General features: G+C 38.2%; 5 protein-coding genes across 8 annotated transcripts; 2 read left to right on the forward strand and 3 right to left on the reverse strand.

Moving 5' to 3' along the window:
• Nucleotides 1–45,574: 45,574 nt before the first annotated feature.
• On the forward strand, nucleotides 45,575–110,794 carry LOC132283102 (probable apyrase 6). 4 transcript variants are annotated; one of them, XM_059784995.1, is made up of 7 exons: nucleotides 45,577–46,334; nucleotides 51,494–51,601; nucleotides 65,537–65,591; nucleotides 72,089–72,247; nucleotides 91,354–91,447; nucleotides 101,226–101,422; nucleotides 110,460–110,794. In XM_059784995.1, exons 1-4 carry the CDS (start codon nucleotides 45,728–45,730, stop codon nucleotides 72,099–72,101), a joined length of 783 nt encoding a protein of 260 aa, XP_059640978.1. In that variant the 5' UTR covers nucleotides 45,577–45,727; the 3' UTR covers nucleotides 72,102–72,247; nucleotides 91,354–91,447; nucleotides 101,226–101,422; nucleotides 110,460–110,794. The 4 variants fall into 4 exon arrangements, with proteins under 4 accessions (XP_059640980.1, XP_059640978.1, XP_059640979.1 ...); XM_059784996.1 differs by having other exon boundaries at nucleotides 91,354–91,429; XM_059784997.1 differs by lacking the exon at nucleotides 91,354–91,447 and having other exon boundaries at nucleotides 45,575–46,334; nucleotides 51,494–51,596.
• Nucleotides 78,488–78,862, reverse strand: LOC132280797 (secreted RxLR effector protein 161-like). Its single transcript, XM_059782552.1, has one exon. The coding sequence runs from the start codon at nucleotides 78,860–78,862 to the stop codon at nucleotides 78,488–78,490; it is 375 nt and encodes a 124-aa protein (XP_059638535.1).
• Nucleotides 110,795–113,040: 2,246 nt separating the features above from the next.
• On the forward strand, nucleotides 113,041–115,477 carry LOC132282877 (F-box/WD-40 repeat-containing protein At5g21040). The gene is made up of 2 exons (XM_059784689.1): nucleotides 113,041–113,186; nucleotides 113,302–115,477. Exon 2 carries the CDS (start codon nucleotides 113,602–113,604, stop codon nucleotides 115,303–115,305), a length of 1,704 nt encoding a protein of 567 aa, XP_059640672.1. The 5' UTR covers nucleotides 113,041–113,186; nucleotides 113,302–113,601; the 3' UTR covers nucleotides 115,306–115,477.
• An 18,384-nt stretch (nucleotides 115,478–133,861) lies between these two features.
• LOC132280798 (uncharacterized) lies at nucleotides 133,862–136,511 on the reverse strand. The gene is made up of 5 exons (XM_059782553.1): nucleotides 136,188–136,511; nucleotides 135,551–136,034; nucleotides 134,959–135,351; nucleotides 134,614–134,914; nucleotides 133,862–134,228 (listed from the first exon to the last, which is right to left on the reverse strand). The coding sequence occupies exons 1-5, from the start codon at nucleotides 136,509–136,511 to the stop codon at nucleotides 133,862–133,864; spliced, it is 1,869 nt and encodes a 622-aa protein (XP_059638536.1).
• Nucleotides 136,512–137,375: 864 nt separating this feature from the next.
• On the reverse strand, nucleotides 137,376–138,944 carry LOC132280799 (uncharacterized). The gene has a single exon (XM_059782554.1). The coding sequence runs from the start codon at nucleotides 138,942–138,944 to the stop codon at nucleotides 137,376–137,378; it is 1,569 nt and encodes a 522-aa protein (XP_059638537.1).
• Between the last annotated feature and the right edge of the window lie 5,235 nt (nucleotides 138,945–144,179).

Raw genomic sequence — 144,179 nt, forward strand, 5'->3', positions numbered from 1 at the left:
TGGAACCTTCACAATTTATTTCGAATTATGGATTACTGTGAGTATCAAATTACGGTGGAATTTTGTTCAGCTGGCCAATGATATTGGATTCTTATTTTCATTTACGCTAGTACTGATGATGGCATTCGTGTGGCACAATGGGAATATCTTAAACGTATGTAACAGTCATGGGGGGATCGTTGGCTTCTTATTGGAAATTTTAATGATTTGTTATCACCTATGGAAAAAAGAGGGGGTATTCCAAAACCCTATTGGGTGTTAAAGAATTTTACGACCATAGTGAACGATTATGGGCTATTGGACTTGGGATTTGAGGGGTATCCTTTCACGTAGAGTAATCATCGTTGCGGCTGAGCTCATATCTAGGAATGATTGGATCGTGTCTTAGCTACTCAATCTTGGTGTCAGTTGTTTCCTAAAGCTCGACTGCGTCATCTCACGATTGCTGGTTCTGATCATTGCGCTATACTTCTTCAACTCTCGCCGGTATTTTCTAGGAAGTCATGCCAATTCCATTTCGATGCCCGGTGGGTGTCTGATCCTGTGTGTGCCGATATCATTCGAGATGCGTGAAGTGTGTCTATCTATGGTTCCCGTATGTATCGGTGGTCGAAAAAAATCAAATCCTGCAAGAAAGCCTTACTTCACTGGGTTCGCACCACAAAATTTAATTCTCAGAGCCAGATTGACCGAGTTGTACTCCGAATGCAACATTTGAAAGAAAAAATGGATGATTATGATCATGAATAGGTGCTTACAGTGGAACATCAGTTGAATTCTTTGTGAAGGTAGGAAGAATTATATTGGTTTTAGAAATCTCGTATTAACTGGCTCAAGTTGGGGGATCGTAATTCAAAATTCTTTCATGCATCGGCCGCCCGTAAACAATGAAGAAACCATATATCTGGGGTTGAGGATTTTAATGGCAGGTGGATTGAGGAGGAGTCTCAGATTCAGGATATGTTTATAACTTATTTTCAAGATCTGTTCTATACGAATCTTCCTACGAGAATTGACCACTTTCTCTGACACATTCCATCTCGTGTTTTTCCTAATATGAATCATACATTAATTCAGTAACCTTTTGAAGAAGAAATACACTATGCTCTTTTTGAGATACAGCTATGTAAAGCCCCGGGTCCGAATGGTATGACTCCATTGTTCGATTACTGGCATATTATCAAGAATGAGGTCATCGATGCGATATGTTTTTTTATTTTTTATTTTTATGGTAAAGCAAACACACACACACACACTTTTTTGCCTACACCAGGGCTCGAACCCCTCCCCTCTTCTTTGAAGAAGGGGAGGTTGTACTTTTTGTCCGAATGGTATATAGTTTTATACATTCGGGACATTTATTATCTAGTATGAATCGTACCAACAATGTTCTAATTCCCAAAATTAAGTCCCCAACTCTCATATCCCATTATAGGCCTTTTTTGTTACGTAATTGTAATGACCCGGTCATTTTCTTCCTTTCTTTTTTCCTCAAATTTTGTGGATAAATTTTTTTCATTATCTTTTCTATTCAGTGTTTGGTTTTTTATCACTTAGTGTTATCTCGAGTGCTCGGAAATGGTTTCTAAGACTCTTTCCTTTGAATTGACAACTTTCTTTAAGGACCGAGTCATTTCCACATTTTTTATTTTTTGACACTATTCACTTTTCGTCCTTTTCCCTATTTTGTCTTTTTCCCGTTTGTCACTTTTTGGCATAACCTCACTTTTCATGCTCGGGGTTGGTTTTGATTTCACGTATCTTTATTCTAAGTGGTTTCCACGAAATACATATCTTTACTTTTGCAGTAAAGTACTCTGGTTGCTCCCGGTATCCATAGGGGCATGAATGCATAGTTTTTTAGAATCTATTTATTTTCTTGGTGTATTTTTTATAAATATCTTTTGAAGATACTTTATTTCAGGGGTTTTTAAGAAAATTTTTTTGGAAGATATTTTTATTTTGGGTCATTAATGCAATTTTCACTTTTTGGAGGGGTCATTATGTAATTAATGAAAGTTATTGCAAAAATGCATCGTTTTGAGCCTGGATCCTCGTATGGGATTCATTTTCACTTTTCGTCGAGTCGTGTACTCTTAGAATTGTCTTCTAGTCGTTTTCCCCCAGTTTCAGGGTTTTTGGCCCGGGTTGCCGCCGAACTTGTTCGGGGCATATCTCTCTGGTCAAGACTCGGTTTTTGACGCCATTTCTTCTGTTGTTCATATTTTTTCATTTTGATTCTTTTTTGTCCACATATTTTTTCCGTTTGAGCGCATCTGCTCAAATTTCACTTTTCTGGACCCGGCGAGGCCCTTTCGGGGCACTTTTAGGGTTTTCCCATAAATAGGGGTTATAAAATTAAAAAGTGATCGTCCCCTCTCTTTATGCACGACCAGAAGCTGCCATGGCCACCCAATGGAGCTGCCACCCTTCTTCTCTCAATTAAACCTTCTTTCCTTTGTTAAAAAGTCGTAGTGCCTTCGTGTTTTATACTTGTCTTGACTATGCGTATCTTTTCCCCTTATTAGAATTCGTTTTTGGCCATTTTTTGAGTTCGGGTTTAAGGTCAAGTTTGGATTTTGGTATGTCCTCTTTGGATTTTAATGTTCACCGTGTTGTCCCCGACATAACCTAAGAGTATTGTCGGATTCGAAGCACTTTTCTTTCAGTGGGGATTTGAGATTTTCATCTCAAATGGAGGTAGGTGGTGTTATAGTTTCATATTTTTGTTGTCTTACATGCTAATGATATTTATACAACTTGTATGCATACTTTTGTCCATAATCTAGAATTTAATTTAATTATTTTCTTTGTCTAAGATTTAATTCTTATGATGATATTCAACTTAAAATTAAATTGTGGCATGCTAGAAATTTAGGCCTTGGTATGGTGGTTGATATATATTAAATTGGGATTATTTGAATAAGAATTGCAACTTTTATTTAATATTTATCTTTAGTGAAAGTTTAATTCACATAGTTGTATCAAGCATGAAATAAACTTGTAATGTAATATTAAAGTAGGCCTTGGTGAGTTCTTGAACATAAGTTAATTTGAGAGCATTTGGAATTGTTTAAAAATCTAGAGAAAATTAATTAATTAGTTTAATTAATTTTATTTTAAGTGTTTTAATCACTTAATTAGTTATTTGATGTTATATATGTGATGATCATGATATGTCCTTCAACATATATAAATTTGAGGTTATTTGGAATTAATTTTGAATTTAGAGAATTTAATTATTTTTATTTAATTAAATTCTATCTAATTGCTCCATGGATTTAATTGTGTTTTCGAAGTTGTTTCTATGTTTAAATCATGGACTTCAACTTGTTGTATATTCACTTGGTTACATTATGAGCATTGGATAACATAATTGTTATATTTATATTCATGAGAATATGTTTTCCTTATTGAATATATCATTGTCTTGTGTAATGAGTTGCACATTTTGTATTTGACATCTTTCATGCCATAGTAGTTATGGACTTAGAGCATGTATTGTATGTGTTTCCAATTTTGGTTGTGCATGGTAGATAGTTGATTATCTTGTATATACATATTGATATATACGTTGTTGCACAACTTGTTGATTTTGGAAACTTTGGGATGTCGTTATTTGACTAAGGCTAGGACATGGTTCTAATCCAGGGGATTGTCCCTCTACAAGTCTAGTGCGCACATAGGGAGGTTACCCGTGGGCTAGTAACCCTAAAGTAACTATGGTGTCGGTCTGATCCGGCGTGACGTCCAAGTATCCACCTAGTTTGATTTCGCATTTCATTTCAAGTTGATAACTAGATGATATCGTAACTTGTTGTTCCTTATTTGATTTTTCATTTTGAGTTTCAAGATGTTAACTTGAGAAATCATGCTTTATGCGTGGTATTGGAAGTTCCAATGTTGGTTAAATTGCATCGATATCGTGACTTGTGTTTTATTGTTCTAATGTAGCTTAGGATGATTCCTTAGACTCATTTGGAACATAGACACTAAGTGGCATGACCCACTTTAATTGTTTTCGTATCTTAGATTTCAAATTGATACTGTTGAGAACCTATATCTTGTCGCGCTGTATAGTATGCTCTTATATGGTTAAATTGCATGAATGATGTGATTTATGTTAGAAATGATCTAAGGTAGCTTATGATACTCCCTAAGTCTCATTTTGACATAGACGTTACGTGACATGAGTCCCTTGACATGTTTCACCTTAAGGTGATAATTTTGTAAAATGCTGGGTTGATGCATGCCCATTTCCTACGAGTAGCTTTATGTTACTCACCCCAAAGTTACTGGGGATTTGTCTCAGGTACGAAGGCTTGGTTCGTGATGCTCATCATTCCTTAGATAACTTGTAGCTTTTAAGTTTCTATTTCATGAAATGTTAGCATAAAATGTCATTTTGTAACCTTATATGTTAAAACTTGTATCCTTAATTCCAAATATGTAATGTGTACCTAAGTACACTTTTTGGATGCATATTTTGTATGTATGACATGAGGCCAAGGGCCATTAATTATACAAATATGTTTTTTTTTTTAAACTTGAGATTTTAGTACTTGGTATTATTTATCTACTTTTTTTTGAAAAATGTTTCGACCGATCTGAAACTTCCGGGGGTCTTGTGGGTGTATTTTATGATTGCATTTTCAATTTAGACAGTTTAAAAATCTCTCGAATTTCCTTTCCTTTGGCAACAGCTCGGAAAGATTTTAAACTTCTTGACTTGATTTTCTTGGGGGTATTCTGGGCATTTTACAGTGCATTTTCTTTGTTTCCGTCCGCGCTGACGAGTAGAAAATTTGATTTTGGGGGGAGAGGGGGATTCTTCTTCGTGTTTTTCCAGAACCTTTTTTGCTCTCAGTCGCAGACAGATCCTGTAACAGCTTTTTGACCTCTTGACCTCTTCTAATCTAGGGGCAAATTAGGTATTTCAAAGTGAGTTTTTTGTGTTTTCATCCGCGGTGTTGGGTAGAAAACTTGATTTTGAGGGGGGGTTTCTTCTTTGTGTTTTTCTAGAAGAATTCGTTTCGGACCTCGTTTCGGCTCTCAGTTCTGACTAGAACTTTCTTCCCCTAGCATGTCATGGTGCTTGTCGGGGTGCTCGTGGGGTGCTCGTCTCAACGTCGTGTGGTTGACTTTTGTTTTCGCTCGTTCTCCTTCGTCCGGATTCTTAATCATGTGATTCTTGAATCCATCTTGATTAGTTTTTCGTTGTCTTTCCAGCGGTGTGGTCGGTGGCAACTGAATCCATATTTTTAGAAATGACTATTTTGCCCCTGGGGGCTAAATTATTACTTTTTCGATCTTTTGTTTCCGCGTCAGTTCTCATTGAGTTCCAAACCACATGGAAGGTCATTAAAGTGTCTTAGAGGCATGTTTTGCCTTGGGAGACCGTTGTCTTGTTTATTGCTTCCGCATCTGGATCCGCTATCAAGTCAATCTCCGGTTCATCACAGGATGCACTGGCTTGAAGAACCAGGGTCATCACATGTGGTATCAGAGCTCCTAGGTTTGAATACTTTGGACGACGGGTTTTGGGTGCATATTAAGTTTTTGTTGCTTTGTTTTACGTGTTTATATGTTTCATGATAACATATTTTGGTTTGATAACAAGTTTATGTGCTTACGTGCTACATGTGGTATGCCGTTTGTTTAGTATGATTGTATTCCATTGTAAAGAGCATGACATATGATGTATGCTAGGTTAGATTTGTACATGCATAACTGTTTTGCATATTTGGCATGACACGGGATTGGTCATTGAGACACGAGTTAAGATTGATGGTGATTGTAGTCACAGTTTCATTGTAGTTTAGGTCGTTGTTGAACTAGCATCAGTTTTAAGGTTGGTGGAGAGAAACCTTTTGTTTGGGCTCTTGTGAGTTGAATCATTGAGCGTAGCCATAGGGCTGGATTTGTTGGTTTTGGGCTATGATGAGGTTATGGACCTCTTAGGATCCTTGATAATGCATAGCATTGTCATGTTACCGTACTGGCTAGCTACGAGCGCAGTTTGGATGGAATCAGCGTTGGTTTTGTCCTGATAGGCATAATCCCTTTGATCGATGATGATAATGGTTGTTTTGGGGATCAGTCATAGTGATTGATTTAGTTGTTGTTGGTATGGCTAGAGTAGCCATTTCGTTTGAGTTCTCCTTGCGTGATGACACTTTTATGGTCAAGTCGATTGATCGATGTTTCGGGTTGGTGAGAGCATTGCATTGTTAGGGTCACTTGTAGTGTCACCTTTAGATTCAAAAATGGATTGTAAGAGTCTTACCATTATGGTGATGGCTCACATTTGTTTTGAGACAGGTTATTGTGACATAGGTTTTTGGAGTCAGATTATAGCTAGGACTTGTTTTCCTTTTACCTGGACACTCTAGGACACGATGTCCATAGGGTTCATTGTTGCTTCATTTTATCTTTTGTAGTTTTGTTTACTACTATGTTAGTAATATGATTTATGTTATTGCGATGCATGAGTAGGTGGAGGTCTATCCACATTTGTTTTCTTGTTGTGTGATATTAGCATGCCTTATTTATATGCTTAGAGATGTCATGTTGTTGCTGTGCTTTAATGACATGCTTTTGTGTTTACGTGGAGACATGTCGCATGTATTCTTGACTTTATCTATGTGAGTAAATTTACTTATTTGGTAGTTGCCTTCCTTATTATATGCATGACTTCCATGTTTGGTTTTCCTATTTATTTCCCTCGGTCGCACATAGTTTGTATGTCGGTTTCTGTAATGGTTTCATTGTGAGATTCCTTGTAGAGGAGTTTTCATATTTATTTTGTCTTGAGCTGTCTACTTCCCTAAGGTGGGAAGAATGCTCCATTTTTGTATTCGATGTGTTGCCACTTGTGGGAGAATAGGGTTTCTACTCTTTTTCTTGGTTCGTGTTTAGGACTTCACACGAAGTGAGTCTCTTTTCTTCGCTGCCTTATGCACAGTTTTGGGGTTGGTTGGTCCGTGAGGATCGCAGTTGTTGTCTTGAGTCTTTGGTGGATTTTGGTCAACTTACTCCCATATAGGGGGCGAAGTCTTTAACCTTGTTGTCTTTTGTTTCATAGGTGGAGTCGTGGTCTTGTCCTTCTTAGGACTGGTGGTTCCTTTCCTTCGTGTCTTTCCTTGGGGAGTTTTTGCCGTGGTTGTTAACAGAGTTGTGATGCCCAAAGTGAGTTGATTTGTGTGAGATCATTTTACGGGGACTTATGTCCATATCATTGAGGATTTCTTTGATTCGTAAGGTGAGCTCGATGCTCTTTTGAGGATATCATTTGGAGACTTGCTTTAGTTTTTGGAGACCTGGATGTGGTTGACTCTTAGGAGAAGTTTTGGGGGATTGTTGTTGGATGTGACTTGTTTGTGGGGTTTTCTCGTCCTAGTTATGGCTAGGCATTGTTTTAAGGAATCGTAGTTCCAGTGACTGTTTGTGGACTGAAATTAAGGAATTTTTATTTAGTTTGGTGATGCCAAGTACGGTTTTGAGAGACTTATTTTGTGACCTTCGTGTCAGGATTTTAATGTGTGTGCCACGTGGTGGACTTGTTTTTCGAGGATTTAGTTATCCGTGATAGGGATTTTGATCTAATATTTGATTTCGGTGTGGTTTTGTAATTGATCTGTTTCAGGGAGATACGTAGGACTTTCGATGAAATGTCTTGTAGTGAGGTTCGTTTTGATTCCTGGTGGTGTTGATTTGTCTGTCAGGCTTTGGATTCTTGATTGATGTTGTTAATAGGAGTGTTTTGAGATGTTAGAGTTATTGGTTTTGTTGTATTAAGGATTGAGACCTTAAGCCAGAAGGTACCTATAGCATAGTCATTAGGGCTTTGAGAGTGGCCGGGATGTCAATGTCTTTGGACCATGTCTCAACTCTTACGGAATGCCGAGTTACCAGATTACTTTTGGTAATGATGATTCACGACATTGATGTGATTTGTATCGAGAGGTTTCATGGGTAGATGGTGGGCCTGTCGTCAACACTCTAAATTTGTGCAAAATAGTATGGCCAAGTTTTAAATTTATAAAATGCCACTACTTTACTAACTACTAAATATAACTAGGGTGAGTAGGGATATTCCCAAGGGATTATGGGCGTATTTGCAATGGAAACAATATATAGGGTTAGTAGGTCGAGTGATCAAAAGGTGGTTTGTTTGGTTGATTAAATTACAATGTAAATGAATGTAATACTAAGCAACTAAAGTAAATAAAAAAGTAAAGAACAAGAGAGACAGGTCTTGTAGCTTAGAGGTCACCACTAAACATCACCATTCTAGACATTCAATGTGTAATAAATAAGGGGGAAACATGTGTTGCAATACAAAGAGGTGTGATTGATTGAATCAATAAACATGGATTGACTCATTAAGCATATATTGTCTAGACAACCTAGTGAATAACACAATATATCAAACTAAGCCATTAATCCTTCCTTTAAGGTCGCAATCAACACACTACCAAGTTAGAGAATAATACTACTTGCATTCATAAGTATGGAACATCAAAGTACAAGTATGGATTGTCCTTCCATTTAAGAAATTAAGGCAACTACACTACAACTAAGCTAAGAACATAAAAATTAAACTAATTAAGCTAAGGGAAAGGCACAATCTATCAAGAAATGAGCATGAATCATCAAATAAACCACAAGAGTATTCTATTAAGCACTATGCCTTGACAATATCTAGATCCATAGCATCAACACACATAGACATGCATCAACAACACAAAAACTGGAGATAAACATATGAACATCTATTCTAGCATACATAGACATATGGATAGAATGAAATGATCAATAGGAAGTAATAAACCACACAAATCATTGTATAAACAAGATTCATATATAAATCAAGTGTCAAGACAACATTACAACACAAATCCCCTCAAAATACAAAACATTAAGGTCTAGAAGGCATACTTAGGGTTAACTCTAGCCCCAAAAAGATGTTTAGCCACTCATTGATTTAGTCATCCAACCCTCAAGGGCTATCTCCATGGTAGAAATGTTCTTCTCCTTGGTTGAAACCCTAGAAGAATGAAAGAACTCCCAAGAATAGTGTATGTCTCTCTAAGCTCTAGCCTCCTCTCCAAGATAGATGATATATGATATCAAGATCAATGAATGTTGATGAAATTATTATATTCTGCTCTTAAAATAGCTCCAAATCCTTATATAAGAGGATCAAGTGTCACACCCAATGGTCTAGACTTGTGCACTAAGGTCCCTTCAATGATTGCACCACGAGCCATCTTTCAATGTGCTAGACTCTGTTTTAATTCAGACTTGAGGAGGTTCGATCAATCGAGTTCAGATGAGATCGATCGAACTTTGGTGAGATCGATCCAATGTTGGCGAAATAGATCCATCCTTGGTGGCGCCTTTTAGAGTAAAGACAAATCTGAGATATTTTTGGGATATTTTAGGATAAAGACAAAAGTGGTAGGTGAGGATAAGATCAAGGAATTTCGATTGATCTGAGAAAAGTTGGATCGATCAAAGATGGTGAAATCTTTTAGATAAGGACAAAGGCTTGGATCCATCTTGAAATGGCTAGATCGATCAATGTGAGATTGATCGAAAATATTCCTGATCGATCAAAGTTTGAAGATTTTCACCACTTTGCTTCCACTTTGCTCGATTCTTCCATTCAGCTTAAGATTGCTTCTTTTATGCTCTAATTTGGCTAAATTAGCTTATTTTGGGGATAAGTGCCTAAAAAGGGCAATAACATGAAATTAGTCTAAAACGGAAAAGTAAGATAAATAAAAGCCCAAGAATACTCGAGCTTAAGGGGTTTAAATGCGTATTTTTTAGCGCTCATCACACCCCCAAACTTAAATATTACTAGTCCATAGCAATGAACTACAAAGTAAAGGAATGAAATAAACAACTAATTAACTATGAACTAGAAAGCAATAAATGGATAACGCCACTTTCGTAGGGAACACGATTGCATTTAGCATATGCAACAAGCCTTTTAAACCCCTAGGTTATCCCTAGTGGACGAGTGAAGTCTCGCGAGGGTTTTCAAAAATGATTCCCACAAACATTAAGCTCATTCTCACAAAAGAAGCACCAATATTGCAAACAAGCATTGGGAGAAAACTACCTCAAATATGTAATTTTTCAACCATTTCCAAGCAATCTCCAAAAATCTCAACATCAAACAAACAAGTATGGTCCTCCACACATTAAGAAAATGATCATGCAAATCAAAACAACTCTAGAATCCTTTTTCAGGGGATCGGCATTAAATATGTTGCTATCTTAGCCAACTAGAGAAATGATCACATCCTTACCCTCAAACTAGCAAACAAATCTAGTACCAATCATCAAGACAAAGAGTAGACCTTTTATTAAACCTTTATTGATCTAGGTGCGTTTATTCTTTTCACTCAAATTTTTTTTTTTTTTTTTTTTTTTTTAACCATCCTGTGCACTGTGTTCATCTATTAAGCTTTCTAGCGATCTATGAGGTCGAGCGTTAGGTCAATGACTCCCAAACCGGACGACTTTAGGGCACTAGGTGTTAAAACACTCCTAAGGACTTACAAGCTCAAATCAACTAGGCTACAAATCAAAACAATCTCCATCTAATCATTTCCCACTTCTCACCTTTTGGGAGAAGTCCTCACTTTTTTTTTTTATTGCTTTTGCAACTTTTTTTTTTTTTTTTTAAATAAATTCAATTATTAACCTAGAGTTTGGGCCCTCCACCTTTCGGCACGAGAAATTTAGTGCTTGATGAGGCTAGAATCCCGGCTACTCAATGAAAAGGAATTGGTATCCACTTTTGTCAAAATGAAAGCTTTCAATGCACTACTAGCCCAATTGGGATATAACCAATTTAATAATCAACAAAGCATGTACCCCACAAATGAATGCTAGTGTGCACCTATGCTAGTGTAGAATCCTAGAGTGAATCTTAAAACAATAACAAAATTAGGATGATGTGGACCACAAGTGCAAATAAGATATCAATCTTTCGAAAAAATTTCTCCTAAATGGCATCCATAAGACATGCAAGGAGTATTAGACTCTCAAATCAAGCAATTTTTCAATTTTAAGCAATATAGTCCTCAAAAGATCAAAATCATAGGTAGTTATGGACCAATCATAGAAAATCCCTTAAATACACAAGTCATGCTTAAAATTTTTAATTGAAAGCAAACGCTACAATTAACACCCATTACCCCCAACTTAAATGGCATAGTGTTCTCAATGTACAAAGAGAACAAAAGGAAAGAGTATACCAGTGCAACTAAGGCAAAGAATGGCCGGGACACAAATATCCAAAGTGGGTGGTATAACCCCCCCAAACTTAGAATTGACTGCAGTCCTGAAAAGATAGCACTTGGATAAAACTCATTAGATAGCAAAGGGATAATAACAGTGCACAGTGGACATGTAAGTGTAAATGGGATAGTAAATGAAGTGAAAAGAGAGGAATAAGGGTGGTCCTGAAAAAATTTGGACAGCACTCTCTCTCACTGAAGTCACTGGGATGTACCTGATAAATGGAGTCAATCACAGATAAATGTATCAATATAAGATCAAGACATCCAAAAATATCATGCATAGAAAAAGAACAGTATCAGGGCCAATAGACTGGCCGTAAAAATATCATAACAATAGCAATGTAACAATAATGTATCACAGATATATAAAATGATAAGAGTAAAGAGATAGAGAGATCAGGCAGAGGAGGTCGGGCAAGCGGGGCGTGATCCCCGGATATCTCTGGATAAATCCTGCAGCACAGCCATGATGTCTGAGCGGAGAGATGCCACATCAATGTTGAGGGAGGCTACATCTGACCGAAGAGAGACAACAGCGTCCTCCAAGGTCTGCATACGCTCTCCTAGGCCAGGTGTCGGAACTGGAGCGTCAAGGATAACTGTATCATGAACTGGAGGTATATCCTAACCCTGCTCCTGAAAGTGTAATGGCGACCCTGCCGGAAAGTGATGTGGTGACTCAGCTGGAGGCTCTCGCTCTAAATCAATATCTATATGCACGTCCGCAACCGCTGGTGGGTCTACTGGATCATGCGTTGCTGCTGCTGCTGCCTACTATGCCTCTACAGCTACCTCTGCATCCTCAAACTTTGCCGCCTCCTCAGTTGCCATAATAGCCTCCTACTCTAAGCTCCGGATAAGAACATTATAGCACTTGTTCCAATCCTTCTTACCGTAGTGGCAAGCCCCTGACTCAGTATGCTCCTCTGGGTGAAAGGGATAGTGCTGGTCCCGGAGGATCTGTGTAATAAGGTGTCTGAAGGGGAGGAAAGTGGCTCGCTTAGGCTTGGCCTTGCTGATGAAGCTCACATAAAATCTCATCATGACACTCTAGATGAGTTCCAGAACAGAGAACTAATGCCCGGTATAGAAGGCATAAAGAGCAACTAAAAAGTCTGAATACCGCTGGATCTTATAGCCCGCTATAAATACATTTTAGAAGAGAACTGAATCAAAGAACCAAAGATCGTCAGGCAAATAAGTCCAAGTGGCAAATGTCTTGCCATCACTGTAGTGGCTGGTCAGAGCAACTGCCATGTCTGCATCAGATGGCCGCCTGAGAATAGGATACTAAAGGCCGGGAGGGCAGATATGCGAGCATCGTGATGATATGGCCAGTGACTGAACAGTGATGCTGATGAGGTGGCCATCTATAGTGGTCCGCAGCTCCAATAGGTTACTTGAGGCCGGCCGGAGATTCTGGAAGAACACTCGGACGAGCCTCGGGTAAACAGGATCGGTAATTGGAGCGAAAATGGCTTAAATGCCCTGCCGGTCAATGTCGTCAAATGCCTCCCGAGTTAAAACTAACCAGGAAAAGAAGGCAATATCGAATACAGACTCATGCACCACCTGAAGGTGTCTATATCTCCAGCAAGGCCTGTCTCTAATCTGGCCTGGCAATGCTGGTGGTGGTGAAGGAGGTGGTGCATGTTCAGCCTCATCTGAAGAAGATGATGCAGAAGCCGAAGGCCGTAGTCTGGTATCGGTTGATGAGGACTGAGCTGTGGCTAGCTCTGGAGCTGGGTCCTGAACATGAGAAGGTCCTGCCTACTTATCTGGCTCCTCCACACGCTATTGAACTCGGCGTCTATACTACCGATTAGCGACAGTCTTTACTCGAGCCATGGCCTGTAAAAAGAAAAGAAACACTTGCAACTAGAGTCAGTAACAGATAATTGAAGCACAGTATATAGAAACATGTACGTCAAATAAGATAAATAACTCAGAATGAAGTACATGAATCTATTCAAGTGATGACGCAGCCAAATAAACAGTGACTAAGTGAAACATGCTAAATAATATAAGTATGGAATGCACCCAATGTGGAAAACACAAGCATTGGACATAAATAAGATAGCATGGAACACAAAAGATGGTGTGTGAGGTGTATATGCAAATCTGTGATGTTCGATCGATAAAGAAAAATATGAGATCGATCTAAGTTGGATCGATCAAGACTAAGTGAGATTGATCTTTCTCTGATCGATCAGAAAAAAATTCGATCGATCAAACTGATGTGAGAAATTTGAAAAGTCACAGATTTGTGATATGGATGACACGGGGGCCTCCCAAGCAAGCTCGTGGGCCTTCTCACACATCAATAACTCAACAATAGTCACTTATTGTGGCACATGACCCCCAAAATCGAATTCATGATAAAAAATATATAAAAATATATACATATGCTTCAACAACTCAAAAGGGGCAATAATCAATCATGGAAACTCAAGATCTAAGCATGGAAAGCATCTAAAACATATTGGAATTTTCGAAAACAAAAGAAAAATCAAGAAACTTACCAAACCGAGAGGAGAGAAATGGAGATCGAGAGAGAAGGAAGATCGAGAAACGAGGGAGAGAGTTTGGAAGCTCGATGAAGATTGCCGGAGTTTGCCGGAGATGGGAGAGACGATGAACAGCGAAGGGAAGAAGCTAGGGTATGAGATCGATCTTTGAATCGATCCAAATGACCCTTAGCTTCTATTTTTAAAAACGGTCTCCGACATGTTCAATCGATCACTAAGAAATCAGATCGATCGAACTCAGATCAATCATGAAGGAATTCAGATCAATCGAATCCCACAAAATGACACAGTATTTTTGAAAAATTTTTGACTTTTTGAAAATTAAAATTAAAATTATTTTTGGATTTTTGGAAATAAAGTAAAAGAAAATAAAATGCAATAAAATAAAAGAAAAATATATTTTTAATTTTGAAAATTTTAAAATACAATAAAATAAAAGTAAAAATCTTTTTGGAATTTTTGAAAATAAAGTAAAATAAGATAACATTAAAAATATTATTACTATTTTTTTTTTTTTTTGTATTTTTGAAAATATATTTTTGATTTTTTTTTTTTTTTTTGAAATTTAAAAATCAAAATGCAGTCAAAGTCAAAGTCAACAAAGGAACACAGATCGATCAATCCAAGATCGATCTGAAAGAGACTTCGATCGATTGAACAGGTGAAAACCTGCAGACAAGTTTGAACGATGCACAGAGAGCTGATTTTCATGGGTTCGAAATTTTTCTAAGTGTTGGAACTGAAGATCGATCCAAGAAGAAGTTGGATCGATCTTGGAATTTCCGATCGATCGAAAAATAACTTCGCACGATACACAGAGAGCTGATTTATGCAGGAAATCTTCGCACGATGGAACAGAGAGGTGATTGAATGCAGGGATGGAGGTTCGATCAATCGAACCTCTTTTGAGATCGATCGAATAGGCACAAAATGCCTATTTTGAAAATAAAAGTGCATGCATTGTCAATCACAGTTCCTAGCCATGTGTATGAACCCAAAATATATCTAGACGACGCAAGAAATGAAAAATAAAATAGAAATGAGGGAGGAATAGGGTTATAAACCCTACGAATCGCACTAGTCTTTAACGTCTAGCAAGACGTTGAACTCTTTTAGCTCGGATCAAATATCTTGTTATGCATCCCCTCCTTGACGGCGTGAATGGATTTTTGAACCCCACCCAACAAATGGTTCTCTAAATAACTTGTTGGATTTGGATCAAAAGACATTGATGGTCCTTCATCAAAGCAACTCTTGAATTCAAGTTTGAAGATAGACTTTTGGATATTCCACTTACAAGCAAGGACTAAACTTTATCACATTCATTGTCAAGACACTTTTCTACAACACAAACTCCTTCATGTTTATCCATTGAATTCGGGGTTGGATTAAAAATGTTCAACTTCACTTTCATATGGCCAATGAGATTTTCATTATCCCCATCCTACAATTGATGTTGGCATTTGCGGTTGCCAAGAAAGGATAGTCAAGGATAACGGGAATTTGATTCTTGGAATTTAGGACCGATTCCGTGTCAATGACAACGAAATCAACAGGGAAGAAGAACTTATCAATCTTAATCAAAACATCCTCAATGATACCCCGGGGCTTTTTGATGGATTGGTCGGCAAGTTGTAAAACTACCGACGTCGGTTTTAAGTCTCCTAAGCCCAATTTAACATATATCGAGTATGGAAGAAGATTAACACTTGCTCCTAAGTCTAAAAGAGCCCGATTAATGACATGGTCACCAATGATGCAAAATATAGTAGATGAACCGGGGTCCTTGAACTTTGGGAAAGTGTTGTGTTGCAAGATAGAGCTCAATTGCTCAGTCAAGACCACTTTCCTTGGTACTTGGCTCTTGTTCTTTCTCTTTTGGGTGTAAAGATCTTTCAACAACTTGGTATAAGCCAGAATTTGCTTAATTGCATCCAAAAGTAGAAGATTAATCTTCACTTGCCTAAACACGTCAATAATTTCATTGGTCTTTGTCTTTTGCTGGTCAATAGAAATAGACCCTTTTAAGGCATCCGGAAATGGAGCCTTTGGCTCAAAAACTTTTTCAAAATCTTTCCTTAAAGCATTTTTAACATAAGAATTCTTCAAATCATTGTTCAATTCATCTTTCAAATCATTTTTCACAACTTTCTCAATAAGATGATCATACATATGCAATGAAGGAGGAATAAAATGTGAAACGGGACAGGTGTCAACTTTGGTTGCACCGATTCACTCTCTTTATTGGAAATACCTACTTGATTATCAATAACCTTCCCACTTCTCAAGGTTGTCACCGCATTGATATGTTCAATTGTGTGACCTTCCGATGAGGAATGAGTCTCCACAACACATTGTTGCTTTGGTGGTGCATTCAAAGGCATCTTCCCTTTCTCTCTAGCATTCAAAGTACTAGCTATTTGTCTGACTTGGGTTTCTAGCTTAGCAATGAATTGAGAATGAGAATGAAGCAATTGAGTGTTTGCCTCTAGAGTGCCTAGAGCGGTCAACACTTTCTCCTCAAAAGCGGGACTCCTAGAATTTCCTTAAGAATAAGATGATTGATTAGGAAAATGAGAATTTGAAAATTAATTGCCATGCGATTGAAATGATGATCTAAAACCTTGGGAACCTTAGCCTTGCATTGGCGGCGGAACATATTTTCCTTGAAAACCACCTTCAGAAGGGTTTGAGCCTTCCCCTTGGCTTTTCCAAGAGAAGTTTGGATGGTTCCTCCAACTCGAATTGTAATGAGTGCCATAGGGATTATTCCCTTGGTTAACAAATGTAGCATTGACTTGCTCATGGTTTTCACTTGGCACATGTCATGCATGATTCATTAGAGTTACAATGAGAATAGTTAGGAGAGGAAGACATTTAATTTGCCAAAATTTGGTTAATTAAAAATTGATCAAACCATTGAGATAAGGATTTCATTTCGGCGGCTATGTCATTGGAATTGTCAACTTGATATAAGCCAGCATTCTTCCTTGCACCTAGATTTTTACGATTTTTAGAAGATAAAGATCTATGCATTGAATTCTCACTCATGCTTTCATACAATTGCCAAATGTCATTTTCATGCTTGTCAAGGTAAGAACCACCCATAGATGCATCAATCATACCCTTGTGATTATCTGGTAAACTTTCAAAGAAATATTGAACTAGTTGCCACTTAGGTATGTCATGATGTCGGCACTTCCTAAGAAAATCATTAAACCTTTCCCATGCCTCATGAAACATTTCCCCATCCCCTTAAGAAAATTCACGAATGGAAGTTCTCATAGCATTGGTCTTTGATACCGGATAGTACTTTTTCAAGAACTCTTGTTGCTTTTCTGCCCAAGAAGTTATCGAAAAAGGCCTAAGATTGTTGAACCAATATTTTGCTTTGTCTTTAAAGGTAAAAGGAAAAAATTTGAGTCTTAACACTTTTTCTGGCATGTCCGTGTATTTCACGATGGAACACACTTCAAGAAACTCATCCAAATGCCTATACAGTTCTTCACTTGGAAGTCCATGATAGTTAGGAAGCATTTGAATGGTTTGCGGTTTAATCTCATAGTGATGTGCTCTATATGGGGGTAATTGAATGCATGTCGGTGCATTGTATTCAGTAGGCACATAATGGTCTCTTAAAGCAAGAGGAGGATTCACAATTGGTGGTACTACATAAGCACCTTGATTAACTTGAATCATGGGAGGTTGTCGAGCAAAAATTGGCCGAGGCATTCTCAATGGAATTTGGCCTTGTTGTTATGGTGGGATGAATAGTCTAGGCATGCCTAATGGTACTTGGATATTGTCATAATGCACATTAGGGTGGAGGATGCCTTGTTGGTCTATGTGACCAAGGTCCTCCACATGGTCATCATGTTGCTCCTCCATTGATGAAATGGAGTGATGAGAACTACCTCTTCCCCTAGGATTACGAATAACCGATTCAAGATGCAAATTAGGAGGGATAAGAGTAGGATTTAATGACCTACGACCATGCATGCACTAGCAAAACAAATAACAAGTAACTAGCAATCACTTCACCCCCACAACAAATCAATCAACAAACATTCTCCACATACATTGGTCCCATATTCCCATGCTTGAACAATATGCAAAGAAAAGTAAATTGCATCCACGCGAGCTCACGATTTATCTAAGAATTTAAAAACTTACCACTACGCGAGCCGACAATTTAACTAGAGATTAAGTTAGAAAGATCTCACAAAGGGTACTTGAGCAACTTTAATTTAACTTTGAATTTTCAAGCCTTGCTATGCTTTGCAAATTTTAGATTTTAGCCCCCTTTTTTTTATGCTTAGCTTAGGTCATTGCTTTCAATTCTCCTTTGCTCAACTTCCTTGCTCAATTCACCTAGCCAAATAAAAACAAACACAATAAGTAACTAAAAATAAAGTAAAGTAAAGATACGATCAAAAGAGTACTAATTCCTATTTATTTCCAAAGAAATACGGCGTTGCCAATTCAATCCCCGGCAACGGTGCCAAAAACTTGGTGGGCCCGTCGTCGACACTCCAAATTTGTGCAAAATAGTGTGGCCAAGTTTTAAATTTATAAAATGTCACTACTAACTCTGACTACTAAATATCGCTAGGGTGAGTAGGGATCGTCCCAAGGGATTGTGGGCATATTTGCAATGGAAACAATATATAGGGTTAGTAGGTCGAGTGATTAAAAGGTGGTTTGTTTGGTTGATTAAATTACAATATAAATGAATGCAATACTAAGCAACTAAAGTAAATAAAAGGGTAGAGAAAAAAAAAAAAAAAAAAAAAGAGGTCTTGGGACTTAGAGGTCACCACTAAACATTATCATTCTAGACATTCAATGTGTGATAAATGAGGGGGAAACATGTGTTGCAATACAAAGAGGTGTGATTGACTGAATTAACAAACATGGATTGACTCATTAAGTATAAATTGTCTAGACAACCTAGTGAATAGCACAATATATCAAACTAAGCCATTAATCCTTCCTTTAAGTTCGCAATCAACACACTAACAAGTTAGAGAATAATACTATCTGCATTCATAAGTATGGAACATCAAATAACAAGCATGGATTGTCCTCCCATCTAAGAAACTAAGGCAACTACACTACAACTAAGCTAGGAACATGAAAATTAAACTAATTAAGCTAAGGGAGAGGCACAATCCATCAAAAAATGAGCATAAACCATCAAATAAACTATAAGAGTATTCTATTAAGCACTATGCCTTGACAATCTCTAGATCCATAGCATCAATACACATAGACATACATCAACAACACAAAAACTAGAGATAAACACATGAACATCTATTCTAGCATACTGTAATGACCCGATCTTTTTCCTTCCTTTCTTTTTCTTAGATTTTTACGGATTTTTTTTTTTCCGTTGATCTTTCCTTTCTGAGTTCGATTTCTCGTCACTTAGTGTTGTCTTGAGTGCTCGAAAATGGTTTCTGAGACTCTTTTCTTTGGATTGACAACTTCCTTTGAGGACCGAGTCATTTCTATATTTTTCACTTTTTGGACACTATTCACTTTTCGTCTTTTTTCCTATTTTGTCCTTTTCCCTATTTTGTCTTTTTCCCGTTTGTCACTTTGTTGGTATAACCTCACTTCTTGTGTTCGGAGTTGGTTTTTGACTTCACATATCTTCATTCTAAATGGTTTCCATGAAATACGTATCTTTACTTTTGTAAGAAAGTACTCTGGTCTTTCCCGGTGTCCGTAGGGGCATGGATGCATAATTTTTTAGAATCTTTTTCTTTTCTTGGGGTGTTTTTCGTAAATATCTTTTGAAGATATTTTATTTTAGGGGTTTTTAGGAAAATATTTGTGGAAAATATTTTCATTCTGGGCCATTAGTGCAGTTTTTACTTTTTGGAGGGGTTATTGTGCAATTAACAAAAGTTAAAGCAAAAATACCTCGTTTGGAGCCTGGATCCTCGTACAGGATTCATTGTCACATTTCATCGAGTCGTGCACTCTTAGAATTTTCTTCTGGTCATTTTTCTCCAGTTTCAGAGTTTCTAAACCCGGTTTGCGCCAAACTTGTTTGGGGCATAACTTTTTGATCGAAACTCAGTTTTTGATACCGTTTCTTCCATTATTCATATTTTCATTTTGAATCTTTTTTATTCATAGAGTTTTGCGGTTTGAGCTCATCTGCTTAAATTCCACTTTTCCAGACCTGGCGGAGCACTTTTTAAGATATTCTATAAATAGGGGACTTAAAGAAGAAAAATCAGATTTTTCTCTTCTTCTTCCTGTCTTGGTCGGCAGCCATGGATGCCCATGGAGCTGCCACTTTCTCTCTCCTCCTTTGATCCACTTTTCCTAAGTGAAAAGTCTTTGGCCTTAACATTTGTTGTTCTCCTCGTCGTGCTCTATCTTTCACCCTTATTAGAACTCATTTTTGACCATTTTTTTAGTTTGGGTTTGAAGTCAAGTTGTGATTTTCATGGGGCTTCTTAGGGATTCTTGTTCATCGTGTTGTCCCCTACAAAACCCCGCGGTATTGTCAGATTCGGAACACTTTTCTTTCGGTGGGGAATTGAGATTATTATCTTAAATCAAGGTAGGGGATGTTTTAGGATTTTATATTTGTTGTATAGAGTGTTTTCCATGATTATACAACTTGTATGCATACTTTTGTTTAAGTCCTAGAATTTAATTTAATTAATTTCTATGGTTAGGATTTAATTCTCATGATGATGTATAACTTAGAAATAAATTGTGGCATGCTAGAAAGTTTGGATTTAATATGTTTGTTAACATATATTAAATTGAAATTAATTGAATAAGAATTGAAATTTTTATTTAATAATTATATTTGGTGAAAGTTTAATTCTCATGGCCTTACCTTGCATGAAATTAACTTATGATGTGTTTTTAAATTAAGTCCTGGCATGTTGTTTAACATACTTTAATTTGAAAGCATTTGGATGAGTATGAAATTCTAGAGATTTTAATTAAAAGAATTAATTAAAATCCATTTAATGGGTCCATTAGCTTAAATTGAGTTTTTAACTTGATATTTGCGATGACTCGGACTTGCACACTAGCATGAGTGAAATTGGAACCATTTGATGTTGTTTTAGAATCTAGGAATTTAATTATCATGATTTAATTAAATTTCATCCTATTGTTTTGATGTTAAATTAAGTTTTTTCATGTGGTATATGTAATGACCATGCTATGTTGTATAACATGTGTTAATTAGGGATCATTAAATCGAGACTTGAAATTTAGAGAAATTAATTAGGTTATGTAATTAATTTCCGTTTCTATTGCGTTGAAGATTTAATCATGTATATAACATTGGTAGTATGTTTGAAGCATGATTTTAGACTTGTAATGGATTTATAAGTTATGCTTTCAATATTGAATTATATTGTTATAGCGTGTAACGAATCACACACTGAAGATTCAACATATGATATTATTATAGCGCGTAACGAATCATGCTCTGAAGATTCAACATTTGTCATCCTATAGTAGTTGTGGATTTAAAGCATGTATTGTGTGGTTTCAACCTACTTGTGCATGAAAATAATTTCGTGTACCATTTAATACGTATATAAGTTGTTAACTTATCTATTTTGGAGTCACTTGGGACATTGTTACTGTGATATGGCTAGAGTTTGGCTCTAGTGCGGGAGGTATGAGTTCTCCCCGTTTAGATAGTGCGCACTAGGGTGGTCTTCCCAGCGGGTTAATGCCCGGAACAACCATTGAGGTCTCGACAGAATTCCGAGCATGATATCCAAGTCTTCCACTATTTGATTTCGCATTCAGTTCCAAGTTGACAACCAATGTTTAATTGTGACTTGTGGTTTTGGTTATTGGCGATTTAATGTTGTTAAGTACATTTATACATTATGATTTTGAATGAATCATAGTATACTTTTAATGTTGTTAAGTACATTTATGCATTATGATTTTGAATGAATCATAGCATGCTTTTAATGTTGTTAAGTACATTCATGTTTTATGATTTTTAATGAATCATTATAAATTTTGATGTTGTTAAGTATATCTATGCTATATTGTTCACATGTGACTTTAGAATGATCCTATAGATTCATTTAGAACATAGACGTTAGGTGGCATGACCCACTTTTGTCATTTTCGTATTTTAGATTTCAAGTTGATGACTTTGAGAATCTATATCTTGTTGCTTTGTATAGCATGCTTTTATGTTGTTGAAATTGCATGGAGGATGTGATTTGTATTAGAAATTATCTAAGGTAGCTTAGGATGCTCCCTGAGTCTCACCTTTGACATAGACGCTAGGTGGAATGAACCACAATAATTAAATCATGCAAACATGTAAAACGTTAGATCGATGCATGCTCATTTCCTACGAGTAGCTTTATGTTACTCACCCCAAAGTTACTGGGGTATATTTCAGGTACAGGATTCAAGATTTGGAGAATTGCAACCGCCTTGGGTGAATTATTGATTTGAGGTTTCTTTAAATGTATTCTTGTTCACATGCAAATGTTAGCATGTTTGAGTTGCCTTTGAAATGTAATTTTTCTAACTTAGAGGTTTGACATGTCAAATGTTGTAAATGATTTGTAATAAGGTCATGGGCCATTGTAGCATGTTTAAAATGCCATATTACACTTGCGTGTATGTTCACATCATCACACACTTGCATTTAATGCAATTTGATTATGCCTTGGGGGATTCAAATGAGACTTAAAGTTTCTTTTTCAGTTTTAGTGCATAGCAGGTTCATTTTCACATTTTTGACCTGTTTCGGTCGACCGATGGTTTGTTTCGATCAACCGATACTCTTTTGGGTTTTAATTGCACAGTAAAAACTCAATTCCAGTAGCCATTTTCAGCCTCGAGCCACAAACCGGTCGACCGGTTTGTCATTTCAGTCGACCGAAATGAAGGGTCATTTCCCTTCTTCTCTTGGCTAACTTCGGTCGACAGAAACGGGGCTGTCTTGTGGGTTTTGTTTGGTTTGTTGCTTAGGCTTGTTAACTCTGTTTGTTTGTTCCCATAGGACCTTGTTCATTTCATTTAAGCTATTTAATGGTGCACGTAGTCTAGTTTGAACTAGATCACGTTCCTTTGGCCGTCATTGGTGCCATAGGGTACCTTTAACCCTTTTTGATTTATTTCTCGCTTCCGATTATTTCTTTGAGTTCCATGACTTCATGGAAGGTCACTCTTTTTTTTTTAGGGATGATTTATATCCCTAGAGACCTTGGTTTTATCTTTTGCTTCCGCATTTCGGATCCGTTATCGGGTCAACTTTTGGTTCATCACTGACGCGCCGGGTTGAAAAACTTAGGTCGTCACACGTACATAAACATATGGATAGAATGAAATGATCAATAGGAAGTAATAAACCACACAAATCATTGTATAAACAAGATTCATATATAAATCAAGTGTTAAGACAACATTATAACACAAATCCCCTAAAAATACAAAACATTAAGGTCTAGAAGGCATGCTTAGGGTTAACTCTAGCCCTAAGAAGATGTTTAGCCACTCATTGATGTAGTCATCTAACCCTCAAGGGCTATCTCCATGGTAGAAATGTTCTTCTCCTTGGTTGAAACCCTAGAAGAATGAAAGAACTCCCAAGAATAGTGTATGTCTCTCTAAGCTCTAGCCTCCTCTCTAAGATAGATGATATATGATATCAAGATCAATGAATGTTGATGAAATTATTATATTCTGCTATTAAAACGGCTCCAAATCCTTATATAGGAGGCTCAAGTGTCACACCCTGTGATACCCCTCGGATCCGAGACACGGGTTGATCAGGCCCAGGCCCAAACCCGAGAGATATCAAATAATTAATATGTAATCGAACACAGAATACATGACAAAATAAGAAATAAAAATAATAAGCTAGAAGAGTGCTAACTGAAAATCCTTAAGATATAAAAATTGAAATCCAAAAATCCAAAATTCCATAAGTTTACAACTCGGGAATCCATCCATTGGAACCCTTATTAAAATTCTCCAAAAGATACTGAAATAATAAAAATAAAATCCAAAGCTAACATAGAGAAGATTCCTACATAATCGGAGGAATGAATAGCTGTATCTGCTCTGCACGTCCAAACTCTAACCCTGAAACTGATGAGCACCTGAAAAATAAAGAAGTGGGTCAGGCCCACTTGCAAGTCCTGATCTACTACAATCCAAGCAGTAATCCGATGCGTAGATACATCCTAGGAAGACTCAACAATATCTAGAGTAGTCCAATATGTATATAGTACACACTATAGGACGCTCGCTAGTCCAGTAGGTTTGTCTCAGCCTGAATAGAAGGCAACATGTGAATACGCACCCTAGGGTGGGCATGAGTACCTAGACCTACCAGGGAACAACACCTATGTCCAGTTATCCATCCTAAGCGATATAAGCGCCCTAACCATAGTCATGAGACTCAAGCTCATACCACGGCACCATATAATATATATATAAAGTCCGTACTCCTCCAAATACATAATACCATCCATCTGTGTAGTGGTCTGATATATGTATAACAAATCCATCCTGAAACCATAGTGGATCATTCAATTCACAATTGATATGACATATGTTGGTGATGGACTTAGTCTTTATGATTAATCCATACCTTAATCCAAATTTAGGTAGGGCTTAGTGTCTGAACTAATCCGTACCTAGTATGACACCGTCCCATACCGGCGCATACCATCCTCCAGTTTCCGTAGTTAATAACATAGTATAATTACTTATTAACCACATCCCAGAATAAGCATAAATATAGTTTAGCATATATACAACCAATTTATGCATCCAATATCACATTTAGATATCTCATTATAGTTCTTTATATATATGAAAAGACTGTTCAATTAGCCCTTCCAGTTAACATGGTTGACGAAAACAGCATTAGATACTAATCAATCATAATCCATTATATGCATAATTATCATTTAAAACCTATAACAAGTCAATAGGAACTGTTACAGAATCCAACCATCACATTTTAATCATTTAAAATGCTAATACAAGGTATAGTAATCCAATCCTCCATAAACTCCTTAAATTGAATAGAATTTATAAAATAAATATATCAATTAATTCCAAATCAAGAATAGATGATTTCAAGCACTTACTATTCTTATACCTCTGTTTAGATATAATTAAACCATAAATTATATAATACAGAAATTCCAAACTCCAGTACATAGTTTAATGTTCAAAACAGTCGATAAATCGATACAATTCTAACAATTAGAGTATCCAATTTAAATCCAAAACTAATATAGTTAAATATAAGCAATTCACAATACTTATAATACTGGAAAAATATATGATTATACACAATTAGATTATATACAACACCTTACCAAATTCTAGTAATTAAAATCAACAAGACAGTGTGTAAGCTACTAGTTTACTTTTAGGTTCTTCTTGCTTTATTCTTCAACTCAATTATGTATTTATATTTTTTCGTCATAATACTAATTTATACAATCATATAGATCACTTGAAACAATTTAAACCAAGTGCATACACTCAGTATAACCCAAACAGCCCTTAAAAGCACAAATCTGCACGTTTTAGAAGAGAGCAGGCTCTAGAAAAATTTGAGCCTGCTCTTTTCCATCTAGAGCCGACTCTAGATACTCTAGAGCCTGCTCTAGTACACCAAGAGCCGGCTCTAAGGGCTTTGGAAGCCTGTTCTTCCTCCCTTAGCAGCCTTCTGTCCATTTAAACTTCGTCTTCTCCGATTCCTGTGAGTACCAGTCCTCTGTGGTAACTCTTATTACATGTTTTAAGATCCATCCCAGTTCCAAATTAATCACAAGACAATGGTACACAATCAAAACTTGAATTTAATTAAACATCAGTTTTTTTTTAAACAACGGCAGTAGGATTCAAAACTGAAATTTTAAACAACTGCAAAATAGATTAATTCAATAATTTTAAACACTGATTAACATGCACACAAGATGTATTTAAAACTTATTTTAATCCCTGGAGTCTTCCTAAACATGCACAGAACACAGAATAAAGGGATAGAGTGGAACAGAGACTTGCCTTGAGTTTCAGACTTTGAAACTCTAAACCTCCGTCTCTGAATTGTCTGTCAACGTCGTCGACTACCGTCCTACTCCTCCGACGCTCTTAGTTTAACCCAGAAAACACCCCGTCTAACCTTCCTTGAAACTCTCTGTATAATACTCAAGTTCCCTCTCTATTTCTCTGCTCTCACAACTCTCTGTATCACTGTATACGGGGAATATGGTGAATAGGTTTTTCAGAAACCCTCGGCAGATGTATACCCATATATTTATAGAGTTATACAAAAACCCTAAATTAATTAAAGCCCTAACTAAATCCTAACCGGCCCATAGAACTTAATTAAAACCTGTGTCGGCTAAAGAAACTAAACCCTAAATTATGAAAAATAGTTAATTAAAATACTTCCTAAATTACTTCCTAAATTAAAACCTTTAATAATCAATTCAATTAAAGAAAATGATAAAGTACAATCTAACGTAATACAGAAAATAAAATACAATGTAATAATTACTTAATTCACAAAATCATCATTAAACAACAAGTCATCAATTATTGCAAATAAAAACACCAATCATCACTAAACAACAAGTCATTAATTATTGCAAATAAAAACACCAATCAACAAGTTAAACAATTTAAAATTCAAACACCATTTAATAATTTAATTAAAACAATACTAGGACTATCCTTTTGAAATTAGGGGTATTACATTCTTCCCCCCTAACAAAAGGAATTCCGTCCTTGGAATTCGCTCTTACCTTCTTCCAAAATTTCAGGAAACTGCGAGCGAATGACATCCTCCCGTTCCCAAGTGGACTCAGCCTCATTGTGATGACTCCACTGAACACGAACCAATGGGATAACCTTATTGCGAAGGATTTGATCCCGACGGTCAATAATACGACATGCTGGCTCCAAATAAGTTGCATCCGGCTGCAACTCAATCTCCCCAACATCGATATGCTGATACCGATCCTCATCGCGCAGAAATTTTCGCAACATGGAAACATGAAACACGTTGTGAACGCGATCCAAGTTATCCGGAAGTGCCAACCGATAAGCCACAACTCCCACTCTATCCGTAATCATGAATGGACCGACAAACCGCGGAGACAACTTCCCTTTCTTCCCAAAGCGCATAACACCTTTCATAGGTGACACTTTGAGTAGAACCTGATCTCCAACTTGAAACTCCAAAGCACGAGTACGCCGATCAGCATAACTCTTCTGTCTACTCTGAGCAGTACGCATGCGATCCTTAATAAGAGCAATCTTTTCAGAGGTATCCTTGATGAACTCAGGACCCAAGAATCGATTCTCTCCAACCTCCATCCAACAAACAGGTGATCGACACGGTCGACCGTACAATGCCTCAAATGGTGCCATACCAATAGTCTTCTGGAAACTATTGTTATAAGCAAACTCCACAAGTGGCAAATATTCCTCCCAGTGGCCCTTGAAATCCAGAACACACGACCGAAGCATATCTTCCATAATCTGATTCACCCTCTCAGTCTGTCCGTCAGTCTGAGGATGATAAGCAGTACTAAGGTGTAACTCCGTACCTAAAGCCTGCTGAAAACTCTTCCAAAATCCAGATACAAAGCTTGAATCCCTGTCCGATATAATAGACAATGGAATGCCATGGAGCTTCACAATATCTGAAATGTAAAGCCTCGCCAACTGCTCCGAAGTGCAGTCAGTGCAAATAGGCAAGAAATGAGCTGACTTGGTCAACCTATCCACAATGACCCATATGGAATTATGCCCCTTGAAAGAATTTGGCAACCCTTCCACAAAATCCATAGATATGCTCTCCCATTTCCACTCCGGAATCGGTAGTGGCTGTAGAGCTCCTGGCGGCCTCTGATAATCAATCTTAACCATTTGACAAGTACTACACTGAGAAACAAAAAGAGCAATGTCCCTCTTCATACCTGCCCACCAAAACTGCCGCTTCATATCTTGATACATCTTATCGCCTCCTGGATGAACAGAGAACTCAGAGTGGTGAGTCTCAGTCATCACATCCTTCCTCAAACCATCAACAGAAGGTACTATTATACGCCCCTTGTACCTCAAACCTCCATTAGCCCCAACATAGTAAAATGGAACCTCTCCAGAAGCTATCTCTGCAACCTTGTCAATGCACTGCTGATCCGTGAGTTGTGCTTGTAATACCTTGCGAATGATGGAAGGTGTAACCACTATGCAAGCTATAAAAACATCCGATAACTCATCCACACTCTTCAAAGCATTCCACTCAGTAATGAATAGAGCAGAAAGACTACCAACAGGTCGGAGACTGATTGCATCCGCCACCACATTCGCTTTCCCGGGATGGTACTGTATAGAAAAATTATAGTCTTTTACAAACTCCAACCATCTGCGCTATCTCATATTCAGCTCCCGCTGAGTGAACAAGTACTGCAGACTCTTGTGATCACTGAATAATCTGAAGGACTCACCCAACAGATAATGTCTCCAAATACGCAAGGCAAAGACCACTGCTGCCAATTCCAAATCATGTGTTGGATAATTAAGCTCATGAGGCTTAAGTTTCTGAGATCCATAAGAAATCGATCGCTCCTCTTGCATCAATACACATCCAAGACCCTGCAACGAAGCATCCGTGTAAACAAGATACTCTATCCCGCTCTGCGGAGTAGCCAGAACTGGTGCAGAAGTCAGCTTCCTTTTTAACTCATCAAAAGCTCGCTGACAGTGTTCATCCCACACGAACTGTACACCCTTCTTGGTCAGATGAGTGAGTGGTCCTGCTATCTTGGAGAACCCCTGGAAGAATCTCCTGTAATATCCTGCTAGACCGAGAAAACTCCGAATCTCAGTAGGTGATGTAGGCTGTCCCCACTCAACCACCGCTGAAACCTTGGCCGGATCCATTGCTATCCCCTTTTCTGACACCACGTGACCCATAAATTTCACCTCCCGCTGCCAAAATTCACACTTCTCGAACTTGGCATATAACTGGTGCTCACGAAGCGTCTGCAAGACTATGCGAAGATGTCTAGCATGATCGTCCTCCGACCAAGAATAGATCAAGATGTCATCAATAAAGACAATAACAAACTGATCCAAATAAGCCCGGAAGACTCTATTCATTAAGTCCATGAATACTGCAGGTGCATTAGTCGTCCCAAATGGCATAACACAAAACTCATAAGAACCATATCTCGTGAGAAATGCTGTCTTAGGAACATCCTACTCCCTAACCCTCAGCTGATGATACCCAGAACGCAGGTCAATCTTGGAGAAGTATGTGGCTCCCCTTAACTGATCAAATAAATCATCAATCCTGGGCAAATGATACTTGTTACGAATCGTAACCTTGTTCAACTCCCTGTAATCTATACACAGACGAAGCGAACCATCCTTCTTCTTCACAAACAGAACCGGTGCTCCCCAAGGTGATGTACTCCTACGAATAAAACCCTGGCTGAGTAACTGCTGAATCTGATCCCTCAGCTCTCTCATCTCTACCAGTGCCATCTTATAGGGTGCCCTAGCAATAGGCGCAGTGCTTGGAGCTAAGTCTATCACAAAATCGATCTCGCGACTAGATGGCAACCCTGGAATCTCCTGAAATACATCCGGGAAATCCTGTACAATCGATATGTTATCCAATGGCACAGTAATTCCCTCCTCATTTTCCTCCTCCACATGGAACAAATAGGTGCTACCGCCCCCTTTAGAACGTGGCATAGCTACTACATACATATCCTGACCAAGCATGGTAAAAATAATTGATCTATCAAAATAATCAACTTGAGCATGGTAGTGAGACAACCAATCCATTCCAAGTATCACATCATAAGTGTGCATGTCCAGGACCAATAGATTGGCTAGAAATCTGAGTCTACCAATATCTAGTGTCACAGGCCCATCACTCTCATGTATAATAGCTGTATCACCCAATGGTGTAGAAATACCCTGAGGTCTAGTGCATACCCTCATCCTCATCCCAGATAAAGCAACAAAAGTCTTAGCTACAAATGAGTGTGTAGCACCTGTATCAAATAAAACACGTCCATGCAAACCATGAATAGGAAACTTACCCTCAATAGTCTGAGGTGCCCGAACATCCTGTGGCATGGGGTTATACACCCTGCCATAGTGCAACTGCTGTGGTGCCTGTCCCTGAGTCTGCGGCGGTGCCGGTAAAGCCAGATGTGTCTGTCTCTGAATCCGTGGAACCTGTGGAGCTGGTAGAGGCACTGGCGCCTTCTGTCCCTGCTGCACATACTGTCCCTGTCCCTGTCCTGCTTTAGGACACTGCCTGGTGGTATGACCATACTCTCCACAAGTGTAACAACTACCCTAGAAAGTACCAAATGGCCTCCTCTGTCGGTTAGCCTGTGGCTGACCCTGTCCTGCCTGTGGTCCCCCATTTTGTTGCCTCTGAATAAGTGCCCCATTCCAATGAGCATCTGAACCACCCTTGTGCTTCTTCCAAGGCTGTTGTCCCTGGAACTTGCCTTTGTCATTCTGCCAGTGACCATTGCCATTCCCCTTTTCAGCTGACTGATTAGTAGAGTCTTTATCACCCCGCTTCTCACCACGAGCTTGTCTGATGTCCACAGTCAACTGATACTATTGTAGAGCGGCGTCTACCACCTGAGCATAGGTAATATAGGTTGGACTAACTGTAATAGCTCTCTTGATAGACCACATCAGTCCCTTGACGAAACTGTTACACTTCTTCTCCTCTGTATCCACTTCCTCCGGTGCAAAGAGAGACAAGCGTGAACTGCTGCTCATACTCCGCCACTGTCATGTTTCCCTGCTGCAGACTTAGAAACTCGGTCTTCATAGCTGCCCTGACCGCATAGGGAAAATATTTCTCGTCAAAGCGAGCACTGAACTCATCATAAGTCAATGTCATCCTCTCCTCTGGGGTGGTAACTGACTCCCACCACTGTAGTGCATCCCCAACTAGCTTGAAAGTAGCAAGCATATGCTTCTGAACCTCCGTGCACTGAACCAAACGAAGATGACGCTCAATGTCCTGTTTCCACTGGTGAGCTGCTCTCGCATCGGTTGAGCCTGAGAACACAGGTGGACTCCCCTTTGTGAAAGAGCTTCTAGCCTTTCCCCAAGAATCCGTCTGAACCACTGGTGCTGGTAGTGGTGCCTGCTGAACCTGTGGTTGGTTCCGAAGTACAGCTGTTACCCCAGCCTCTATAGCCTGAGCAATAAGGTCATTAAGGTGAGGAGGAAACTCTGGATTTCCTCCCTGATCCCCAGTCTACTGAACTTCCTCCTGCTCCTCATAAAACTGACCTTCATCCTCCTGATGCTGCCTACGGGCCGCTTCCCTTCGTTGCCGATTGTTCCGTCTGGTTCTTGCGTTAGCCATTCTGTCAATACAGAAGACAGACATCAGCATGATTAAACTAAACCGTAAAGAATACAATGAATCCTAAACTTAAGCTCTAAACAATAGAGAACGCTACGTGGAAGTCTTATACGATAGAATCCTAGAGACACTTGAACCTAGAGTGCTCTGATACCAACTGTGATACCCCTCGGATCCGAGACACGGGTTGATCAGGCCCAGGCCCAAACCCGAGGGATATCAAACAATTAATATGTAATCGAACACAGAATACATGATAAAATAAGAAATAAAAATAATAAGCTGGAAGAGTGCTAACTGAAAATCCTTAAGATATAAATATTGAAATCCAAAAATCCAAAATTCCATAAGTTTACAACTCGGGAATCCATCCACTTATTAAAATTCTCCAAAAGATACTGAAATAATAAAAATAAAATCCAAAGCTAACATAGAGAAGATTCCTACATAATCGGAGGAATGAATAGCTGTATCTGCTTTGCACGTCCAAACTCTAACCCTAAAACTGATGAGCACCTGAAAAATAAAGAAGTGGGTCAGGCCCACTTGCAAGTCCTGATCTACTACAATCCAAGCAGTAATCCGATACGTAGATACATCCTAGGAAGACTCAACAATATCTAGAGTAGTCCAATATGTATATAGTACACACTATAGGACGCTCGCTAGTCCAGTAGGTTTGTCTCAGCCTGAATAGAAGGCAACATGCGAATACGCACCCTAGGGTGGGCATGAGTACCTAGACCTACCAGGGAACAACACATATGTCCAGTTATCCATCCTAAGCGATATAAGCGCCCTAACCATAGTCATGAGACTCAAGCTCATACCACGGCACCATATAATATATATATAAAGTCCGTACTCCTCCTAATATATAATACCATCCATCTGTGTAGTGGTCTGATATATGTATAACAAATCCATCCTGAAACCATAGTGGATCATTCAATTCACAATTGATATGACATATGTTGGTGATGGACTTAATCTTTATGATTAATCCATACCTTAATCCAAATTTAGGTAGGGCTTAGTGTCTGAACTAATCCGTACCTAGTATGACACCGTCCCATACCGGCGCATACCATCCTCCAATTTCCGTAGTTAATAACATAGTATAATTACTTATTAACCACATCCCAGAATAAGCATAAATATAGTTTAGCATATATACAACCAATTTATGCATCCAATATCACATTTAGATATCTCATTATAGTTCTTTATATATATGAAAAGACTGTTCAATTAGCCCTTCCAGTTAACATGGTTGACGAAAACAGCATTAGATACTAATCAACCATAATCCATTATATGCATAATTATCATTTAAAACCTATAACAAGTCAATAGGAACTGTTACAGAATCCAACCATCACATTTTAATCATTTAAAATGCTAATACAAGGCATAGTAATCCAATCCTCCATAAACTCCTTAAATTGAATAGAATTTATAAAATAAATATATCAATTAATTCCAAATCAAGAATAGATGATTTCAAGCACTTACTATTCTTATACCTCTGTTTAGATATAATTAAACCATAAATTATATAATACAGAAATTCCAAACTCCAGTACATAGTTTAATGTTCAAAACAGTCGATAAATCGATACAATTCTAACAATTAGAGTATCCAATTTAAATCCAAAACTAATATAGTTAAATATAAGCAATTCACAATACTTATAATACTGGAAAAATATATGATTATACACAATTAGATTATATACAACACCTTACCAAATTCTAGTAATTAAAATCAACAAGACAGTGTGTAAGCTACTAGTTTACTTTTAGGTTCTTCTTGCTTTATTCTTCAACTCAATTATGTATTTATATTTTTTCGTCATAATACTAATTTATACAATCATATAGATCACTTGAAAAAATTTAAACCAAGTGCATACACTCAGTATAACCCAAACAGCCCTTAAAAGCACAAATCTGCACGTTTTAGAAGAGAGTAGGCTCTAGAAAAATTTGAGCCTGCTCTTTTCCATCTAGAGCCGACTCTAGATACTCTAGATCTTGCTCTAGTACACCAAGAGCCGGCTCCACCCCTTTGGGAGCCGGCTCTAAGGGCTTTGGAAGCCTGTTCTTCCTCCCTTAGCAGCCTTCTGTCCGTTTAAACTTCGTCTTCTCCGATTCTTGTGAGTACCAGTCCTCTGTGGTAACTCTTATTACATGTTTTAAGATCCATCCCAGTTCCAAATTAATCATAAGACAATGGTACACAATCAAAACTTGAATTTAATTAAACATCAGTTTTTTTTTAAACAACGGCAGTAGGATTCAAAACTGAAATTTTAAACAACTGCAAAATGGATTAATTCAATAATTTTAAACACTGATTAACATGCACACAAGATGTATTTAAAACTTATTTTAATCCCTGGAGTCTTCCTAAACATGCACAGAACACAGAATAAAGGGATAGAGTGGAACAGAGACTTGCCTTGAGTTTCAAACTTTGAAACTCTTAACCTCCGTCTATGAATTGTCTGTCAACGTCGTCGACTACCGTCCTACTCCTCCGACGCTCTTAGTTTAACCCAGAAAACACCCCGTCTTACCTTCCTTGAACCTCTCTGTATAATACTCAAGTTCCCTCTCTGTTTCTCTGCTCTCACAACTCTCTGTATCACTGTATACGGGGAATATGGTGAATAGGGTTTTCAGAAACCCTCGGCAGATGTATACCCATATATTTATAGAGTTATACCAAAACCCTAAATTAATTAAAGCCCTAACTAAATCCTAACCGGCCCATAGAACTTAATTAAAACCTGTGTCGGCTAAAGAAACTAAACCCTAAATTATAAAAAATAGTTAATTAAAATACTTCCTAAATTACTTCCTAAATTAAAACCTTTAATAATCAATTCAATTAAAGAAAATGATAAAGTACAATCTAACGTAATACAGAAAATAAAATACAATGTAATAATTACTTAATTCACAAAATCATCATTAAACAACAAGTCATCAATTATTGCAAATAAAAACACCAATCAACATGTTAAACAATTTAAAATTCAAACACCATTTAATAATTTAATTAAAACAATACTAGGACTATCCTTTTGAAATTAGGGGTATTACACACCCAATGGTCTGGACTTGTGCATTAAGGTTCTTTCAATGATTGCACCATGAGCCATCTTTTATTGAACTGGACTCTATTTTAATTCGGACTTGAGGAGGTTTGATCGATTGAGTTCAGATGAGATCGATCGAACTTTGGTGAGATCGATCCAATGTTGGCGAGATCGATCCATCCTTGGCGGCGCCTTTTAGAGTAAAGACAAATCTGAGATATTTTTGGGATATTTTGAGATAAAGACAAAAGTGGTAGGTGGGGATAAGATTAAGGAATTTTGATCGATCTAAGAAAAGTTGGATCGATCGAAGATGGTGAAATCTTTTAGATAAAGACAAAGGCTTGGATCCATCTTGAAATGGCTAGATCGATCAATGTGAGATCGATCGAAAAAATTCCTGATCGATCGAAGTTTGCAAATTTCCACCACTTTGCTCCATTCTTCTATTCACCTTGAGATTGTTTCTTTTATGCTCTAATTTGGCTGAATTCGCTTATTTTGTAGATTAGTGCTTGAAAAGAGCAATAACATGAAATTAGTCTAAAACGGGAAATTAAGATAGATAAAGGTTCTAGAATACTCAAGCTTAAGGGGTTTATATGCACACTTTTAGCGCTCATCAGTAGACCTAGTGGGGGCAGGTTATGAACTAGTGCCTTATACTGTCATACTACCGTACAAGTTATGTGTCATGGACGGTGCTAGTTGCCGTCGATGCTACCTTACTGATGAGTAAGTGTGGGCGGGGCTACTGTCATTGCTACCACACATTTAAGTACGTTGTGGGTGGGTTTTGGTCACTATTCGTACTGCCACATTGTCTTTGTTCTATACCCTGATTTGATATGTGGTTATTTTGGAGTTCTTTTGGTGGTTATTTTTGGATCGGTATGATAGTTCATCAGAAAGAATGCTTTTAGTTGTTGCTTTCCATTTCTTTGTCTGACCTTGGGTTCTGTATGTGACCTTTGACTTATCATGTGGCCGTGTGGTCACTTTACTTTTAAGGGGTTGTCCTGTCGTAAGCATGTGGGTGCGAATGACATTGGTTTGTGTGTTGTCTTTCAGTTTTGAGATTACTTTCGTAGCATGTTGTGTAGGATACTCGGAGATGTACTCCGTAGTTGTCCTAGTTTCACCTTTTGTTTGTTGTGACTGGATTTCAAGGACGAAATCCCTTTAAGGTGGGAAGGTTGTAATGACCCGGTTATTTTCTTCCTTTCCCTTTTCCTCAAATTTTACGGATAAATTTTTTCCGTTGTCTTTTCTATTTTATGTTTGGTGTTTCATCACTTAGTATCGTCTAGAGTGCTCGAAAATGGTTTCTGAGACTCTTTCCTTTGGATTGACAACTTCCTTTAAGGATCGAGTCATTTCTACATTTTTCGTTTCTCGACACTATTCACTTTTCGTCCTTTTCCCCATTTTGTCTTTTCCCCGTTTGTCACTTTTTGGCACAACCTCACTTTTCATGCCAGGAGTTGGTTTTTAACTTCACGTATCTTCATTCTAAATGTTTTCCACGAAATACGTATCTTTACTTTTGCAGTAAAGCACTCTGATTGCTCCCGGTGTCCATAAGGGCATGGATGTATAGTTTTTCAGGATCTTTTTCTTTTCTTGGGGTATTTTTTGTAAATATCTTTTCAAGATATTTTATTTCAGGGGTTTTTAAGAAAATATTTTTTGAAGATATTTTCATTCTGGGTCATTAGTGTAGTTTTCACTTTTTGGAGGGATCATTGTGCAATTAATGAAAGTTATTGTAAAAATGCCTCATTTTGAGCCTGGATCCTCGTATGGGATTCATTTTCACTTTTCGTCGAGTCGTGTACTCTTAGAATTGTCTTCTGGTCGTTTTTCTCCAGTTTCAGGGTTTCTGGCCCTAGTTGCCGCTGAACTTGTTCGGGCATATATCTCTGGTCAGGACTCAATTTTTGACGCCGTTTCTTTCATTGTTTATATTTTCTCATTTTAGTTCTTTTTTATTCACGGAGTTTTGCCGTTTGAGCGCGTCTGCTCAAATTTCACTTTTCCGGACTCGGCGGGGCCCTTTCGGGGCACTTTTAGGATTTTCCTATAAATAAGGGGTTATAAAATTAAAAAGTAATCTTCCCCTCTCTTCATACATGACCAGAAGCTTCCATGACAGCCCAAGGGGGCTGCCACCCTTTTTCTCTCTATTAAACCTTCTTCCCTTCGTTAAAAAGTCGTAGTGCCTTCGTGTTTTATGCTTGTCTTGACTACGCACATCTTTCCCCCTTATTAGAATCCGTTTTTGGCCATTTTTTGAGTTTGAATTTGAGGTCAAGTTTGGATTTTGGTATGTCCTCTTTGGAGTTTGTTCACCGTGTTGTCCCTGACATTACTTAGGAGTATCGTCGAATTCGGAGCACTTTTCTTTTGGTGGGGATTTGAGATTTTCATCTCAAATGGAGGTAGGGGGTGTTATGGTTTCATATTTTTGTTGTTTTGCATGTTAATGATGCTTATACAACTTGTACGCATGCTTTTGTTCATAATCTAGAATTTAATTTAATTATTTTCTTTATGTAAGATTTAATTCTTATGATGATATTCTACTTAGAATTAAATTGTGGCATGTTAGATTTAATTCTTATGATGATATTCTACTTAGAATTAAATTGTGGCATGTTAGAAATTTAAGCCTTGGTATAATGGTTGATATATATTAAATTGGGATTATTTGAATAAGAATTGCAACTTTTATTTAATATTTATCTTTTGTGAAAGTTTAATTCACATAGCTATATCAAGCATGAAATAAACTTGTAATGTGATATTAAAATGGGCCTTGGTAAGTTCTTGGACATATGTTAATTTGAGAGTATTTGGAGTTGTTTAAAAATTTAGAGGAAATTAATTAATTAGTTTAATTAATTTTATTTTAAGTGTTTTAATCACTTAATTAGTTATTTGATGTTATATATGTGATGACCATGATATGTCCTTCAACATATATAAATTGGAGGTTATTTGGAATTAATTTGGAATTTAGAGAATTTAATTATTTTTATATAATTAAATTCTATCTAATTGCTCCATGGATTTTATTATGTTTTGGAAGTTGTTTCTATGTTTAAATCATGGACTTGGACTTGTTGTATATTTACTTGGTTATATTATGAGCATTGAAAAACATAGTTGTTATATTTTTATTTATGAGAATATGTTTTCCTTATTAAATATATCATTGTCTTGTGTAATGAGTTGCACATTTTGTATTTGACATCTTTCATGCCATAGTAGTTATGGACTTAGAACATGTATTGTATGTGTTTCCAATTTTGGTTATGCGTGGTAAATAGTTGATTATCTTGTGTATACATGTTGATATATACGTTGTTGCACAACTTGTTGATTTTGGAAACTTGGGGATGTCGTTGTTTGACTAAGAGTAGGACGTGGTTCTAGTACGGGGGATTATTCCTCTACAAGTCTAGTGCGCACGTAGGGAGGTTACCCGTAGGCTAGTAACCCTAAAGTAACTATGGTGTCAGTCTGATCCGGCGTGACGTCCAAGTATCCACCTGGTTTGATTTCGCATTTCATTTCAAGTTGATAACTAGATGATATTGTAACTTGTTATTCCTTATTTGATTTTTCATTTTAAGTTTCAAGATGTTAACTTGAGAAATCATGCTTTATGCGTGGTATTGGAAGTTCCAATGTTAGTTAAATTGCATCGATATCGTGACTTGTGTTTTATTGTTCTAATGTAGCTTAGGATGATTCCTTAGACTCATTTGGAACATAGACGCTAGGTGGCATGACCCATTTTAATTGTTTTCGTATCTTAGATTGCAAATTGATATTGTTGAGAACCTATATCTTGTCGCGTTGTATAGTATGTTTCTATATGGTTAAATTGCATGAATGATGTGATTTATGCTAGAAATGATCTAAGGTAGCTTAGGATGCTCCCTGAGTCTTATTTTGACATAAACGTTAGATGACATGAGCCCCTTGACATGTTTCACCTTAAGGTGATAATTTTGTAAAATGCTAGGTCGATGCAATGCTCATTTTCCTACGAGTAGCTTTACATTACTCATCCCAAAGTTACCGGGATTTGTTTCAGGTACGAATGCTTGGTTCGTGATGCTCATCATTTCTTGAATGACTTGTAGCTTTTAAGTTTCCATTTCATGCAAGTGTTAGCATGAAATGTCATTTTGTAACCTTATATGTTAAAACTTGTATCCTTGATTCCAAATATGTAATGTGTACCTAAGTACACTTTTTAGATGCTTATTTTGTATGTATGAATGACATGAGGCCAAGGGCTATTAATTATAGGGTTTACAAATATTTTTTTAAAAAAAACTTGGGATTTTAGTACTTGGTACTATTCATCGATTTTTTTTAAAAAAAAATGGGTCGACCGATCCGAAACTTTCGAGGGTGGTGTATTTTAAGATTGTATTTTCAATTTAGATAATTTAAAAACCTCCCGAAGCCCTATTTCCTTTCCTTTGGCTGCAGCTCGGAAAGATTTTAAACTTCTTGACCTGATTTTCTTGGGGGTATTCTGGGCATTTTATAGTGCATTTTCTTTGTTTCCGTTCGCGTTGTCGGGTAGAAAACTTGATTTTGGGGGTGAGGGGGTTTCTTCTTCGTGTTTTTTCAGAAAAAATCGTTTGATGGCCAGTTTTTGCTCTCAGTCGCGGACAGATCCTGTAGCAGCTTTTTGACCCTCTTCTGATCTAGGGGCAATTTGGGTATTCACAGTGAGATTTTTGTGTTTTCATCTGCGTTGTTGGGTCGAAAACTTGATTTTTGGGGGGGGGGGGGGGGGTTTCTTCTTCGTGTTTTTCTAGAAAAATTCGTTTCGGAGCTCGTTTCGACTCTCAGTTGGCTGGAACTTTTCTTCCCCTAGCATGTCATGGTGCTTGTCGGGGTGCTCGTCTCGACGTCGACTTTTGTTTTCGCTCATTCTTCTTCGTCCGGACTCTGAATCATGTGATTCTTGAATTCATCTTGATTAATTTTTTGTTGTCTTTCCAGCAGTGTGCTCGGTGGCACCCGAATCCATATTTTCAGAAATAACTATTTTGCCCCGGGGGATAAATTGTTACTTTTCCGATCTTTTGTTTCCGCAACAGTTCTCATTGAGTTCCAAACCTTATGGAAGGTTATCAAAGTGTCTTAGGGGCATGTTGTGCCTTGGGAGACCGTTGTCTTGTTTCTTGCTTCCGCATCTGGATCCGCTATCGGGTCAATCTCCGGTTCATCACAGGACGCACTTGCTTGAAGAACCAGGGTCGTCACAGTAATGTTGCTTATAGAGTAGTGGCTAAGGTGCTTGCTAATAGGCTCCGACAGGTTACCCTTAGTTGTTAGTGAGTCCCAAAGTGCATTTGTTCCGAGTTGCCACATTACTGATAATATCCTGAAAACTCATGAATTACTACACTACCTTAAAACTAAACGTAAAAGGAAGAAGGCTTTTATGGCCTTGAAAATGGATATGAGTAAGGCCTACGATAGAATTAAATGAAATTTTTTGTTGGCCATGCTTAATAAACTTGGTTTTCATCCTCTTTGGATTTAGCTTATCCAAGCTTGTATTTCCAGGGTCTCATATTCAGTGTTAATTAATGGTAGACCTGTGGGTATGTTTCGACCCATGCGAGGACTGAGACAAGGGGATCCTTTATCTCCGTCTTATATAGTTTGTGTGCAGAGGCTCTATCCATGTCTTTGCAGATAGCCCTTCAGCATCGTGCACTCTCTGGGATTCGTATATGTCCCCATGCACCACCTATTTCACACTTATTTTTTGCAGATGATTCGATTGTTTTCTGCCAGGCATTTACTTCGGAGATTGTATTTTTGCAAAATGTCTTACAGAAGTATGAACAGGCATATAGGTAATAGATTAATTTCTTTAAATCCTCTATTTTTTTCTCTACAAATACAAGTGCTAAGGATCATGTTAGCTTGTGTCAGTTGCTGGGTATTCAGGAAGAAGGGCTGCGTGCTAAATATCTGGGTATGCCCGCAATTATCGGCTGTTCTAAATGGGATGTTTTCCATTATATTTCAGAAAGGCTTGCTACTCGTATGGCGCTCTGAAGTCTATGCTTTTATCTCCAGCAGGTAAGGAAATTTTAATTAAAGCAGTATTGAATGCCTTACCCACCTATGTGATGTCCTGTTTTCAGTTGCCCCGCAATCTTTGTCATTTAAGTACGAAGCTTATTCGTGGTTTTTGGTGGGGTAAAGATGGTGGGTCTGCAAATATTAGTTGGGTTACATGGGATATATTATGTAATGCGAAGGAGGAAGGGGGTTAGGCTTTCGAAATTTTAAGGCATATAATGCTACATTGTTGGCTAAACAGGGTTGGAACTTTCAAGTTAATCAACAGGGGTTAACTTTTAAAATTTTTAAAGCTAAATATTTTCGTACTTGTTCCTTTTTGGAAGCGCTATTGGGATCTAATCCTTCTTAGGCTTGGAGAAGTATTTGGTCTACACAACATCTCCTGGGTGCTGGATCTAGATGGGTTGTGGGGAACGGCCAATCTATTAATATTTGGAAGCATCGATGGGTTCCTGGTTTGTCTAGTAGGCTTTTACAGCCATCTTTTATGGTGACTCCAAACTTGGTACATGAGCTTTTTTAATTCTACACAGTCTGGTTGGAATGTGGAATTGCTTAATGTGATACCCCTCGGATCCGAGACACGGGTTGATCAGGCCCAAGCCCAAACCCGAGAGAATATCAAACAATTAAAGTATTTTAAAACGAACATAGATGACAAAAAGAAACAATAAAGATAGAATAAAGCTGAAAGAAATAATAATAATAAAACCCTCCATGTGTAACTGAAAATTGAAACTCCAATCCTCCAAAACTTCAAGGTTACAACTTGGGATTCCACTGATGGACCCCTAACCAAAAGTTCAACTGAAACTGAAAACTGAAAGTAGATAATGTTAGAAACATCGAGAGAATTCCTACGTAATCAGATGAAGGTGAGACTGTCCTCGACAAGCACGATCAAGCTCTAAGGCTGGAACCGTCCTATACCTGAAAAGAATAATGAAGGAGTGGGTCAGACCCACGAGCAAGTTCTAATCTAACTGCAATCCATACAGTGACCCGATACGCAGATACACCGTAGACACCTCACAATATCTATCTAGTCCATACGTATAAATATATCCACACTAAGGGACATTCACTAGTCTATAATAGGGGTCTCAACCTGAATAGAATGCAACATGCGAATACGCACCCAAAGGTGGGCATGAGTACCTAGACCTAACAAGGTACACCTCAACCTATTATAACCAGCTACGCATCCACTGCATATACGCACCCTAACCAACGAGTTTGAGACTCAAGCTCAACTCGTGGTACCATAAACATATATATAAAGTCCGTCCAAATCCAGGGTATGTAGTTTAACTATTTATTAAACTGACATATAATAAACCAACTAGTTAGTCACTCAACTTATTCAGTTGATATGACTTATCTACCATCCGTTAATCCAGGAAGTCATCCAACCTGGTTACAGCTGATCTGACTTAGTCACAATTAGGATTCGATATCTTTCAATCCATTCCATTAATCCATTAGGTTAGGTTTATGCGTTTTGAGCTAAACCGTCCCTAGTATGTCACCGTCCCATACCGGTACATACAATCCTCCATATCCATATAAATTACAACATATATAACAGTTCAATAATTTACAGACCAAAAACCACCATCCAAATAATTGCAGAAAAATATTTAAAGTTTCAGCAATTTAAATCCAAGCATTTAACCATATAATTGCAGGAGACGATTTAATAAATCAATAACTAACATCCAGAGCATGCATAAACCAAATTTAATATGTCAAGGACTCCATCATGCATGTGAATAGGTTAAATAATCATATTATTATCCAATAAATTGCTAAAACAATTTCAGAAGATTGTTTAATGTTTCAGCAATTTAAATCCAAGCATTAACCATATAGTTGCAGGAAACGATTTAATAATTCAGCAACTAGCCTCCTAAGCATGCATAGATCAAAATTAATAATTAAATGACCTTATCATGCATTTGAATGCATTCTAAAACAAGTTTTATAAACACATTATATTTTATCAAATTGCTGAAATTTAATTCAACAATTAATTTATCTTCCATTTGTTAACAACATAGGAAGTGCCTTAATTTTTACACTGTTTGTCCCGACAATTTAGAATTAAACCTTAATCAATTTAAGGTCCTAATAACACCCAAATTCAGCCTTCTAATCTCTCTGTGGAACCCCAGAACCAACAGATTAAATCCCATGCTCCAATAATAAAACACAATACGTAGAAAACAAAAAAAAATAATAAAACAAAACGTAAAATGAAAAGGGAGCCTGCTCCAAATTTTGGGAGCAGGCTCTTTCAGCCTAGAGCCGGCTCTAGGATTCCTTAGAGCCGGCTCTACTTGTTGTGGGAGCCGGCTTCCACTTCTATGGAGCCGGCTCTCACCTCATTTGAAAGCCTTCAGTCCCCGGTGCTTCGTTTCAGCTTTTGTGCTCCTTCTCCGGCTTATTCCTATTACTCTGTTAGTTTTTAAAACTAATCTTAGGTGTCATATTAATACCCAGTAGCATCCCAATGGCTTGAAAACAACAATTAAAATCAATTACATAGATTAAATTTGCTACCGAACTAACCCGCGTTAGGAACAAAACTGAAACTATAATTCTATTCTAACCTCCCTGTTCCTCTTCACAAACTGATCTTAGGAGTCTTATATCATCCCATTAACATCCCCAGGGTTCATTTACAGAAGATAAAAGCAAGAATCGTAACTAAAATCTCAACAGATTTTAATATGCTTTAATGAACAGAACTGGAAGCAACAATACACGACCTGTAAACAGATTTGAATTCAATGCAAACAAATCATCAACAAGCATACATTAAACACATAAGTTTTAATTACTAATTAGTTAATCCCTAGAGACTATCTAGGTGCACAGAACACGAGCCAAAGGAAAAGAGGAAGATAAGAACTTGCCTGTAGTTTTGGACTCAAAACTTTGTCGCCATCTTCCTAACTTCCGGCAACCACTGACTACCTTCTAACCTCCTCTGGTTCTAGTCTAATCCACCAAAATCCTCCCTTGGTACTCACTGTTCTTCTCCTTGACAATTCTTACAGTGCCTCCGTTCAAAACCCTCTGTGTTATGAACTAACTTCACGTTTATGTAACATGAATTATGATTGTAAACCCTAGGCTAAAGCATAATGGTTGTATTTATAGGTTTAACTCTAAAACCCTAATCCTTGTAATTTTAGAGACAGGGCCCAAATCTTAATCCTAGTCGGCCCATGTAACAAAACCTACGATTAAATTATATGTCGGCTACACTAGGTGATGTCCAAAAGAAACTGTGAGTCAATTAATGTATTTAAAAACTCACGTAACTTAATTTTAACATTACAAGAATTATAGTAAGTTAATTACCTAAGTTTAAAACAATGAGTTACAAATAATACAATTAATAATTTACGAAAATAGACGCAACAATTAATAATTTAAATAAACCAAATAATGCACATAAAACAAATTTAATTCAAATTTCAAATAACAACTAAACAAATGAAAAATAATAATAAAAAAAATACAATAAAACAATAAAATAAATAAAAATGCAATACAATAAATATTAAAAATGCCGAGACTATCCTTTTAAAATTAGGGGTATTACACTTAATTCTTTATTCTAGCCTTCCATTGTTGCCACTATTCTTGGTTGTAGTTTCAGTTTTTGCTTTAAGGAAGACAAGTTGGGATGGGATGGTAAGGCTAATGGTAGGTTTTCTGTGAAGTCTGCCTATCGTTTGGCTAACAACATGGCACAGACTAACGAATCCCAATCCCTGGAAATATCTAATATTGATCCTTAAAATAATACTGGTTGGTGTCGTTTGTGGAAATGTAAAGTTCCTCCCAAAATTCAGCATTTTCTGTGGAAATGTTGTAACCTTGCTCTTCCTGTTCGTTGGTTGCTTCAGGTGCATGGTATGGATGTGGAGCCAGTGTGTCCTAGGTGTGGTATTGTGGAGGAATTCATTGAGCATTTGATGTTTCAGTCCCCTCATTCTATCCAGATATGGAAATTATCGCCGTTGAGGTTTGATTTTATGTTTACTCCTTCAATATCTTTTAAGGATTGGTGGATGTCTTTGATGACCTAATCGGGGAATGGGATAGAGGGCCAGGATATGCTAGGTTTGGTGGCATTTTGTTGCTGGGGTATTTGGAAGGCGAGAAACATGTTTGTTTTCGAGGGGGAACTTTATACCCCTTTGCAGATTGTTAATTGGGCTTCATCTTAGTTTTGGGAATTTAAGGATTCATTTTATTCATCTATCCACAGTTTGGTTCCCACTCAGATAGGTGCAACTTCTGTTTTTCATGCTAATCTATCCGCTTCCCACTGGTCGCCCCCTCTTATGGGTATTATTAAATGTAATGTGGATGCATCATTTTGCATGTTGAATAAGGTTGGTGGTGGGGGTGCTGTTTTTAGGAATTCCCTGGGTTAGATTTTGTAGACGATGGTTTTTTCTCCTTTCTCGGTGCATAGTGCTTCCCAGACATAAGCTTTTTCTATTCGCAAAGCGGTTTTGTGGGCTTTAACCCAGTCTTTTGATCAGGTTTGGTTTGAATGTGATTCGTTGCTGGTGGTTCAGGCGGTGAATGGTGTGGACTGTGGGCCGGTTGAAATTCAAGCTATTTCTTTTGATGTGCAAGTGCTGTTTGGGCGTTTCTTCTTTTCGCGTCTTAGTCATGTTCGTCGTTATGGCAATGGAGTCACTCATGCTCTTGTCCAGCTTTCTTGGCACCATATTGAGAATGATATTGCACTTGTTAATATTTCTGCCGATATTGTGGATTTGGCAGCAAAAGATTGTTTGTGTTGATCTTGTTGCTGTATTTGTTTGCCACGTTAAAAAAAAAAAAAAAAAAAAAAAATTGCAACATTTCAACAAATAATAATAATAAAAAAGCATCAAAACATATTACAGCACTTTGCCACTGGAATTCATTCTGATCGTTTGGATGCAGCTATAACACACGAAAGAAGATAAATAATAAGTCAAATTTACCTTATTTTCCGTTCAGATTATATATACATAGTATATATTTTCAAACTGTTCAGATTATATTACTAAGAAATTACAAACCATTGCACACACTCCTTGATATACAACTTTAGTAACACAAATGGAGCACTACGAGACCATTTCATCTATCTGTAAAACATGAACGCTCCATCAGTAGTGTTGTTTCTCTCCTTTCACAATCGTCATGGACTTGTCGAACATCCAATCTAGGGTTTCGTCGTCCTACATTCCGCTTCACCGTACTCAACTCCACCCTCGCATGCACTCCCTCTCTCCTCCCAAACCCTCTTCTTTCCAATCGAACCGAGACAAATGGTTGATCCTCGCCGCCTCTCTCTTCGTCGTCCCATTCTTCTTCTACCTCTTCACCATCGCTCGCGGAGTCCACCGGTCACCCAAATTCGGCGAATCCAAATCCAAACTCTTCGGAATCATAATCGACGCAAGTTCTACAATGTCCCGAATCCACGTATTTGAGTTCTTGAATGAAGGGATGACTCCTTTTATCGGCCTGGACGGTGCTGGTTCGAGTTCATTGAAGGTCCGGCCGGGGTTGCAGGGGTTCGCCGGTGACCCGGATGGGGCAGGGAGGTCGATTTTGGAGTTGATTGAGTTTGCGAAGAAACGGGTTCCAAGGTCGGAGTGGAAGAACACTAAAGTGCAGTTGATGGGTACCACAGAGTTGGAGAAGTTGGGATTGAAATCCAAGGAAGCGGTTTTGAAGTCATGCAGGCGGGTTTTGAGATCGTCTGGTTTTTTGTTCAAGGACGAGTGGGCTGAGATAATGAAAGGTGTGCTCTAGTTTATAATGCAAATTACTCATTATTCATATAGTTTTCTTTAGTTGCTAAATTTGAATTGCAATCTCGTATGTGTTTGGAAATTTCTTCTATGCAACTGCTTAGATAAAATTCTTGAAGTGAATTCAATGAACATCTCTAATTATGTGATGTATCTATTAACTATGATATATCTCTTTAGCGGAATGATGGGTTTTGGGATATCTATGCTATATTTAATAACTATGCGATTAAATGACTTAAGCTTGAATGGCTTATTTTAGCCAAATTTGAAGTTTGTAACTGTTTAGCTCAATTATTAATTTGGGCGTGCCAGGGTCTTTATTGACCCAAATGTAGAATAGACAAACCATTCCTGAAGCGACTCGATCAACGGATTGGTCTCTTGAGATCATGTGATTGTTGGAAGCCAGGAAAAACCCCTTCCTTCAAGTTTTGACGCCTCAATTAAGAGGATTATTGATACCAAGTTAAGAATATAATGAATGAGAGACATGTCCTAGAAGTTATAACAAGAGGTAATCCACATCTTTTTCACTTTTGAATATTCTGTACAAATATTAACTTGAGAACAAGTTGTAAAAGATGGGGTTGAAACTAATATAAGGCTGAACTAGAACTACTCCTAAGGAAAAACAATAAAAGTGCTGAAAAATTAAGGCTACGTAACATAATGAAAATATTGTGTTTTTGGTCCAGGAGCTTTGTATCAGTGCTCTCTGTGTCTTTTAATTTTTTTTGATAAGTCTCTCTGTGTCTATTTATAATAATGGTTTAATGTGCTTAAGAGCAGTTACTCCTAACTGCTGACAGTTATTAGAATAACAGCCTTCCCAGTATTCAGCACCTTTTGCCGCGGGTCTAGTTACATGTCAATTCAATCTTCAAACTTCATACGAGTCTTTAGCACATGTTTTATCCAATTAAATTGTTCCTTCGATTCCGTAGCTTCTTTCAACTGCTCCAGAATCGCTTTCGATCGCTCCAGAATCGCTTTCGACCTCTAACGGGCTCATCAACTGTTTTGACCTCTTGTACCACAAATCGGCCCTTCACCTAAACTTATGCTTTTTAACCTGGATTTTTTCTTGCAGCCCTTTCCATGTGGCCAAATCTGAAAAAATCCAGATTTTGGTGTAAACAGTAGTAACCTAAGTTTGTGTGACTTTGCTCAAGCAGATGCTAGATTCTACTCTAATTTCTAGAGAATCCTAGGTTTGGACAAAAACTTTAGGTGGTTACACTATCTCATAATATTCTTCACAATAAATTTGCTATGAAGTTTTATAAAATGTTGTCTTATTTTGATGCTTATGTTATCCAATTTTTATATGAATGCATCTGATTAATTTTTTCCCTTTGTTTACTCACATTTTCTTGATGAATTCCATATTCACTTTGCATTTTGAGAGAAGTTACAAAAGGTAGTTCGGTTCACCGCATAACTCTAAACTCTATTCAATGTTATTCTGTCTACATATATAAATTTCCTGAAACATTGTGCTTTTTGGAATCTTGTAAAAAAAATTGATAAGTAAAAAAGAAATTTTTTTTATCGAACTCTTTAAAACGTAAATTGTGTCATCATATTAATAAATGAGAACAAACAGAGCGTTCCTCTCAATCAATATCCTTTGATCAAATAATAGTTCATTTTATGGAAGATGACTGTGTAGTGGTATTGTTATATATTCATATTTATTAAATACAATATACTGTCTTCTTTATCGATTTTGATATGCGACTGCCAACGGCGGTCAATCCGCTCGTGGGGAGATCTATGGCGACGCGGAATATATAAAGGATTTTCCGCGACAGTCCCAGTGCTTGACATAATGTCATCCATCGGAATATTGTCATCAACAGGCAGGTCGTTGTTAACCAGTGGGTTCATAACACGCTGACCCTAGTGTTGAGTCAACACCTCAACTTGTCTCCGCAAAAATTCCATCTTGTCTTGCTGTTGTTGGGGTAAGCTTTCAGCCGGACCTTGCATCCTACAATTTCCTCCTCTCGTTTGTAGTCGTGGAGGCATGACTGGGCAGTTGAAAAGCCGAACCAAAGTTCTGTTACCAAATTGATGCCGCCTTACTAAGAGGATACGATTAAATCGTCTTCACAGCAATATTGAAACGAAATAAAGAATAGAGAGCAAGAGAAAGGAGAATTGAAGGCAAAAAAATTTTGCCGCAAAAATAATTCTCTGCAACTCAAAAACTGATCCAACCCTAGAAATTACAAAGCTTTATATAAACCTTAGAGTAGCTAATTACCATATATAAGTCAAAATCAAAATAGGTAAGTTGCTTAAAATAAAAGAAAGCTGAGAAAGTTGCTGAAAAAATTAGAAACAAATCAAAACTTTCTATAAATTCCTGGTTCTCCTTGTCTTCCCTCCACTTCTTTCCTTTTCTGGATGTTCCCTATGCTTTAGGAAACTTTCTGCTGGGTCCACAGCTACATCAGGCATAGACTTTGGAAGAGGGTGATTGCAAGCAGATTTGGGGAGTTGAGAGGTGGATGGTTCTCTTTGAAGGTGGGATTCATTCCGAAGGGGTGGGATGAATTTTCCAAACAGATCAGATTTCGAGTTAGGGATGGTAGGGGGACTAGGATATATGGTGTGGCGATCGATCTCTTGCTCTTACATGTCCCGGATTGTCACGGATAGAATGCCTTGGCGGTTGACTGCAATAGGCTTGATAGCAGGACCTCGGATGAGTGCTTTTTGATGCATTTTCATGATTGGGAGATTGAGGACGTCATTAGCATGTTGGAGACGCTGTACTGCCATGACATTGTGCATGGAGTTTCTGACTCATGGGTATGGGTTCCGTCTTCCCAGGACGTTTTGATGTTCAATTCTTCTATACGTGTCATTTGGATGTTCATGGAGATTCTTTCCCTTGGAAGGCTATTTGGCGTTTTAAAGGCCCCCTTAAGGTGGTTTTCTTTGCTTGGACATCTGTGTTGGGGAAGATCTCGACTCAGGATAACCTAAAGAGGAGGAGACAGGTGGTGGTTCTACATGTGTAAGAGAGACAAGTAAAAGGTGGATCATCTTCTTTTGCATTGCCCTTGGGAGTGTTGGGTCATGTTGTTGGGTTTGTTTGGAATTCAATGGGTTATGCCCAGGTCCTTGAGAGACTTGGTCCAGGCTAGGAAAGGGTGTATAGCGGGGGCCATGTCTGTGATTTTTGGAAGGTTACGACTTTGTGCGTTTGGTGGTGTTTATGGCTTGAAAGTAATAAGAGATCTTTGAAGGAAAGGAGAACCCTATTGGTGCGCTCAAGTTCTCCATTATTAGCACTCTTTTTTGTTGTGTTCTAGGGAGAAATCGTAAATCCATTGTGAGATAGTTGATTTTTTTTGGAGACACTGAGAGTTTAGAGGCCCTATTTAGACTTGTGTAGCTTTTAAGGGATGCATTCAAAGGGCTTTGAATGCTTTTTTAATTCAATCTTGTTAAAAAAAAAAAAAAAAATTCAAGGTGGGAGAGGAGAGGGACGGTTGGAGCTTGAAGGAGGTGAGACCCCTACCGGAGTTGGGGTTTGGAAACTCATTCGCAAGGGTTGGAATGAGTTTTCTAAGCACATTGGATTTAAGGTGAGGAGTGGGAGGTCTATCCTCTTTTTGGAGGACATTTGGTGCGGGGATTGACCATTAACTTGCACTTTCCCAAGACTCTACCGTTTAGCAGTGAACAAGCAGACCTTTATAGCTTTTTGTTTTCACATTGATAATGGGAACTTGACTTGGGACATTCAGTTGGAGCATGTGCAAGATTGGGAGATGGAGGAGGTTGTGGAGCTTGTGGCTTTGTTGTATGGCCAATGGGTGGAGGGTGAGGGGGATGATGAATGGATATGGATCTGAACTTCTTATGGGGGCTTTGAAGTTAGATCTTACTACCGGAGGCGTGTGGTGCCGCGGGTGATCCTTTCCCTTGGAAGGTAGTTTGGCGCACCAAAGCTCCTCTCAAGATGGCCTTTTTTGGTTGGACGGAGGCCTTGGTTAGGATTTTGACTCTTGACAATCTTAGAGAGTTACTCCCCTTTGTTTATGGTGGGGGTTGTGGAGGGAAAGAAATATGAGCTCTTTTGAAGGGGAGGAAGCTCCTATTTGAGCACCTAAATATTCCATATTGGGTACATTATTATTTTTGGGTTAAAGGCCACCATTGTAAATCCTTGGAGGATATAGTTAATAGTTGAGTTTTTGTATTCTTGAAGTTGTATGTCGTGCTGTCACCATTTGAACGCTTTTCTAATGTACTTTACTTATTAAAAAATATATATATATAGCTGTGAAAAGGGATGGAGCTGGAGATACAATCTTATAGTCTTGAGCTTAAAACAGCATACACATGCTTTAAAAGTGGGATGAAAAAGTTATGCAATAGGTGTGCCTATAATATCTGACATTGTCTCTAGCATTGATGCTCTGATACCGTGTTATGATTGTGAAGAAGAAAGCAACAAATGGTAGGAGAAGAAGAACACACAAAAACAAGAAAAAGAGAGGCTCATTCACTAGTGCCTGCTTTCATTATTTATCTGCTATAATGTGAAGATATTTACAATATGGCCCCAACACATGCTTATTATACTAATAATAATAAAAAAAATGCTTATTATACTAATTTCCAACTGTTACAGAATATCATTACAGGAGTTATTTAAGCCCTTGACAGAATATTGATAAGAGTGATTCATGGGAGTGATTTTAGGAATCCTCCATCAATATAATTCTTATATTTAGCAGATGTTTGTATTCTTTAACCTATAAATAGAAGTGGTCATTGTAAACAAAATTAAGAGAGAATGTAATGAAAGAGATATTGCCCTTTGGGCTTTGTGTGCCTTTGATGCAGGCCTTAGTGGCCGAACCATGTTATATTCTTGTGTTCTTCTTGCTTAATTTCTCTCTTCAAGCTATTGTTTTGTTTTTTTTTTTTTTTTTTTAAAAACACCAACAATTCCAGTACTTGCCTTCATCTCATTGAATTTTCATTTTCAATTCAAGAGGATGATTATTGGCAACATCGTATCTATATGTGAATTTTGATGTCTAGTGTGCTTCTGTACATCCTTCTAGATTATTTAAAAAATGTGGAATTCTTTTCTGAAACAGTTGATGTCCATATGCAGGTTGCATTTGCTCCAAGAGATCCACCACCAATGCAACTTTCACAGATAATAAAACTTGCGGGAGTTACTTACAATCTGTATATCCAAACCATGCCTCATCTTGGTCAGGTGTTTCCCGTGCGAATTCTTTTTATATCTTGATTTTGGTCACATATTAGAACACATGATTAGACCTTCTTCTTGCAACATGTTTGGTTGACATATATGAAATTGTTTCCAAGTTTTTAATATGTTTCTTATATATATATATATATATATATATATATATTTTTTTTTTTTTATAAGTTAAGATTATATAAAAAGCGTTCGAAAGAGGAACGCATCCCGCAAAAGCTACACTAGGCCAAATAGGGCCTCTAAATCCTCAAAGACTCCAAAAGATCTACAAGTTCCTCCAAGGATTTACAATTTCTCCCTAGAACCCAACAAAAAGTGTACTAATAATGGAGAATTTCAACATCCCAATAGGATTCTCCTTTCTTTCGAAGGATCTCCTATTCCAAATCAAGCCATAAACACCACCGGACACATAACGGAGTGACCCTCCAGAAATCAAGAGCATGGGCCTCCACTATACACCCTCTCCAAGCCTCAATCAAGCCTCTGGAAGATTTGGGCATAACCTACTGAACCCCAAACAAGCTGAACGGCAAAATCCAGCAATACCCCAAGAAACGAACATCCCAAACTGTACTTTCACTATCGAGACGATAACAGTCGACCACCATGGCATGTCTATCTGTAGCAATTCGGAAAAGTCTAGGAAAGATGAGGGCAAGGGGTCGATCGCCGCACAAAGTGTCCTCCCAGAAACGGATACAAATGCCATCCCTAACTCGAAATCTGATATGTTTGGAGAATTCATACCACCCTTTACGGTTGAGTTTCCAAACCCCAACTCCGCTAGGGACTCTCGCCTCAGAAGAGCACCATCCTCCTCTCGCCTCCCCAAATCTGCTTGCAATCACCCTTCTCCAAAGTCTATGCCTTTCCACCCCAAATCTCCAAGGCCACTTCCCAACAAAGCCTTATTGAAAGGCATCAGTCTTCTGATTCCCAAACCTCCGTTTCGGATCGGAGTATAAACCTTGCCGCCCAAAAGGAAATTCTGCTACAACCTTTCAATCTGTTCTGCCACAGAAGAGGGAATTTGGAAAATAGAAAGAAAATAAGTAGGGAGGCACGACAAAGTGCTTTTCATTATAGTTACCCTCTCGCCTTTAGAAAGATACTGCTTTTTCCAACCGGCTAACCTCTTCTCATATCTCTCAACCACGGTCCCAACTTTCTACTCTTCTAGAAGGAGCCCCAAGAGGCAACCCCAAATAAGACATGGGAAGATAGCCAATACTGCATCCCAAAATATGAGCTAAGGTGGATAACTCTGGAACCTCCTCTACTGGAACCAGGACACTCTTTGCTACGTTCACCTTCAAGCCAGAGACAACTTGAAACCAAACCAAAATTCTTCTCAAGTATCTTATCTGAGACACGACTGCATCACAAAAAACCAATGTGTCATCCGCAAACATCAAATATGAAATCTCCAGCTGACAAGCAACCTCCCTACCGACCTTGAAGCCTCTCAAAAAACCCAAATCCACTGCCCTTGTCATCATTCTACTTAGAGCCTCCATCACAATAAGGAACAAAAGAGAGAGGGGGGGGGGGGGGGGGGGGGACGTCCCCCTATCTCAACCCCCTTGAACTGTCAAAAAACTCGGTCGGAGCTCCATTCACAAGGACAGAGAAGCGAGCACTAGAAATACAGAATTGAATCCACTTCCTCCATCTCTCTCCAAATCCTATCCTGTCCATAAGATACGAGGAGGAAGCTCCAACAAATCTTTTTTGGTAAGTAAGAATAAAATAGAAAGCGTTCAAAAGGGGAACACATCCCAATAATACACAGAGGCCGAAGCCAAAGTGGGATCCCAAGGACCCAAGGAACCCAAAAAATCTATAAGCTCCTCTATAGATGTACAATGATAAAACTAGAAATTACCAAAGTATCATTAAATTTTAAATTGATGAAACATAAATAAAATTTAAAACTGAACCACATCCTATTTAACTTAAAAGCTTAACAGCAGACTCGATATGAATTAAACTAAATTATGCAAGGTCCCAAGTGGGATTCTTTGAAATTTAATCATTTTTCAAACATTTTGCTTTGAATTTGCTCTTTTTTGAACTTCTCATGGTCTGCATCAGCTAATTTTGTAATTTTAGTTTTTAATAGTTTAGTAATATTAATGTAGTAGTCAGCCTTCTCAAGGGTTAAAGCTCTCTCTCACCTTTTTGTCTTTTATTTCTCCTCTCCTTCTCTTTATCAGCCACTGGGACTCCACCAAGACATAATGAACTTGGCCTTGGTCACACAAAGTGAGATGCAATTTCATGTAGGGCTGCAACTTGGGCGGGCTAACCCAGCCCAACCCGAAATTTTGAAAATTGGGCTTTAAATTCACAACTCGGGTTCATGTGGTTTTGTCAAAACCCAGACATATTCGGGTTGGGTTCGGGCTCAACCCGAACCCAACCCGAATATGTCTGGGTTTTGACAAAACCACATGAACCCTGAACCCAACCCGAAACCAGATTTTTTTTTTTTTTTTTTCTCCTCTCTCTCTCTCTCTCTCTCTCTCTCTTCTTTCTCTTTCTCTCTCCGCCGCTTGAGAGTTGAGAGACAGCGGCAAGATACACCGGTGCTAGGAACGCCTCCAGAGACGACGACCTCCTCCGCCGGAGAGACGAGAATATCACAGCTGATGCCATTCAAATTCCATACTGGAACAGCGGGCGATGGAAACTGAAAGATATGGGTTTTGATTTTTTGAACAATCTGAAATGATATGCCGATATGGGTTTTGAACTTTTGATTCTTGTAGACAGATAGATAAAACTGAAATATATGGGTTTTGAACTTCTGATTCTTGTAGATTTTGTAATTTGCAGTTGGAGAGAGAGAGAGAGAGAGGGCAAGTTCAGAGAGAATGGAGATGGAGGCGATAGGGGAGGCTGAAATGATGGCGGCGGTGGTGGAGGCATATTTACGGGTGATTGTGAAGATGAATGGTTTGATATGCTATGATTACTAATAATAATAATAATAATAATAATAATTATTATTATAATAATAGTTTTTTTTTTTTTATGAGCGAGTAATAATAATAGCCCCTTAATAAAAATTTAAGAATAATTTTTTTTTTTTTAATATAATTTCCCTTTTATGTTTTCTTTTTAATTTCCAAAGATAGATTTTTTTAAAAAATAAAAAATAAAAATTACGCACTATTGATGTGAAGTTATAATGATTAAAATATCCTTAATGTTAATTTAATAAAATTCAGTTTTATTTTAGATTTTCTTTTCCTTCTTAATTTTAAAAATATATGGACTTAAGAAAATTTTAAAAGTTATTTGAAGGTATTTTAAATTTTCTTCTAGGCGCATCTAATAGATTTTTTTTACAAATATAATCCATTGATTTTTTTTTTTTTTCAAAAATAGTTTTTAATAAATCTATGTTGAATGAGTTATTCATATTAATTTGAATCTTATCATTGAAAAATATTTACTAAAAGTGACATGTCCAGTGTCTTTTGCAAATTATAATTTTATACAAATTTCGGACAATTGCATAAAACCCCAAGACAATATTTCAATAAGTCGGTAGCATTTTTAATAATATAATCAAATATATAAAAAATAATATATTATATATATATATATATATATATATATATATATAAATTTTTGAATTAAAAAAAAAAAAAAAAAAAAAAAAAAAAAAAAAAAAAAACTCAACCGGTCAACCCAACCCAACCCGCCCGAAAATATTCAGTTCGGGTTATGACCATAACCCATGTTGAGTACAATTCGGGTTGGCCTAACCCAACCCGCTTCGGGTTGAGGTTGGGTTAGGACTGGGCTGGGTTGGGCCAACCCAAGTTGCAGTCCTAATTTCATGTGCGATTCAACCTAACTCAATTGAGTTGTTTATAACAGCCATCGTGCCCTGTTATATTGCCATCATAGTTAAAGAGCCATAACGATCAAGTTGGCTACTAAGTTTAGAAAGCCAAATTTTTCTCCATTTCTTCCTCTCCCAACCTTTCTCTCAACCTCCAAACATTGCTTATATTTTTAAAATTCATGTTTCAAAACTCAAAAAACATAAGATTTAGTTTTAGATTTTCGATTAAAGTATTATAGATTCGTAAGCTCTGATTTTTCGTCAAAAGGGAGAATCGATTCATATTTGCAAACTTGTGAGCTATTTTTTGTGTTGATATAATGTATTTTTTATTTTTCTTGAAATAATTATTTTTTAAATATTTCTGTGATTTATTTTATTTTTCTATAACATTTTTGTTGTATTTATTTTAAAAAATGTTTGTATAAGCATATTAATTATTATTACTAAGTTACAAGTATAATGTGTTGTATACAAATATTTTGTACTTCCAATGTTTTTTCTGCACAAATTTGTTTTCTGTTAGAATATTTTGGGTCATTATGTAATTACATATAGTTGGTAGGGTCATTGTGTAATTAGCTGAGACCTGTACTCTATATAAGCCACTGTAGTAGGCTTAGGGTTTGATATGTATGAAATACACATTATGTATCCACTGTGTTCTCTCTCTCTCTCTCTCTCTCTAGTCGCAACATGGTATCAGAGCGGTACGAAACAATGGGAAAACTAAAATTATGGTTGTGATTGCATCTGTGGTGTTCTTCTACAAATCAGAATCGAGATCGAAGTTGATTCTGTTCTTCGCGACAGGTTTGGCCGTCGTTCTGTTCGAGCCGGAGGTCTGAAGCTGTTGGAGGTTTGAAGTTTCTTGTCTGTCGTTCTCAAATCTGAAGCCCTTCGTTTTGTAGGCCGAGGCTGCCTTGACTATCGCTAGTTGCAGAGGTTGCATCATCGCGAACCCTCTTTGCTTGGTTGTTAAATTGCCGCTTGTGTTGGGTTGCCGTCGTCACCGTTGCAAGGGCTAGGGTGTGTACTAGCCTTGATTCTTCATTGCGAACCTTGGGTGATTGGAGTTTATGGTTGGTGGCATAGATCTGGTTCTTGCTGGCGCTGATTGTGAAGTAGAAGAGTGGTGTTTGGCTGCAAGCGTGAAGTTATTCCAACCTTGGATTACTAAAACCGGAATAGCAGAAAACTGGTTTTGATTTGGCCAGTTTGTCCAGATCCAAACCCAATTGCCCAGATCCGGCCCGTTTGCCTAGATCCGACCCGTATGCCCAGATCCGGATTCAGTTTTTTTTCCCCAGGTTCGGTTTTCTTTTCTATTTGTCCTTCTCCATGGCTGCTGCCGGTTTCGACTTGTTTTCTTCTACTTCTTTCAATCCTCCCATGACTTTTGTCAAGCTCAATGGCAAGAACTATATTTTATGGGCCAAGTCCGTAGCTATTTTTCTGAAAGCCAAAGGCTTTGGCTCTCATTTGGTTAAGGATAAGCCTAAAGAAAGTGATGCAGATTTCAGTTCATGGGACCAAAGGGATGCTCAGATCATTTCCATAATGCTGAATTGTATTGAACAAGATATCAGCTCCCACCTGTTGTATTTGGATACTGCCAAGGAGATATGGAATTGCCTCCAACAGTTATATTCAGGTACTGGTAATATCACCAGAATTTATGAGGTGTGTAGACAATTCTTTGACCTCCGGCAAGGTACTCATAGTCTTGCAGAATACTTCTCCCAGTCAATGGGAATTTGTGAAGAAATGAACTTGTATCAGCCTATCACCTCTGATGTAAAGAGCATGCAACAACAATGTGAGGATTTTAATGCTGTTCGGTTTCTCACGGGGTTGTCACCTGAATATGAATCAGTTCGTGCACAGATTTTGGGTAGCCCTACACTTCCCTCTCTTCCTGATATGTTCTCCAGACTCCAGCGTGCTACTCTATCTAGTGGCGCTTCTGGGAGTGCTTCAAGTGGTGTCACTGCTCCTCCTAGCAGTGAACGTTCTGCATTAGTTATGAACTAGGGTGGTTATCATCCTTCTTGTGGCGGTGGCGGTCGGTTTACTCGTGGTCGTGGTCGTGGCAGAGGTAGAGGCAGAGACTCAAAACTCTGCACTCACTGTGGTCTTACTAATCACACTGTCAATTACTGTTGGGATCTTCATGGGAAACCACCACCTTCTTCCTATGCACATCAAGTAACCTCTAATGACGGGGATTCTTCTTTCTCTGCCACACCAAATGCTTCACAAGTGGCTGCTCCATAAGTGGCTGCTCCACAAGTGGTTGTTGAGCTTGCTATGGTCACCATGACAGTTTCCCGCGGTGAGTATGCTCAGTTTATGTCTCAACAATGGCCTTCCACCTCATCTTCCATGGTTTCCTTTGCCCAATCAGGTAGTGCACCTGCATGTCTCTTATCCTCTCGTCAAAGTCCCTGGATTCTTGACTTTGGCGCATCCGATCACATGACTGGTAGTTCTAATCTCTTATCTGATTTTCAGTCTGTTTCTTCATCACAAAGTGTTACTCTTGCTAATGGCTCCTCCACTAAAGTTGTGGGTGTGGGAACCACCCAACTCACGTCCTCTATGTCCCTTTCCTCTGTATTATTTATTCCTCAATTCCCTTTTAATTTGATGTCCATTAGTCAAATTACTAAATCTCTTAATTGCTCCGTTACATTTTATCCCTCGTGTTGTATTTTTCAGGATCTCAAGACGATGAAGAAGATTGGTACGGGACATGAAGTAGGTGGCTTGTATTACTTTGATATTGGGCCAACTCCCACGGCTCTTCAATCATCTTTGTCTCCTTTCCGGTGGCACTGTCGTCTCGGCCACCCATCCTTATCAGTTTTGCAGCGTCAAGTCCCCAGTCTTAGTCTTAGTCGTGTAGAGTCCATGCCTTGTGAAGCATGTCAGTTTAGTAAGCATTGTCGTGTATCTTTCAAACCGAGAGCTACCAATCGTGTTGCTAGTCCTTTTCAGTTAATTCATTCAGATGTATGGGGCCCAATAAAACATATTTCTCTTAATGGATTTCGTTATTTTGTGACTTTTGTGGATGATCATTCTCGTATGACTTGGTTGTTTTTAATGAAAAATCGTTTTGAGTTATTCTCTATTTTTCAAATATTTCGCAAAGAAATCAAAACTCAATTTGGATGTTCCATTAAAGTTTTACGTTCTGACAATGCCAAAGAATATTTCTCGGACCCGTTTGAGACTTATTTTCATGCTAAAGGCATCATTCATCAATCATCTTGTACTTATACTCCTCAACAAAATGGAGTAGTTGAACGTAAAAATCGTCATCTCCTTGAAGTATGTCATGCCCTTTTATTCCATATGCATGTTCCCAAACGTTTTTGGAGTGATGCTGTTCTTACAGCCTGTCATCTTATTAATCGGATGCCTTCGTCAGTGTTAAAAGGGAAGTCTCCTCATTCTGTTCTATTTCCCGACTCCGCATCGTTTAATCTTACTCCTCGGGTCTTTGGATGTGTGTGTTATGTCCATAACCTTGGGCCCGGTCTTGACAAACTCGATCCCTGTGCCACTAAGTGTGTTTTTCTTGGGTATTCTCGCACTCAGAAGGGTTATCGTTGCTACAGTCCTCATTTTTAGCGCTATTTCACTAGTGCCGATGTCTCCTTTTCTGAGTCTCTCCCATTTTTTTCTGATTCTACTACCCCTCTCGATATTACTCTAGCGATACCTATGCCAACTGTTTCCTCTTTGCTGCCTGCTTCCCCACCTCCTCGCTCTGTTGTCCCCTTGCAGGTTTATACTCGACGACCTCGATCGCCTACTTCGCTCCCTCCATCTCCTTCAGAGTCTTCGGATCCGACGCCTTTACCTGATGATTTGCCCATTGCTCTCCGTAAAGGTATTCGGTCGTGTGTTACTGCACATCCCATTTCTAACTTTGTCTCCTACCATAATATTTCCTCCTCTTTATCTTGTTTTTTATCCAAAATGTCTGCTACGTTTGTTCCTAAGACTTTGCAGGATGCTCTTTCTAATTCGGATTGGCGTAACGCCATGGTAGATGAAATGGATGCCCTGCACCGTAATCGGACTTGGGATCTTGTTCCCTTACCTCCGGGCTCCCAAACGGTTGGTTGTAAGTGGGTCTATACTGTTAAATACCTTCACGATGGGTCTATTGAGCGGTTGAAGGCTCGTCTGATGGCAAAAGGGTACACTCAGACTTATGGTATTGACTACGATGAGACCTTTTCTCCTGTTGCTTTCTTCTATTCGGGTACTTATTTCCGTTGCTGCCAATTGTCACTGGCCTTTGTTTCAATTGGATGTCAAGAATGCCTTCTTGCATGTGACTTAGTTGAAGAAGTTTATATGGAGCAACCACCTGGGTTTGTTGCTCAGGAGGAGTATAGTCACATTGTTTGTCGCCTTAAAAAGGCCCTGTATGGATTGTAACAATCTCCATGGGCTTGGTTTGGAAAATTCTCTGAGGCGGCATTAGAATTTGGTCTTAACAGATGCTAGACTGATCATTCGGTATTTCACCAGCGCACTAAAGCTGGCTTCATTTTTCTTATGGTGTATGTAGATGATATTGTGATCACGGGTGATGATTCTGAAGGCATTGCTAAGTTGAAGTTGTTTCTGCAAAATCGATTCCATACTAAAGACTTGGGTAAACTTAGGTATTTCTTGGGTATTGAAGTTGCTAGATCCAAGAAGGGTATAAGTTTATCTCAACGCAAATATGTGTTGGACTTGTTAGAAGAAACAGGTATGTTGGTTGGTCGTCCAGTTGATCCTCCTATGGATTCAAATACAAAACTTGTGTCTGATGAGGGTGATCTATTTAATGACCCGAGCAGATTTCGTCGCCTTGTTGGGAAATTAATTTATCTCACTATCACTCGACCTGATATTTCATATGGAGTTAGTGTTGTAAGTCAGTTCATGGGAGCTCCTAGAATGCCACATTGGGTTGCTGTTCTTCGGATTATCCGATATCTCAAGCAAGCTCCAGGTTTTGGGTTACTATATAAATCAAATGGTCATCTCAGAGTGGAAGGTTTTTCAGATGCTGACTGGGCTGGTTCTCCTTCAGACAGGCGATCTACTACAGGCTACTGCACATTTGTAGGAGGAAATCTTGTTACATGGAAAAGTAAAAAGCAAACGGTGGTAGCTCGATCTAGTGCTGAAGCTGAGTACAGGGCAATGGCCCATACAACTAGTGAGTTGACTTGGATACAACATTTTCTAAAAGAACTTGGGATGAAAGTTGAAACTCCTACTCCATTGTTCTGTGATAATCAAGCAGCTGTTCACATTGCATCAAATCTTGTGTTTCATGAGAGGACCAAACATATTGAAGTTGATTGTCACTTCATTCGAGGAAAAATATTAAGTGGGAGCATCTCTACTCCATTTGTGAAGTCTGAAGATCAGTTAGATGATATGTTTACCAAAGCATTGGGTCATAATCGGTTAACGACTATTTGTTCCAAGCTGGGATTATTTGATATATACTCTCCAGCTTGAGGGGGAGTGTTAGAATATTTTGGGTCATTATGTAATTACATATAGTTGGTAGGGTCATTGTGTAATTAGCTGAGACCTATACTCTATATAAGCCACTGTAGTAGGCTTAGGGTTTGATATGTATGAAATACACATTATGTATCCACCGTGTTCTCTCTCTCTCTCTAGTCGCAACATTTTCCATAAAAAATATTTAAAGAAGTGAATTACAAAATTAATAAAAATGAAATAAAATTTTGGAAAATTATAAGAAATTTAAAAATATATTTTCCTACATAGGAGGAGTGATAGGAGATTGTTGACATTGAAGCGACCCTGTGAGGAGGGAGTCCTGAAGCAAATAGAAAGAACACACAAGTCTTCTTACAGTAGTAAGGAAGGAATAGGGTTACTCCAATCAACTAGGGTTACTCCAATCACCTTTGTAGCCTAGAGGGAAATATGGGAAAATCCGTAAGATAAGTATTATTCTGAAATAAATCCAATGATATTTATAAAGACTTGGTTCAGCAAACAACAGATACATAGGGTTGTCTCTTTTATAAGAAAAGTATTAATGGCATTTACTATCTCTAGACTAACTTTCAAACTTCTCACAAAACATTAATGACAACTTCTACTATTCCAATAACCCAATAACATTTTCAGATTCTCATATCATAATTACTACTTAAAACTTTGACTAGACAATTTCCGAGACTAATTAATTATTATTTGCATCAAGTCGACACCCAAAAATCAGAAATGTCTTCCATAAACTCCTGACTATAAAGCAGCTCCAAAAAATCAATTGCATCCTCAATCTTTCAATCTTGAAAATTTCTTGAATAGTGCACATCCCAGACCATACTACAGCTATCGAGACGATAGCAGTCAGTCACTGAGGCATGTCTATCTGTAGCAATCTGGAAATGTCTAGGAAAAGTGAGAGCAAGAGAATGGTCTCCACACCAGACATCCTCCCAAAAGCGCATTTTCCTTCCATCTCTACCTGGAAATCTAATATGTTTGGAAAATTCATCCCACCCCTTCCGAATGAATTTCCAAGCCCCAACTCCGCTAGGAAGTCTCACCTTCGCCGAACACCACCCTCCTCTATCCTCTCCAAATTTGCTTGCAAAGCCACTTCCCAAAATTGAGATATTTTAGGTGTGTTCTGGTGTGTTTTCAGGCAGCTTCTGGTCTGAAAGTTAATGTAGGAAAGAGTACGCTTGTCCCGGTTGGGTTAGTTAAGGACATTTTTTCTCTTGCTGCGGTTCTTGGGTGTGGGGTGAGCTCTTTTCCTATTCCCATTCTGGGTTTGCCATTGGGGGCTTCGTTGAGAACTGTGGGAGGATGGGATCCTATGATTGAGAGGTTTGAGAAGAGATAGGCTGAAGAAGCAATATCTGTTGAAGGGGGGAAAGGTTACTCTCATGAAGAGTACGTTGTCTAGTCTTCCTTCATACTTTTTATCTCTCTTCCAGATTTCGTCTTCTATTGCTGAAAGGATTGAGATGATTCAATGGAATTTCCTTTGGGGTGGTCGGGGCGAGGAGTTCAAGTATCATCTTGTCCGTTGGGAGCAGATTTGCAGGCCTATGGGCGGCCTTGGCATTAGGAGGTTGGTTCCCTTTAACAAAGCTCTTCTTGGTAAGTGATGGTGGAGATTTGGTAGTGAACGACATCGACCTTGGAGGAGGGTTATTTCATGTTGTTTTGGGGAAGAGAGAGGTGGGTTGTCTTCTAGTCTACTCTCTAATGCTGGGGGTGTGGAAATTTATTCGGAAGGGTTGGGGCGAATTCTCTAAACATATTAGATTCAAAGTCCGGGTTGGTAGAGGGGTTTGGTTTTGGGAGGATTTATGGTGTGGTGATCGCCTGTTGTCTTTATCTTTTCCCATACTCTATAGGATTGCTGTTGATAGACATGGCCATGAGGCTGACTGTTACCAGCTCAATAGCGGTATGGGATGTGCGGTTTCGGCGTCTTTTTCAGCCTTTCAGGACTGGGAGGTGGTTGAGGTTTGTGGCCTTTGGGATATCATCAGGAGGCAAATATAGGTAATGATGCTTTGCTTTGGGTGCCTCTCAGGGAAGGTTTGAGGTCCGGTCCATGTTCTTGTGCCTCTCCAAATTTGTTGGTTCTAATTCCCTTGGAAGACAATCTGGCACTCTAAGGCTCCTCTCAGAGTGGCTTTCTTTGTCTGGACTGTTGCTTGGGGTAAGACTTTGACTTTTGATAATCTAAGGAAGAGAAGACACATTGCTGTTAATTGGTGCTGTCTATGCAAAAGGGACAGAGAGTCAGTGGATCACCGACTTTTACGTTGTCCTGTAGCTCACGACTGTTGGAAGCTTATCTTTGGCCTTTTTGGAATCCATTGGGTTATGTCTCAGTCTTCGAGGGGTTTGATAAACACTTGGAGAGGTTGTTCCATGGGGGGCCATGCCCGGGATTTTTGGAGAACGGTTCCCCATTGCGTGTGGTGGTGCATTTGGAAGGGAGCGGAATAATAGATCTTTTGAAGGGAAGGAATCATCCATTGCAGTTTTGAAACTTCATATTATTAGTTCTCTTTTCAGGTGGGTGATGGGGAGAAATTGTACTTCAATTGATGAAATTGTAGATTTTTTGGGATCCTTGGGCCCTGTAAGTGTTTGTACTTGGGATGCGTTCCCCTTTTGAATGCTTGCTTTCTAATATATTCTTACTTATCAAAAATAAATAAAAAAATTCCCACCCGCTTAGACGGAATCCCAAGAGATAGCCGAAGATAAGAAATGGGAAAGGAGCCAATGCTATATCCCAAAATCTGAGCTAATGAGGAAATGTCAGGAACCTCCCCAACTGGAACAGAACACTCTTGACCACATTCACCTTCAAGCTAGAGATGACTTGAAACCAGATCAGAACGCATCTCAGGAATCTCAACTGCAACGCATCTGCATCACAAAAACCAACATGTCATTCGCAAACATGCAATGATAAATCTCCATCTGACTAGCAACATCCCTCCCCACCCTAAATACTCTTAAAAAAACGCAAGCGACAACCCTTGTCATCAGTTTGCCAAGAGCTTCCATCACCAAAAGGAACATAAAAGGAAAAAGCGGGCCCCCTGTCTCAATCCCCTCGAGCTACCCAAAAATCCAGACGGTTCCATTCACAAGGACCGAGAACTGAGTGCTGGAGATGCAGAAATCGATCCATTTCCTCCATCTCTCACTAAACCCCATTCTTTCTAGCTAATAACAAAAGCCCCCAACTAACATGATCGTAAGCCTTTCTCAATGTCTAACTTGCACAAAACACCTGGAACCCACCCCTTATTTTGGAATCAATGCACTCTCCTGCAATGAGGACTGAATCAAGAATTTGGCGACCACCAACAAAGGGATTTTGAGAATCCGAAATAATCCTGTCCAATACCTCCCTCAATATCCGAGCCAGGACCTTAGCAATTAGTTTATATATGCAACCCACCAAACTAATAGGCCTAAAGTCCTTAACATCGTACACACCATCCTTCTTTGGGATGAGAGCAATGAATGTAGCATTCAGGGCCTTCTCAAAACACCCCTGAAAATGAAAAGCATGAAAAGTATCCATCACCTCCCCCTTAACCACCTCCCAAGTCTCAAGCATAAATATCATAGAGAACCCATCATGACCCATCATGAAAAGCATAAATATCATAGAGAAATCCCCTCCAACACACAAAGGTTAAGGCCACCTTCTTCTAACATAATCAAGTTCCTCCCACAACCAATGACACACATTGTCCTTAGTTGGACCATAAACACCCGAAAAAATCCAATGGAAACCATCCTCCTCCATAGAGAAAGCACATGACACCAAGTAACATTCCGCCCAAACATCCAGTTTAGAGACCTACCTTTTGTCCCACATCACAAGAATACCCCCCGAAGATCCCAAAGCATCCAAAGAAACCCAATCCACAAAATGTCCGCCCCAAAGATTCCTAACGATCTTATCCGAAACCGACTGAGCACTCCACTTCCAAACTGCCAACTTCGTCACCTTCCTCTTGTCCAGATCATTTAGACCGCGAACATTCCATGAGATTATGCGGAACTTCATAAGGAAACAAACAAGTTCTCCTTCCCTCTATTCCCCTCCTTCGACCCCAACTTTTCCTTTCATAATTGACATACGGAATAAGATTCCTAACCTCCCTCTCCCCTTTTTCTGATGGAGTCCTTCCCTTACCCCTCCTCTTCTGATTATCATCAATCTCATGAAACATGCAGACAGCCTTGTTAATGTGAATTCTTTCAGGAGTTTTTGTTTGTAAATAATTTGTAAGAGGGCGAATTTGAAAAAAAAAAAAAAAAAAGAGGAGAGAATATTCTGCTTTCTGCCCTTGTGAGCCGCAGTTGAAATGTAGGGACAATGGAAATGCACATTATATCTTCCCTTCTTTTGTATTTCATGAAATTGAATCTTATCTTTTGCCATCTCAATAAAATTGATGATGATATGAAGACGCTTAACAAGTTTTACCTTTGTTCTTGTACAGGATGCAGTATGGGAATCACTGGGTGTGATACAGAAGTCCAGAGACTCGTGGGCAGGTAAGAATCTTTGTTTTTCTTATATGTTAATTTTGGTTTTTTATTTTATTTTGTTATATATATATATATTTTGCGCCCGGGGGGGGGGGGGGGGGGGGCGGGGTTCGCTCCATAATTTGAGTGTTCATTTACATATAGTTAGTTGTTGCCACATACAGAGTTGCTTGCTTCTGATTGTTCGCTACAAAATGTTCTGGTTCTGGTTCTGTATTTAATTTTTAGTCATCACTTCTTCCTTTTTAATTTTTTTTATTATTATTCTTATTATTTGCATATCTTATCCAAACATATAATGACTCCTCTTGCATTCAGGAAAAATATATATTGAAGAGCATCTTAAAAGTCCTCTTGTATTCCTAAATTAGTTCATTTGATACAAGTGTTTAAATGTAGCATTATATGTGATTGTTTTTGCAATTAGTGTTCTTAAAAAATAGCGAGAGGCAGTTTCAGAGCCAATGCTGCCATTGGCCTTTTTTGATAGCCAGGTCAAGGGATCAATTTGTTCTAACAGTTGATTAAGTTGGCTGACCCCGTTTACTTATCCAAAAAAAAAAAAAAAATGTTGGCTGACCCGTTCAGTTTTGTAAAATTTAGTTGTTTCATAATGTTATATATAGGAGGTAGTGTCGACTTTAAGATATAATCAAATCAAGAGTAAGTGAAAGAAGATGAAAAAGAGAAGAAAACAGATGAGAGAAAAAAGAGAGAGATGGGGAAAGAGAGAGAATGAAATAATACTTTCATCCTTCCACCACATTCTATTTATAATAACAAGTTTTAGAAATTACACATAAGCCTCAACATTATATAAGTAATAACAAATAAGCCCCTGACAACACTCCCCCTCAAGCTGGTGCAAAGATATCTATCATGCCAAGCTTGACTAACATATTTTGCAAGCAAGTCTTGCTCACACCCTCGGTCAAAACATCAACAACTTGATCATGTGTGTTGACGTATGGAGTACAAATCAGCCCAAGACGAAGCTTTTCCTTGATGAAGTGTCGATCGACTTCAATGTGCTTTGTCTTGTCATGTTGAACTGGATTGTGGGCAATGCTAATAGCAGCCTTGTTGTCGCAATACCACTTCATTGACTTGCAAACAGGATAACCCCAACTCACCCAACATCGTACGTACCCATAACAACTCACAAACTCCATGTGCCCTGGATCTGAACTCAGCTGCGATTCTTTCTCTTAGAACGACCAATCATGTTGAGGAGTTTTAACATTAGCCATCTGATGATCAATCCCAATTTCTGTACATAACTGCTGTACCTCCCCATAGGTGTACTTCGTACCCTGGTCAGATCTGAATTTTTTAATGGTAAGACCATATTGAGTCTGAACCATTGTTATAAAATTTTTAAAAATGGTGTATACCTCATTTTTGGTTTTCATAAGATAAACCCATGTAACGCAACTATGATCATCAATGAACAACACGAATTATCGAAATCCAAGACTAGAAGTAACTGGGCAAGGACCTCAAACATCTGAATGAACAAGATCAAAAGGTGTTAAAGTAGATTTATTACTACTAGCAGGATAATTGGAACGAACATGTTTAGCCATATGACATGTCTCACAGGATAAATCTGAGACTTTTAAATAACCGAAAGAAATATGTCCTAAACGCATGTGCCAACGCATTAGCTGGGCTTTATTAGATGAAATAATATTAGAAAATGAAGCTAAATGTGCTTGAAGTGACAAAGGAGCATCCAACAGGTATAGACCGTCCACTTCACGTCCACTGCCAATCGTCCGTTTCGACACTAGATCCTGAAAAATACAATGAGAGGGAAAGAACGTTACACTACAATTTAATTGTTTGGTAACGCTACTGACATAAATAAGATTTGTAGTCAACTGTGAAACATGAAGTGTATCTGACAAAGTTAATGAAGGAGTAACTGATATGTGACCCTTCCCAGCAATGGAAGATGGAGAGCCATCCGCAAGGTGTACCTTGCGATGGCCAGAGCAGATATTATAAGATTGGAAGAGTGAGGACATACTAGTCATATTGTCTGAAGCACCAGAATCAATGATCTATGGTGTCAAAGAAGTAGATACACTACGTGCAGACGTTATAGTACCTGAGTGGGCATAAGTGGAGGTTAGCTGAGATGATGCCTCCATTTGGTTGAAGAATTGCTTGAACTTGTCCAAATCAGCTTGAGTCAAGGTAACTGTGGCAGAAGATGTAGAGGCAGAGTTGTCAGGAGTTGACAACGAGACTGGTGTATCAGAATGTGCAGAGGATCGAGGCTGTTGTTTCTGTTGCGGTTGGCGTCTATATAGAGCATAACAACGAGATTTGATGTGACTAATTTTTCCGCAATGGTCACATCGTCCGCGTTGAGGACCAGTGGTAGAACTCTAACTGATTGGGATGGTGCAGTTCCTGAAAGGTTGGGAACCTGAACTGCCTTAGCAGAACTATCAACAGAAGCAACACCAAATGGATGAGTCCGATGGCTCTCATCTGACAGCACATAGGAGTATGCATCCTCAAGAGTACTGAATGAAGATAAGCCCAATAAATGAACACGAGTATACTCAAACTCGTCGTTCAACCCGGCAAGAAACTGAAACACTCGATTCTTTTCCACAATCCCTGCATATAAAACTGCATCATCTGGATCCTTCCAAGAGTGGAAGGAATCATAATATGACATCTTCTCCCAAATAGCACGACGCTTGGCGATGTAACCTGAAACTGTCAAGTCACCCTGAGAAATCATGGTGACATCTCACCCTAGCTGGAAAATTCGTGCATTATTTTGCCTCTAAGAATAAGTGCGTTGAATTGAATCCCAAATTTGCTTAGCAGTCTTCATAAACATATAGCCAACAACTATTTTTGGTTGCAAATTGACTAGCCAAGACATAACCATATCGTTATGTGCAAACCACTGTGGATATGCCTTCTCTGACTCAACTGGTTGTTTTTCAGAACCAATAATATAACCAATCTTCCTTTGCAACCAATGAACATCTTGGCAGACTGTGCCCAAATGAAATAGTGGAACTATCCAACTTTATTGTGGTGATTTGAAGTCCTTGATTTTCTGATGAGTTGGTGGGAAAAATGGCACCACCACCCACAGAACTTGAGCCAAGAGAATTAACAGTCGAGGACTCTGAATCTGCCATAATCTGTCACACGACAATAAAAAAATTCCAAAAACACCACAAATTTTGTTAATAAATCAAAAGGTCTCCTTAGACCATAAATAATAACAATGTCTCCTTAGACCATTGTCACCATTTTCGAAAAATCCAAATACATACTTTTTTTAAGGAGCGCTGCCCGCTTACATATAGCTAGACAGCCTCCTTCTTAATATTCGGAACCTCTTTGTAAACTAAATTTTTTTTACCCAAGCCCTTCTAGGTGTTGGAGACCAACTATCCCAATTTACCCAACCCTAGAAGAGTAAAAAAAAAATTGTAAAACTTAAAAATACCTGTTTTCGATCACAAAACAGCAACACAGAAAAACATGTGAAGGTCACACGATATCACAAACAGCCTAAGGTGGTTGTCGCACAAGTAACAAGGCTACTGAAAGGTGTGGAAAGGTGTTGGCTCTGATACCAAGTAGAAATAAAAAGAAGAAGAGGGAGAGAATTATGTAAAGGCTTGAATGAGATGAATTACTCATTCACAACTCTAGTATTTATAGATAAAAAGAGCACATGCTCGTATTACAAGAAAGGAAATTAAATAAAATCTAAATCAAATCACAACACATTCTATAGCATAGTCAAATCTCTGTTATTATGGTAAGTCATTCCATAAATCGTGGCTATCATATATGCTAACATATGCATAATCAAATCTCTGCTATTATGGTAAGTCATTCCATAAATCGTGGTATCATATATGCCATAACAAGAAAGGAGGTTATTGATAAACTTTGGGACATGAAGAATAGAGGATAAGGTAAGATTAGGAACGGCAGAAACTGTGCCCTTCCTCGCGATGGAGGTGAAGGTGTCATCAGCCACTCTAACCTTATTCTTTCCAGAATATAAACTGTACAAAGAAAAATCAGACGTTATACTAGTCATGTGATTAGTGGCTCTTGCATCAATGATCCAGGGTGGCCCACCAGATAATGTGGAAACCTGATGTGCCGAATGAGAGGTACCTGTCTGAGCAAAGTTATAGGTGGAAATGGAAGAATGTTGTGCTAGTAGATGTCGGAGAGCATCAAGCTCAGCTCCGGACAAAGAACTTGGTGGCCCTGAGGAGGCATGACCAGTAGAATCAGTCTCACGCTCTACAGTATGTGCCGTAGATAACCCGCTAAATGGACCAAGCCTTCGCCTAGCATTCGCATGAGCAGGAGCTGGAGTAAGGCAACCGTGTAGATTCCACCATGTTTCCTTAGTGTGGCGCGTACGCCCAAAGTGATCACACCTCAACTTGCTCTTGTCATCCTACTTCCCTCCTTTTAGAGGATTGGGCTTGTTCCATTGTTGTGTGGCAAGAGCAGACCTCTTAGACAATGGTACTTCTGGTTCAGGCTTAGTGTATACAGGTGCAAACATAGACTTCATTCTACTCTCCTCAGCCTGGATATACAAGAACACATCTCTAACAGAAGTAGGGGCTGTATACCTGCCTAACACTTGTACCCTGGCATGCTCGTATCTCGGATGTAGACCACCCAAGAACTCATAGATTCGATTCCTTTCTACCATAACATGAAATGCTTTAACATTAGCTGCACATACAGGTATGTAGTCTTGGTAGTGATCTAACTCTTTTCATTTACCAGGTAGAGTGTGGTAATATGTAGCAAGAGTTTGGTCTTCCTGCTTGAATCTTGTAATCTGTTGTTGGAGTTCATATAGTTTTGCAGAATTACCAACCGAGGAATACGTCTCTTCCACAGCTGTCCATAGCTCTTTAGCTGTTTTCACAAACAGAAACCCTTTGCTAATCTGTGGCTGCATTGACTGCAACAACGTCATAACTAGTGCATTATTTGCACTCCACTCTTTGAAATCAGGATTGCTCTTAGAGGGATACATGACAGTCCCATCGATATGGTCTATCATCCTACGATGAGTGATATGCATATGAGCAGATTGAGCCCACTCCATATAGTTTGTCTCATCTAGCCTAACGGTTGTAATACAAAGCCTGGATGGTGATCATTACTACCTCCCAATACTGGAGTCAGACTAGGAGGAGAACCAGCTTTTTTTGTAGCCACCTTTGAGCTAGACATTTTATCAAACAGTTTATAGGTATGCAATCCTCAGAAACAAAAACAGTAACAAAATACGTAGAGAACCTCCTCTCTAACACACAAACTTCAACTAGAAAAATTACCGTCTTCTGAGATGAATAAAAAAACGGCCACACAGTGACCACACAAACCCTAGAAAGCAATAAAGTAGACCATACTAGAATCGCGAACGACGAAGAAAAAACTGCTGTTGCAAAACCTCGCGAACACAAACTTGACCTATGGTTTCAACTACACACCTAGAGCTTTACAAACCATGCTCTGATACCATGTTGACTTTAAGATATAATCAAATCAAAGAGTAAGTGATAAAGAAGAAGAAAAAGAGAGAGAGATGGGGAAAGAGAGAGAATGAAAGAATACTTTTATCCTTCCACCGCATTCTATTTATAATAACAAGTTTTAGAAATTACACATAAGCGCCAACATTATATAAGTAATAACAAATAAGCCCCTTACAACAGGTAGATGGTTTAAATCCCTTACCTATTAGGCTTCTACTTGTTACAGAAAACATAAACCAGGTTCCACCATGTAAACTGGCCAGCCAAGGGTCAGATTTGCTAGTTCATTGGTTTAACCAGTTTGGTGGAGCTGGTCCTTGTAATTTCTAATGGCACTGGTGATGTGGACCTACGAAAGCTACAAGGGCCAGATATGGTGGAGGCCATCTAAAAGGCAGACTCTGCAAATCAAATGGTTTAAAATCAACCTATCACATTGACTACTCACATACTTAAGAATTGGTTCACGAGGTCTACGAATTGGCACTCCACACTTTTGGTAATGCGTTGCATGTCCTACCAGATTTCTTTAAGGAACTGTTAGCAATCTCATTTGAGCAATTTTTGAGAATTTTTTCAACTCTTGACTTGGCATCAACTTTGCTTCACCTAGCTTTTGTATGGCTGCCACCACTGGCCTGAGGCCTTATGCGGGTATTAGGTGGTTAGTGCCATATGGCCATATACCATTAAGTTTTGATGCTTCTTTTGTCCTGCAAAAAAGGCAAAGTTTTTCCTCGTGTGTGTGTGTGTGAGAGAGAGAGAGATAGAGAGAGAGATCTTTGATTTTATGTTAATTTTAGACCGTCCTTGTACAGAAGTCTTAATGAGCTAAGCATATTTACATGCATGTCTCAGATGCACTTGACAACATGGCCTTGTTTGTTATTTGTACTATTGCTAATTGTTGCAGCGACCTTTTGGTTAATTTTGCAGTCTCTTCATCTAGAAAGGGCATTGAAAGTAATCCTTGCATTCCCAAAGGATATGACTTTACATCAAACACAAGTGATGCGAAACTTTTGGCACCTCATCCTGTTGGAAACTTTTCTGCTTGCAAATCAGAAGTGATGGCATTGTTAAAGAGGAGACAAGGTACCTTGATTAGTCCTTTCATAGAAACAGTTCTTATTTGAATTTAATTTTGAAATGGTACTTGAAAATTTAAAATTCAGTGCATCTTTTGATCTACTGCTGAGGGAAAATAAATTATAATCATTTTTTTTTTCCTAAATGGAGGAAATTTTTATATATGAAAAGATATGGTACATGGGATAACAGAGGGCATACCCTCACACGAGATACAAAAAGAGATAGAACAAAATGAAAGAAAACAAATTCCTAGGACATATCCTTAGGAACTGGCTAGCTAGAAGGTAGAGTAATAACATCATGAAGGCAAATTCCCATAATGTCTATGACTTCCCAGAGAATATTTTTAGCCAGAAATAATAATCATTTAGAAAACATGTGTAGTTATTTGTTAAAGTGGAAATAAGGTACTGTAAGCGAGAACTGAAATTATTTTTCTAGGGAATTAAAAATACATCATGGAGAGTTGGCCATATATAGCCAAATACAATCTGTACAATCAGAAAAAGAATAAAGTTTGAATCCCATAAAATATGGGATTTTCCTAACTCAATCAGGATACTAGCTAAATGAGGATTAGTTTCCAACTAATTACAAAGTTAAAGATTTTCCCCCTAATTTACAGCTATCCCGGTTTTCCTATAAATAGAAAAACAGTGACTTTCCAACACTACCCCTCAAGCTGGTGAATAAATGTTCTCCATTCCCAGCTTGCTAATGAGTTTTTGAAATGCATGTTCGAGCAGTCCTTTTGTTAGAACATCTGCGAGTTGACCTGCTGTTGAGATATATGGAGTGCAAATTAGACCGCTATCAAGTTTATCCTGTATAAAGTGCCTATCTACTTCCACATGTTTGGTTCGATTGGTGTATTGGATTGTGAGCAATGTTGATAGCTGAGATCCTTCCCACGTGATTCTGAGATCCTCCAGAATTATCTTGAGCCATAAAAGTTCACAAATTCCTAGTGCCATTGCTCGAAACTCCGCTTCTGTACTCGACCTGGCCACCACTGGTTGTTTTTTACTCCTCCATGTCACTATATTTCCTCCCAGAAACGTGCAATAGCCTAATGTCGATCTTCTATCAACCACTGATCCAACATAATTTGCATCTGTATATGCCTCTAAGTTCAAGCTCGTCCCTTTCTTGAATAAAATTCCCTTGCTTGGACTAGCTTTTAAGTATTGTAGGATCCGGTATACAGCTTGTAGATGTATTTCCTTAGGATTGTGCATAAACTGGCTCACCACGCTAACTGCATATGCTATGTCAGGCCTAGTATGGGACAGATAAATCAGTCTCCCCACCAGGCGTTGATACATTCCTTTATCCACTAATTCTTCCTCTGTACCCTCACCTAACTTATGATTGGCTTCTATTAGTGTTTCGGCTGGTTTGCACCCTGTTTTTCCAGTTTCCTTGAAGGTCTAGCACGTACTTTTGTTGTGAGATGAATATTCCTCCCCTTGATTGAGCAACCTCTATGCCCAAGAAATATTTTAGGCCTCGCAAATCCTTTATTTCAAATTCCTCTGCAAGGCGTCTCTTAAGTGCTTCCTTTTCTCTTATGTCGTTTCCAGTGACGATATCATCCACATATACTAGCAAGGCGGTTACTCCCCCTGAGTTTGAGTGCTTTACGAATAGCGTGTGATCACCTTGACTTTGTTTGTAGCCCATTCCTCGCATTGCCTTTGCAAATCTCCTAAACCATGCTCTTGGTGACTGCTTTAATCCATACAATGCCTTCTTAAGCTTACATACTTTCTCCCCTCTATTGTCAACACCAAACCCTGGGGGCCTCTCCATATAAATTTCTTCTTCAAGATCCCCATGTAGGAAAACATTTTTTACGTCGAATTGATGTAAGCTCCAATCCAGGTTAGCTGCTAAAGACAACAATATCCTCACTGTATTCATCTTAGCCACTGGTGCGAATGTTTCCTCATAATCAACTCCATAGGTTTGTGTATAACCTTTTGCAACTAATTTAGCCTTATACCGTTCCAGAGATCCATCTGCCTTGTACTTCACTGAGAACACCCACTTGCATCCAACTGGCTTCTTTACTCTGGGTAATTCTACTAACTCCCAAGTCTTGTTCTTCTTAAGTGCATCCATTTCCACTTTCATAGCCTATTTCCATTCTTCCCTAGAGCCTCAGACAGTGTTTTTGGTATGGTTATAGAGTTTAGGTGGGTGAGAAAACTTCTATGTGAAGATAACAGTTTTTCAAATGACACAAAATGAGACAAAGGGTGTTGTGTGCAATTTCGAGTGCCTTACCTTACTGCAATGGGTAGGTGCAGATCGTTTTTTTCAATTACTTCAGAGGATAAATCAAGAGTAAGAAGAACTGGGACATTTGTTATACAAACCTCTGTATTTACCTCATTCCCGAGAATTGGCTTGGACACTTGGGCCTGCTTCAGTTTAGCAGTGGGACCTCTTTTCCTTGAATATTGCCGCAATGGTGTAGTGAGAACAGGTTCCATCAGATTTTCAGGTTGTCTTGGAGTCTCGGGATCATGTGGTTGTTTTGGTGTTTCAAGTTGAGGCTGTTCGAGCAGTGGATCAGGTGACTCAGTAGGTAGCAAATCAGGTGAAGTTATAGGGTGGCTGTTTTGAGCAGGAAGGTCCATGCGAAAAACAAGATCACTAAAATCCTTATCTTCCCTAGTAGAAGTCTCCCCCGGAAGATAAGGGTGAAAGAAATTCTCATTTTCAACGAAGGTAACATTAGCGGAAATGAAGGTTTTACGTGACGGTGGATTGTAACATTTGTATCTTTTTTGCGTTGAGTACACCCTATGAAAACACACTTGAGTGCTCGAGGATCAAGTTTGCTACGACTCTTGGAATGAATATGAACAAACGCAACACACCCAAATACCCGAGGAGCCAATTGGTTGTGAGAGGTAAAATCTGGAAAAAATTTTGATAACACTTCCCAGGGACTTTTAAAGTCAAGAATTCGGGATGGAGTACGGTTTATCAAGTGAGTGGATGTAAGGACAACTTCCCCCCATAAATATTTTGGAACTTTTGTTTAGAATAGCAGTGCTCGGGTTGTTGATAAGAGATGACTATTTTTCCTTTCTGCCACTCCATTTTGTTGGGGTGTATCAATACAAGAGGATTCATGTACAATCCCTTCCTTTTGAAAGTAAGGAGATAAAACTTGATTAACATATTCTTTTGCATTGTCAGATCTTTTTTTTATTTTTATTTTAACCCCAAATTGATTTTTTATCAAGTCGTGAAAGATTGGAAAAAGCGTACACACATCAAATTTTTGTTTCATCAAAAAAACCCACATGACACGAGTACAATCATCAATAAAAGTGACAAACCATCTGGCCCCTGAAATATTTGCAATTCTTGAGGGACCCCAAATATCACTATGAATCGAATAAAAGGGTAATGAAGATCTTTTATTACTCACAGGAAATGGAACACGTTTGTGTTTAGCAAACTCACAAATGTCACAATGAAATTGACTAATATCAACACCCCTAAACAAGGAGGGAAACATGACACTCAAAACTCTAAAAGAAGGATGCCTATACTGTAAATGGTAGAGCCAAATTTGGTTTTTCATTGACGACTTGGTATCGGACAGCAAAGAAAGTGATGAATTGACCTTATTGTTCACAGTTTAATTAGCAAATCCAGGTAGTAGAGGCCACTGCTTTCCTTAGCACGCCCAATCGTCCTCCCCGAAACTCGATCTTAAAAAACACATGTAGTAGGTAAAAGATTAGCTTGCAGTTTAGGTCTTCTGTGAGATGTTGAACAGAGACAAGGTTTGTGGTAAGCTTTGGAACATGTAAGACATTTTTTAAAATCAATGAAGAACTTAGGTGAATATTTCCTTGACCTGCTACAGTAGCATAAGAATTATCAGCCACAATGATTTTTCTACTACTAGAACATGGGTTGTATGTGGAAAAAATGTGGGACGGATGTGTCATGTGGTCGGTTGCTCCCGAATCAATGATCCAGGAGCCAAAGTGGTTGTGATCTGAGGCACTAAGGGCATGAGAAGAAGAAAACATACCTGAATGTGCAAATGAACACATACCCAATGGTTTTTCCAAAGAGTTCAGCAAGGATCTAAGCCGTTCTATATCGTCTCTGTTGAATTCCTTGCCACTGGAATTTTCTCGATTACTGGAACCATCATCATTAGCTTGTGTCAGATTGGCCTGCCCTTTCTGTTGCCAGTTCGTTGATCCTCCACCATTTCGGCCAAAGCCTTGTGGTCTCCCGTGAAGCTTCCAACACTGCTCCTTAGTGTATCCTAGCTTCTTGCAATAGTTGCATACAAGATTTGTCCTATTACCATTTCTTGGATCTGGACATCTGCTTTCGGTGTTGGCAGCGAATGTTTTTTCTGGAGTTGGTTCCTTCGGGTTCGTTGTAGTTAAAGCCGAGCCTTCCAATGGTTGAGTAATAACCATTACTCCTCTTCGACTTTCCTCAGCACGAACGATTGCAATAGTTTTGTTCAGAGACGTTAGTTCCTCTTTTCCAAAAATCTGCACTCTTACTTGATCAAATTCGATATTGAGTCCCGCCAGAAATCCATATGTTCTATCCTTCTCAATAAAGTTCTTAAGAATAGCAGCATCCTCACTATCTTTCATTTTGATACATCTATAGTAATCCATCTCTTGCCACAAATTCTTTAACAAGTTGGCATATTCAGTGACCGAGAGATTACCTTGTTTAGTGGCAGTGAGTTTAGTCTTGATCTCGTAGATTTGCGCCGAATCATTCACCTTGGAGTACGTTTGTCGGATTGCCTCCCATATATCTTTGGCCGTGGTCAGAAACATGCAGGTGTCACTTATATCTGGCACCATTACACTCCAAAGCCAAGATATGACCATGGAGTCTGTCTCGTCCCAAGCGGCAAATTTGGGGTCTTTGGTGTCAGGTCCAGTTCCAAGGAGATGGCTAAGTTTCCATTTCCCTTTGAGAAAAGTTTGAACAAATTGGGACCATTTCAGATAGTTCTTACCATTCAGTCGATATGCGGCTTGAATGTTCTGCAACTCACCCGTGGCTTGATGGGCAGTCGTCTCCTCGGATTGACCAGTTGTTCTAGAAGAATCTGACATCATTGGTTCACCCTTTTAGAAAAGGATTGATTCCCTGGAAGAGAACCTGGCTCTGATACCATGTAAGCGAGAACTGAAATTATTATTCTTGGGAATTAAAAATACAGCACGGAGAGTTGGCCTTATATAGCCAAATACAATATGTACAATTAGACAAAGAATAAAGTTTGAATCCCATAAAATATGGGATTTTCCTAACTAAATCAGGATACTAGCTAAATGAGGATTAGTTTCCAACTAATTACAAAGTCAAAGATTTTCCCCCTAATTTACAGCTGTCCCGGTTTTCCTATAAATAGAAAAACAGTGACTTTCCAACAGGTACCATGTGCAGTCATTTGTTATGCTATTTTTATTTTATTTATTTTTATAAGTTTAGTAATTTGTTATGCTATTCACTAGTTCAGTATATCTTTTGATCCACTGCTGATGGAAAATAAGTAATAATCTTTTAAGAAACAGGTAGTTCTTGCATGTAGTACACCTTTCAATCTTTGCTTGTGAATTGATCTACCTTTTTAGTAAAAAGAAATCGATTTTCAAATTTTTTTTTTTTTTTTTTGATAAGTAAGATTTCACAAAGGCGCTCAACAGGGGAGCGCTCCCAAAAGAATACACAAGATAGCCTCCCTAGCTCATTCTATCTTCAAAGGTTGTCAAAACCGGGTCTGTTCATGGGCCATCTTATCAGCCAATTGACAACTGTGTGGGTTTTTGTATCATGATTCCCTTATTGATTACATGACAGCTTAATTGGTTAGTTTTAATATTCTGAATTGAACAAGGGTCCCACTCAAGCACAAATCTCCCTTTTCAGGAAAAATAAAAAGTTGCATTAACTTGATATGAAATATTCAACAAACTATATATCATTAAAGGTATTACTGTGCATCAGCGTAATGCTACAGTTTGCATTTGCCTGATTGAAACCGATTGAACGAAATAAAGGCTCGTATAGATTTAGTCACTTGGTTGTAGTTCAGAGGTTGTGTATTAGTTTTGTCATTCATGGGTGAGGTCATAGATTCGTTCCTTAGAAACATGAAACTTTTACGAAGGTGCCATATCTATGTTGGACACCGACAATTCATGGACGCTCTTGGTGTGTGTCACTTCATGGACGATCGACTTCAATATGCTTTGTCCTATCATGTTGAACTGGATTGTGGGCAATGCTAATAGCAGCCTTGTTGTCACAATGCAATTTCATTGACTCGCGAACAGGATAAGCCAACTCACCCAACATTGTACGTAGCCATAACAACTCACAAACTCCATCTTCCATGAATCTGAACTCAACCTCTACACTAGATCTAGCTACTACAGATTGTTTCTTGCTGCGCCATGAAACAAGATTACCTCCAACAAATGTGTAATATCCTGAAGTAGACCGTCGATCTGTCACAGACCCTGCCCAATCAGCATCAGTATAGACTTCAACACGCAAGTGGCCAGACTGCAAACAATATCTCCTCACCAAGTGAACCATTGAGTTAGCGAAAAATATGATGAGCTGCCTCTAGGTGAGGTGTACGTGGAGCATGCATAAACTGACTAATCACACTAACAGCGTAGACAATATCTAGGCGCGTGAGAGATAAGTAAATCAGTCTCCCAACTAATCACTGAAATCTTCCCACATCATCTAATGGGTCTCCATCTACATCATTAAGCCTATTTTTCTACTCAATGGGAATATCAATGGGTCTAGCTCCAAGTCTACCAGTTTCAGCCAACAAATCTAACACATACTTCCATTGAGAAATGAACACCCCTTTCTTCGGTCTGCACACCTCAATGCCAAGAAAGTATCTCAATGATCCGAGGTCTTTAACCTCGAACTCTGTCCCCAAGAATAACTTCATTCTACAAATCTCTTCTGGATCATTTCCAATGATAACAATATCATCAACATATACAATAAGGGCAGTGGTGCAGCCCTGGTGCTTCTTGATGAAGAGAGTATGATCTGCCTGACTCTGTGAGTACCCTACTCTTTTCACATAGTGCTGAACCTCTCAAACCAAGCACGTGACAACTGCTTTAACCCATACAAAGCTTTATTTAGCTTGCACACTAAATTTTGACCATTGGCAAGCTTAAACCCTGGTGGCATAGTCATATACACTTCTTCCTTCTAGTCACCATGAAGGAAAACATTCTTTACACCCAGTTGATGTATGGGCCAATTCAAATTAGCTGCCAAAGAAAGAAGAACACGTATAGAGTTTATCTTGGCAACTGGAGCAAATGTTTTCAAATAATCAATTCCATAGGTCTAAGCGAAGCCCTTTGCAACTAACCGAGCTTTATATCTCTTAATTGTTCCATCTGCATGATACTTTATTGTGTAGACCCATTTGTAACCTACTGGTTTCTTACCCCTAGGTAATAGAACAATGTCCCAAGTACCATTCTTCTCAAGGGCATTCATTTCTTCCAGCATAGCTTTCTTCCATGGAGTTTGACTAAGAGCATCTAAAACACTAGAAGGAACAGATACATAGGAAATACACGAAGTGAAAGCACGATATGTTGGAGATAAGGCATCATAGGACACAAATTGAGATATGGCATGCTTTGTACAACTACGAACACCCTTACGATAGGCAACAGGGACATCAAGATCAACATGAATGCTATTGGGAAAAGAATTAGGAGTATTAATGTCAAATAAGGAATTACCTGGATCGAGGGAGACTTCTTGGTCCTGGTTGAGTCAATAACTTGTTTTGCCCTCCTAGTGTAGACAATTGGCTTCTTTTCCTGTTGCAAATCATTAGTGTTAGGAGGACTAGACATAGGCACCTTAGTAAGAAGCTCCCCCTGAATGGGAACAGGCAAAGGAAGGGGGCATTCCCTCTGAATGGACAACGGATTCTCTACCTGTATAGTTGTCTCCCCCTGTAGAGAATCTCGAGCAGTGGAAAAAAAAAAGGAATAGACTCAAAGAATGTAACATCCATGTAGACAAAGTGACGACGAGTGGTCGGGTTATAACACCGATACCCTTTCAGAGTGGCGGAGTATCCAAGAAAGACACATCGGATTGCCTTAGGGTCCATTTTGTCCTTGCGATGATGAATGTGAACATAACAAACACAACTAAACACTTTCGGAGGGACAATAAACAAGGCAATGTCATGGTGTAAAACAGAGAAGGGGGATGTGGGAAAATACGATTCTTTCCTTGTATAAGGAAACCGTGTACAGGTTGCTAATAGCTAGGGATTTTTTAGTTATTGTAATCCCTGATTTCTAGCGATCAGTTTTTGATATGTATCTCCAGGATTAGTTAGTTTCCTAGAATAGCATTATTCTGATGTACATATAACAACATATTCTCAATTCTTTAAACAATTGATTTGATTACCAATTTTAGTAATTTTGTCATGGTATCAGAGCCCTAGGCTCGTTTTCTGGGTAATCGTCTTCTCTTGGCCTTCTTTGTTAGTCCTTTTCTTCGTGTTCATGTTTTGTGAAAATCCAGTGTTATCAAACCTGTGGATTCCACCTCTCTCTCTAAACCATGTCAGCATCCACTGAAAGCAGCGACACTTCAGAGATCCCTGTGACTAAGGAACGACTCTGTCCCAACAGGAGAATTGCATAATATCCAGGCGGTGTACAGGTTGAACAGGAAAAATTATCTAAAGTGGTCTCAAATGGTCTGCACGTTCTTGAAGGGAAGAGGGAAACTAAGCCACTTGCTTGGTAATGGTCCAAAGAAGGAGGATCCTAAGTTTGATGCTCGGGATGAACAAGACTCTATTGTTGTGTCGGAACTCTATGTTACCAGAAATTAGCGACACTTGTATGTTTTTGAGCACGGCCAAGGAGATATGGGAAGCAGTCAAGCAGACCTATTCCAAAGTACGTGATACTGCACAGATCATGAGATCAAGACCAAAATCTCCGCTACCAAATAGGGTAATCGGTCAGTCACCGAATATTCCAACCTCTTGAAGGGTCTATGGTAGGAGATGGATCATTATCAATGCATTCAGATGAAGTGCAGTGAAGATGCAACTATCCTTAAGAGGTTTGTTGAAAAGGATAGAATTTATGATTTTCTTGAAGGTTTAAACATCGAATTTGATGTTGTAAGAGTGCAAATACTTGGAAAAGAAGATTTGCCAACCTTAAATGAGGCAATTGCAATTGTTCTTGCTGAGGAAGGAAGAAGGGGTGTCATGATTGAAACTCACACAGTAGAGAGTTCGGCCTTGGTGTCAAAAAACACAGTTGTGAAGAATTATGGCTCCAAACAGCATTGTGGAGAAGGCAGTGGGCAAGCAGACATGTCAAGACCATTCAACAAGGATTCTCTATGGTGTACATACTGCAAAAAATCCCGCCATACTAAGGAGAAGTGCTGGAAGCTCCATGGCAATCCTCAAACTGTGAACAAAGCCTGGTCAGAAAAGAGTGGACAGCCAAGAGGACAAGGACAGGCACATATGGCAACCACACAGTCAAACAATGAAGACAATCTTTCAATCCCACCTGCCGAATTCAACAAAGAAGAGAGAGAGAAATTAAAGAGCCTATTGGGAACGTTGGAGAAACCGTCTACAACATGTACTTGTTCTTTGGTGTTCTTAGGTATTTCCTCTCCTTCCCCCTCTTCTTATGTTTTTAGTGCTTTGGATACAATCTCAGGAGCTACAAATCACATGACCCATTCCTCAAAAAAATTCATTTCATATACCCCTTGTCCTAGCAATAGGAAAATAACAATAACTAATGGATCAGTGATAACTGTGGCTGGTTAAGGAGATGTTTTTTTGAATGACCATCTTACACTTAAGAATGTCCTCATGTCCCAAAACTGTGTCAATCCAGAAACTCACTACAGATTCTAATTGCAGCGTGACGTTTTATCCTCTCCGTTGTATTTCAGGAACAGGGCATGAAGAGGATGATTGGACATGCTAGGGAGAGGGATGGTCTTTACTTCCTTGAAGAATCAAATGGACAAAATAGAATTGAGAGTTTGTCACCATTATCATTTCTTTCCAAGTCATTCAAATCCAATAAAGACAAGATATGGCTTCAACACCTTCGTCTTGGTCACCCATCATTTAGTGTTCTTAAAATAATGTTTCCTTCATTGTTCAAAAGTTTATCCATTGAAAATTTTCACTGCGATGTATGTGAACTTGCAAAGCACAAACGTGCTTCTTTTCAAATCAGCAATAAAAGAACTTATGTTCCATTTACCTTGATTCACAGTGACATTTGGGGACCTTCCACTGTTGCTAATGTTTCTGGGGCAAGGTGGTTTGTCTCATTTATTGATGATTGCGCTCGTGTGTCTTGGATATTTTTGTTAAAAAATAAATCGGATGAGTTCTGTGTTTCCAACTTTTTTCAATATGGTCAAAACTTAGTTTGGCGTTGGGATAAAGATATTCCGATCTGACAATGCTAAGGACTACTTTAATCAAATTCTCTCTCTGTATTTCCAAAAACAGGGCATAATACATGAATCCTCTTGTGCTAGCACACCTCAACAAAATGGGGTGGCCGAACGAAAGAACGGCCACCTTCTCGCTATTACAAGAGCTTTCTTGTTCTAAAAAAAATGTTCCAAAACTATTCTGGGGGGAGGTTGTTTTAACCGATGCTCATCTCATCAATCGGCTTCCTACAAGAGTCCTTGGTTTTAAAAGTCCAATGCAGGTCCTTACACAGTTCTTTCCCAATTTTAAAGCATCTAATAATCTTGTTCCAAAGATATTTGGTTGTGTTGCCTTTGTTCAGGTTCATTCTCAAAACAGGGGAAAACTTGATCCTCGAGCTCTCAAATGTGTCTTTCTTAGCTATTCTTCTACCGAAAAGGGCTACAAATGCTATCATCCTCTGACAAAGAGATTTTATGTGTCTGCTGATGTTACTTTTGTCGAACAAGATCAGTATTTTAACGGTCCTTATCTTCAGGGGGAGACATCTTTCATAGAAGATAAGGACAAGGATCTTTTTCTCCTTGAGTTTCCAGCCCTTATCTCTCATTAATCCGAGTCAAACATACTTCCAAACATTCAGTCCGGGCCAAACACACGGTCAGAAGCCGAGCCTCGTACACCCAAATCACAAGGAGTGTTACATGGGAAGCAAACTCAAGACTCTACTCGTCCATTGCAGATTTACTCAAGGAAAAGAGCACTAATCTCTCAACCTGTGCAAGTTCAATCACCCAAATCTGCTCTTGGTAATGTCAAGGTAATTACTCTACGCAATGATAACACCAATGAAACCTCTGAACAGAATGATCATGATGTCCCTATTGCAATTAGAAAAGGAACTCGAACTTTTACCAAACACCCTCTTTATCTGTTCATGTCATATAAGAATCTCTCTCATAACCACAGGGCTTTCTTACTAGCCTAAATACAGTCCCTATTCCCAAAACTTTATCCGATGCATTAGGAAATGAGAATTGGGAAAATACTATGAAGGTTGAGATAGAAGCACATGAGAAAAACAAGACTTGGGACTTGGTGAGACTGCCTAGAGAGAAGAAACCGGTTGGGTGTAAATGGGTGTTCACAACCAAATACAACTTAGATGGCTCTTTGGAAAGGTATAAGGCAAGATTAGTTGCCAAAGGGTATACACAAACTTACGGCATAGATTATCTTAAGACTTTTGCTCCAGTTGCTAAGATGAATACTGTGAGAATCCTGTTATCAATGGCTGCAAATTTTGGCCGGAGATTACAGCAATTTGATGTCAAGAACGCCTTCTTACATGGCGATCTTGAGGAGGAGATCTATATGGAGATTCCGCCTAGGTTTGGCTCAAATGAAAAGGAAGGAATGGTATGTAAGCTTAAAAAAGCTTTGTATGGACTGAAACAATCCCCAAGAGCTTGGTTTGGGAGATTTACCAAAGTGATGGTGAGTATGGGATATAAGCAAAGTCAAGGTGATCATACATTGTTTGTAAAGCACTCAGCATCAGGGAGAGTGACAATATTGTTGGTTTATGTGGATGACATCATAGTAACAAGAGATGACTTGGAAGGAATGGAGAGCTTGAAGAAACAGTTAGTGAAGGAATTCGAGATCAAAGAGCTAGGAAAACTGAAGTACTTTCTTGGTATTGAAGTAGCCCACTCTCAGCAAGGGATTTTTGTATCACAGCAAAAATATGTGTTAGACTTATTATTGGCTGATACAGGCAAGCTGGGATGTAAGCTAGTTGAGACACCTATGGAGTTAAACCAAAAACTTTGTGATGCTCCAGAAGACGTGGCCATGGATAAAGGCTCTTATCAGAGACTTGTGGGGAAGTTAATTTATTTGTCACATACCAGGCTAGATATAGCTTATGATGCGAGTGTTGTGAGTCAATTCATGCACAATCCCAAAGAATCACATCTTAAAGCTGTGTATAGAATTCTGCAGTACTTGAAGGGTACACCAGGAAGAGGAATTCTGTTTAAGAAAGGGGAAGGACTGACTCTTGAAGCCTACACAGATGCAGATTATGCAGGATCCATGATTGACAGAAGATCAACCTCGGGCTATTGCACCAACCTAGGTGGTAACCTCGTTACTTGGAGAAGCAAAAAGCATAATGTGGTTGCAAGGTCCAGCGCAGAAGCCGAATTTAGAGCGATGGCACTCGGGATATGTGAACTGCTATGGCTAAGGATAATCTTGGAAGATCTGAGAGTCAGATGGGAAGGTCCAATGAAGCTTTACTGTGATAATAAATCAGCCATCAATATTGCACACAATCCTGTGCAACATGACCGCACAAAACACATTGAAGTGGACTGGCATTTTATTAAATAGAAGTTGGATAGTGGCCTCATTTGTACTCCTTTTGTTCCTACTAGAGAACAACTAGCAGACGTGCTTACCAAAGGATTGCCTAGTATCGTGTTTTAGAGAACACCAGCTTGAGAGGGCCCCGGGGGGGGGGGGGGGGGGAGTGTGGTGGTGGGAAAGTACGATTCTTTCCTTTCCTTGTATAAGGAAACCGCGTACAGGCTGTTAATAGCTAGGGATTTTTTAGTTATTGTTATCACTGATTTCTAGGGATCAGCTTTTGATATGTATTGATATGTATCTCTAGGATTAGTTAGTTTCCTAGAATAGCATTATTTTGGTGTACATGTACCAGTGTATTCCCAATTCTTTAATCAATTGATTTGATTACCAATTTCAATAATTTTGTCAGGGAATTGATAGCCAAGAACCTTAGAAGGCATGCGATTGATAAGGTATGTAGTTGTTAAGGTTGTATTAGCCCAATAACTTTTAGGCACTCCCATCCCAATTAGAAGAGAACGGGTCACCTCCCTAATATGACAATGTTTTCTTTCAGCTACGCCATTCTGTTGTGGTGTTTCGACACAAAAGGCTTGATGGACAATCCCGTTATCAACAAAAAAGGAGGCAAGACCACCATACATAAACTCTCCTCCATTATTAGATTGAAGGATTTCGAGGGGACAACCAAATTGAGTACATACCATCCTATGAAAGGTTTTCAAAATGGAATGAACTTCATCTTTGGTTTTCATCAGATAAAGCCAAGTATATCGACTAAAGTCATCAACAAACACAACAAAGTAATGAAGTAGTAGATTCAGAACCCCACACATCAGAATGAACAAGCTGCAAAGAAGCTGTATTTTTATTAATACTAGTAGGATAAGAAGCACGACATTGTTTGGCAAGAACGCATGTTTCACAATTTAACTCAAAAGATTCAATAGAAGCAAACTGGGGAAGCACATGCTTAAAAACAGGAAGAGGTAAATGACCTAGTCTATTATGCCATTGCATTAACAGATCATTATTGACATTACTATTCGTAACATTAGATTGATTTGCAACATAATAAAAAGTTGGCCTCGCGTTTAGCAAATACAAGCCATTGATCTCACGTCTACTTCCAATCGTCATCTCCGTGTCCAAGTCCTGAAACACATAGTGAGATGGAAAAAAAAGTTTATGCTACAATTCAAGCCTTTTGTAATGTGACTGACAAAAAGGAGGTTATTGGTAAATTTTGGGACATAAAGGACGGAGGATAAGGGAAGATTAGGAGGGGCAGAATCAGTGCCCTTCCCCACAATGGAGGTGAAGGTGCCATCAGCCACTCTAACCTTATCCTTACCGTAACATAAAATGTACGAAGAAAAATCAGATGACATACCAGTCATGTGATCAGTGGCTTCTGAATCAATGATCCAGGGTGGTCCACCAGATAATGTGAAAACCTGATGTGCCGAATGAGAGGTACCTGTCTGAGCGAAGTTAGAGGTGGAAACGAAAGAATGTTGTGCTAGTAGATGTTGGAGAGCATCAAGTTCAACCCCAGACAAAGAACTCAGTGCCCTAAGGAGGCATGACCAGTAGAAGCAGTCTCACGCTTTGCAGTATGTGCCGTAGATAACCCCCTAAATGGACCAGGGCTTAGCCTAGCATTCGCATTAGCAGGAGCTAGAGTAGGGTGACTCTGTAAATTCCAGCATGTTTCCCTAGTGTGGCGCGTACGACCACAGTGATCATACCTCAACTTGATTTTATCATCCTGTTTCCCTCCTTTTGGAGGATTGGGCTTGTTCCATTGTTGTGTGGCAAGAGCAAACCTCTCAGACAATGGTACTTCTAGCTCAGGCTTAGTGTATACAGGTGCTGGCATAGCCTTCATTCTACTCTTCTCGGCCTAGATATATGAAAACAGATCTCTAACAGAAGTAGGGGCTGGATACCTACCTAACACTTGTAGCCTGACATGCTCGTATCTCGGATACAGGCCACACAAGAACTCATAGATTCGATTTAACATCAGCTGCACACACCGGTATATAGTCTTAGTAGTGATCTAACTCTTCCTATTTACCACGTAAAGTGTGGTAATATGTAGCAAGAGTTTGGTCTTCCTGCCTGAATCTGGAAATCTGTTGTTGGAGTTCATATAGTTTTGCAAAATTACCATCCGAGGAATACGTCGCTTCCACAACCGTCCATAGCTCTTAAATGTTTTCACAAACAAAAACCCTTTGCTGATATGTGGTTGCATTGACTGCAACAACCACGTCATAACTAGTGCATTATTTGCACTCCACTCTTTGAATTTAGGATCGCTATTGGAGGGATACGTGACAATCCCTTCGATATGATCAATCATCCTACGACCAGTGATATGCATACGAGCAGATTGAGCCCACAGTCGTAATACGAAGGCCTGAATGACAATCACTACTAACTCCCAATATTGGAGTTAAACTAGGAGAAGTACCAGCTTCTTTTGAAGTCACCTTTGAGCCAGACATTTTGTCAAACAGTTTCTGGGTATACAATCCTCAAAAACAAAAATAACAACAAAATATGTAGAAAACTACCTCTCTAACACACAAACTTCAACTAAAAAGATTACCGTCTTTTGAGATGCATAAAAAAGCAACCACAGTCACCACACAAACCCTAGAAAGTAACAAAGTAGACTATACCAGAATCGCAAACGACAAAGAAAAAGCCGTTGTTGCAGAACCCCGCAAACACAAAAAATCACCGAACGAGACTGCAATAGATAAAAGAACATGTCCAAAAAAAAAAAAATTCCCGGGGAACCCCGAGAAGGGCCGCACTGCTCGTGCAACCTCCAGCCAACTCACCACGGAGTTGGATCTGCGGTACGTGTGGATGTGATTAACACTACTTCCTTGCAAACAAATCCCATCTTGGAATCTCTTCAAAACCCTTCACACCCCCTAGGGTTTACACAAACTTGCCCTAGGGTTTCAACTACAAACCTAGAGCTTTACAAACTATGCTCTGATGCTATGTTGAGTTTAAGATATAATCAAATCAAAGAGTAAGTGATAAAGAAGAAGAAAAAGAGAAGAAAGTGGATGAGAGATAAAGAGAGAGAGATGGGGAAAGAGAGAAAGAATGAAAGAATACTTTCATCCTTCGACCACATTCTATTTATAATGACAAGTTTCTGAAATTACACATAAGCCCCAACATTATATAAGTAATAACAAATAAGCTCCTGACAACAGAAATTACAAGGCTTTATATAGAATTTCTTCCTCCCTAATCCTAGCCTTATATTAGCTAACTACCAAAGAAAGCTGCTAAAAATGACTCGAAATAAAGTTGATGAAACTAAGAAAACTACTCAAAATAAGGAAACTTTCAAAATATGGAAAGTTTATGAAAAACACAAATTCTCTTGCAAAAGTTTGAAATTCTGCCTACATCAGTCTCCTCGTGTTGGAAAATACTCGCCCTCGAGTTTGGAGCAATTTTCCACAATCAATCAAAAATCCAAGCATGGCTTTCCATCCATTCTTTCTTCTTTTCCGAACTCGAATCAAATACGTTAATCTTCTTATACTAACAAAGAATACAGATGTAGAACAAACATAAATTTTGTTAAATGTCCTTTAAAATTGGGTAGGTTCGCAAAACTTGGTATCTTGAACTAGAAGTTTAATCAACTTTAATTTTTCATCCAACAACCGCTAAGTAGTTGTATTGCGCTCCAAGAATTCATCCCAAACTATATCATAAAAGTAAAATCCATTGTTTTTCATCTGGCATGGATCCAAAATCTTCATTATCAACCACGCATACTTCATCTTGAGATCCTTCTTTTGTAGCTTTCTAGAGCTTTACAAACCATGTTCTGATACCATGTTGACTTTAAGCGAAAATCAAATCAAGAGTAAAATTATAAGAAGTAGAAGAATAGAAGAAAGAGGATGAGAGAAAAAGAGAGAGAGAGATGGGGAAAGAGAGAAAGAATGAAAGAATACTTTCATCCTTCCACCACATTCTATTTATAATAACAAGTTTCAGAAGTTACACATAAGCCCCAACAAGTAATAACAAATAAGCTCCTGACAACAGAAATTACAAGGCTTTATATAGAATTTCTTCCTTCCCAATCCTAGCCTTATATTAGCTAACGACCGAATGTAAAATAAAACCAAAACAGGAAAACTGCTGAAAATTACTCAAAAAGGAAAGTTGATGAAAATAAGAAAACTACTCAAAATAAGGGAACTTTCAAAATATGGAAGGTTTCTGAAAAACACAAATTCCCTTGCAGAAACTGAAATTCTGCCTACCTCTCTGCCACTTAAAATGTATTGTATAGGATTCATACAAGCTCATAACTCCATGTGGCTTGGGGGCATTTGAGCAGACCAAGGCGGGGCTAAACAGTCAACATCATTACCAGAAAGAATGACCATCGAGCTCTTTGTTACGACAATGAGAGACAGAAGACTTTGACAACTCTGATGAGGAAAACAAGCATTTCGTCCTTAGATCGGCCACCAGGCTTTCTGTTGAAAAAGAGATATTCGGTTTTAATAAGACCAGATTTTAGGGGATATGATAGGCGTGTAAATATAGATAGTCAATGACTAAGATTAGGAAATTCTGTTAGTGTACAGCCTGTAGTTTCTTGTTATAGCCTGTAGTTTCCTTTTTTTAGCTCTTTGTATTTCCTATTTAACTAAAGCATTGTAAACCATTCTTTGTACGGCAATATGCAGATTCTTTTCAGTCTTGAAATTGCATATTTGGTATCAAAGTATCTTATAGATTCTTCTGGAAAAAAAACCCCTAGCCATCTCTGTTTTTTTTCTCTTCCAAACAACCCTAATCACCATGTCTGATGACGTACCTGAGTCCAAGACCAAGACCTCTGAGTCCTAAGTCCAAAACTCTCAGACACACTCGGTCCAGATTACCACAATTCGGCTGAACAGTGAAAACTTCATTCGTTGGTCCCAGTCCGTGCGGATGTACATCCGAGGCAGAGGCAAAATCGGCTACCTGACGGGAGAAAAGAAGGAACCGAAACCTGAAGATCCATCCTACTCGACCTGGGATGCAGAGAATTCGATGGTGATGACCTAGTTGGTGAATTCTATGGAGGAGGACATCAGTTCTAATTATATGTGTTACCACACAGCAAAAGAACTCTAGGACAATGTCAACCAGATGTATTCAGACCTGGGAAATCAGTCTCAAGTCTATGAACTAATGCTGAAACTCGGAGAGATCTGTCAAGGAGATAACAGTGTTACAAAATATTTCAACTATCTAAAACGTTTGTGGCAGGACCTTGATTTGTTCAGCGATTATGAGTGGAAATCACCTGAATATTGCAACCATTACAAAAAGAAGGTGGAAGACAACCACATCTTCAAGTTTCTCATTGGACTCAATGTCGAGCTTGATGAAGTGAGAGGCAGAATAATTGGACGACAGCCCCTTCCTTTAATCGGTGAAGTCTTCTCCGAGGTACGAAGAGAGGAAAGTCGCAGGCTGGTCATGCTTGGAAAAAAATGGTGCTGTTGAGACCTCTGCCCTGGTCGCATCTGAAGCGAATATTGGCAGGAAACATTATGAAAAACCCTATCTTTGGTGTGACCACTGCAACAAGCCTCGCCATACCCGTGAAACCTGTTGGAAAATTCATGGTAAACCAGCGAATTGGAAGAGTAAGCAGGAAGGCAGATTCAACCAGGAAAGCAGATTCAACCGAGCCCCATCAGCTCATGAAGCTGAGGCACTTCCCTTCAGCAAAGAACAGATGGATCATCTTCTAAAATTGCTGAAATTCAATTCCTCATCTGGTACTCCTAATGCTTCTCTTGCTCAAACAGGTAACAACCCGAAGGCCTTATCTTGTCATTCAAATTCCAGTGTTACCCCATGGATCATTGATTCAGGGGCTTCTGAACATATGACAAGTTTTTCTCATTTATTTCAAACTTATTCACCCTATTCTGGCTCTAAAAAAATCAGAATAGCCGATGGTTCTTATTCTCCTATTGCAAGCAAAGGTTTGGTAAAACTTTCAAAAATTATTGATCTTAAGTTTGTCCTTTATGTCCCTAAGCTTGCTTGTAACCTTTTATCGATTAGTAAATTGTCCAAAGACTCTAATTGTCGTGTTATCTTTTTTGAATCCTATTGTGAATTTCAGGACCAGAGCTTGGGGAAGACGATTGGCAGTGCTAAGATGATAGATGGTCTCTACTATTTTGAAGATGATATTTCAAGTAATAAAAAGGCTCAAGGTTTGAGTAGTTTTTGTTTTATCTCTGTTAGAGAACAAATAATGCTATGGCATTTTAGACTAGGGCATCCTAGTTTCCCTTATCTTAAAAATTTATTTCCTACTTTGTTTAAAGGATTAGATTGTTCATCTTTTTATTGTGAGAATTGTTTTTTTTATCAAAGAGTCATCGTACTACGTATTCTCCCAAACCTTACCAGACATCAAAACCATTTATTTAATCCATAGTGATATTTGGGGCCCTTCTAGGATCACAACTCTTTCTAGAAAAAAATGGGTTGTGACTTTTATTGATGATCGTATACGTTTGTGTTGGGTGTATTTAATGAATGAAAAATCTGAGATTGAAAAATTATTCAAAGATTTTTATATGATGATTGAAAATCAATTTCAAACAAAAAGTGGCATTCTTCATACTGATAACAGCACCGAATACTTTCATGAAGTTTTAGGAAGTTTTTTAACAGACAAAAGGAATTTTTCACCAATCCACTTGTGTTGACACGCCCCAACAAAACGGAATTGCTGAAAGAAAGAATAAACATTTACTTGAAGTTTCTCGTGCCATCATGTTTTCAATGAATGTTCCTAAGTATTTGTGGGGTGAAGACAGCAACATATTTGATTAACAGGATGCCTACTCGTGTTCTTAACTATTTTACGCCCCTTGAAAGCCTTAAAAAATCTTTTCCTGAAACTCGGATTTATTCCAACCTGCCTTTGAAAGTATTTAGGTGCATTGTCTTTGTCCATTTACCTAGTAGACTTCGGTCTAAATTGGATCCTCGGGCTGAAAAATGTGTATTTGTTGGGTATGCTCCGAATAAAAAGGGGTACAAATGCTTCAATCCGAAAATAAAAAAAATGTTTGTCAGTATGGATGTCTTTTTTCTAGAAAATCATCCTTATTTTTAGAAAACTTTTCTTCAGGGGGAGAAAGAGAGTGAAGAAAATTTTTAGGAGATTTCTACTAATATTCCCTTACCTAAAACTATTGTCTCACACTCTATTACTCCGAACACTGATATTTTTAAACAGGGAAATGATGTTCTAGAATCAGGAAACCCAGGGCCTCCTAGTCCTAATCTGCCGAGCCTTACTGTATCTCCAACAGGGGGAGAAATCCTACCAACGGTTCCAAAAAAACCGAGTCCTGAGCTTCTGGTTTATAATAGGAAAAAGACTCATCAAAAGAGTAAAGAGCCTACTATTGTACTTGAGCAAGGCCAATCAGAGGTCCCGAGCAATGACTCCCTAAATACTCAAGGTACTCTAAATCCTAACTTGTCTGCAGTTGTCCCTACTATTTCTGATCGTACAGAGTCACCTAGCCAAGTTCCTTTAGACCTTGATATCCCTATAGCTGTTAGGAAAGGAATCCGAACCTATACCCAGCATCCCATTGCCAAATACTTGTCTTATGATAAACTTTCCCATAAACATAGGGTCTTTACTTCAAATATTTCTCACTTGTTTGTTCCAAGAAACATTCAGGAAGCACTAGATGATTCGAATTGGAAATCAGCAGTGTTAGAGGAAATGAATGCTCTTAAAAGGAGTGGAACGTGGGAGATAGTTGACTTGCCCAAAGGAAATAAAACTGTTGGGTGTAAATGGGTTTTCACTATTAAGTGTAAAGTTGATGGTAGTGTGGAAAGGTACAAGGCAAGACTTGTGGCGAAAGGTTTTACGCAAACGTACGGCATTGATTACCAAGAGACGTTTGCTCCTGTAGCAAAAATAAATTCTATCCAAGTCTTATTGTCGTTGGCAGTCAATTCTAACTGGCCATTACATCAGTTGGACATAAAAAATGCCTTTTTAAATGGAGACTTGGAAGAAGAAGTGTTTATAAGCTTGCCACTTGGGTTCAAAGGAAAACACCGTCAAAGCAAAGTCTATAAACTCAAAAAATCCCGGTACGGTTTGAAACAGTCTCCAAGAGCGTGGTTTGAACGCTTTGGAAAGGCTGTGAAGAGTCATGGGAATCATCAGAGTCAAGCAGACCATACCATGCTCTACAAACACGGTGCGGAAGGGAAAATTGCCGTTTTGTGTATGTGGATGATATAATTTTGACAGGTGATGACATTGAAGAGTTGACCAGACTGAAGAAGAAACTCGCTAAAGATTTTGAAGTCAATGATCTAGGAGCATTAAAATACTTCCTTGGAATGGAATTTGCTAGGTCAAGAGAAGGAATTTTCGTGAATCAACGAAAATATGTACTTGATTTGCTTAATGAGACAGGACTACTCGAGTGTAAAGCTGTTGACACTTTAATTGAAGTCAACCTGAAGTTAGAAGCTGCCGAACCTGAGAATATGGTTTATCGTGAAAGATATCAGAGATTGGTGGGAAGACTAATTTACTTATCTCACACACGCCCAGATATAGCATTTGCAGTTAGTATGGTGAGTCAGTTCATGCACTCTCCTGGACAAGAACACTTTGAAGCAGTGTACAGGATTCTGAGGTACTTAAAGGGCTCACCAGGTAAAGGACTTATGTTCAAGAAACAAGGTCATTTGCAAGTGGAGGTGTACACAGATGCTGATTAGGCAGGCAGTATAGTTGATAGACGATCTACCTCAGGATATTGCACCTTCGTTGGAGGAAACTTAGTCACGTGGCGAAGCAAGAAACAAAATGTAGTAGCGAGGAGTAGTGCAGAAGCCGAGTTCAGAGCACTCGCCCATGGGATTTGTGAAGCTATGTGGTTAAAAAGACTCCTTGAAGATTTGAAGGTTACTGTTTCTCCTCCAATGAGAGTCTACTGTGTGACAACGAGGCTGCCATTTCAATTGCTCATAATCCAGTCCTCCACAATAGAACCAAACATGTGGAAGTTGACAAACACTTTATCAAGGAAAAGCTTGACTGTGGTATGATTTGCATTCCTTATGTCTCTACTACTGAACAAGCTGCAGACATCCTTACCAAAGGGCTACACAAGAGATAGTTTGAAGTTTTAAGAAGCAAGCTAGCTATGGAAGACATCTACAAGCCAACTTGAGGGGGAGTGTTGAAAAAGAGATATTCGGTTTTAATAAGACCAGATTTTAGGGAATATGATAGGCGAGTAAATATAGATAGTCAATGACTAAGATTAGGAAATTCTGTTAGTGTACAGCCTGCAGTTACAGCCTGTAGTCACAGCCTGTAGTTTCCTGTTACAGCCTCTAGTTTCCTTTTTTTAGCTCCTTATATTTCCTATTTAACTAAAGCATTGTAAACCATTCTTTGTACGGCAATATACAGATTCTTTTCAATCTTGAAATCACCTATTCTTTCCTCTAGGCAACTATTTCTTCTCATTCATGTCAAGAGAGTTCGACTAGATCGGCTTTGAATTCTTCATCTAAAGGCCTAAAAGCTTACTGATGAAGCTCGACCAACCATTGAGAATTGTGGGCGTTACTTTTTTGAAAGTGTTTTGGAGCAAAAACATGAACTTTTGTTGTTTGCTTTTGATGTCAAGAAAACACTTTTGGCGATCTACAAATGTTGCACAAAATCTAAAAAGAAAAAGAAAAAAAAGAACAGAATAAAAATTAATTATAATAAAAAGAATTATTGTGCAATACAATCAACCACCAAGTAGATTTTCACTAGACATGAAAATCTGCATAAGCACCAAGCATGCAATAAAAGGATTGAGTGGTTGCAAAGGAATGTTTTTTTTAGGGGAACCGGAATTTAGTTCAAATACCACTTGGTGAATTGGAATATATGTTACTAAATGAGATGAGACCATTCGAGGGTGTCTCCTTCCTGGGGGCGGCAAGAGTCCCTCTCTTGCCCACTGCCAGTGATACTAAGAGAGTTTCGTCGGGGAGAGGGCTTACTTTCAGTGTGGATGGTTGGAGCATTGGATGGAGATGTTAAGTGCTACCTTCTTGTTTGGTTGTGTGCTTTGACAGAGCCTTAGGTTGTGTAGACAAGATTCCAGCGTGGGCATCCAAGGTTTGGAAGGTGACATATGGGGTAGAGGTTACTCCATTACCGGATTCACTACTACCGTTTGAGTTCCCGTCACAGAAAGAAGTAGAGAGAGTACTAAATGAGGGAAGAAGGGAATGGGGTGAGGCGTCGGTGTTGATGGATTTATGGTCTTTCCAGATGGAATGCTCTGGGCTTCTGAAGATGAAGGAAAGGTGCATACTGGTTATGTTCTCCCTCTGCACTTGTGGTGCAACTCATTGTTGTGGCAATAAGGGAGGAGTGTTGGGGATTCAAGGGTGTGGGCAAAGCTAATAATCGTGGTGAAACATGGAGGGCACATTCCGGAATACGTGATAGTGGAAGATGACTGGATGAGCTACTGATTGGCTTTAATGGAGGAAATTACACCGTAGTTATTCTCAACTATGGATTCAATGATCCGAAGGGATGGGATTGCCTTAATATATGAGGAAGAATATTGGAAAAGGAAAGAAGAATTGAAAGAATGAAAGTTAGAGGGAAGGGACTGGCTCTAGAGTTACATGACCGTTGGAAAATGGGTGGTAGATGACGACAGAAGGAGCACGTGCCTGGGGTGTGTGATAAAGGATAGGTGAAAATGGAGATATGTGGTGTTGCATACTCCAATGAAATAGTCAAATGGGGGACAATTGGGGGTTTAGGTGTCATCCAGGGAGTGGAGGGTGGGTATGGCAGGTCAAGTGACCCTACTTGAGATATTTCAAATTTTGGTAGAATGGGCAATATAAGGTTCTGGTGAATGATGGGCCTTTGGCTATGGGCCCGCAGCAAGTAAAGAGGGTAGGCTTGGAGTAGTGTTGTCTAAAGCTAAACGGGCCAAGTCTTTTAGGCCCAAAAGCATATAATGAACCAGAAAGGGAGGGGACTAAATACAATCAAGCGATGGTGGGCCATGGGTGTATTGGGCCAACTGTTACTAGAAAGAAAAAAGTGACCCATCCTCAAGCAGGCCAGAATCAATAGAAGGACAAAGGGTTGGTGGCTTCGTTTAGAAGAAGGAAGGTCTAGTATAGGGCGAGAGCATGTAATATCTTGAGTTTCATTAAGTTCTTTATTGGTTCTTATGAGTTTTATGGTGCCTATTTTCACACGGGGGTTTTAACTATTAAATAGTTAATATGGTGAAGGATGAAATTTCAAAGAATTGAGGAATTCAATAAATTTGAAAAATATGTTAGAATGTGTAGAAAGAATAAAATATGTAAGTTAAGGGACTTGGATTGAATATGAAATATATTTTAGTGGTGGTTAGATTGAAAATAAAGAAAATAGGTGGGTTGGAAAATATAATAGATAAATGAAGAAAATGTGGATAATTTTTATAGTGACAAGTGTCAATAGTCTGAAAACAAAAATGTGTCAAACAAATAAAAGAAATACACGACACATGTTGTTTGAGCGGATATTGGAAACAAAATGCTATGTGTATAGCTTCACCTAGAAGCCTTTTTTTTTTTTTTTTTTGATAAGTAGCTTCACCTAGAAGCCTTGGCCTAGCATATTAGTAAATATATAGAATGTAATACATATGATTTTGTGTTGCACACCTCATTATATAGGTGTCAACACAACAACCATTATGAACATGGAATCAATAATCCAAGATGACTCAGTACGACCAAAAGTGTTCAAGGCTAATCCAAAGCTACCTGTATTGGCTAAGTTACAGGAAGCCTCCTTTGAGGATAGCTTCTGAGCATACTCTTTCATCATTTGATCTACCTGGGCTTGAGAATATTGTGGCTGGGCTGCAAAAGAAGATTGTGCATCAGACTGCGCCTCAAAGGTTGTATGGGGTGCTCTAGAATTTGAGTTATCTCCCTTGTTTCCACCTTTCTTACGGAACCAGCCTGGATAACCTTTCAGCTTAAAACAAGTCTCTTGAGTATGTCCAGCCTTATTACAGTGTGTACAGAACAAACACACTTTGTTTTCTGGTTTCCTCGAGTGAGAGGTAACCAGTGCAGTTGGAGACTGCACAGTAGTCAAGTTGAACTCTCATGTGAGACACCTGTAAGCATGGTGGCCTGGCGGAGCTCCTCATGTCGAACATAGGCATATGCACCGCGAAGATTGGGAAGAGGATCATACCCTAAAACCTATACTTTGATCTGATCAAACCCTGGGTCGAGGCCGGCTAGGAAATCGTAGACCCTTTCATTCTCAATTCTCTTCTTTGGCTTTGTTGTATCCCCAACACACTCCATATCACTCCAGCTCCTGCCAAATGGCCTGCAAAGCAGAAAAATAGCTATCCAATGTCTTCCCCTGCTATTGAATCTCTTTTGCCCTGCGCCTCAGTTCATAAATCTGAGAAGCATCACTACCATCAAAATAGGTTTGAGCCACAACTTCCCAAATAGCATGAGCTAAGAAGCCATGACATCAACATGGCATTCTCTTCCAACCAAGTAGAGAAGGAAGGTTCAGTATCCGCACGTTGTTTCTTCTCTCCTGTCAAGTACCCCAACTTTCCTATTCCTGTGATGTACAACTTCACAAATTGGGACCAGGCAGAATAATTCGTCCCATCGAGTTTGTAAGAAGTCACCTGCACACTCATGTTATCAAGTTGATTTGTCACAGTCGAAGGAATGGGCGGTGATGTACTAGAATCAGAAGATTTAGAGGTAACAACAGACATGGTGTTTAGAATTGAGGCTTTAGGGTATTGTCCAAGACAATTGCACACCAAGAGACCAAGAATGGGAAAAACAAGGAGAATAGGTCAGCGGTAATCGCTCAGACCCGTGAAAATTTTCTCTCTTTCTCACACTTTCTCTGATACCATGTAGAAATATTAACATCTTGTACAAGTATATATAGGAATGAGGGAAAGCTATACATGGAAAAGAATAAAAAAATCTTCCTACAATCTGTTCCTAATTTGAAGCAATCAATCTATCATAATTTACTTCAATCAATCTGTCCTACAAACTTATTCTAATTGAAAGAGTCAGATATCAAACTAATCCCTAAAATCAAGGGCAAAAATATATCTTCCAACACTTCATGCAACCTTATGATCTCCGGGATATATATTGACAGACAAATGCAATCAACCACAAGGAATAAAATGAACACTAGAGAAAAAAAAAATTCTGAGATATTTATTCATTACATGTACCCATACATATGATTTTCTTAACAATACTACCTTAATTCAAGATAGAGATATATTTTATGTGTGTGCATACATTTACTCATTCAAGGGTTGCCTAGTGAATACTCTCCTACTCTTCAGGATCACCTTCGTGCATTTTAGATTTGGACACCTCTTTCTCCTTAGTTCCTTGAATCATAAGAACCTGTGCCGGTGTTGGCGGTGGCGCGTTCAGTCCACAAAATGGTGGCCAATCCCGCACACTGGATACCCTCATTGGTTTATACTTGAGGTTTCTGCCACTTTTAAAGGGTTCTCTTTTGTCTCTTCTCATCTCATAATTTTCTGGACTAATTAACTAACTTGGATTTCAGTTAGATGCTATTCTTTCTTTTATTTTCATAAATAGGATGATTTATAGAAGATTTACCTATAAAGTACAAGAGATAGGTGGGCTACCCTCACCACACAGTCGAAAAAGGCAAAAGAATAAAGACTAAAGAGATCATCCACTTCTAGTACAATTCAAAGAAAATGCCCTCATTCAATAGTAGCCTCTCTAGATAAGCCAGCAGCATCCAAAACTTCAAAACAAATGCCTTCGTTTAAAATTGGTAGAGAACCAAGAAGCCAACAACTCCAGATTCTGAAAACTGCTTATACCAGGCCATTTCCATCCAAGAAGCTGAGCAAACCATTCCCAAGTAGCAGCTGCAAACCCACAGCCCAGAAAAAGATGATCTCTATCGTCTCCATCTCTCAAACAGTTCAAACACACTGCAGGAAGCACAACCTTTCATCTGCAAACTAGAAAAGGAAGGAAGCTTGTTTTTCAAAGCCAAAATAGAAGTAACTAAAATTTATCCGGAAGGGTTGGGATGAATTTTCATAACATATTTGATTCAGGGTGAAGTCTGGGAGGTACATTTGTTTTTGGGTGGATGTTTGGTGTAGGGATAGACCACTTGCATGTGCTTTCCCAAGACTTCCGCATTGCCACTGATAAACAAATCTTAGTTGCCAACTGTTATCGGCTTGAGAGTAGAAGGATGACTTGGGATGCGCCTTTCTAGAGACATTCAGGAATGGGAGCTGGAGGACATTATCAATCTTTTGGGGTTACTAACATCAGAATATGGTCCGGGAGGGACGAGATGAGTGGTCTTGGATGGCTTCCAGTCATGTGAGATTTGAGGTGCGATCCTTTTATCGAAGGCTGTCAAATACTAGGGGGATCTTTTTGCCCGTGGAAGGTAATTTGGCACACTAAAACTCCTCCAAGGGTAGCCTTTTTCGGATGGATGGTAACTATGATGAGGATCCTAACGATTGATAACTTTAGGTGGAGGCATCAGATTATTGTCAATCAGTGTTACGTGTGCAAAAGGGATGAGGAGTCGGTCAACCATCTCCTTGCTTTTGTCTCTTTTTGGTGTTCATTGGGTAATGCTGCTTTCCACAAAGAACATGCTTGAGGCTTGGCGAGGGTACATAGTGGGAATCAAGCTCAAGATGCATGGCAGGATGTGCCCCTGTGTTTGTGGTGGGAAAGAAATAGGAGATCTTTTGATGGTGAGGAGGCTCCTATTTAGGTGCTTAAGTTCTCTATTTTTAGCTCTTTATTTTTTTGGGTCCATGGGAAAAATTGTACATTTGTGGAGGAATTTATTGAATTTGTGGATAGTTTGAGAGTTTGGTTGGTAGTTTTGGGTCTTGTGCAGTTGTTTATGGGACGTGCTCCTCTTTTTAGTGCTCGTTAATGAATATTACCTATAAAAAAAACATGCATTCACCAAGCCTTTTTTTTTTTTTTTTGGAATTCTTTCTGCTGAAGTCATTCCTGTTAAGAACTTTTGATATTAGAAAGCTCCCCTGTACCCTACCAGATTAATTTGGTAGATTGACCTTGTAAACCAACTAGCTTGCAAGGTAGTTGGGGGTCAACTAGTTTTGTTATTATGAATCAATGTGTCTATATATAGCTAGTAACCCATGCTCATGGTAAAATCACATGTTTGGTTCCAAGCCTGCTAACGAGTTTGAATACCATCTTCATTCCCTTCCCTGTCTCATTTGTGCTTACCTCTACTGTGATGTTGTGGCCCGCATTTTATTTTGGCCCGGGTTGCAACGACCTGAAAAATGCGCTTTGTGTGGCCCAAAACCGTTTGACCCTTTCTTTGCTTGCGAGTGCTGGACCCTGTTTAGAACTCTCTTATAGCCCGGTATGTAAGGGCATTTAGGGTTTAGAGTGGGATAATGAGAGAACACAAAATCTCAAGAAAGAGAGTGAGAGCGAGAGCTAGGGTTTGGGGGCCGAAACTTGTAATCTCTGAATATTTTTTAGTGTCGTAGGTCATCGGGTATCTTCTGCCACTCCTGAATGTCAGATGTAGGGTCGAAGTTTTCTTCATGATGCATTTGTGTGTAAGCTTGTGTGAGGTGAATTTCCCGAGCCTTCAATGAGGAGAGGTGAATAACCTACAAACCTTACTTGAATTACCTTAAACTAAAAGGAATGATGCAATATTTCACATGTAGATTACATTGCAAATTGTATATTTTTAACTCAATCTCATTATATTTCATCTTCCTATTTAAATTGATTGCTTTTTCCTACATCTTTTCTTTTGTTCATTTTTGGTTGTTGATCTTCTTTCTACTAAATTCGAATCTCAACCTTGGACAGTTTTTTGGGCTGGTTCCCAAGGCATCTTTACCTGAGTTGGAGGCGGCTGGCCAGCATTACTGTGAAGATGATTGGTATAAATTGAAAAACCAACATCCTGGCATTGATGATCTGGATTTATTGAGATATTGTTTCTCCTCTGCATACATTGTGGCATTGTTGCATGAGAATCTTGGTATCACCATGGTTGATAAGAGGTATGGTTGCTTTCTTTGCATCCAAGTACCGTACTCATCCTTTTTGTCTCTGATATGTGTTTAAACTTACTTTTCTCGGAAAGCCAGAATGGGTTGTTAACCTCTCTCATGAATGTGTCACAATGTTCTTACAGAATATTATGATGAATTAGCAAATTTTATCCTCAAAACAGTAAAGGGGAAAAAAAAAAAAAGTTAGCTACTTGCCATTTTATGCACTTTTTAACACTCTTTGAGAAGGTAGCCCTGACAAATGGAGTCTCAATATACTACATACATATTTGTATATATATTTAAGGCCTCTCTCTTTGTGCCTTGGCGTCCCTTAATAGCCTTTCTGCCCTGGAATGCTTTAGACGATAACCTTCTGGGGGAGAAGGATGGATTGTTAGTGTGAACGATTTCGAAATATAATTGGGGGACATGGATGGTTAGGTTCCATTTGTATACTTGGTGGAATCTGGCATATCTTAACCAAACCCTTCGCATGGGATTGACACGCACTTCAGCTGGGAGACGCTTACTTATCAGTTTTGGCGCTTCAGCTGTTTTTGGTTTCATTGGTTGTTGCTTTGTCTGGTTCAATAATACTGCTTATCCTAGTGAGTTTTTCGAACCCACTGGACCAGAAGCTTCTCAAGCTCAAGCATTGACTTTTCCAGTTGGAGACCAATGACTTGGGTCTGACGTGGGATCTGCTCAAGGACCTACTGGTTGAGGTAAATATTTACTGCGTTCCCCGACTGGATAAGTCATTTTTGATGGAGACACTATGCGTTTTTGGAATCTAGGCGCCCCCGGTTAGAACCTCTAAGGGGTCTAAATGGGTTGGACTTAAGTAGGCTGAAAAAAGATATACAACCTTGGCAACAAAGAATGCCTCGATAAGAATTTGAATGTTTGGTGCGGGCAAGATAAGTAAACAGGCTGTGGGCTCTGTTAAAAGTGAGTGCATAATGCTATCCCCTCTTTTTGCAACCTGCAGAGGAGGGGTATTACTTTTTCTTCGGTTTGTCACAACAGTGAGGACCCTGTTGACCATATGTTTTGGAGCTGTCCTTTAGCTAATTCCATTTGGTCCTCAATCAGTTTGCTTTTAAAGAGTGTGAACTGGTTTATCAACTATTATTCCTCTTCTCACATGAAGTTGAAACTGTCTAGGGTTTTCTTCACTGCTGTTCTTTGGCACAAAGGAACTTAAGATTACATGATGATCAAAGAAGAGATCCTAACAGCATTGCTGCACAGCTTGTTTGGAGGTTTTGCAGTACATGAGGTTTTAGCTGAGTTTTGATTCTGGTCTTGGGCTGAGCTTGTCTAATAGCCAGCCTTTGTTTCCTTATGTGAGAGTTTTAATCTCACAGTTTCCACTTGTACTTTGTTGTACATAATGGTTTGATCATGTGTGTTGGGAGAATATTATTATAGGAACCTTAAATTACTCCACAGAATATTGCTCTGGGAATATTGTTGGAGTGATTTTAGTCTATGATAAAATATGATTGGAGTGATTTATGGGATTGATTTTATGAATCCTCCATTAATGTATTTTCCATATTTATCGCTTTGTTCTTTCACCTATAAATAGAGGTGCTCATTGTAAACAATCTTAAGAGAGAATATAATAAAGATGATGTAGCCCTTTGGGCTTTGTGCGTGTATCCTTGTGTGATTCATTTTCTATTTCTCTCTTCAATTTTGACATGGTATTAGAGCAGGTTTATCATATCATACTCTATACTCTACTTGTCTTGGATCTACGGATCAACTCGTCTCAGATTTATGGATCAACTCGTCTCGGATCTTTGCAACTCGTTTCGGACTCTCAACAACTTCGTACTTAGTTTCAAGTTGGACACTTGAGTTAAAATCTCCGTGTACCACTACCAACTTGAGGGAGGGTGTTGGAGAATATTATTATAGGAACCTTAAATTACTCCACAGAATATTGCTCTGGGAATATTGTGGGAGTGATTTTAGTCTATGATAAAATATGATTGGAGTGATTTATGGGATTGATTTTATGAATCCTCCATTAATGTATTTTCCATATTTATCGCTTTGTTCTTTCACCTATAAATAGAGGTGCTCATTGTAAACAATACTAGAAATATAATATAGAAGGAAAAGGAGAGAATTGTGTAAAGGCTTGAATGAGATCTATAATATGTAAAGGCTTGAATGATATATATCACTCATTCATAGCTCTAGTATTTATAGATTGTTAGAACATTTACATGTAGATATATATTTATGTTGGGGTCAGATTGTAATTGTATATAGAGTTTGTGGCTATTATGCAAATAGGCCTTTCTTGTCTTTGTATATAAACCCTTTTATGTTTTGAGTTGATGTAATAAGAAGAAAGGGGTTGCGCCTCCAATTTGAGTCCTCTCCATCTGCTCTCTCTCTCCCATGTAAACTTTCACATGGTATCAAAGCTTCAATCTGAAGCTGTTTCCGTCGCAAATTGTGTAGTCGACGAAGGTGTGTGAAGCTTCGAGGGACCTTCGATCTGTGGTCGGCGGTTAACTCTCTGTTGCAGTCGGCAGTTGTTGATTGGTTGTGCAGTCTCCATTTGCGACTGATTTTGTTGCCGGCTTCTTCATTTGAAATCGAGTGTGGTTCTTTGCTGTAGCTGAGGGATTTGCAGAGGCTTCACCGTATTTGTGGTTGGGGCTTCGCCTTGTGGAAGTCTCAATTCTCCATTCTTGACCTCAGATCCTTTTGTGTTTGTTGTCGGCAACAGATTGTAGTCCTCGTTGGCGTGTGTTTGGCTACGGATGTGAAGCTATCCCAACCTTGGTTTACTAAATTCAGGTTTGCAGAGATCCGGTTCTGGTTCAACCCGGTTCTGCCAAATCATTTACTGGACTCGGCTCATTTCTGAGACCCGACCTATTTCTGAGATCCAACCCGAATCTAAGATCCGAAATCAGTCCAGTTTTCTGTCTTGCGTTCTCGGTCATTCTTCACATCAGGTTTTGAGTTCCTTTTATATATATATATATATATATATATATATATTCTTTCTTTCTCCTTTTCACTTGTTTAATTGCTGTTCAATTCTTTGTTTCCCTCTCCTCTATCGTCTCCTGGTCTGTTAGCCTTCTCGGGAGTTTGTTTTATTTATTTTTATTTGGGAACACATATTTTTTTTTTTTTTTTTTTTTTCATTAGTTAAAAAAAAAACTCTAATGTCAAAATCTTCTAGTGTTGATAGTGTCACACTATCCAGAGCCGAGTTTAATTCATTAGTTAACTCGGCACAAGCCAGAACTATTGACGGTGTTGTTACCTTCGCCCAATCAGGTAACATTGCGTGTTTTTCACATTTACAATCTTCATCTTCTCCTTGGATTCTTGACTTTGGTGCATCTACCCATCTGACGGGTAATGAATCCTTATTTTTTTATTTTCATAAGGTTACTTCTCCTACTTTTGTTACTCTCGCTGATGGTGGGACTCGTCCCATTACTGGACAGGGTACCATTCGCCTCACTTCTTCCATTTTGTTATCTACTGTGCAATTGGAACCTGAGTTTCCTTTCAATTTATTATCAATGAGCAAGCTCACTCAGGCACTCAACTGTTCTGTAACCTTTTATCCCTCATTTTGTCCTTCAGGATCTCAAAACGAAGTTGACAATTGGTGGTAGCCTTGTGAAAAATGGTTTATATTACTTGGATTGTGAGTCACCTACTAGTGGTACTTCTCTCCATTCACGGGTCTCTGCCAATGCCCAACAGCGGCAGTATCGGTTGGGTCATCCATCCTTAAGGTACTTGAAGTCTGCCATTCCTTCTATTGGGTCAGTGTCAACTTTAGAATGTGAGTTGTGTCAATTAGGCAAGCACCGTAGAGTCTCGTTTCCTCCCCGAATTGATAATCGCCGGTCTTCTTTATTTGAATTGGTACATACTGACATTTGGGGTCCTGTGCGTCATGTGAGTAATTCAGGTTTTTCATATTTTGTTACCTTTGTTGATGACTATTCAAGGATGACTTGGATGTTTTTAATGAAAGACTGATTTGAACTTTTTCCATATTTCAATTATTTCTTAAAGAAACTGAGGTCCAGTTTGGCTGTGTTATAAAAAATTTACAATCTGATAATGCTATGGAATACGTCAAAGGTGCTATTTCTACATTTTGCGACTCTTGTGGTATTTTGCACCAAACTTCTTGTTCTTATACTCCAACAAAATGGCGTAGCATAACAGAAAAATAGGCATTTGATTGAAATAGCTCGGACTTTAATGATCCATATGCATCTTCCAAAGCCATTTTGGGGTGATGCTGTTTTAACTGCTTGCTATTTAATTAATTGTATGCCATCTTCCGTTCTTAACTGAAAATGCCTTTATTCTTTTGCATTTTCGTAATCGACCGTTATTTGCATTTACTCCTCGTGTTTTTGGGTGTGTGTACTTTGCTTACATATTACGTCCTGGCACTAATAAATTGTCTCCTCGTGCCATTAAGTGTGTTTTTATTGGGTACTCTCGGACTCAAAAAGGTTATAAATGTTGGGATCCTAACACTTGTCGTGCTTTTGTGTGTATGGATGTTACCTTTTTTTAGGACACTCCTTACTTCTCTGCCGTGGTTCATCTTTAAATATTGATTTGTTTCTTCCACTACCGATTGTGTCTACTTCATTAGAGTCTGTCACACCACGACCACTACAAGTGTATAGTCGACGATCACAGGCAACCTTGCCCTAATTGTCTACTTCTATTGAGGTTCCTTCTCCTGCTAATAATCTTCCTATTGCCCTGCGTAAAGGTATTCGTTCTTGTGTTACTGCACATCCCATTTCTAATTTGTCTCATATAATCATGTTTCACCCTCTTTATCCTGTTTTTTATCCACATTATTTGCTATTGTTATTCTTAAGACTTTGCAGGATGCCCTTTCTAATTCCGATTGGCGCAAAGCAATGGTTGATGAAATGGATGCTCTTCATCGTAATGGGACATGGGATCTTGTTCCCTTACCTCTTGGTTCCAAACCAGTTGGTTGTAAGTGGGTCTGCAATGTCAAATACCTTCATGATGGGTCTATTAAGCGTTTGAAGGCTCGTCTTGTCGCAAAGGGGTACACCCAGACTTATGGTGTTGATTATGATGAGACTTTTTCCCCTGTTGCAAAGATTTCTTCTATACGGGTCCTTATTTCCATTGCTACCAATCGTAACTGGTCGTTGTTTCAATTAGATGTGAAAATTACCTTCTTACATGGCGACTTAGTTGAAGAAGTTTATTACTCAGGGGGAGTATCATCATACCGTTTGTCGCCTTACGAAGGCCCTGTATGGATTGAAGCAATCTCCAAGGGCTTGGTTTGGAAAGTTCTCTGGGGCAACATTAGCATTTGGTCTTAAAAGATGTCAGAAAAACCATTCGGTGTATCACCAGCACACTAAAGCTGGTTTGATTTTCCTTGTGGTGTATGTAGATGACATTATGATCACAGGTGATGATTCTGAAGGTATTATTAAATTGAAGTTGTTTCTACAAAATCAGTTCCACACTAAAGACTTGGGTCAACTCAGATATTTCTTGGGTATTGAAGTTACTAGATCTAAGGAAGGTATAAGTTTATCTCAAAGAAAATATGTGTTGGATTTATTAGAAGAAACAAGTATGTTGGGTGGTCGTCCAGTTAATGGTCCTATGGATCCAAACACAAAACTCTTGTCAGATGAGGGTGATCTATTTAATGATCCTAGCAGATATCAACGTCTTGTTGGGAAATTAATTTATCTCACTATCACTCGACCGGATATCTCATATGCAGTTAGTGCCGTAAGTCAGTTCATGGGATCTCCTAGGATGGCACATTGGAATGCAGTTCTTCAAATTATCCAATACCTCAAGCAAGCTCCAGGTTTTGGGTTGCTATATAAACCAAATGGACATCTTAGGGTGGAAGGTTTAACAGATGCTGACTGGGCTGGTTCTCCCTCAGATAGGAGATCTACTACAAGCTACTGCACATTTGTTAGTGAAAATCTTGTTACATGGAAAAGTAAAAAGCAAACAGTGTTAGCACGGTCTAGCGCTGAAGCAGAGTACAAGGCGATGGCCTATACCTCTAGTGAGTTATCGTGGATACAACATTTTCTTGAGGAACTTAGGTTAATAGTCAAGACTCCTATTCCATTGTTCTTTGATAACCAAGCAGCTGTTCACATTGCATCCAATCCGGTATTTCATGAAAGAACCAAGCATATTGAAGTTGATTGCCACTTCATTCGAGAGAAAATATTGAGTGGGAACATTTTTACTCCATTTGCGAAGTCTGAAGATCAATTAGTTGATATGTTTACTAAGGCTCTTGGTCATAATCGATTAAAGGCGATATGTTCCAAGCTGGGATTATATGATATATATTCTCCAGCTTGAGGGGGAGTGTTAGAACATTTACATGTAGATATATATTTATGTTGGGGTCAGATTGTAATTGTATATAGAGTTTGTGGCCATTATGCAAATAGGCTTTTCTTGTCTTTGTATATAAACCCTTTTATGTTTTGGGTTGATGTAATAAGAAGAAAGGGGTTGTGCCTCCAATTTGAGTTCTCTCCATCTACTCTCTCTCTCCCATGTAAACTTTCACATAAAATAAGAGCACATGCTCATATTACAAGAAAAGAAACTAAATCAAATCTAAATCAAATCTCTGCTAATATGGTAAGTCATTCCATAAATCATAGCTATCATATATGCTAACACCCCCCCTCAAGTTGGTGCGTGGATATCTGAAACGCCCAACTTGGACAACGCATTTTCAAACACGGTCTTGTTAGCACCCTTCTTCAGAATCTACAAGTTGCAGAGTGCAAATCTGACTAGATTAAAAATGTCGACCAACAAACCAAAATTGTCTGCTCAGACCATAAACAATTAATAATTTCTCCTCAGACCGTAAATAACCAATCACGTCTCCTCAAACCGTAAACAACAAACAATGTCTCCTCAGACCGTAAACAACCAACAATGTCTCCTCAGACCATTCCCCTTCACATGTTTAAAACTTGTAGATGGAAGAATCAACAATGTCTCCTCAGACCATTCACTTTCATACATATGTTTAAACAATATAGATGAAAGAATCAATAATGTCTCCTTATACCATAAAAAAGAAACAACTATGTCTCCTCGGACCATTTTTGAATAGGTGGTGCCAAACTCGCAACGCCCTTATTGAGGTCGAAACATCCTGTCTACCCGACACCTCCCGACTAGGTGATGTCAACTTCGACCATTCCTGAATGGGTGGTGCCGAACTCGCAATGCCCTCATTGCAGTCGGACCACCTTGGCTCTGATACTAAGTAGAAATACAATATAGAAGGAAAATGAGAGAATTGTGTAAAGGCTTGAATGAGATTTATAATATGTAAAGGCTTGAATGATATATAGCACTCATTCACAGCTCTAGTATAGCTCTAGTATTTATAGATAAAATAAGAGTACATGCTCATATTACAAGAAAATAAACTAAATCAAATCTCTGCTAATATGGTAAGTCATTCCGTAAATCATGGCTATCATATATGCTAACATATGCATAATCAAATCAATGCTAATATGGTTAGTCATTCCATAAATCGTGGCTATCATATATGCTAACAACAATCTTAAGAGAGAATATAATAAAGATGATGTAGCCCTTTGGGCTTTGTGCGTGTATCCTTGTGTGCTTCATTTTCTATTTCTCTCTTCAATTTTGACAGTGTGTAAGATAAGCCAATTTTTGTGCCAGTATGAAGGAGTGGATTGATCTAAGGCATATGTGCTAAAATTACAAGAGGAGGGCCAAAAAGAATTTGAGTTGAGGCTATGATAAGAGGGACGGACACTGGGGCCTTGAATTTGACCAACGATATGGCTTTCCTTAAAGTTGACTTGAAAAGATGGGTCCTTGCAGCCCCTACCTCACTTGGCAATTGATTGAGGCTCTATAAATCTGAGTCGAATGTTCTTTTGTTTTCAAATTCACCGACTAATCACTAATTTCATGGAATACTCAGAACTTGTTTCATATTAGATTTATTGAATAATAAATTTCTCAGTTCGTTTCACTATAAAAATTGTTTTTAGTAGTTTTTATACAATTTCCTTCACAAAAGCGGATGTCGGATACATCTTTAATAGCACCCAATCTTTATGAATAATAATAAAGGAAGATAAAAGAAGAGACCAACAGGCCAGTGGCCTAGCGGTATCAGCCTCTTACTTCCCAAAGGGAGGTCAGGGGTTTAAGTCTCGAAAGAGACAAGTGTGTGTGAGTACTAACTAGGAAAAAAAAAAAAAAAAAGAGCTTGATAATCAAGTGTGATGGTCCAAAAATCTATTGGTGAAATGGTCTTTGTATTCCAATATGGATTAGGTCCAAGTACTTGTCAATATGTAGTTTTTCATAGTAAAATAATTTAAAGAAATAATGGAATGTGATTGTTTAAAAGCAAAAGAATTTATATGTGTGTGTGTGTGTATGTGTGTGTGTGTATAAAAGAGCATTGTTAGGTATGTGAGTCATGTGATGGCAATTTCCTACTCAACTTGTGTTGTAATTTGTCATACTGTTTTGCGTAGTTCGAATACATCCGTTGAGTTTTCAAGACACAAACAACATGATATGATATCTGCATATTTAATCACGTATATAGGGCATAAGTAAAACGTTGGAAAGACGTAAATTGACTTAGTTTGATCTTAGGGAGGCTCACAAATTTCTTTTAAATATGTTCTTGAAAAATGTATTTTCAAAGTTTAAGTTTTAAATATTTTTGAACTGAGTAGTGGGTTGCATCGATTGGAGTGCTTTTACTACCCTCCAGGGGTTGAGTTAAATTCCTCAACAAGTAGATAGATTATGACTAGAAACCGAAATGTAAGGAAGATTGGTGTAGAAGTTGATACCTGGATGAGATTGTTGGGAAGAAGATTGCCGTAGAAGTTCATAGATTACTACTCTGTTTTAATACTCTTCAATTGTGGTCTTACCAGAAAATTGGTGTATGCAGGATTGGATTTGGCAATCAGGGTGGAAGCACTCCCCTTGACTGGACTTTTGGAGCTTTCATCCTCCAAACGATCCAGGAGCCCCTAGAATTTGAAACCGATAACCTGGGTGAGATTGTTGGAAGCAATGCAGTCACTTACTTCTCTTTGTTTGCTGTACTTTTAACTGCTGTGCTTGGTTCATTCTTTGTATTAAAATGTCAAAAACCACAATTGAAGACCATATATGACCTCGAGAAGGGGCACTATATTGTTACCCGTGTGCCCAGGTAACTGTATCTTTGCTTTCTTTCCTTTTTTTCTTTGGCTTTATAGTTCATATCTCCTTTCTCTTGCAGTATGTAAATTTTTAGCTATCTCCAGATTTATCTGATAAAATTAGAGAGACAAATATAGATATATATATGTGAGAGAGAGAGGTAACCAGCTGTTGGTTAAACTAGATTTAAGATGTGCAAACCAGAAAAGGAATGAACAGAAGGGCATCCCAAATTGTGTTGGTCAAAATTTTGTTTAACTTTTGTGAGGATACCAACATGAGAAATTATAAACATTGATTTACTCTGTGTGTGTTAACATGTCCGAGTGTGCAAAGTTGTGATTGAATTGTGAAATCTAATCGTGGGAGTTGTATTTGATTATTATTCCGCAAATGAACCTTCACCCATCATAAGAGGGCTTTTCTTGGATGTTTAATTCCATTTAAGTTGGAACTGTATACTCAATTGAACCTTTGAAACCAGATTGTTCAATGCAAGAATTGGCAATATAGCTCCTTCTTCACAGATTTGCTCATCCTTTTACCTGGAAGTTATTAGTTTCTTTCACTATTACACAGATTGGGTGGTGGTATTTTAGTTGTATTAATATTGTTCTGGCTTTAAACTGATCAACAAATCGACCCATGATGCATCCAAATCCTCTTTTCCACAATACACAATTGGGAATTATTTACATTTTAAAGTATTATAATTCGCATTAGTAACATCGTGTGAAGATTGCCGAACAGACTCATCTTGTACAAGTCTATTTTTTATTATATTTCGTGGGGAGGGAAATGAGCATGGATTGACAAAGTTTTCAAGTGATATTTTCCTTGGTCTTTCGCTTACTTCTGTGGAGACTTGACCAAGCAAAGATATATAAGGTTCTATTTGTTTCACCGTAAAATATTTTTCGTTCATTTTTTAGTATTTGGGAGATCATTAGGAAATTATTTTTCATGTAAATCATTTTTTATCTCCAAATGATTGAAAATGATATATCAAAAATGTTTTTGTAAGTCATTTTTCACTGGCTATCTTAGGCCATCTAACCATATGTATTTTTATTTAACCCTATATCCCTCGAACAATTAATCTTTTTCAATCTTCTCAATCTAAAAATATAATCATCAATATTCTCTCTATTTGTGTACATAGAGTGAGAGGAAAGGGAGAGAGGGACACAAATTTGGGTTGTTCAAGGAACATATTTGGGTCTAAGCATGTTTTGGTATAGAGTGAGTAATGACAAGGAGGGAGGGAAGGCTTAGCGGGATGGCAATTTACCTTGTGAAGACAAGTACCTGCCCCGTTTATAGCTATTTGGGAGGACCATTTATCTTATTTGGGCGGAGAGAATTTTTATTATTAAAAATTCACATGAGTTCAGGTCGAAGACAGGGGAGGTCACCCCACCTCGTCTCGTTTAGGTAGGTAAATGACTAAATTACCCTTATTTTCTTAGTATATCTAGTTAACTCTAGAAACCTGAAGTCACATTCATTCGCTTTCTCAACTATTCTAGTGAATGGTAGAGCCTACGAATTAAGAACGCTCATACTCCTGAATTTTATGTTAAATTATTGATCGCTCATTTTTTATGATATTTTTCAATAGTTATATAATTGTATTTAAGGAAAAAAAATTTAAAAAGAAGGGGAAATTTTGAAACTAAACAGGACGGGGTAGGTGCTCGTGTAGGTAAAAAAGTTAAACGGGGCAGGGATGGGGTGGAAATATCTCCCGTTTAGGCGGTTTTGTGTGGCGACGGGGCGGGGGTTCCTAAACGGTTGTGAGGGTGGAGTAGGGTACACCTGCCCAAAACCGTTCCCGTTGCCATTCCTAAACCAGATAGTGCAAAGAGAAAGTAGCAAGAATGAGAGGGAGTGATGGTTTAGCGTAAAGAGAGACAGAGGGTGATGGTGTGGGGTAGGGTACACCTGTCCCAAACCGTTGTTATCCCTAAATCAGAGAGTGCAAAGAGAAAGTAGCAAGAATGAGAGGGAGTGATAGTTTAGTTCGTAAAGAGAGACAGAGGGTGATGGTTAGAAAGTAAGCTAGAACCAAGCCTCTTTTTTTCTTTTTTTTCTTTTCCTCTTTCCCCCGTACTATTTGAGGTCTAGGCCAACTCTCACTTGGTAATTGGTATACAGTTGGTTACTGTAACCTGTGATTCCGAAGTGATTATTTTAATGTTGGGCCTTATGGCCCAATAAGATCACAGGGTTGTAATGCAATTTAGCCCAACCTAACAATCTTTAATTTTGGCCCATCTGAGCCCAATAATATCACGTATCTAAGTACTACTAGTAGATAACTAGATGTTGAATCATACCCTCCTCTTCGGCCCCAATTCTCTCTCTCCTTCCTCTCTCTTCGAGCAAAATTTCTCTGTTTTTCTCGGGGAAATCCAAACCACAAGAGCTACTGTTTCAACCAAAAGATCGTGTGTTCGTGATCTATGAGGTACCTTTAAAAATCAGTCTCTCACTCTAACTCTAATTCAATTCTTTTTCTTTGCTTTCCTCTCTCTGTTCTAACCTAGTTTTCCTTTTTTTTCTTTTTTCTTGGGCATTCATAGGATCACAATTAGTCGAATAACCATCAAAAAAAAAAAAAAATTTCTCTTATTGTGATTTTCATTCACCTTCTATCCATTTCTGATTTATTTTAATTTACTCTTATTGTTTCTGTATTTCAAAGTTTGACTTTTAGGGTTTGCTTTTTTGTTCTTTTTAGGGTTTGCTTGAATTTCTTCACTAAGTCGTCTTCTGTTTCAAATTCAAGATCTATTAGGGTTTTATTTATTTTTTGAATTTTGGGAAGAAAAAAAGGATCTTCAGTTTTACCCTCTTAATTTTAGGTTTAGGAATATTTTTTTATGGCATTTGAATGCCAGACAACTAGTTTATCAAAGAATTCAGTATCAAATTTACTAGATAATACTTGCAAAGAACAATTTGAATTTAATCCGATTAATTCTGATAGCTCAGAAATTTTAACAATTGTTTCTGAAATTGACATTGAGGAGTCTGAAAAACCAAAACCAAAACCCATATCAGGACTCATTCCCAAGAGGGGATTTGCATCCTCTTGTAGTGGGAAAGTTTTGCCGGCTAACAATGTCTTGTCTACTTATGTTCTGTCCATCATTGACCTTCCTCCAACATTGATATCTGAAATCCTTAATTGCCTCGAGCCGAAAGAGCTCGGTGTGGTCTCCTGTGTCTCTTCATCTCTCTATAGGCTCGCATCCGAACATCATGTTTGGAAGGAATTTTATTGTGAGAGATGGGGACTGCCCATAGTCCCAATTCCTCTAGGTTCAGGATCTTCAAATGAGAGGTCATGGAAGGAGCTCTTTGTGGAGAGGGAGTTTCGGAGCAAAACCTTTATGGGACGATATACCATGGATGCCCTGTATGGTCATAGTGATGCCGTTCGATCGGTTTTTCTTCTTTCTTCTAAGAAGATTATATTTACTTCCGGGTATGATTCAACGGTTAGGATGTGGGACATGGAAGAAGGGTTGCTAATTGCATCGTCCCGTCCCCTTGGTTGCACCATCCGAGCAGTTGTGGCAGATATGAAACTCTTGGTTGTAGGGGGTACTGATGGCTTCATACATGGTTGGAGAGCAGAGGAAGGGTTCCCATATTTGTTTAATCTTAGAGGTCCTCAAAACCAAAACAATGAGTTTCGACTTTGGGAACATGAAGGGGCCATTACTTCTCTTGCTTTGGATCTGACTAGAATTTATAGTGGTTCGTGGGACATGACTATTCGTGTTTGGGACCGTTCTTTGTTGAAGTGCTTGAAGGTGTTGAGGCACAGTGACTGGGTCTGGAGCCTCGTTCCTCATGATACTACAGTGGCAAGCGCAGCAGGCTCAGATGTATATATTTGGGACACTAATACTGGAACTCAGATTGATGTTATAGATAATGCCCATGTTGGCAACATTTATTCTTTGGCACGGAGCCACACTGGGAATTTCCTCTTTACAGGAGGAGAAGATGGGGGAATACAGATGTTTGAGATGAGTAGTCGTCACGCTGAGAGTAATCTGCAGCAGGTTGCAACATGGATTCCTCACTCGGGTCCTGTGTATTCTCTTGCATTTGAGTTTCCTTGGCTTGTTTCAGCTTCCAGTGATGGAAGACTCTCGCTCATTGACGTGAGAAAGCTGTTGAAGATACGCAGGCATTCTTCAATGGAGAAGTCTGCAGGGTCTAACTGCCTATATGAGCGAAGTGTGGAGCCCCCGCAGAGAATGCTGCATGGGTTTGGCTGCAATTTATTCTCGGTGGACATTGGTGCTGATCGTATTATATGTGGAGGTGAAGAAGGTGTTGTTAGGATCTGGAACTTCTCACAAGCTTTGGAGATTGAGCGTAGAAGCAGTGCTCTAAAATGCATACGGTTAGAGAACAGGATGAGGCGGCGTAAGCTTCAAATGCAGATGAACAATAAGGGTGGCCGGACAGATCATTGTTCATTTGCAGCAAAAAAGAACCCAATAAATGGTGATAGGAATGGTGTTTGGCACAACAAACGAGCGGTGAGTGGGAAGATGAAGGCATAGAAGCAGATGACAGCCCGAGTCTATTTCTTGGTGCTATTCCACTTAATACTCTTTGCTTAATGTTTTAATGCCACACATTTTACTGTTTAGAGTATTTATTAGTTTATGTAGTTCTTCATGTAGTTTATGTAGTTCTTCATTTACATGAATGCCTGGGTTTCAATTGTGGTTATTAATTAAGTCGCCATTCTTTGGGGGTAATGGTAAATATTTGAACTGACAAAGTATGAGAATGCAGCTCTGCCTAAGAGAGCAAATCATTTTGCAGCAATTAGGCTATTTCTTTTTTTTATGTACGTGATGAAATACACATTTTATATTATAAATATATAATTTCTTTGTACTTAAAATTTTTGTATTTCTTTATATTTAAAACTTGGATCTAATTGTTAGAAGGATAGAATAAACAACTCTTTTATATTTAAAATTTAAAAATATTACTTTATACAACTTATTGGTATTTTAACTTAAAATATTATTTATAACTCTTGAAATAGTCTTATTTGTATTTCAAATATAAAGTATATTTATAACACTTGACTATACAATTTCTTTGTATTTTAAACTTAAAATAGTGTTTATAAACCTTGACTAATAACTTCTTTGTGTTTAAAATTTTAAATATTATTTATAACTCTTGAAATGGTGGAATATGCAACTTGTTTGTATTTAAAATTTTAAAATATTATTTTACAATTATTGGAATCGTGAAATATACAACTTTTATGTATTTAGAACTTAAATTATTATTTATAACTTTTTAAAAGGTAAATTTGATAATTCATTTATATTTAAAATTTAAAATATTATTTGTTAATTTTTTAAAATATATATATATAAAAAAGTAAAAATAATATAAACTCGCAATAGTATGGAAGTATTTGATAAAATTTATTATAAAAGTATACAAACATTCAATAATTCTTTCACTTTTATAGTAAGTATAGATTTATAGTAAGTAAATATATAGATTTATAGTAAATACTATAATTGATATTTAATAAAGAAAATTTGAGTAAAAATGTATAGAAATGAAATTAAAAAAAAAAATGGTAATTTTCTATCCCACATAAACAATCAAATAATTATCTCATTTAGTTGTTAATAACTATAAATAAAAATGGTTACAACAATGCTCCCTCTTTAAATTTCTTATTAAATACTCTTTTAAAGTTTCATATTTCTAGCCACAACTTCAAACATTATCTATCAATCTCCACAACAATCCATCAAAATGAAACAGTAATTTTTATCGCTCTCTCTATATATATACATATATATATATATCGAAAAAAAAAATCTAGCACAAAATAATGAAAGAGTGGGAATGTCCAAAATATATAATATAAGGGAGTATATTTGATTAAAGTGCCAAGAAAGAGAGATACATTTAACTCTAGGGAAATTCCAAGAGTTATAACATTTAACTATTCAACTTTTAACTTAAACATTTAAAAGGTATTAACATATTTGTTCGGGAGTACTTAGCCTCTAAATAAAATAAAAAATAATACAATTTAAAGGAACAAAATTTATTAAATTTATACAAGAAACCAGTGGTATAGTTGCAACATTCAAAACGAAAAAGAAAAAAAAAAAAAAACAAAAATAATTGTTCTATATGAAATTTTCTATTAACAAAATTAATTCTGTTTAATTTTCTCTGACACCACCCAATTGTTCTTTTTGATGTTTTTGGAATTTCCACTTCTCTTATCTTTCAAAAAATTAAATATGTTAATTGTACTAATTTAATTCGAACATAGAACTGGGCACCACCCAATTGGTCTTTTTGATGTCTTTGGAACTTCTTTACCAAGTAATTTCCATTTAACTTACCGTTCAAAAAATAAAAATATGCCTTCAAAAAAAATTTCTACTTCTCAGGCCTTTTTTCCTTATACATGGCATGTTCATACAAAAGGAAATTAAAAAAAAAAAAAAAAAAAAATTTAACAAAACAAACCTTATAAAGCCTTGTTTCAATATTTTTCTATATTTTCCCCTCTCATCCTCCAAACAATCATCTGCAGTATAATTAAGTTTAATTAAATATTCTAACCAAAACAGTAACACATAACAAAATGATCAATCTCCATGACAATTCATCAAAATGAAATAGTGATTTTTAATCCATGAAAAAAAAAAATTTTAAAAAAATATCTACACCAATATAATAATAATAATAATCTAACAAATACTAATAAAAAAGAGGGAATGCTCAAAATATATAATGTAGCAGAATATATTTGATTAAAGTGATAAGAAATAATACCTTCTTGAAAAAAAATTCACTTCTCAGGCCGTCTTTTCTTATGCATGACATGATCATACAAAAGGAAAATCAATAAAATAAAATAAAATCAGAGTTTAACAAAACAAACCTTTTAAAGCTTTGTTTCAATATTGTTCCTTTACTCTACTTTCCCCTCTTATCCTCCAAATAATTATCTGCAATGTAATTAAGTTTAATTCAATTTTCTGATCAAAACAAGAGCACGTTGTTATGAAACAAAATGATCAAAAAAATCTAACAAATACTAGTGAGAGAAAGGAAATGCCCAAAAAATATAATGCAACATAGTATATTTGATTAAAGTGATAAAAATAAAAAAAAATAAAAAAATAAAAAAAAAAAGAATACCTTCGGGAAAAAAAATTCAGTTCTCAGGCCTTCTTTCCTTATGCATGACATGATCATACAAAAAGAAAAAAATAATAATAATAATAAAAAAATAAGAGTTTAACAAAACAAACCTTCTGAAAAATTACTTCAATATTTTTTTTCTACTCTATTTTTCCCTCTTATCCTCTAAACAATTATCTACAGCGTAATTAAGCTTAATTCAATATTCTGACCAAAACAATAACACATAACAGAATGATCAATATCCATTCAAATTCATCAAAATGAAATAGTCATTTTTAATCCATGAAAAAAAAAATCTAATAAATATTATTGAAAGAGAGGAAATGCCCAAAATATATAATGTAGCATAGTATATTATATGTAACTCTTGGGCAATTTAAAAAGTTGTAACGATTGACTATTTAACTCCTAGCTTTTTTAATACACTTATAATGTTGAGTATACATTTTTTTCATTATAATAGTATGTAGATATATATAGAATAGATGATATAAACTAAAATTAATCTTTAATTATACTTTTATTAGGGCACGTTAATGTAAATGAGCTATAAATCATTAGGTATAGTCAATGAGATATTTTACGAAAGGAAAAAAAAATAAGGAGCAAAGTTGGAAAAAAGTCAGAAATTTGCAATTCAGAGAAACTTCGATCGATCGAAGGGAATCCCGATTGATCGAAGTCGGCTACAATCGATCGAAATGAGGTGGTGTCAGCTCTCTTTGAGTAGACACCAAGTCAGAAATACAGGCTATGATTGGAGGAAATTCGCAGCTACACAAGTTAAGTGGAGTCTGGTGCTCTCGGAAATTAAACAGCTCATTGCCAGCAGCCATCTCGATCCATTGAAGATGTTCAATCGATCGAACTTAGCTTCGATCGTATATATGTCTTGAATATGCATTTTAACTAAAGAAATTCCTAAACTAATAAAATAGTGATTAACTAAAATAAATTACTATTAAAATAAATAAAAGATTGAACACATTTTTAGTTTTCTATTTAAGAAAGAGGAAGAGTCTTTCACTAATTAAATATACACTTATAGGTTTATATATGGGATATGTATATAGTTTGGAAACTGATACAATTAATTTAATTATTAACTAAAATAAATTGTTATTTAAAAGAGATAAAATAAAAGTTTAAACACATTATCAGTTTTGATACAATTAATTTAATAAGAGTCTTCCAAGAGGTGTGGATCTTTTATGGGTGGTAAATGAGTTTCAGTAATTATAAATACTACTGTTTACCAAATTTACTTGCTTTCTTTTATATATATATATATATATAGTAAGATTATAATATAGAATGATAATAATAAAAAATAAGATTATAACATAGTATAGAATGATAATAATAAAAAATAAGATTATAACATAGAATGATAATAATAAAAAATTGATATAAAATATATATATATATATATATATATATATATATATATATGTCGTGAATATGCATTTTAACATAAAATTTCCTAAAATAATAAAATAATGATTAACTAAAATAAATTGTTATTTAAAAGAGATAAATAACAGTTTAAACACATTATCAGTTTTCAATTCAAAGGAAGAGGAAAAGTTTTTCAATAATTAAATATGCATGTATATATTTATATGTGGAACGTGCTATAATTTTTTGGAATTAATGTTCATGTACGGTATGAATTATTATAGATTAATGAACTTTTTTATGTGAAAAAATAAAAAATCAAAAGTGTTGAGAAATTCCTTACACGATAGTATTGATTTTTTTTTTTTTATATCAATTTTTTTTTTTTTTTTTATCATTCTATGTTATAATCTTACTATATATATATAGATATAATATGCATTTTAACAGAAAATTTCATAAAATAATGATTAACTAAAATAAATTGCTATTTAAAAGAGATAAATAAAAGTTTAAACACATTATCAGTTTTCTATTCAAGGAAGAGAAAAAGTTTTTCACTAATTAAATATGCATGTATTTATTTATATGTGGGACGTGCTATATTTTTTTGGAATTAATGTTCATGTGCGGTGTTGAGGTTGAAATTTGTAACAACCTACTCCACCACATGATATGATATTGTCCACTTTGGGCCTGAGCCCGCACGGTTTTACTTTTGGGCTTTACCCCAAAAGGCCTCACACCAATTGAAGATGATGCACTTACATATAAGCACTTCACCTTTCCTTTACCCAGGCGATGTGGGACTTGTGCACCCGTAACTCGCCAGTGCGGTAACCTTGGCACACCCGCCCACAAGGTCATCACAATCCACCCCCCTTGGAGGCCCGACGTCCTCGTCGGCACACTTCCGGCTGGGTCAGGCTCTGATATCATTTGTAACGACCCTCACCCTGGCCAGACACAATATTGTCCGCTTTTAGCTCACCCAGACCAGAGACTTCTCAGGGGGTCACCCATCCTGGTACTACTCCAAGTTAAGCACGCTTAACTACAGAGTTCTGATGGGTTCACGGCCATCACGGCTTTAAAACGCGTTGTGTCATAGAAGGGTGTTGAATCTACATATAGTGTGTATCTATATCTATATGGACTATTTTAGCTATTGCCGAGCTATCTAGGATGTATCGGCGTATCGGGTTTATGTATGGATTGTAGTAGTATGGAACTTGCATGTGGGCCTGACCCACCCTTATTTTTCAGGTGTTCGTAAGTACCAGGCTTAGGGCTTGATCGTGGTGATGCAGATACAGACACTCACTCTTTCGACTGTATAGGAGTTTCTTTCTTATTTTAGTTTGGGTTTTAATTTTGTATTTCATTTACAGTTGAGGATTATTAGGGGTCTACTTGGTGGATTCCTGAGTTGTAAGGATTGGAATGTTTAAATTATATTAAAATTTTATTTGAAGGATTTTTCGTAATTAGAATTCTTATTAGCTTATTATTATTTTATCTTATTTCATTTTTTTTTTATATTATGTGTTCAATTACATATTGATTGTTTGGTATCCCTCGGATCTGTGCTCGGACTTGATCACCTGTGGCTCTAGAATCGAGGGGTATCACAATTAGTATCAGAGCACTCCAGGTTCTAGTGTCCTTAGGAGTGTTTTTCGTTAAAAGTCTTCTGCGTTGCGTCTCTTAAAACTTAGAGTCATATTAGGATTCGTTGTACTCTTTTACGGTTCGTTAGGAGGAGCAGGTGATGTTAATTATATTTCATAATTATGGAATGGTTGATACTAGGTGGAGAATGGGGTCCAAGGCGACTGTGAATCAAACCTGAAGGAGTAGAGGAGTACGTTATCGAGTTCTCTATCAGAAGCAAAACTTGGGATCAAAGGTTTAGTTCCGATTGGTGCTACTTTTGAAGTATAAGCCAAGGAAGGATTTAGGAGTGTGTTTTAGGTCACCGCATAAAGGGACCAACACGATTTTAGTTGTTCTCATAAAGGAGGCAACCGGGGAATAGGAGTCCGAAGAGAATTCTAGTGAAAGAGATTGCAACACACCCCAGAAAGAGGATATCGAATCTTGTCAATCAAGGATCGCGCAAGGGGAATCTTGTTCGCTAGTAGTATAATGAACGATACTAGTAGAGTTGGTAGGGATTGACTTACATATAGTTAAAAAATTTCGTGTTACCTTAAAAGAGGTTGCTAAAGAGAACTCTTCAGGAGTTTAGGATCGGATAGAGTTATTATCAGAATGCAGCAATGATGTGATATCACGTTCCAGGGAGTATGGGAATTAGGTTGTGACGGTGTAAGTTGCTTTCTTATAGCTACATTAGACGGTTGCATTCTAGGTATAAGGAGGATGGAGGTTAAGCCTTGGGAATTTGCTGAAACAAATGGATTTTTGTTATGAGCTATGATTTGAGCTTATGTTTCGGGGTTGGATGATTACCTCTGGAACTGGAAAAGGAGATTGTGAACCAATCCGGTAAAGTTGATTTCTAAAAGAGATTTTCTTTGCTAGGAGGAACGATGTTTTACGTAGGATTCTATTGTATTTTATTGTGTTTTTGTGAGTGCATTATGTGTTTTCTTTTCGTTAATTATTCAAGATTGGGAATACGATTTAGTTGAGGACGCAAGTGAGTGAACAGTCAATTATCGTTTTAGAGGAATAACATTAATTATGCTAGGATTTTGGGCATGTGGTCATAGGATTTGGTAAGTATACCTACCTGAAGCCAATCTAATGAACCTGGACATGCGCAGTTATAGTACGTTTTTAGGATGGGATAAGTAAACTTGCAGTTCGAGTCAAATGATATAGATTCATTTGATAAACTGTAGCGTCACGATGGTTAATTGGAGGAAACGGCTTAACTGAATATCTTCTAAAATAAAAAAATAAAAAATCCCAAGTCAGCAGGAGGATTTTATACTGGTTTAAATACTTATTAGGATGACATCGACTGAGGGTAGTAGATGGATTAACTATTCATCATCTATCCATAATCAAGAATTTGATTTATGAGAGCATGTCATTAGGAGGAGTTGCTGGAGTTGCATATCGAGGATGAAGCAAAGTCTCTTCATTTGCACAAATAATACGGGAATTTTTTTTTTAAGGGTCACAATTTGCAACAAATAGTTGTTGCTAAAAATTGTAATCTATTTGGAGGATGAAAAGATTCCATCTGAAGTTGTATTTGGACAGGATGTCTATTAGACACTTACTTGTATTAGACAAATAAGATGTCAAAGACTTAAAGATGAGGCCGAACATCTAATTATGGAAGCTGTTGTTACCAGACTAATAATACTTTCATTCGACAAATTGGACGGGGGATGTAAGGACTGAGGTTCACAACTCTTAGTTCTTAGTAGGTCTTAGAGGAAACATGATGCTTCGCAAAAGGAAGCAGATGGTTGGAAGGCAGGTAGGAGAAGGGACATAGTGATTTGCCTCAAAGTCTGATATCTAGTAGGTAATCTAGATGGACCGTCAAACATCCTTAGATCCTTGCAGTCATTTCTCATGCTAAAACGGGACTAACAGAGTAGTTTCCATAGATCTAGAGGAGAGATGGCTGATTCTACACAAGGGTCAGGATTATGGTGGGGATATTGGCTGACTGATACAATTAAATCAGTTTCATTTTGTTTATTTTGGAACTGGTAAGATATCAGTTCCTATGAATAACACGGATCACGAGACGGTTTAGATGGATAGATGTGGGGAATCACACTTTGCATTGAGTTTCGTCCGATAGAAGTAATAGGGAGGAGGATGATCTTATCAGTTGATAAGATAATTGAGTTTAGCATGTGGAAATAATAACACTTGCTATTACCAGGGAAATGAAGGCGGTCAACTTAGAATATTTGAGCTGATCCCACAGGAGGTCGTACTTTACTCAGATGAGTTTAGGGTATTGAAAAAGGACTGGCAGTTGTCTTTCTGATTCTAGGAAGGTCGGGATGACTGAGATGTTTGGGGATTTTGGATAGTATGTGTGCCGATCTCTCACTGTTTGGTCTGGCATGGAAGCGAGGTTATATAATAAGACATTGTCTTTATTTAAGGATACATCGGAGATAAATATTCTCTTTTGGAAATGGTTGAGCGTGGTTTGGAGGCGGCAATCGGATTTTGTACATTGTTGAACTCGTACATAGGAGTTTCTATTAGGAAATGGTTGCTTGGGATGTCTTCCGTATTGGAAGCGATGTTTTTGGAGGAAGGTCAGTTTTACGTGTTACACTAACTTTTCAAGGATTTTGTTTATCGATTTAGGCAGTAGTCTATTGCTTAGTGTTACCAATTTGTTAGCGCTGGATGCATAGGAATTATATGCGTCTGTTCTATGGAACTTGGAGTAATAGGGATCGTTACCCTTCACTAAATATTGGGTAGGATTAGATCGTTGATAGATACAACTTAGGAGTTGTACAGGTATGGTATTTCTTAAACATAGAAACCTGGTTATTGTTGGCTGTGTTGGAATTTGGGTGGAGCTCAAATAAAACAGCTGTGCCACACGAAAATGGAAATGAATTTTGACAAGTCATTAATTCAGAGTTTCGTGAATTCCGAGGACGGAATTCCTTTTTATAAGGGGGAAGAATGTAATACCCCTAATTTTAAAAAGGATAAAATTGGGATTTTTATTTATTTATTTATTTATTGATTAATTGATTTAATTATGTGATTTAGTTTTTTGTTTTTCTTAAGTGATTAATAGTGTGTATTTAAATTAATATTGTTTAATTGTGAATAGTGGGTATGTATTTAATTATTTATTATCGTGAATTTATTTATGTGTTTTGAGTGATTATTTATTTGCTTTCCTTATTTGTTTTATGTGTAATTAATTAATTAGGTTTAGGGTGTTACGATTATGTAATTATGGGTGCCGACTTATAGGAGGTTGGAATTAGGGTTAAGTTTTTATGGTAACCTATATATTTAACTTTACAAGTCTGCTAGGGTTAAAAAAAAAAAAAAAAATCTATGCACGTAAGAATTCTTGAGAGACAAAACAGAGGCACACATAATGGTTTTGAGAGGAAACTATATGGGCCACCAGTTAGGAGTTCAATCGTGACCTGAAGGTCGTATCAAGGAGGAAGGAGTGGATGGATTGTGGTATTGGAACTGAGCAGTAGGAAGGTTGCCGGTCGTCCGTTTGTCGGAAACTCCATAGACGACATTATAAGGTTTCAAACCGAAACCTAAAGGCAAGTTTCATTCTATCTCCTTCCTATAAACTTGTGTTCTGTGCATTCTATATGGTCTCTAGGAAATTAATTTAACTTTAAAATGGAAGGTTGATACAAGATTATCGGACTGTAACCTGTTGCATGCTTAATTAACTGGTCTCAGTTCTCTTGCATAAATTGTGTTATTTTTTGTTTAGATTTTTGTCAATTGATTTACATTGGAACATGAAGGGCTTCTAGGGTTGTTTAGACTCTGATTGAACCTTGTAAACTTTTAAAAAAAAATTCAGAACCGAAGGATGGAGTTCGCCGGTAGCAGAGAGGGCAAACAGGGGAAGCATAAACTGTTTCGTTTATGATTTATGTTTTGTCAATTAATTCATATCGGAATTGGAGAAGCTTCTAGGATTTTTAGGACTTAAATGGACAATAAAATTTATTTAATTAAAGTGCTTGAATTTAAAGGAATTTAATTGCATGAAATTGAATTTGTTTTAGGACTGCTTTTACAGTTGGATTATGTACCTGTTTTAACCATGATTTCTCTTGAACGTACACTTGTTTTGATTCATGTAATGATGCAAAATTACTTCTTATAATTAGTTGGGATGGTCTGGAACTTAAAACAATGGGTTAGGAACTTGAACAGGGGCAACCGGAAAGTCAGAAAGTGTCCGGAATTGAAGAAGACGGAGGTACAAATAATGGAGCAGGCTCCATTCTTCAAAGGAGCCGGCTCCATTGAGATGGAGTAGGCTCTAAACTATTATGGAGCCGTCTCCAAGAGGATAGAGCAGGCTCCAAAATATAATGGAGCCGGCTCCACTTTTGGTAATGCACAGTAAGTGCATTTTTGTGGTTTTTCTGATTTCAGGGGCTGAAATGAAATTAATGGAAAGTGGTGTGGGGTTTTAGATGTTTAAAATTAACCTATTAAAACCATAAAATAGTTAGTATATGCTAGTGTGTTAATATAAATGGACATCATGAATTTTTAAAAAAAGATTAATGTGCATGTTGTCTAGGAAGGAGAAAGTCTTAAATTTCTAATTTGGTTAGTCCATTGAATGGACTGAATTGAAAGATATTTTAGGGATGTTGTACCAAAGATATTTTTGATATATTTAAGTTCCATAAGGGATTGTGGTTGTGGACGTCATGTAATTTAAATACATTGTTGCATGCTGTCAGGGGTGGAGGAGTTTTTATTTGCCGGTTTGTTTTAACCAGTTTATTTTGGTAAGTATAAAATACCATTGGGGTTGTATATAATGTGTTGTGAGACTTCTTAGTTGACATATTATGTCAAGCACAGGTTTTAACATGGAGGATTAAAAAGGATGTCATTTAATGAAATGATATTTTTCTTGCTGTCAGGAGTGGAGGTGTTTTTATTTGCCGGTTTGTTTTAACTAGTTTATTTTGGTAAATATAAAATACCATTGGGGTTGTATATAATGTGTTGTGAGACTTCTTAGTTGACATATTATGTCAAGCACAGGTTTTAACATGGAGGATTAAAAAGGACGTCACATAATGAAACGATAATTTTCATGCCGTCAGGGATTAAGGAGGATTTTCATTACTAGTTTTTGTTTTAATAGTTTAAATGAACTAGTATGAGAGTATGGTTGGGGATGTCTAGTATAATATGCCCAGCTCATATTTCTGATAGTCATTATACCATGGTGTGGGTATTAATTGATGAACTATTGAAATTTCTGTTTTGTCAATTGGATGGATATGGATGGTTTAAATTGTCTATTAATGCTTTAACAATTTAAATGAAAGTTTTATGATTATAATCATATACTGGATGCATAATTTGGTTAGACATATAATAGACTGTATTTATGTTTATTTTGAAGTATGGTTGATGAATATTTATTATTAATTTGTCAACTATATTGGATGGAGGATGGTATGCACCGGTATGGGACGGTGGCATACTAGGTATGAATTAGTTCAAACACTATAACCTCCCTATTCTGGATTAAGGTGTGAATTTACCATAAAGGTTTAGTCCCACTCATATTTGTGTCATATCAATTATAAATTGAATGACCTACTTTGGTTTCTGGATGGATTGTTATACTTATATCAGACCACTACAAAAGATGGATGATATTTTGTATTAGGAGTATACGGATTTTATATACATATCATTATGGTGCAATGGTATGAGCTTGAGTCTCAGGACCATGGTTAGGGTGCGATGTGGGACTTGTGCACCTGTAGCTCGCCAGTGTGGTAACCTTGGCACACCCGCCCACAAGGTCATCACAATCCACCCCCCTTGGAGGCCCGACGTCCTCGTCGGCACACTTCCGGCTGGGTCAGGCTCTGATACCATTTGTAACGACCCTCACCCTGGCCAGACACAATATTGTCCGCTTTTGGCTCACCAAGACCAGAGACTTCCCAGGGGGTCACCCATCCTGGTACTACTCCAAGTTAAACACGCTTAACTACATAGTTCTGATGAGTTCACGGCCATCACGGCTTTAAAACGCGTTGTGTCATAGAAGGATGTTGAATCTACATATAGCACTTGCCCCATCCACACCTAGACGATGTTGTGATGACCTTGTGGGCAGGTGTGCCGAGGTTACCACACTGGCGAGCTACGGGTGCACAAGTCCCACATCACCTGGGTAAAGGAAAGGTGAAGTGTTTATATGTAAGTGCATCATCTCCAATTGGTATGAGGCCTTTTGGGGTGAAGCCCAAGAGCAAAATCGTGCGGGCTTAGGCCCAAAGCGGACAATATCATACCATGTGGTGGAGTGGGTCGTTACAAAATTTGCCGCGATCTAGTACGACACCGTTTCCTGCAAAACAAGGATGGCAAAGTCAAACACCGGTGTGGTGCCGGCTGTTGACCCTCCGACGATCAAGTTAGTAAGGGTTCTCGATAGAGAATTTTAATCGTAATTTGCTTAGTAAGAGTTTTTGTGTGTATACCTTGTTCCCGAGTCATTTTTGTATTTATAGTCACTTCTTTTATTCTTGATAAGGGAATTTTATCGTCCTTAGCCCATGGAGCCTATCTCGTGGAAATCTTATCCTTGATAAGATTTGAACTTACCCCATGACAAATCATATCCTTAATACGATTTGTCATCATTCTTATCTAGCAGAAATGGTTATCCTTGATAACGAGATATTATCGCCTGAGAGTTGAAGAAATCTGGTGGCCGGTCAATATTTAATTATCTTTTTCGTTAAGTCAAGATAGGCTAGGGTTATTTTTCCCTATCAGTTGCCCCCTATTTCGGATACGTTGTGGACTAAGGAAATACTTTCTATATTCCATTTGTTTCCTTTTTACTACAGGCCCCTTCCATATTGTAGTAGAACTCCTTTACAAGAACTTCACTATTACTTGAAAAAGAATTTTCCTATAAATAAATATATATATATTTACTTATTTATTTACCTTCCTTTTCTTTTTTGTCTGAAATCCTCTAAACTGGATCCTAATTGTGAGTTTCTTGTGGATCGTTGTAGATACGTAATTGGGTCAAGTTGTCTCTACCGGGTTATCGGTGTAATTCCAAAGTGGTTTCGCTATTTTCGTGATATCCGATACCTCATCATGTTCGTGCAGAAAAATAACTTGAATACTGAATCTCAATCTGAGGACTCAACTTCTAAAAGTGTTGAAGAACTCGATCCTGACTATGGTGATGAATCTGGTGTGGATTATTCCTCAAGACCAAGGACTACTTTTTCCAAGCAACCTCTTCATGAAGGAGAATCCTTAATTAAGGATGAGAATTTACAGAATTGTAGAGTTAAATATTCCATTCCTTCATTTATTCGTCTTCACAAACCCAAACCAGAAGATAGATGTTCTTCTATTCGTTTGGGTGAGGTATGCTTTTTCGAATCGACTTTTGCTGCGGGCTTGCGTTTTCCGATTCATCCATTTATAGAAGAAATTTTTTCTTATCTGAAGATAGCTCCTTCTCAAATTGCTCCTAATTCATTGAGAATTATTATAGGCTGTTTGATTGTTTAGGGAATGTGTGGCAATGGTCGTCTAACAGTAAATCAATTCCTGCATTTTTATTATCCCAAGAAGAAAAAAGACAACTTTTGGTACTTCCAGTGTAGATCAAAGAAGACATTCCTCCTTGTTGCAACCCCTGAAAATAATAAAGGTTGGAAGAGTCGATTCTTTTTTATGTCCGGTACATACGGGAAATTTCCAACTATTTGGAATAATTCAGATCCAACAGGTAAGATTTATATGTATATAGTTTCCAAATTCTTCTTCTTCTTCTTCTTTTTTTTTTTTTTGCACCCAAGGGAACAGTACCCTCAGGTACTGTTCATGAATAGTAAAATAATAATTTATTTTTTTTTTAATTTTTTTTTTCACGCGAGGGAACAGTACCCTCGGGTACTGTTCATGAATAGTAATTTTATTTATTTTTATCTTTTATTTTTTAAGTGCAACTTACAATTCTTTTTACCGGAGTTTAAGGACAAACCAACCCTCTCCATTCAAGAAACCGAGTATGTTGGTAATGCCTCTTCTTACCCAGTGAAGACCTTTAGCGATCTTATAACTGACGAGGCTTTAGATTTGTATGTACGAGCTCATAGCTCAAAGGAAACCTCCACCCACTCAGAGAAAGGTAAGAAAAACAAAGGTACTTATATGTGAACTTACTGATTTTAGTTAATATCTCATTAAGTATTTCCCTTATTACTCTTTATGTAGGCAAGAAGCTCAGTAAAAGGCTCCTAACCCAAGTCCGGTCAAGTAATCTTCCTTCTACTCCTGCTTCCAAAAAATTACGAAGGGTAGGAGAAGGGAATCATGGTACATCCTCAAGCCCTGGAGTGTTATCAGGTCCTACTCCTGTACCTCTAGGTTTCAGCGGATTTGGTGGGGTTCCTATGAGTTTCGAAAGTTTTGGTTCGGTATCAACCAACCAAGCCTTTTCCCACGGGGAATCGGTTCTCGATGACGCTAATGTCGCGAATGACATGTTACATAAAATGGTAGTAAAAGATGACACTGCCAGATTGCAGAGTCTACCAGCATCTGAGCTTTCAAAGAAATTTCTTCATCTAATCAATCAGGTGAGATTTTACCCTTATTATGTGCATCTCTTTCCTTTTTTTATTTATTTTTTTAACTGTTCGCCACTATTTATTTATTTATAGGGCACTACATACTCTGTTGTTATCGCTAAAGAATACGAGAAGCTTTCCCTAAAGATGGCTTCCCTCAAGGCTAAATATGAAGATGTTACTTCTGCACTTAAAATAAAAGAAGATTGTGATACCCCTCGGATCCAAGACACGGGTTGATCAAGCCCAGGCCCAAACCCGAGGGAATATCAAACAATTAATAATTTATAATGAACACAGAATAAAAAATAAATTAAGAAATGAAATTAAAGCTGGAAGGAACTAAAAATAGAATCCGCAAAATATTATAATTATTAAAATCCATCAAACCCAAACTCCAAAACTCCATCAGTTTACAACTTGGGAATCCATCTCTAATGGACCCCTATTAAACATCCAAACGGAAGATAGAACAACTGTAATAAACGTCCAGAAATAAAACTATAGAGAGAGCCCTACGTCGTCGGAAGAGTGAATAGAGACCTCTGCTCAGCACGAACACGTCTAAGCCTGGAACTGTCGTGTACCTGAAAAATAGAAGTGGGTCAGGCCCACGCGCAAGTTCTATATTACTACAATCCAAACAGAGGCCCGATACGCATGTACATCCTAAACAATTCAGCAATAGCTAATAGTCTGTAAATATATATATATAGTCACACTAAAGGACTCTCACTGGACTACAGGCCGGAATAGAGGTAACATGCTAAAACGCACACGAAGTGGGCATATGTACCTATACCTAAACAGGGTACACCTCCAACCATCGTAGCCAGCTACACATCCCGATGCATATACGCTCCCTAGCCATCGATCCTGAGGCTCAAGCTCATACCGAGGCACCATAACAGTACATATATAAAATCCATCCAAAATCCCTGGTATTGCCGCTCAACAAGTAGTTGCCATAACAATACAAATCCACGGGACTTAACTTTTAGTTAATCCCATCCTTATTCCAAGTAGGTGGGTAATGGTATTGTTTTAAAAACCAAACCCATCCTTAATATGCCACCGTCCCATACCGGTGCCTACTTTCCAATCTTCCAGTAGTCAATAATACCAATAAATCAAGTATATATCAACTAAATTCCAACATCCAACATTCAATGTTAGCAGTGATAAAATAAGCATTGATAAATAGGGTCACAACAACAACATATACATGCCCAATTTAAGTTGTTCCCTTTAGTCTGATATAAAGACAGAATTAATTAAAACTTCCATTTAACACCTTACAAATGACATACAGATATGTAGGGTATGTATCACAAAATCCTAACCTCCACAGTTGATACTAACTGTGATAATGTAAGCATCAAAACAATATTCACAGTATGTATGTAGACATGCTCAAATTATAGTGTTCCACAAAACCGATCTAGTGTTAAACTCAAATCCTCCTAGTATTTAAGTTCCAACAGTTGCTATTACAGAAGTTAAGATAGCTATCATCTAGACCCATCCTTCCAATAATTTATACTAGCAGTGGTAAGGGAAAACGTGAACCACAAAGCCACAATGCATCCACAAACATGCTTAGTTTAGGTTGAACAAGCATACAACACTACTGTAACTACCAGTTTCATAGCAAAACAGATATCATTTTAGTTTGGTTTAATCTTCATTAATCCTGGAATCATTTAAGAGTGCAAAGAGTATGAAGCCTGAGGGAAAGAGTAAGGATAGAATCTTGTCTCAGAAACTTTTGTTCAAAGTTTCAACGTCGTCTTCTTAAAAAAATCCCGGCGAGTTCCAAAACCCAGTTACTGTTCACGGGTACGAAACACTATTCCTGAACTCAAAATTTGATCTCCACCGTTCAGATTGTGTGACACTGAGTCATGAACCTATCCTCCAAATTTTAGCTCGATCGGACCACGGACGAAGCGGGATCGGATTTTTGATGAAATCTGGGCAGAATGGAAAAAAACCTGTGCAGTTACTGTTCACAAGTACGAATCACTGTTCCCGAGGTCAAACTCTATTCTCCACCGTTCAGATTGTGCATCACTGAGTCGTGAACCTCTCCTCCAAAATTCAGCTCGATCAGACCACGGACGAAGTGGGATCGGATGTTTGATGAAATTTGGGTAGAATGGAAAAAACCTGTGCGACCCAGTTACTGTTCACGAGTACGAATCACTGTTCCCTAGGTCAAACTCTGATCTCCACCGTTCAGATTGTGCGTCACTGAGTCATGAACTTCTTCTCCAAAATTCAGCTCGATCGGACCACGGATGAAGCGGGATCGGAGCTTTGATCAAACCTTGGCAGAATGTAAAAAACTGCGTTTTTCCTTCTCCACTTCCACAAAACGTGTGCTTTGTTTAAAAAAAACCTACACAGACGTCTACCTTATACTTATAGAGTTTTCCTAAACCCTAGGTTCATTTAAGTCCAACTCACAATCCTAACCGGCCCATCCAATTAACGTAGAAACCTACGACGGCTATAATATAAAACCCTAATTTATACTGTAATTAAAACCCTAGTTAGATGTATTTACCTAATTACCCTATTTACCATTAAATATTTAACAAATAATCTAATTGAACAAAATAATAATTAGTAAACCCAATTAAACCAAATAAGACACACATAAAATAAGACACACATAGAATAATTAAACCAATTACACTTAAACCATTAATGCCAATTAAATAATTAAAACACTAACAAGTAATTCCAATCAAATAACTAAACCAATTACACTTAAACCATTAATGCCAATTAAATAATTAAAACACTAACAAGTAATTCCAATCAAATAACTAAACCAATTACACTTAAACCATTAATGCCAATTAAATAATTAAAACACTAACAAGTAATTCCAATCAAATAACTAAAAATAAATATCATTTAAATAAATTAAATCACCACAAAAGAAAACAATTAAGCACCTAATAAAAAATAATAATGACACATAATCAAATAAAATGCACTTAAATAATAAATTAAATACCATTAAATACCAGGAATATCCTTTTTAAAATTAGGGGTATTACAAAGATGACTTAACTAATGCAAAATTAAACTTTCGAGATGAGAAAGTGAAACTTACCAAAGAATACTCTGATAAGCTGGAACTCGAGAAGCTAGCTGCCGTGGAGAGTTTTAAAAATTCTGATGAATTCAAGGTGCTCATAGGCAAGGCTTGCTGTGATGGTTTTGACCGGTTCAAAACTCTTGTCGGCAAAGATTGTCCAGACATAGACTTTTCTATGTATGACATTCTAAGTGAGAGCGAAGAGGAAGATGGAATTCTATAGTAATAGTCATATATATACATATATATATATATATATATATATATATATATATATATTAGGTTTTTTTATTTCTCAGTATGTTGTTCCTTTAGAACTTTTCAGAATATCTCTTAATCCAGAGAATAATTGCTCTACTTTTGTCTTTCATGGTATTGTTTCATACTTGTTGTTTCCTTATGCAGAACTCATTTTACTTTTCCAGGCTTCACTCAGCCTGTCCTTCTTCCGAAGGAACGTATTTTTACGAGCTTTACCCAGCTCGTCCCTTTAGTAAGGGAAAGTCACTTATCTCTTTTAATAAAGAAGTGGACTTAATGTGTTACTATTCCTTATGTGACTTATTAAATTCAGTAGAAACACGTGCAATAAATACAAATAACCATTTTATTAAAGACCTATCGAAAATAATAATCGATAGTCGAGTATTAGCATCCGTTACACACTGGTCTGCTTTATTGAAGCAAAAAACATTCTATCACATTTAAAAGTGAAATAATAAAATAAAACACAGCCTGGCATTAGTACCTACTGGTAATATTTCCTCAAATGTTCTGTATTCCACGAGTGGGGAAGCTGGCTCCCACCAAGTGACTCTAACCAGTATGCCCCCGGTCTGTTGCTCTGGGTTACTCGATAAGGGCCCTCTCAATTGGGAGCTAACTTTCCTTCCCCCTTTTCCTTAGTAGCCGGGGTAACCTCGCGAAGCACCAGGTCTCCTGGCTCGAACCTCCTTAGCTTGACCCAGGCATTGTAGTACTTGGATATCATCCGCTAGTAAGTAGCAACCTTGACCTGGGCCTGCTCCGTTTTCTCTTCTACCAGGTCTAGGTTTAATCGTAGTTTCACCTTATTCTGTTGAGGTTCAAAATCCTTGGTTCTGAGGTAGCAACCTTTGTTTCTACCGGGATCACAGCTTCACTTCCAAAAGCTAACCCAAAAGGGTTCTCCCCAGTGGGGGTTCTTACGGTAGTGCGATAAGCCCATAAAACTCCGGGTAGTTGTTCAGGCCACAAGCCCTTGGCCTTTTCTAGGCGTGTCTTGATCATCTTCAATATTGTCCTATTCGTAACCTCAACTTGCCCATTGGCTTGGTGATGGGCAGGAGAGGAGAAATGAACTTTGATCCTAAGTTCATTACAAAAATCGAGGAACTGCTCACTTTCAAACCGCTTCCCATTATCGGTCACAATTACCCTTGGTGCTCCGAACCTGCAGATTATTGTCTTCCAGAAAAACTTTTTTACTTCATTCGCTCCAATATGAGCTAATGGCTCAGCTTCTACCCATTTGGTGAAATAATCGATAGCCACAATTGCGTATTTAGTTTGTCCCTTCCCTTGGGGTAAGGGGCCGATGAGGTCCGTCCCCCGTTGGGCAAAAGGCCACGGCCCTGTAAGAGGGGTTAACTTTCTGCTGGTTGTTTTGGGACATTGGCGAATCTCTGACACTTGTCACATTTCTTCACAAACTCAGGTGCATTTGTCCTCATAGTATGCCAAAAGTATCCTTGTCAGATAGCTTTATGCGCTAATGATCTGCCCCCAGCATGATTTCCACAAAAGCCTTCATGTATGTCTTTTAGAATGTAATTTGCCCATTAATGGAGACACAACGCAAGTAGGGTAGAGAAAATCCCTTCTTGTAGAGAACCTCATCAATGAGGGAATATTTTGCCGCACGCATCCTGATCTTTCGTGCTTCCATGCGGTCCTGGGGTAACTCTTCATTCTCAATGTACCTGATAATGGGTTCTGCCCACTCCATACCATGGGCCACCTGGTGTATTTTCTGTGGCCAATCCCAGACCGTGCTAGGCTCATCCAAATATCCCACAGGTATGGCTTTATCTTCCTCTGTGGTTGCCAGTCGAGCTAGGGCGTCTGCCTGCTCATTCTCTTCTCGGGGAATCCGGTGAATAGAAAACTTCTTAAAAAAAAACCCTTAATATCCTCTATCTTATGTAAATAAGTCTTCATCTTCTCATCCTTGGCTTCATATTCCCTCTGGACTTGTCCAATTATTAGTTGAGAATCAGTATATGCTATTAGTCGTTCAACTTCCAAAGCTTTCGCCATCCTGAGGCTTGCTAAGAGGGCTTCATACTCTGCCTCATTGTTGGTTGCTTTAAAACCAAAACTGAGTGCATATTTGATGTATTCCCCATTCGGGGAGATAATTACTAACCCTACCCCACTTGCACGGGCATTGACGGACCCATCCACATATAACGTCCAAGTAGATTCGGTTTCTTCCTGCTCATTTGCAGCATGCTCAGGCCCATCTTCTGGTGTGAATTCCGCTATAACATCTACTAGTACCTGGGCTTTTAAGGCTGTTCAGGGTTTGTATTGGATTTCGAACTCTCCAAGTTCTACTGACACTTCATGAGTTGCCCTGAAGTATCAGGTTTGCGGAGAACCTGCCTAAGTGGTTGGTCCATCAATACTATTATTGTATGAGCTTGGAAGTAAGGCCTGAGTTTCCTCGCAGAGATAACTAGAGCAAATGCCAACTTTTCTATCCTTGGGTACCTTTCTTCCGCCCCCTGAATGCACGGCTAGTATAATATACCGGTTTCTGGTTTCCATCCTCTTCGCGGACTAAGGCCGAGCTTACTGCCGACGGAGAAACCGCCAAGTACAAATACAATTGTTCTCCTTGCATCGCCCGCGACAATAATGGTGGTGAAGTGAGATACTCCTTTAGCCCTGTAAAAGCTTGCTCGCACTCAGGGGTCCATGAAAAAGCTTTCCTGAGTACACGGAAAAAAGGCAAACACCTATCGGTCGCCCTGGAAATCAACCTGTTCAGAGCTGCGATCCTTCCTGTCAATCTTTGAAGTTCCTTGGTCGATGCTGGAGACTGCATGTTGAGAATCGCCTGAACCTTCTCAAGGTTAGCTTCTATCCCTCTTCTACTTACCATGTAACCGAGGAATTTCCCAGAGGAGACTCCGAAGGCACATTTACTTGGGTTGAGCTTCATCTGGTGTTTCCTGAGGACTTGGAACGTTTCCTGTAGATCAGCTAGGTGGTCTTAAGCTTTCAAGTTTTTTACGAGCATGTCATCCACATATACTTCTATATTCCTTCCGATTTGGTCCTTAAACATCAGGTTTACGAGCCGCTGATATGTTGCACTAGCATTTTTTAGCCCAAAAGGCATTACCTTATAGCAATATAAACCTCTATTTGTGATGAAAGAGGTCTTCTCTCTGTCTGGTGTGTGCATTGAGATTTGGTTATACCCCGAGTATGCATCCATAAAACTGAGCAGCTCATGGTCAGCTGTCCCTTCTACCAACATATCAATTCTTGGCAGAGGGAAACTGTCTTTGGGGCATGCCTTATTTAAATCGGTAAAGTCTACGCATAACCTCCATTTTCCATTGGCCTTTTTTACCAAAACAACATTGGCCAACCAGTCGGGATAATGAACCTCTTGGATGAAATCAGCTTTCATAAGCTTATTCACCTCTTCTGATATAGCCATGTTCCTTTCCGTGGCAAATGTTCTTCATTTTTGCCTGATAGGTTTGAATGTAGGATCTGTGTTTAATCGATGCTCAATCGTAGTTGGATTAATACCGGGCATGTCTTTATGTGACCAAGCGAATACATCTTGATTTTGTCTGAGGAACTGTATAAGAATATTTGTGAAATCTGAGGGGAACAGAGACCATATCCTCACCTTTTTTGTTACGTCAGTGTCATTCAAGCATATCTCCACCAAGTCCTCGATTGGCTTAGCCCGGTCTTGCTCCTTCTCTTCAACTTCATCGACAATCAAAGCCTCCTGTTGCCTCTTTTCTTTGAGAGAGACAACATAGCATTCTCTAGCAATGGACTGATCTACTCTTAGTTCGCCTACACCATGCTTGGTAGGGAAGCGCATTAATAGGTGATAAGTCGAAATGATAACCCTCATCGAATTTAAGGTCGCTCTTCCTAGGATGACATTGTAAGCAGATGGACAATCCACCACCAGGAAATCTACCATGACAGTGACTTGTTTTGGGTTGGTTCCTGCAGTGACAGGAAGGATGACCGCTCCTAGAGGATAGACCTTGTCTCCCGTGAATCCCACCAATGGTGATCTAGTAGGTCTAAGTTTCTCCTTACCAATCTTTATCTTGCTGAATGCATCAAGAAAAATGATATCAGCTGAACTTCCATTATCTACCAAGATTCGCCGAGTATTATAGTTAGCGATCATCATGGTGACGACAAGAGGGTCGTCATAAGGTTACTGCACATCCTTCATGTCTTCATTTGAGAATGTAATAACTGGATCACCTAAACGAGGCATCTTTCGATGTTGAATCTGTACTCCTACTTCGCACACCTCAGATGAGCTTCACATTCTCCTGGCATAGGCCTTACGGGCTGAGCTCGATTCTCCACCTCCTGCACACCCCCCGACTATGACCCTGATCTTTCTTATTGGTTGTTGATCAGGAGGGTGGTTGTCTCGGCCTGCTCTTAGTGGGTTAATGTCGGTTCTGTCATTCCCCACAATAAACTTTTGCATGTGCCCCCTTCGGATTAGAGTCTCAATCTGATCCTTAAGGTCGAAGCAATCCTCTGTAGTGTGCCCATGGTCTTTATGGAACCAGCAATACTTATCACGAGGTCTCCTTGCCAGATCTGACTTCAACTTCGGTGGCCACTTCAGATATGGCTCATCCTGGATTTGCAGGAAAACTTGATCTATCGACATATTTAAAGGAGTGTAATTTGTATACCTCTCCGCATTTTTATAGCGAGACGCCCTTTCATTCTGGTTGACCATGGGTTTCTTATACTTGGTTTCCTTTTCATCTCTGATTGTCAGGGCCAGCCTTTTCTTGTCTGACTTCCTATCCTCCCCTTCTTTTCCATTTCTCGCAATCATTGCATCTTCAGCATTCATATGTCTTTTAGCTCGAACCAATAACTCGGCCATACTAGTAGGAGGTTCCTCTGATAAAGAGAAGAGGAATCTTGAGGTTTGGAGTCCTCCCATGAAGGCAGCTAGGGCCACCTTGTCATCCGCTTCCTCCACCTGTAACATCTCCGTGTTGAAACGACTAATGTAATCTCGCAGTGACTCTCCCTTCTGTTGCTTCACAGTAAGGAGGTGGGTAGCCGGCCTTCTATGCCTCTGGCCAGCAATGAAATGGCCCACAAAGCCCTTACTCAATTCTTCAAAGGTTTCGATGGTTCCTGGCTTTAGTTTGTTGGACCATACCCATGCTGATCCTTTGAGAGTCATTGGGAAAGCCATGCACATGATCTCATCCGGCATCGCGTGCAGGTGCATAAGCGCCTGAAAAGTCTCCAAGTAGTCGAGGGGATCTTTAGTTCCGTCGAAACTCTCAATTGTAGGTATTCTAAATTTGCTTGGCAAAGGGCTTTTCATAACCGAGGGGCTGAATGGCAAATTGGTCTTCTGTACCAAACCATCTATAGCTGCAATGCCTTTTCCCTTCATGGCCTGCATCACACCCTCCATCTTTGCCTTGAGATCCTGCATCTCTAGGTCAACGTGGGAAATCTCCTCGGTCTTTTCAATGACAGTCGTGTCTTCATGGGGTCGAGAACTCCGTGGAAAAGAGGGGTGGATCACCTCTCTATGTCGGTTTCCCACCTGGCTTTGCTCAACTTCGGTCTCATGTTGGGGAGGATGAGTATCCTGCTTTTCCAGATTCCCATTACCCCTGTTTGGATTCGAGAGGTCTTGGCGTGGCAAGCTCTGTTGAACCGGTGGAACAAGGTGTTGCAAGAATGCTGCATTTTGTTGGATCAACTGGTCCATACCCTGATTCAGAGTTTGGACCTGCAGTTCCAACGCTGCAAACCGCGTCTGGTCATTTGGGATGTCTAGGTTTTCACCCGACTCTTCCCTTTGACCAGATCCCTGCGACGGTGTTCCTTCGGTAATCATACCGGACCGCAAACGTCTATACCCAACGAGTAATAAATCGATTCAAGGGAATCGTCGTTCCCACAGACGGCGCCAACTGTTGAGGTTGAAATTCACCTCGGTCTAGTACGACACCTTTTCCTGCAAAACAAGGATGGCAAAGTCAAACACCGATGTGGTGCCAGCCGTTGACCTTCCGACAATAAAGTTAGTAACGATAGAGAATTTTAATCGTAATTTGCTTAGTAGGAGTTTTTGTGTGTGTACCTTGTTCCCGAGTCGTTTTTGTATTTATAGTCACTTCCTTTATTCTTGATAAGGGAATTTTATCGTCCTTAGCCTATGGAGCCTATCTCGTGGAAATCTTATCCTTGATAAGATTAGAACTTACCCCATGACAAATTCTATCCTTGATACGATTTGTCATCATACTTATCTAGTAGAAATGGTTATCCTTGATAACGAGATATTATCACCTGAGAGTTGAAGAAATCTGGTGGCCGGTCAATAATTAATTACCTTTTTCGTTAAGTCAAGATAGTCTAGGGTTATTTTTCCCTATCATGTGGTATGAATTATTATAGATTAATGAACCTTTTTTATGTGAAAAAAAAAAATCAAAAGTGTTAAGAAATTCCTTTCATTTTTTTTTTTTTTTTTTTTTTTTTTTTTTTATCATTCTATGTTATAATCTTACTATATATAAATATATATAGATATAGATATATATGTCGTGAATATGCATTTTAACAGAAAATTTCCTAAAATAATAAAATAATGATTAACTAAAATAAATTGTTATTTAAAAGAGATAAATAAAAGTTTAAACACATTATCAGTTTTCTATTCAAGGAAAAGGAAAAGTTTTTCACTAATTAAATATGCATGTGTATATTTATATGTGGGAAGTGCTATATTTTTTTGGAATTAATGTTCATGTGCGGTATGAATTATTATAGATTAATGAACTTTTTTATGTGAAAAAAAAAAAAAAAAAAAAAATCAAAAGTGTTGATAAATTCCTTACACTTTTAGAATAGTATAGATAGATTTTATATAGCTAAATTGTGTTCCATTGGTTGCTTTGTGGCATTATTTTTGACACTTCGATTTAAATTATGGGAAAATAATATTTTTGACACTGCAATCTCTCTGTAGGAGAGGAAATTGTCTCATTTTGATGTGAAGTCTATTTGTAGATGATTGTTTCATTCAAATAATTAATTTTTTATTTAGGAAAATGATAAGTAGTCCACAAATCCGATTTTGATGTATGTAATTGGATGTGTCCGACTTTAGACCCTGTATCACAACCCAGCCTTTCAAGAGTTACTAAGAAATACTATTGCAAATTTCAATTAAGTTGGGTTTCTATTTAAATGCTTTGAAGTTTTTGATGGTAATGGGTGTGAATTGTGAAAATACATTTCATGCTAACAGGAATCATGGGATAGTTTTATTTTTTTTAGAAAAATTATGATAACCCCTCTACATATAAGTGCCCTTTTGGTTCCATAAAATTATTTTTCTTTTTCAAGTAAAAAATATATATTTTTTTCTAAGGAGAATGAAATTCCTCCTCTTAGCTGATGTGGTCCAATAAAATTTCAACATGTTTAAAATTTAATTTTAAAAAAATGGGTATTACCATCTTTTTAATGGTTAAACGTAAATCCAAAGTGTTTTTTACCTAACCTCAACTACTCGCTACCGCGGGCCATCCTCCACTACCCACTACTTTAGTCACTCAACCAATCTGTTTAGTCTCCTGTTCTTTATTCAAGATGATTACCACAACAAAAGCAAAATTAAAAATACAACCTCATGAATACAGATATAAATATATAATATTAAATAAGATAGGTTCTTTGCTAAAATTTGGCTTAGAAGAGAATATTATTTACATTCCAGCTTTTACCAAAAGAGCAATGAAATCAAACCATGGGCATTGTCCTTGGTTTTTTTTTTTTTTTTTTTTAGGGCACTCTACCAGTCCAAAAGGCCAAAATTATAAATAAAAAAGAGTAAAGTACAACAATACCTCTGAGGTTTGTCAAAAGAACACACAGATACAACTTAACCGAGTAAAGTACAATAACACCCCTGAGATTTGTCAAAAGAACACACAAATACAACGTAACCTATTTTGAGACAAAGACGCCCCCTCAAGTTTGATACAGCTACCAAAGACACCCCAATGGTAATAAATTGACAGTTTTGTCCTTTGACTTTTATATTGACCAATTTGAATATTGAAATGACCTTTCTAACCTCAGATCCACCATTTCTTTTCTTCTCTCCTCTCTGTTCTCTCTTCCTCTTCCCCAACACACACACATATATATAAATATATATGATACATATATATACACACACACACAAGGCAGCGGCGACGACAGCGAGCTGTTTCTCCTCCACCATCGGCATCATCGACTCTGCCAGTCCTAACGGAACCCTAACAGAGGCATCCAACCACCAAAAACCGTCAGGCTGTCGACGTCATCCTCCGCCACTACATCAACGAACCTTCATCCTTCGAATCCAATGAGGCCGACTGGCCGACTCTAGATTCACGGCCCACCTTCGATTCTGTCGACCAATAGAGCCCTATAGTCACTGATGAGATAAGTGCGACAATGGTGAATGGATATTGTCGCCATCATCACTGCATATTGTTGACAACTATAATGCCGCTACCATAAATCGCTGCCACCATAGCAAATCGTTCCCACTGTTGTAACGACCCGAACTCGAGGGTCCAATTCGTTAATCAGGTCTTTACCCGAACCCGAGATCAATTAGGGACACTACCGTCCTTTCCTATTTCAATACATAATATACGTGTCATCCCAAGGTTTATAAATAATAATAATAAAAAATAAATAAATAAATAATAAGTAATAAGAATAAATGAGATCATAGTTACAAAATATGTCAAAACTGTTCACTAACCCATTCAAACTTATGGAGGAGCGTCGTCGGCCAATTCCTTCCCGTGGCTTGAAAAATGTAATAATATGATGAGGTGAGCCAACCGCTCAGTAAAAAGTGTCTAAGACACACATTTTATGACCCCGTGAATCCACACAAAGAATAGAGCACAAGTAAACGGGATCATACCTCGGGAAATAAGCAAAGCAACAACAACTACATCAAGAATGTATACAAGTCATGCGGCCACTAAATATACAACATATGTCAATGAAATGCAATGTCATGCCAATGTCACTCCCCGTTTCCGAAACAATTCCGTTTCACCTTTTCAAACTGTTAGTGCAGTCCAACCCATGGCAACTCCATGGCGTCACGAGACGAGAATTGGCTAGTTATCCCCAACCACATGGCAACTCCAAGGCGTTGCAGGCCTAGGTAGCTCAACCTCGCTAGGGTCTTTCCCTAACCTTTCTAGACCACACTAACGTCACGAACCACTAGGCGACTCCTAGGCATCCGGGTTTTCGCAAACATTTTTTTCAAAACGTTTTTCTCAAAAATAATTTCTTTTACTTTTCAAAACACTTCTCCCTTTTTCTTTCTCAATGAATGCATGTATGCTACATGCTTCCAAATATCAATTCAACCATAGGATTTTACATATTCCATTTACATCATCATCACAATTTAATAGGGATTTCTAAACATTCATTTTCATATACTATAGTATCATTTTATATAACAATTAAAAATCATGGAGCATACAACATGTCATTCCTAAGCATACTCCTTCATTTCAATATAAATAATCAAGTTTATGAACTTAATCAACACATTTGTCATCTTGCATAGATACAACCAAAACAACCAAACATATGATGACTAAAATTAAGCATGCTTAGAGTCAAATTTCAAGGGGAAAATTCATAAGAAACCAAAGAAGTCATGGATTAGAGCATCCCTACTTCAAATTGAAGAAAAAGCCTAAAAAATATCCAAAATTAAAAATCCCAAATGGTGGCCAAATGACACTTTGCTTCGATTAAAACGCCGGCCTCGACGCGCTCGTCAACTTGGCCTTAAGCGGCAAAACCAAATTCTTAAAGGAAATCTCTAGATCAATGTTTAAACTTGTGGGAAAAAAAAAAAAAAAATAGAGAATGAGAGAAGCAGGCTGCATGAAAAGAGAAAGGGAAAAAGAATGATCAACCAAAATGGCCTTATGGCCATTAAAATGATATAGCTTGTGGGTCCCACGATTTAAAAAAAATATCTTATTAACTTTTAACATTAATATATATATATACACACACACACCAATCATTTTACCTCCACACAATAATTATACATTAAAATAAATATGCATAATAAAATAATGTATGAAATGCAACGGATCCGTGACACAGCCCTCGTGCACAACAACCCCGGTAGCAGGTCCCACATGGGACCTCCCGGTCCAAAAAATAGAATAATGCTGAAATGACAACCAATGCATTTCTAAGAGTCCTAAACTCAAGGAAATGTCCCAATCAACACACTGACACACCCGGTACACCCCATGGTGTCCGGCACGCAAAACGAGATAAGTCTAAAATACCCTCAAAAAATCAAAAAATTCCAAAAAATGAAAAATGACAAAAATCAGCAATATTACAGATTGATTCGCCGATGAGGACAATCTGTAGAACTAAGCCCAATCCTCCGACTTTGCCGCCACAAATTTCTAGCGCAATCGATCCTTACCTCCACAAACACATGGCAGATCACTGCTGGAATCGATGGGGTCGTTGGAATCCATGGAGCCTATAGTTGCCGATGAGGTAAGTGCAGTAACTATGACGATAGTGAATAAGTGAGGGTTGTGGTGTTGATTTTATTGTGGGCAATGAGTTAATGGTGGTGGTTGTGAGGGTGGAGATGGGGATGGTGGTGGTATCGGTGCTAGATTATGCCAGAATACGCAGGGGTGGTTGTTGGGGTAGAGATGGTGGTGGTGGTTTGGGGGTAGGGATGGTGGTGGTTGTGGGGGCGGGTATGTGTTGGTGGTTGTGGAGTTTGGTGTTGTGGCGACGCCAAAATCTGGTTGTAGGATTGATTGGGTACTCAGACCAGGAGGGTAATTTGGTCATTTCATTACTTTGATATTTTATAATTAAAATTAATAAAATAATGAAGGTTAATGTTGACTTTTCACATATTTTAAGGCTCTGTTTGGCTTACAAATCTCATCAGGGGGTGTCATTATCCCAAAATAGAGTAAGTTGTATCTAGGTGTCCTTTTAGCAAACTTTAGGGGGTGTTGCTGTACTTTACCCATAAAAA

The sequence above is a fragment of the Cornus florida genome, unplaced genomic scaffold, assembly GCF_030987335.1.
Source record: "Cornus florida cultivar Cherokee Brave unplaced genomic scaffold, ASM3098733v1 CherokeeBrave_3.0.0_Hap2_Chr11, whole genome shotgun sequence".
In the NCBI taxonomy this organism is placed as follows: Eukaryota; Viridiplantae; Streptophyta; class Magnoliopsida; order Cornales; family Cornaceae; genus Cornus; species Cornus florida.

Bases quoted from the DNA above. Each gene is read 5' to 3' on its own strand.
- LOC132283102 (XM_059784995.1), top strand. From the start codon at position 45,728: ATGGACTTGTCGAACATCCAATCTAGGGTTTCGTCGTCCTACATTCCG. The intron at 46,335-51,493 runs GTGTGCTCTAGT...GTCCATATGCAG, and splicing joins GTGGGCTGAGATAATGAAAG to GTTGCATTTGCTCCAAGAGA. The intron at 51,602-65,536 runs GTGTTTCCCGTG...GTTCTTGTACAG, and splicing joins CCATGCCTCATCTTGGTCAG to GATGCAGTATGGGAATCACT.
- LOC132280797 (XM_059782552.1), bottom strand. From the start codon at position 78,862: ATGGTTCACTTGGTGAGGAGATATTGTTTGCAGTCTGGCCACTTGCGT.
- LOC132282877 (XM_059784689.1), top strand. From the start codon at position 113,602: ATGGCATTTGAATGCCAGACAACTAGTTTATCAAAGAATTCAGTATCA.
- LOC132280798 (XM_059782553.1), bottom strand. From the start codon at position 136,511: ATGGCTATATCAGAAGAGGTGAATAAGCTTATGAAAGCTGATTTCATC. The intron at 136,035-136,187 runs GTAATGCCTTTT...GCTGATCTACAG, and splicing joins GAGGTTTATATTGCTATAAG to GAAACGTTCCAAGTCCTCAG. The intron at 134,229-134,613 runs GCAAATTACATT...AATAATCTGCAG, and splicing joins CGTTGTGTCTCCATTAATGG to GTTCGGAGCACCAAGGGTAA.
- LOC132280799 (XM_059782554.1), bottom strand. From the start codon at position 138,944: ATGATTACCGAAGGAACACCGTCGCAGGGATCTGGTCAAAGGGAAGAG.